Source organism: Giraffa tippelskirchi, chromosome 2, assembly GCF_054371585.1.
Source record: "Giraffa tippelskirchi isolate mGirTip1 chromosome 2, T2T-mGirTip1v1.2.pri, whole genome shotgun sequence".
Lineage (NCBI taxonomy): Eukaryota > Metazoa > Chordata > Mammalia > Artiodactyla > Giraffidae > Giraffa > Giraffa tippelskirchi.
The window spans coordinates 8202746-8344716 of NC_137276.1; the positions used below are offsets into that span (position 1 = coordinate 8202746).

Here is a 141971-nt window from a genome sequence, read left to right on the forward strand (position 1 = left end):
ATGGAAGTGTTTTTAATACTCCACTGATTTGGAAATCAGACTTGGAGCAAATTGGGGTCTAGAATCTGATGTCTGAGCCGGGAGTGCAGATGGGAGAGGACCTGGGGGGGCTTTCAGTGACACCCAGGTTGGAGCAGGAGTGAGTCTCCCAGCTGGAGCTGGCAGGTCAGATGGCAGCTGGAGGACCAGAGCCTGGACCCAAGAGTCACAGACCACCACGGATGAAGCAGACCTGTCTGCAGGAACTAGTGCTCATGTGATGATCTTAAATCATGACTGATGTCAGAATGCAAGAAGCACATAAAACTTTTATTGAGGTTTTTGACCAAAGTGGTTGAAATTTTAAAACCTCATGTCCTGAGAGTGAATCTTACTGACCTGGGATACTTGATTTAGTTTGACGCACATCCTCCAGCTGTGCTGGATGAGTGTGAGAATGTGTGTGTGTGTGTGTGTGTAGTATGTATGTATGTAATTTGTGTGTACGTGTCTGGTTCATGTTTGGTGTTTGAGGGAGTGTAGTGTGTGTGTGTTTCTGTGTACTGAATAAGTGAAAAAGAGATGCCAGCAAGGGAGCTAGATGCCCAGCCAGTGCTCTAAAGAGAAGAAGAGAGTGGCTGGCTCAAGGTGGGTTAGGGCATTGGAGGTGGAAAACATATAGGCAAATGGACATACTGTTTTGACCAAAGGTCAGATAACACTTTTCTCAAAACACCTTTGTACAACTTGGTTGCAAGGTTTAAGCTGAGTCGTTTTGGTGTCACGTGACTTCTTACTGTAGCTGATTGGACCAGGATGATAGTGAACTAAGGCTACTGACTAATCAAATTAGTTCCCCAGAGAAATGGAGTGACAGCGTCAGCCCATGAGGGCCAGCCTTCCCTGCCCGTCCCGTGTCCTGGCACTTCACAGCTCTTGGCAACTAGTAGGCCCCCCAGGTGGTGCTAGTAGTAAAGAACCCACCTGCTAATGCAGAAGATGTAAGAGATACAGTTTTGATCCCTAGGTTAGGAAGACCCCCTGGAGGACATGGCAACCCACTTCAGTATTCTTGCCTGGAGAATTCCATGGACAGATGAGCCTGGCGGGCTACGGTTCATAGGGTTGCAAAGAGTGGACATGACTGAGGTGACTTAGCACACACACAGGCACCTGATAGATATCTACTAACTGAAGGACTAGGCCAAGCAACCCAGAGGCTACTCTGTGTCATGGCCATTAAAACTGCAAGGTCACGGGTACGCTGGCAGATGGAAAATGAGAAGAGAGAGACCTGGAGAGGAGAGCAACCATGGGGTCCAGGGAAGAGGGTCAGAGACAGAGATGGAGAGGACAGAGAGAGATACATACAGAGACACAGAGACTATGAATTCCTGAATTCCGCAGCCCCTCAGCATAAACCCTTTCCAAGCTCTCTGTGCAGGTCCTGCTGTTAACCACGGCAATGGCAGGGCTAGGGTTAGAATTCAGGATCCCAGGACTTTCTCTCCTGATCAGCAGTTCTCGACCCTTGCATCTTTTTTCCAATCAGACCCCAGGCTCGAGACTTTCCTGGGGGTCCAGTGGCTAAGACTCTGACCTCCTAATGCATGGGGCTGGGGTTCAATCCCTGGTCAAGGGACTGGATCCCACATGCCACAACTAAAGATCCCGTGTGTCGCAAACTAAAACCTGGTGCAGACAAAATACAGACAACGCCCAAGTCTCCTCCCGGAGAGAAACAGAAACCAGCTTTCCCGAGAGAACATTCTGAAGTTCCTGGGTGCCTCGTGTCTTCCTAACATCTCTCTAACCTGGACTCTGTCTTTCCGTTCTGGGGGTGCCCCCTTTGCCTAGAGAACTCCCAGACACCAGAAAGCACCCCAGGCTGCCACGACCTTGGTTCCATCCGCATCCATGAATGGAGATCATTCCACAGGTGGTACACACACACACACACACACACACACACACACACACACACACATCCACACTCCCCGTCCCCCACACACCATTTCCTGTTTTGCTTCTCTGTCAAGCCTGCCTGCTCCCGAGCCACCTCCCCTTCACACCAGCAGCATCTTAAACACAAGGCTTCTGAACGATTCCGCACTTCTCCAGCAGAGTTCCGGTCCCCACTCATTTCCTCCTATTGTTCTAAGAGGATGCACTTGATGCTTTGTGTGTGTGTGTGTGTGTGTGTGTGTGTGTGTGTGTGTGTGTGTGTGTGTAACCCTATGGCCTTGGTGTGTAGCCATAACTGAGGAAATGGCTGCAAAATGCTCTGTTTGTCAGGTTTATCAGTAAGGGGGAGATGGATGTGAATTCTAATTCCTGGGGCAGAAGCTAGGAGAGGAGTCCCTCCTATATGCTCGTCTTTTAGGTATTTTTAATGCACTGAGCACGTGTTTGCAGCATGCCCACCTCCCCAGCCCTTCACCAGCCACTGAGCAATGCTTGGGGAATAAAAATGCTGGGGAAGCTGAAGATGCAGGTGGTGAGGGGTCGGGGGGAGTGGGGAAAGCAGCCTCCATCCGTGGAGCTCTCGCTGGGTTGTCTAGGCCTGTGCCTACCTAAGCTTTCTCTTCCCTGTCAGCTGGGAGGCAGCTTCCATTCTGTAGATGAGGAAGTCGAAGCTCAAAGAGGAAGTGACACAGCTATTAAGCAGGGAGGCCAAGATCTGAGCCCAGGTCTGCCGTGGCTGGGTCACCAGGCCGGGCTGCCTTTAGAAATAAACAAAACCAGCAAAAGAAACATTCACAGGCCAGGAGCTGCGTGTGCGCCCGCTGCTGGGCCTGTGGGTTTGCAGAAGGGTTCGTGGAAGAGCCAGGAGTGGAGGACACAAGGCTCCCAGGCCAGGGAAGCTCTGAGCCAGACGGAGAAGTGGCTGGTCCCGTGCTCCAGAAGGGACCCTGGGTGCCCGAGTCGGCTACGATGCTCATCCCACCGGAGGCTCTGAGGAGGCAGGCTCCACGCAGGGATCCAGGAGGCCGAGGAGGACCAGCCCTGCCCTGGGGACTGTCCTGCGGCCAGCACACTGCTTCTCCTCTCTCCCTGCCCCCTCTTCTCGCCCCCTCCCCACCCCAGCCGTGCCCTGCCCCTTCCTTTCAGGCAAAGTGAGTGGGGTGCTCTGTGAAGCTGCGTCCCTCTGTGTCTGGGATGAGCTGAAATGGGAATCTGTTTCCTCAGGAACAGAAAGTTGCTTATTTTACAATGCGGCAGCGAGAGAGTCACCTTTCTCCATTTTGCAAGGCCCTGTCTTGATCATACACTCCTCTGGGGAAGGGAGATGGCTCTCTGCCGCCCTTGGAGCAGCGGTGCGCCCGGGTGGTCTTGTCCCACTGATGAGAAAGGAAGAGGACACAGGAGGATGGGACCCCCATCTTGGGCCGCAGCTCAGCTACCAGGAGGCAGGATGTCAACACTCTCTGGGTGCTGCACGCTGGTTCCCATGTCTGAGGCCACCAGCCCGGCATCAAAGCCTGCCTGGTCCCTGGCACCCTGGGGAGCTGTGTTTCAGCTCAGACTCTGAGATGAACTCTCATTGTGCCCTGGACCAATTGCTCTGATCTCTCCTCCCGACCTCGGTGTCCCCATCTGTTCAGCGGGGCTGAAGGACGAGACAGCGACCAAACATCCCTGACCTGGGATCGAACCTGCTCCCTTCGCAGAGAGCACGCGGAGTCCTAACCACTTGACTGCCAGGGAATTCCCTACCAGGAAGCTTTAAAAACACAACCAAGGCCCAGCCTCAGGCCCTGAGATTCTGATGTAATTTGTTTGAATGACTTGGTTATTCCCGACTTGAAAAATCTCTGCCAGTGAATCTGCAGTCACAACTGAGCTAGAGACTTGAGGGCATAGCTGAATGCGGGAGTTCTGCTCCGGGTCTCCCCTGGGGTGGGGGCTTGGCCTTGGGAAAGGAGAAACAAGGTATTTGAAAGCCAGAACTGTTTTCACCTCTGATGCTCCTGTTTCTATTTGTCCTTCAAATCAAAGAATTTATAGGTAACTTTACTGAAATATTGGCTGAAGCTTTCATAAAATTACAGAGGAGGGTAAGAGCAATGAGAATTATGGTACCCCATACAGCAGCCCCTAGACACACGTGCTCATTTAAATGATTAAAAATGAAATAAAATCAAAATTTCATATCCTCAGTGTTCAATACCCCCGTGAGCCCAGTGACAACTGGAGAGGGCAGCCAGAGTGCAGGCCGCATCTCTCATCCCAGAGAATTCTGCTGGGTGGGCTGATACAGTAGAAACTAGACCACAGTCCAGCCTTGCCATCCTGCAGAGGGGGAAGCTGAGGTCGAAGGCTGCTGCGGAGACACGTTCTTGCTGAGGGCCTCGGGGCTGAGTGAGGCTCAGGGCCTGGGACCCTGACATCCTGTCCCGTATCCTCCACTCGAGGAGGAGTGGGGAAGAGTTCAGACTTTCGAGACTGGAGGTTTCCAGAGCCACGTGTTTTCTTTCTCCCTCCTGCCCCGACTCCCCGAAAATGGCGTGTTGGTGTCGGGTCTCCTCTGCCAGCACCTGGCACATGCCAGGTGCCCAAATAATTACTGTCTGAATAAAAGAAGATCAGGAAGGTGGCTGGAACCCTGCAGAGAGCAGAGAAGGGGCTGTGGGAGAAATCTTTCAAGAAGCAGGTTGGGGAGGGGCAGGATGATGGGGAAGGGCCGGGGCTGTTGGGGGAGGACCAGGCCAAGAGGGGGACAGGCGACTCCTCAGGAGGAGGGTGACCACGGGCACCTAATGCCGCCAAAGGGCCAAAATCGGGACAAAGGGTAGGGAGATATCAGGGCACACGCAGTGGCCGGGAGCTGGTGGGGCCAAGGCTATTTGCTGCCTCCGGGCAGCCGTGTTTGCTTGGACCTTGGTCAGCGCCTGGCTGCATCCTGTCTTCCAGGACCTTCTGTGTCTATAGGACTTCCGAGTTCACAGATGCCGGCACAGGCCGGCTGCTGAAGGACCCTCACCCCCACCCGTGCAGGTTATTGGACGAGGTGCCTCCACCGCCGCCTCTTTCTCTGTGGGCCTGGGTCTGAGACAGGGGAGGGCGAGGCCTTGTTCCCAAGCTGGGGCCTCTCCAGTTAGTGCCCCCGGGCTGATGTTACAACCCAGGGGTTCTTTCTGAAGCTGCCAGTGCAGAGCAGAGCGGAAAAAATGGATCTTCCTCTGCCATCACCCAGCTCTCAGCCCTGAAGCATCTTTACAGAAGGGTGTTGATTTTATTAAGCATGGATGGGAACCAAGTCTCTTATCCAAAGGCAAGCCTGAGCTGGGCTTTCAGGAACCAGAGGCCCCTCCACCCCACTTCCCGAAGCCTCCACATCCTAGTCTTCAGGCTGAAAGAAAATTCAAACGCAAGGTGTCTTTAGGATAACATCGAGCAGTTTTTAAAAAATGCTATTTCATTTTCTATTCTTTTTTCAAATTCTCTGTGGAACATATGACTAATAGGTTTTTTTCTTTTTCTTTTTTAGCATTCAGGGTGCCGAGCTAAGGGCAATTAAAGCAGTCACTTAAAATATTCCACCCCAGTACTCTGAAAGTGATGTGCTAAAGGTGATCAAATTAGCAATGGGAGCAGGGTTCCCGCCAGAAGGAGAAAGAAGGGTGCAGCTTTTGCCTCGCTGTGCTCCAGTCTGTGAGTTGGGGTGGAGGAAACAATGTGGGCAGGAAGGTGCCCCCCATCCCTGCAACATGGTTGAGGTGTTGCAAAACATGCAGTATCTTTTACATCCCTAGAGGTATCTGGGAAGGGAGGCAAGATCGCTGTCTGAGAAGCACACCCTTTCCATCCCCAGGAAAATCATGGAAGTGCTCAGCTCATGGACTGCGGGATAGACGGCTGCCCCATCGCCTGTCTCTGTGGACAGCCTTGCACCTGCTTCAAGCAGAGAATCAGAGCAACAGAGGAGGCTGTCCACAAGCTCCCCGCCCATCTGCCTGTTTGCTTTCACAGTCTTCCTCTTCTCTCCTTGCATGGTGGACTGACCACCCACGTCCAGCCCTTGGGTACCGGATCCCGTCTCATCTCTCCTGCTCTGAAGACACTACTCTAGCATGTTCCCATCCTCCTCGCCCACGTCAGGCCTTCCTTTCTCGATGGGTTCACCCCCATCCACATTCTTCCACGCTCTGCTTCTTTCTCCTCTTGTGACCCTGCTTTCCCTCCACCGGCCACCCCCTTCTCCTCCTTCCTTTCATATCCTGGGTCCTGGAGAACACCGCCTACTCTCACTGTCTCCAACTTCTCTCTGCCAAACCCCTCCTTTTCCCTGCCTGCCTTATTTTTTCTCCTTATACCTGTCATGCTACAGAACCTTAGTCATTTCTCTGGTGCCTGCTGCCTCCCTAGAATTAATCTTCCTGAAGGCAGGGATTGGGTCTACTTTATTCATGGCTGTCACCTGACTATCTAGAGCAGTGCTGGTCTAGAGCAGTGGCTAGATAAATATTTTTAAAGTAAATGAATGGAGGAATTCACAGATGACAAAGCATGTCCACATACATTGGTGAGTTATCGCCATAGATTTTCACAAAACCCCCTGAGGCTGGTCTCAGTCTGCCTCATTTTGCAGAAAAGGAGACAGAAACACAAGAGTTGGCTAGCTCTCCCCAGGATGTGGGGTCAGGATGGAGGTGGGTCCACCTCGGGTCTCCGACGCCTAGTTTAGCGTTCTCTGCTTTACCCCACAGGGTTTCCATGGTGTCTCAGTGGGAAAGAATCCACCTGCCATGCAGGAGTTGCAGGAGATGCAGTTCGATCCCTGGGTTGGGAAGATCACCTGGAGGAGGGCATGGCAACTCATTCCAGGCAAGAGCCTGGAGAATCCCATGGACAGAGGAGCCTGGTGGGCTACAGTCCATAGGGTTACAGAGTCGGACATGACTGAAGCAATTTATCACTCACACACGCACGCTTTGCACAACAGCTGCCTCGGGCAAAAGGCCCCCCTTCTGTGTCTCTAGGGCCCTGATGAGAGCCACGAGCTCTGCAGAGGGAAGCCAGGACCACGCTGCAGACGACTTGCATTAACCCCATTGCCTCCTGCCTCAGCGCTCCCCTCCCTCTGTCCAGGACTGACCTCCCACTGCCTCCCAAACCTCCCTCGTTCAGCAAAACATCAAGTGCATGATGCGTTGGTTACGATATTACATTTGGGGGTGTAATTATTTCAAAAGCAATTAGGTACTAGATATTTCTTATTCTGGCTGCCAGGAGGAATTAATAGGAAACCTTTCAATCAGGAACAACTGCAAAATAATTTCTGGTCCCAAAGATAATCAATATTACCCAGTAGAACATTCTTTGAGCTTCAGGAGGCTATTCATTTCTGGTACTTTCAAAACCAGAGGGCAAAGTGTTATTGCCATCTTCATCAGAAGGATCCTTCCTGTAGAGTGTTTAAGAAGACACTGAAATTTATATGGCTTCTTCTGACCATCCATCTCCACATCACCCTCCAGGGTACAGGCATAAAACCCTCCCCAGCGGACAGTGAATGATGTTCACATTATTAAGAACATGAGTTGCCGTCTTGCCCTGAGCCTTCCGACCAGACTTCCTAGGGCCTGCAATGGGATATGAGACTCTGAACCATCCACTAGGCAGTATGTTCTAGAAGCCCCCCTGAGCCCACGGACCTGGCATGTTCCCAGCAGCGCCTCTGGCGGTGTCAATGGCATCTCCTCTCCCCCACGTGTCGGGCAGGCAATGCCAGGGCTGCCCTCTCTCAGGTTCCCTGCTGTCATAAGGGCTGGTGTCTTGCCTGCTTGGCGAGGTCCCTGACATCCTGTCCAGCTTGGACCGGGCCCTCTCCAGGGTGTTGGGTCTGTGTGTGTGGAGGAGGGGGGACGTGGAGCAAAGACTTATTGTTGGTTCTTACTCTCTATTCCCCTGCTCCTTTCTCTGAGTTCACTACAAGTTCTGCTCTGAAGATCTGCAGGACTTACGGGGGGAGGGTAGTCACCAACAGGGACAATCAATGGAATGGGAAGAGTTTTCCTATGCTAACAGGAACAGTGATCTCAGACCACCATTCATGTACAGTAGGGAAGGAAAACTATAGGGCAATCAAGTCAGAGGGAGAAAGGTAGAGAATGTTCTAGAACAAAGGCATATTTTGCATTGACTTCTTGGATAGGAGGGTTCTGTTTCCACTGGAACCTATGTAATTTCTGCACTTGCAGGCTTTCCCACCCGTGAGCACGAGAAAGTCCCGCTCTTTGGGTTCATCTATAATCTGTAATGCTGGCCGCACAGGCTGAGGTCTTGAAGATGCTGTGGGAGATTTGAAAGATGATGGGGAAATGACCACATGGGGCCTTTTCTGGAAAGAAGAAGAGGAAACTATGAGCCTTAAAGGACTGAAGTCAGAGGCAAACTGCCAGGCTGTCTCTGTGGCCAGCAGAGCATGAGGATGCAGGAGAAATCCAGGAAGCCTGGGCTCCCCTGGAGCGCTCCTGTTTCCGGGTGGTGACAATGTGGAATCAGGAGGGCCAACACGGAAAGCACCTTCAAGACAATTGATTTAAGCTCAGCTCAAAGGTGTAATAGTGAATGTACGTGGGGTGCTGTGCTTAGTTGCTCAGTTGTGTCCGACTCTTTGTGACCCCATGGACTATATAGCCCACCAGGCTTCTCTGTCCAAGGGGATTCTCCAGGCCAGAATACTGGAGTGGGTGGCCATGCCCTCCTCCAGGGGATCTTCCCGACCCAGGGATTGAACCCAGGTCTCCCACATTGCAGGTGGATTCTTTACCATCTGATCTACCCATATAAGAGAATAAAACTGTAGGTGGTTGAAGACGGGAAAAAGTTTATTTCTAATTAGAAGCCATCGAGTCCTCCTCCTCCAGGCCTTGCTCTTCCCCTTGTTCCCTCTCCCTCCACTCCCCCTTAATTCTCTGCTTTCAATCCCTCCAAAGAGCTTCACCCCTCCCTGAAGAAGATCTAACACAAAAAAAAGTTTGGGGAAACTGAGGTGCAGAGATGTGAAGTGACAGCTCTGTGTGGCCACCCCGTCAGGAAATGGCAGAGTTGCGATGTCATCCCAGGGGTGTGTGATTGCACGTGCCTCCCAGCCGAGACCCCTAGGAGAGATTTGGGGTGAGCTCCACGCAAACATCTGGTGAGTGCACTGAGCATCCTGTGGTCCACTTACCAAACACTGAATGAATACTAGGATCCAGCAGCTGACAGTCTCAGGCTGCGTGACTCATTGGAGTAGCACACGCAAGATAAATATCCTAATTTAATCTCTTCTGCTCCCTGACGACAATACACTGGCACTTCCCAGGCTTCTGATCTGAGATTTCTCCCACCGTCTACTGGTAAAGGGAACTAGGAGGTGACAACATGATTACTTGGTTGTGTTTTCAATTCATGATGCTCTCCAATGACCTTGGTTGACAAGTCAGGCACAGCGCTATCTCCGAGGGTGGAAAGGTGATGGGCACTGCACCTCTGGTGGGCGCCCTGTCACACTGGAGGTCTGATGTCCTTCTAGGCTGTAGCATATTCCCAGTGGCAGGATGGGTGAACTCCCCACGCCTGGTGATGGACCAGTGGGGCTCCTGCTCCTACCGGATGCCAATCTTTCCTGCTCTGAATTCCCAAAGCTCACCTCTGGAATATCCGATCTTCTTTATGGCAGCCTCATGCTTTTAGACCAGGCTGGGTTCTCTGTCCATCTGTTAACACATCTGTCTACCCACCCACCCATCCATCCATTCACTGCCACATTTTTCGTCTGATCTCCATTGCCTCCAGGATAAGGCCCAGACTCTTGGTGTATTGATTTAGGATGATTTTGCTCTAAGGAATAAGTGGTCTCGATTCAAAGTGGTTTTGACTGTCACCCAGACATCTCATAACCAGAAGACCAGAGCAGGGCAGGCTCCAGATGGGGTGTCAAGGTTTTGACCTTGTTCTCCCGATCCCATCGGTTCTGCAAGACAGCTTTGTCCTCCGGCTCGAGATGACACGGCCATGGCCGCTCTGGGCATCTACACTGTCCCGAGGAAGAAGAGGGACCCCCCTCTCCTTCTGTCCCTCTTGATGACTTTTGGTTGTGGATTTTCTCGTCTTCTGAAGAGGCTACAAACCAATCCGGGAAGTGAATTCACACTTGATCTTAGCCAAAAGGCTGAGAAGCGATTGGGGCAGGAGGGTAGTTAATTCAAACCCAACCGACTGTCTCAGTGGATCTCAAATAAGGCCTAACTGGTGGAAAAAAATCAAACAACGACCTTCCATTGGTCCCTAGAGGACAAGCGACTGGGCAGCTGAGCAGAGTGGTTGTAAGGTGGCACGGCCCGCTGGGCAGCACTGAGGTTCTCCCTTGTCCCAGAGCCTGGCATCCCACAGCCAGTCGGGAAAACACAACATCCAGACTGTCTGCTCACCTGGCAGCTCTCCTCCATGCCGCCTCCCGGAAGTGGCCTCCCCGAGGTCTTTCAAACAGTCTTCTCACTCGTTACCTTGGGTTCGATTTTCTTTTTGCCCAGGAAGGAAGACAATCAGCATAATGGCTCCCTTGTGCTAAATGTGACACCAGAGACAAGCTCCCCTCACTCCCTCCCTGCAGTGCTCATGGGCAGCTGGCCTCAGGGCCCAGCCCAGGGAGAGTCTTCTACCCTCACCCTCGCCCCCTCCCAACTCAGAGCAGAGGCAACATGAGGCCGGGAGGTCACATGACCTCTGATACCCAGAGGACCTGGGCTCACGCCGCAGCTGGGCTTCTGGGGAGCTGGCTGAGTAGGGGTGACTGCCCACTATCTCTGGGCCTCAGTGTTCTCATCTAGGAAATGGGGATCATAACTCCAGAATTGAGAATCAAATGAGATAAGATGCTTAAAAAGTGCTCTGCACACAGGGGAGCACTATGCAAATTTGGGGGCTATTCTAGGACTGGGGGGCCAAGGCCTCTGAATCACAGTGTCAAGGTAGAAGCAAGTGACAAGGACCATGTCCATCCTATTCCTTTCAGAGTTTCCTTTCAAAAACAAAACAAATCCCCAGGCTCCATCACACATACATGAGTCTCCTGCAAATTGAGTTGAGAGAAAATGTTTGGCACGAGCTGCCCTGGAGAGAGGGCATAATAGAGGTCTTTCTGGGCAACACTTGCCACTTTGCCCCAGTATCCAGGAGCAGCCCCACCTGTCCTCTGAGGTCTCCTACAAATAAGGAAGGCCAGAAACTCAGCATCATTTATGGATTCAGTCGACAAACTTCACCAAGCATCCACTGTGTGCTAGAACCTGTGCTGAGTGTGGGGATAGAGACGTGGATACGGAAGGGGTCCAGCGGTACTGGGGCACATCGGCTGTGGGCTTGGAAGGACCGCCCCTTAGCACCTGGGCAACTGAAAAAGCCACATAACCTCTGGGAGCCTCAGTTTCCTGGTCTGCAAAAAGGGAGGAAGAAACAGTACCTGATCATGAGTCAGGGTATGTGTGCAAAGCATTCAGATAGTCATCATGATGATGGCGACAGAGACCACAAGGATGATGAGGACAAAGTTCCTCCCTTTGGGGACATTATAGAAGCACAGGTTGGGGATGTGAGTTTCACCAGGGACCTGGGGAGGGGGCTTCTAGAAGGAATGGCTCTTCAATGGGTGGAAGAGGGAAGAGAGTTCCCCAGGCCATCAGTCTGGGTGGACAAGGCATCTGCTACAGTCACTGCAAGGCTCACATCTTAGGGGGCCGACACATATGATTTGCTCTGTGTTCACACAGGCCATGTATGTTGAAAGACTGGCCATGAGGTGTCTGCCTTGTGGTGACTCAGTGATGGAGTCTGCTTTGGCCTTGAGGGGGGTGGGTTCCACCCCTCCCCAGACAGCACAGGGAGAGTGCCCACCTCTTCTTCTGTGCTTCAGCCAGAAATGACATGCATCATCCTACTGGACGTCCCCTGACCAGTACCTGCCATGTGGTCCCATTGAACCACAGGGAGGGCTGGGGAATGCAGAGGGCAGAGGTAGCGAGAGCTTCCCTGGTGAAGAGAGGGCCCCGGCGTGTTGAAACCTCAAGCAGATAAGGGCTCCTGCAGTTAGGAGAGCAAGGAAGGTGGGGGCTGAGGGCTGGGTGGTGGCGAGGATGAGATAGTGGGTCACACTGGAGGCCTCTGGCTACTAAAGATTGGAGGGCGTGGCTGGGGGCAAAGAGACTCATTGGAGGCAGGATTCTGGGCAACGGGAGTGGATGCCTGAGTTGGGGCCACAGCAATGGGGTGGGAGGAGAGGGCAAGCCTTGAGCTGTCAACAAACAGAATCAAGAGACCAGCTGGAAGCTGGAAAGAAGGGATGGATGAGAGCAAAGCAATTCCCAGACTCCTCACTGGGTCCCCTGGTCTGCGATGGGATCAGGGAGGATGGGGTAGCTTTGAGGGAAGATGAACTTCCCTGCCTCTGCCCTGGCCATGGGATGTAACAGGGCTTGGGAGAGAGGCCTGGGCTAAAGAGTCATCAGTCCACAGAGCCCAGACCTCCTGTCTGCCTCCCCTGTCCCACGCCAGGCACCGTTTGTCAGCCACCCTCCAGGCGCAGACCCCTGCTGGGCACACTTGGGGGAGACAAGGAAGCCAGCCAGTCCTGGAAGAACAAAGGGGAGGCTGATGGATTAAAAGCACAAGCACCCACTCCTCCCACTCCATCATCTCAGCTGCAGAAGTTCTGAAGTTTGAAAGTGAAAGTGTTATTCACTCAGTCTCATCTGACTGTGACCCCATGGACTGTAGCCTGCCAGGCTCCTCTGTCCATGGGATTTCCCAGGCAAGAATACTGGAGTGGGTTGCCAGTCCCTTTTCCAGGGGATCTTCCCGACCAGGGGATCGAACCTGGGTCTCCCACATTGCAGGCAGATTCTTTACCATCTGAGCCACCTGGGAAGCTCTGAAGCTGGTGATCAATTCCCAGTCTGAACATATCCAATCCTGGGGCAGGCCAGGAGGGCTTAGGGGACAAAAATCGAGGTGCTAATTATGGCACGTGGACGTACACCTTTACCACAGAGGACTGCCAGGACACATCTCGTTGGCATCATTCTTTGCAACCGCTGAGGTAACAGAAACGTGATGAATCCCCCTGGTGTCTGGTCTCTGGGATTTGGAACCCAATATACTGTAAAGGACTCCTTTCTGAAACTGGCTCTCTCAGCCTGTCCTCCGCAGACAGGAGTTGTTCTCATAAGCATCATCAAAAGTCTCGCGCACAACTGAACAGGAGAGGTGGTCTTCGTGAGCCCTAGAGTCCTTTGCCGTTTTCTCTGCTGCGCTCAGGCATTTCAAAGGCTCTTTTTGAGTCTACAGAGAGCCACGGTTCAGCCTCCAGGGAGGAGCGCCCTGCTCCTGATCAGAGGCAGGCTCTGTACACGTCAATCAACACCTGCATTATATTCTAGCCATTTCACAGATGGGTACACAGAGGTGCCGAGGGGTCAAGACGTTGCCCAGGCTCACCGAGGAAAAGTGCCTCACCTGGTGAAAATGGGAACCAGAAGTTCTGCTCAGGCCTCTGTAAATCGTGGCTGCACCTGGCCTCTGCAGAGAGAAGACAAAAGCCCTGCTAGACCTAGAGAGAAGGCAGCACCCCCCTCTGAATCATCCTGCATGAAAGGGACAGGCTTGGGATGACAGCCACACTTGTGGGATCTTCTCTGCCCAGCAGAGAGGCCTAAGCGCCTTTTATTAAACAGAGGACCATTGAACAATAAATATTTCTCTCACATGGCCGGAGAAGTTACCACAATTGGCCCTTTCCCAGCCTGGCTGAGTCAGCAGGAAGTTAGCCAAGGTGCAGAAGACCTTGTGTTCTGTGGTGCTGCCGTGTGGATATTTTTGAATTACGGAGCTGGAAAGCAATGAGGACTGAAAAACAGCCTAGAACACCACCATCCTCGTGGGTCCCTGATCCTGGAGAAAAGAGTCAGGAGTGTTCTAGGGTGCCAGGAGCCTCCTGAGGGTAGAAGCATGGGTAGGTGAATGTTACAGGGCATTTGGGAAGAAGGGGCCCAGCTGTAGCCCTCTCAGCTACAGGTTCCTTATCTGTAAAATGGGAGTAGGAATGCATTTCCTCAGGGCTGCAATAAGGCTGAGATCTTCTGCTGAGTGAAGAGGGTTTAGTAGGGAAAGCACTGGCCTTGGACCGGATCCTTCCTTTATAGTTAGGACTGCTTAGCTGAGTCCTTGGGCAAGACCCTTTCTTTTTCTGAGCCTGTGTGTGTTCGGTCTTGTCCGACTCTTTGCAACCCCCTCGGCTGCAGCCTGCCAGGCTCCTCTGTCCTTGGAATTTTCCAGGCAAGAATACTGAAGTGGGTTGTCATTGCCTCCTCTAGGGGATCTTCCCGACTCAAGGATCAAACCCGAGTCTCCTGCATCTCCTGCATTGGCAGACGAGTTCTTTACCACTGCACCACCTGGGGAGCCCTTTTCTGAGCCTATTGATTCTTCATATGAAGGTGTCGTAACACGTCCAATATGGACCTTTAAGAGGTAGGTGTGGCAACCCACTCCAGTAGTATTCTTGCCTGGAAAATCCCATGGACAGAGGAGCCTGGCGGGCTGCAATCCACAGGGTTGCACAGAGTCGGACACGGCTGAAGCGACTAAGCAACAACAGCAGCAACAGCAGGGACCCAAGCCAACTTACTGGAAAAGACCCTGATACTGGGAAGGACTGAAAGCAGAAGAAGACAGCAACAGAGGGTGAGATGGTTGGAAGGCATCACCGACTCAATGGACATGAGTTTTGTGCAAACTCCGGGAGATGGTGTGAGATAGGGAAGCCTGGTGTGCTGCAGTCCACAGGGTCGCAAGGAGTTGGACACAACTTGGCGAGTGAACAACAACAGGAACTCAAAGAACTGAATGAATGTGGAAGTATCTGTAAATTGTAAAGCCCTAGAGGTACCGGGTTTGATTTTTTTAGGTGCTGTTGTTATCGTGGCCTCTGCCTGGGGCATGTCCTCACTGAGGTCAGGCAGCTGCACGTGGGACCTTGTTTATTTGTGTTAGGCTTTCAGTAGAGACTGGGGACAGCTCCTTCATCAGGGCTTAATAGAAGGAAAAAAAACCCGTTCTGTTGTTCCCTTCGCATAATTAATATTCCAAATAAGAATTATGTAGTCATTTTATGAATATTTGATTCCTCGACTCTTCAAATATCAACTCAGCTTTCAGGCTGAATTGAAAGGAGAAATAATTGTTTTTACAAGAACCCCGATGGGCCCTGATCACACCCTGAGAAGGGATGACTTAGTTTGGTTGACAAGACATGTCATAAACTTCTGAGTCATGGTCCCTGAAACACCACTCATCCCCTTTGAGGGATGGACTTCCAGCTTCTGGGCCCCTGTGAGGCAGGAGGGAAGCACTGCGTGAGGCTGGTTTCAGGGGAACCCCATGGCAGGGCATCTGGGACTCACAGAGACCCAGTCTTGGGGGAACATCAGTGGCAGTATGTGAAGTGGGTGACTCATCTCCAACTCAGCCTCTGGTGGGCGCCTGGGGAAAAATAGGTCCTTCCTCACCTTGGGACAAAGGCAGTGGATCCCCTGGGCTCAAGAAAGAGGGACAGCGGCACTTTTGTGCCAGAAAGCCCAGGGGTCTCTGGCTCCAGGAGATACCCTCCTCACCTCTTGACTCCTCCCTCCCAGAATCCTCCCTCCTAAGGGCCAATCAGAGGCCAGATACAGCACATCTACTGTGACCCAGCTGGCTAGGCGTGTGTCTCTAGTGTGGAAGTAGGCGGATGGGGAGGGAGGTGATTGGTGGCCCCGGGGCCCCTGGAGGAGACCCCTGAGCCAGCGCTCCAGCCTTTTCAGAGCTAACCTGCTGGATGGGACTCTCAGGTGTCATCTGGTTTATTTCTGGGTTTGAGGATTGGGTATCCCAAGGAGAGAACCGATTCAAGGGGCAGTAAGCTCCACTTCATCTCCTGATTTGCCGTTTGTGAAGCTGTGTGCTTTTGGGAGCCTCAGTTTTCTGACCTGTAAAATGGGATGGTATCCTCTCAGCCCCTCCCAGATGTTCACGGACACAGTTTGCTGAAATGTCAGGAGCCATCGGTACGGAGCTATAGAAGTAGTTAGTGTGTGCGTGGACGTCTCTCCTGCAGTCTGAAAGGGTTGGTTCCCACTGTGCTGTACAATATTTTTTTCTGACTTAGTCGCCCATCCAAGATTACTTTTAAAGTCAGGTGATTTTACAATAAAGCTCAGATTTCTGGCTCCCAGGCCCCATCTAGCAGGAGCTGAGACCCAGCTGCCTGGTGGGATGGGTTTGAGTGCTCCACAGCTCCCCAGACCCCACCCTTCCCCACTGCCCAGCCCTCACCTCCTTCAACAATGTCTCAGTTGGAGGGAATGGGCAAGGTCCCCTGCACGGTGCCTGGCATGAGGCAAGTGTGCAAGAAATAGCCTCTTCTCTGTCTCTGTGCAGCAGTGAGGCTGGGAGAGGATCCTCTGTTCCCGGGAACAGACTGGTCCAACTCTTCCCCTTTCCCTCCTCTGTGACTGTGGTGTAGACAGGCATCTCCTGGCCCAGAAGGACTCATAGCTCAATTCTGGATGGAGGGGAGGGCAAGAGATGGGGTGGGCCCATTGCCCCTTGAATCAGTGGTCTGTTCGGGGTACCCCCCCAACTCAGAAATGGACCAGATGTCATGGGCCAGCCTCCTCAAGTTCCACTAATGTGACCCATGGGTTTAGCCCCCCAAGTCCTGCCTTGGCTGGGGACCTCCCATCTCAACCTCCTCAAGTGTTCAGGATGCCTGAGACTTACGAGATAACAAAGCTCCCTGCAGTTGCCTCTGAGACCTGGGGTCGGCAGAAAGGCCTTCATTAGACATTCCTTTTAGGTGTGGAGGCCCACAGGCTCTTGCCTTAGGCCACCTTGGGGTGGGGGTGTGAGAAGTGCTTGGGGTCTTGTCTTGGGTGGGTGGAGGGAGTGAGATTTGGAGAAGAGATTTAGGTGCCAAGGTCAGAAGAGGGATAACTCAGGGTCCAAGCTTTCCTCATTTAAGGCGACTCTCCCTGGTGGCCTGGGCTGTTCCTCTCCACCCTCCAGTCCTTCCACCACCACAATCCCTCCCCCAGACCAGTGTACAGCACATCCACAGTCACAAACTGGGATGCTGCAAGGTCCAAAGGGGCCTCAGAGTCTGTCCAGACCACAGGGGCCTTTTAGGGATACGTGGACCAGGTGTTAAATACAATGGAGCTGCCTACTGGGAAAGTTATCAGAAGGATTTAAAGAGAGCTTAAAAAAAAGGGAAACTCACTCCGTTGTGTCTGACCCTTTATGACCCCATGGTCTCTACAGCACACCAGGCTCCTCTGTCCATGGAATTCTCTAGGCAACAACATTGGAATGAGTCGTCATTCCCTTCTCCAGGGGATCTTCCTGACCCAGGGATTGAACCTGGGTCTCCTGCATTACAGGAAGATTCTTTATTGTCTGAGCAACAAGGGAAGGCACAAAGAAAACTGTTAACATCTTCTTAAAATCGTCTCAGTGAGAAAACCCCTCTGGGTCCTAGTCCTTAAACTCTGACACTTGCTAATTTTCCTAACAGGGGGTATTAACAGGGAGAAAACACCCATCAGTAACCTTGCTGGAATGTGACCACTTTGTTGTCTTTTAATTATATATACTTTTGGACCAATTTTTATGGTGAATGATAGTGGTTTTCCCATTTATGATGAAACACATTATCTTTTATAAATACATTTTCCCAAACTCTTTTTGCTGTTCAGTTTAGTCGCTCAGTCGTGTCTGACTCTTTGCAACCCCATGGACTGCAGCATACCAGGCTTCCCTGTCTATCACCAACTCTCAGAGCCTACTCAACCTCATGTCCATTGAGTCGGTGATGCCATCCAACCATCTCATCCTCTGTTGTCCTCTTCTCCTCCTGCCTTCAGTCTTTCCCAGTATCAGGGTCTTTTTCAATGAGTCGGTTCTTTGCATCAGGTGGCCAAAGTATTGGAGTTTCAGCTTCAGCATCAGTCCTTCCAATGAATATTCAGGACTGATTTCCTTTAGGATGGACTAGCTGGATCTCCTTGCAGTCCAAGGGGCTCTCAAGAGTCTTCTCCAACACCACAGTTCAAAAGCATCTGTTCTTCAGCACTCAGTTTTCTTATGTGGACACTTTCAAATGCAGCCCAGAAATAGAGATGGGTGCCTGACATCCCACTCTCTAGCTCCACTCTTCACCAGCCCCCTCTTCCCACACTCCATTATTGAAGCAACTTCCAGCAGCCTTACACTTTATCTGGATATATTTCAGTATGTAAATTGCTTCTTTGTGAGCATAGTGAAAGAACGTGGCAAGTGAATCACTGTACAGAGTGTTCCAGATAAAGCAAAACCTGCGAGCAGCCTGGATGACTGGGGGTTGGGGACCCATGTGCAGACCAGCTTCCTACTGAGTGCATGAAAAACCTGCCCCCACCCCCGCCAGGCCCCTGCCCTAGCCCTGGCATAGGCTTGGCACTTGATTCTCCCTGTCCATGTCCTTTTAGATCGTGTGCCTCTAGAGGGCAGGGCTGCTGTTCTGAGAGCTCTTGCATGGCATCTCTGGACCTGCTCAGGAAATGTTCCCTGAAGTGATGAGCGCAAGAGGAGCTAACCTTTCAGATTTCCTAACAGTGAAGTGTGGTAGGCCAAATTTTAAATGAACCCCATCACCTTTGTCCCTGGGGTCACATCTAGGAATGAGTAGGTTACATGGCAAAAAGGACCTTTGAGATGCAGTTAAGGTTACTAATCAGTCAACCATATCAAGATAAGGAGATTATCCTACATTATTAAAATCTTGGATTCTCCTTGGTGAGCTCTGTGTCATCACAGGAGCGCAGAAAGCAAAAGCACAGGGGTCCCAAGAACAAGAAGGACTTGACATGCTGTTGCTGCTTGGCAGACAGAAGGGGCCATGTGAGGAGAGGTGCCGGCTGGCCCTGAGAGTAGAGACCAAACCCAAACCAGCACCCAGTGAGGACGTGGGGGCTCAGTAACCTCAAAGGAATGAATCCTGCCAACAACCTGAAAGGGGCTTGGGAGTGCTTTCACCCCAGGACCTGTAGGTAACAGCCCAGCCCTGCTGTCCCCTTGGTTTTATTCTTGTGAGACCTAGAGTAGAGAATCTATCAGACTTCTGACCCACAGAACCATGTGGTAGTTAGAAGGCGCTGTTTGAAGTCACTGGGTTTGGGGTCATCTGTTATGCAGCTGCAGGAGACTAATACAGACAGAGAGCAGATCACCTTCTATCACTCCTTGTGATGGGTAATCAAGATGCTGATGACACCTTGGAGGGGCTCAGTCCCAAGAGAGAATCCAGTTCTACCCTCATGTCATTGGCAGGGATGTGAGGTCTGGGGAAGGGAAGGGGCCATACTCACACTGGATTTTAATGTCATCGAAGAAACTTACAAGGGAGTGACTTTTCTCTAGTTAACCCTTCATCCAAGAGCAGATAGTCCCTGGGAATGCCTGGTGATGCCACTGTCCTAGAACTCATCTTAGTGTGACCATGTCTGTTGTCCCTGGGCCACTTTGGCAGGCAGTGTGAACAGCGCTGATGGGCATGTGAGAGCTGGGAAGGGAGACAGCACAGAGAGGGGCCTTGGACCCTACCTGGCACTGTGAGCTGGACTCGCCTTTGGGTGCAAGGGAGGCGTAGGTGTTTAACTATAGGGCCGACATGCTCAGATTTGTGTGCTGGAAAAGATGCTGACTGTGCGTGTAGAAAGAACCAGTTAGTGGAAGTCAAGGAAAGGAGGCAGAGAGTGTAGCTAGAAGCTACTGCAAGAGGCCCAAGGGAGAGAGCGGGAAGAGGGTTGTTTAATATACAGATCCCCATGTACCACTCCCAGAGTTTCAGATCCTGCAGTCTTACCCCAGACCTACTGAAGTGGAATCTCTGGTTCTGGAGCTAAGGAATCTGCATTAAAAAAAGAAAAAAAAGCAACCCAGGCTTCTAAAATCAGCAGGCTTGAGAAGAAGATGATGGGTAATGGGAGATGGGGGGTAAAAGAGCCAAGAGTTACGGATGACACCGGGGTGCCTGCTTCAGGCATCTGGGCAGGTGTGTGGTGGGGAATTCAGAGAACTGGGGTTGCGAGGGGTGAAGCAGGTCTGGTCTGGGTTGGACCCAGTACAAAAGGTGGGCAGGGAAGGGGGTGCAAATTACCATGACCTGCTAGGAGCCTCAGTGTCAGTGGGTCACTCCCTTGCATTAAATGCTCAACCAGGAAAGTGGAATGTATTTAGAAGGCTCAGGTATTTCACAACTAGGGCAGGCAGTGCTGCTCTAAATTTACCAAATTAACAGCTCATTTTTGCTGTTGGGTGGGCTGGAGATCTTATGACAGAAACAAGTAAGTGAAAATGCTACCGGCCACAATCTTTATTGGCTAAGTGTCTATTATGCAGCTAAAAACATCCCGTTAATAGGCGATGCCCGTCAACAACTGGTAGCGACAGTCTTAGACGGTGATAACAATGACATTATGTCTCTCTCATCACGCGTAGGTTCTTTGTATCGCCAATTACTGGCCATACGCTGACTCGTGGAGGATAAAGCGGTGATGACACTGTCATCACTAAAACCACTTGGAATCCTCATCCGATTTTCCTTCAGAGGTTTCTGCCTGTGCTTGTAGGATCCCCAGGCTTCATTGGTGGGGAAAGCATTTGATTTTAAAAAATAGTTTGGTGGATAAGTTGCTAATCAAGCCAGGAAATTCCAACTGGGGCATGCACCAGAAATTGACTGGGTGTGTCCGCTGCGCCATGCTCTGAGCTGGGGTTGGGAATAGCGAGACTTACACGACCCTGTTCACACCCTCAAAGGGCTTACATCTCTCAGATTTCCCTGGAGGGATCTCCAAAGTAGAGTTCTAGAGCCTTCCAGCTATGGGAGCATCTTGAGAGCAAGTGAACTGACCCCCTGGGCCACCCCGTTAGAATAGGCAGCTCTTATGTAAATACACCTGTTCTGGTGTTTGTTTAAAACTGGCCTGTTGCTTTCTTCACTGAAGTTTTGAAACAGAGTTGAAGTCCACAGCTTTAAGGAATTTGCTATTATCCTAAATCCGGTTGAGGTTTTGGATCGAGTGTAGGAAATTTTCACAAGAACCTAAATTTCACGTCGATTTGTGATGGATTAGCATACCAAAATTGGCTTAAAGTGCACTTAATGGATGCATTACTGCAGAAGGGATCTGTCTAACCAGAGTATTTTTAAATTTATGAAATTGAAATGCATTTCAGGTTACCGAGCAGTCTAAATTCGTCAAAGTCACAGGGCTGGAGGCAGGTCGTTGCCAGTGGCAGAGAGCTGAAGCCACGTCCACCGAAACAAATTTGAGAGCCTGGGTACTGAGGCCCAGGGACCCCCATCGGCCCCGGGGCGGCCCTCTCCAGCACAGGAACTCGGACTCTAGTCGCCTTCCGCCCTCCCAGGCTGTCCCTGTGGAAAGAGCCTCACATTTGGGAATAAAGTGAAGGTGAACTGAACTTTATCCCAGGCTCTGCTAAAGCATTAACTGAAAATTAAGGGGTTAGGCGATAAGTAAGTCCTCTGACATATAAAGGGGGGCATTCCTGGGACTTCCCTGGTGGTCCAGTGGCTAAGACTCTGCGCTCCCAATGCAGGGGGCCGGGTTCGATCCCTACTCAGGGAACTAGATCCCTTGTGCTGAGACTAAGATCCTCATGCTGCAATGAAGAGCAAAGATCCCATGTGCCGCAACCAAGACCCCTGCAGCCAAATTTAAAATTAAATAAATATTTAAAAATAAAAGGAGCATTCCATTCTGATAGGAGGATCTGGGGAGACCCAACGCTCTGGTCTCAACGCTCCTATAGTGCAGTGACCAAAAGCAACTTTGTGGCTTTGAGGTGGGGCTTGTAATGAGCAGGGCCCATGGCCTGACATTGTCTCCTTTCCCCCCAAGTAGTCTGTTCTCTCCCTTTTCAAATTGCTGGGCCAGTTCCTGGAACTGTGATCCCCATCACTTCACTCCTTCAAAACGAACTTTCAACAGCCATGCTTCTTGTATCAGCAGCGTTATAAGATCCCAGAGCTGCAGCTTTCGAGGTCCTTCCTCCTTCCTTCCAGGTGGGGAAACTGAGAGCAACAGAGGGGCTCGAAGTCGTACAGGCAGCTGATGGCAGAAGCAGAACCTGGGTCTCTGAGCCTCAGTATTTCCTGAGCAACTCACACGTATGAGGCCAGGAGACTGACACAGCTGTGTCCACCTCTTTCCCCTGCTCTCACTGCACTTACTTGATGGGTGTGCCCGCCGTGAGCTTGAATTCATTGACACTAGTGAACACGGAAGCTATAGAGTGGCCTTTGGTCTTTTCCTATGTTGCTTTGTTTCTGAGCCCCAGTCTCCTCACCTGAAAAATGGGGACTCAATATTGGCTCACAAGGCTATTGTGAAGATCAAATGATATACCACAGGGGGAGTGCTTAGCAGGGTGTGTCACATGGTAGGGTGCTGTAGGTCCCCATTCTTAGGAGGGCGTAGAGAAGACTTAACCATCTTAGTAGCTCCCACCTTCATGCCAGTGTGTGGCACAGAGCAAGGGTTCAGGGAATGTCTGCTGGATGAATGAATGAATGAGTGAATGAATGTAATTTGGGGATCATGGCAGGTCCTCAGTCTTCTAGTTTTCTGATGTGCTTGCACTGTCTCATAGAATCTTTACTCAACTAATATTTGTTCATGAATTCAATTAACCAATTGAATAACAGTTCTCTTGTGACTGTTACATGCAAAGCCACTTTCAATGGCATTGGTTACTGACAATAGCTAACATCCCTGAGCTCTAACTAGGGTCTAAGAATTGCGCTTAGTGTTTTTCAGTCACTGTGTCATGAATCTTCACACCAGCCCACTGAGGGCATGTATCAGTCAGCCATTGCCACAATAATGCTGTGTAACAAAACTCCAACGTATACCTTGCAACACGCATTTCCCCCTTGTTCATGTGTTTATAGGTCAGCTGAGGCAGTTCAAATTCCAACTGTACGGGGGAATCACTTGGCTCCAGGCTGCAAGTTGAGTGTGCGTCTGCTCCATGGGTGTTCAGTTTAGAGCCTTCTCAGGATGTGTTGGTGTTGTTCTCATTAAGGATTCAAAGCACAAGAGAGCAAGCCCAGACCTGCAACACACATCGAGCCTCTGATTCAGCCACATTCTTCAAAATCTCATTGTCTAAAGCAAATCATGTGGGTAAGTCCAAAGTCAAGGGATGGGGAAGCATGTTCCATGCACTATGACACTGTGTCAGGATATAGAAGTGTAATAACCTACATGGGGTCAATAATTCAACTTACTGCATGTAGGGGCTATTATAGGCCCCAGATGGAGGCAAAGAAAGAAATGACTTGTCCAGTGTCACTCAGCTAGTCGGTGTCAGCAGTAGAGGTTGAACTCAGACAGTTTAATTCCAGAATTATGGAGGCCTAAGTGTGCATCTGGGGAAGGGACATTGTTTTCTTAAATTACTTGCATTTTTTTCACTCACTAGTTGCCAAGGTGATGCACCAGCCTCTCTCACAGACACATATCTGTCTGTCCATCCATCCACTCACACACGTCTGGTATTTGGGTGTTCTCTCAGCTCTGCAGAGTAATAGACTCAAGTGCAATTCTTGGGTGATTTTTTTTTTTTTTGAAATTAAAGTTGAGAGGAAAAACTGCCCTCCAGTTAATCTCAAGCACGTGTATAAATACCTTTAGAAAGTCCCTGTGGAATCTGTATCAAAGTGGCAGCATGACTATACTTAGAAACAATTTGCTCCATGTCAACCGTGATTTCTGACACCTGAATTTGAAAGTGACCTGGGTGGGCCCCGAGCCATCTACTCAACAGAGCGATGTGTTTACTTGGAAGGAGGAGAGGAAAGACGGAGGTATGTGTGGCCATGGAATAATGTTCCACACACCCTTACAGGAGGGGATTTCCTTCTGGGTGTTTCCACAGAACATTCCCTGTGTTTGTTTAAACCCATTGCACACACTGGTCTGACAGCTGCCTGGCCCAGGGCCTTCCTTGCAGACGCATATGCACAACCAACCTTCTTTAACGGCACCCTGCTCTGTGTCTGCCCCCTGCAATTACTTGAGTATATAAACCTCACTGAAAGGCAGGCTTTTCTTGGGAACTAATAAATAAGCCCCAAAGCCACAACGTGTGTAAGACCTTGAAAAATGGCATCATCATCTATTGGGAATTGTGAACCCTGCAAAAAGCAGCTCATTGTATTTTCAGAAAAAGCTTTTTGTTTAAAAAAAAAAATAATAATGAACAAAACCCACCAAGTGGAGTCTATATGGAAAAAGCAATCTAGTCTGAGATTCTAAGGCTGGTCTCTTGGCTGCATTAATCTCTCTTGGTAGATTTTATGTAAGAGGCATTATTTGCAGGAAAACAAGATACCGTTCTGAAGAATTCCCCTCTCATCCCAGCTTCACATCTGCAGTTATAATCCTCTGATTGTGACCCCTGCATTATTGCCATGGATGCTGACCAGAAGTTTATGACCTCAGGGTGGGCTACAGTTTCTGGGGGTGAGAGGAGCCTCGGGCAACAAAAATCATGTTTTTCCAGAAAGAGAGGAAAGGGTGGAGGGGAAGGCACCCTCAGGACGCATCCCTCAGCGGTGTGTCAGCACTTGACACGGAGAATTTTCAGCTCTTCTGGTCGCTTCTAGGACAAGATGCTGGACTGTGGTCAAGGGGACTCGGCCGGCAAAAGGCTATGTGACCGAAGACAAGGATTTTTCTTTTTTTCCTGTCCTTTAGACCTGTTTTCTGAGAGGCTGGGCTTGAGTCTTTCAGAATTCAAAGTGTTTTCTTCAACTGGTTTATCTTCGGTGGAGAGTCTCCAGGTCGACCACGGGTGCGCCACTTCCTTGACCTCGGGCAGCTGGGCGGTTTCCTGGAGCAGCCGCGCCTGGGGCCACTGCGGCCGGGCTCGGGGTCCCGCTGAACCTTCCTTCACCGTGAAAGCAAGCAGGCTGGCCGAAGAGCCCGGGAGAGCCGTCTCCAGATGCAAAAATACAACAGAAGGCGCAGAACCCACCAGCGCCGTGGCCTTGAATATCAATGCACGGGCTGGCTCCAGACCATCAAGTTCGTTAAAAAAAAAAAATGTCTCTGGCAGGGTGTCACTGGCAGACTTGAGGGGTTTCGGTTTGCTTTCTATTCGGAATCACCGCAGCGCACATGCCGTGTTGACTCGGAAGGGGAGGGGGCGGGAACCAAACCCACCGCTCCGCGCGCACGCATTGGTCTCACATTCCAGACCCGAGCTGATGTGTGTCCGCGCGACATGGGGTGGGGGGTGGGGTGGGGGGGCGGGTTCTCTTCGGATGTTTCATTCGCCATCCGCACGTCATTCCCAAAACTTTTCCTCCCCGCGCTCAGGGAGTCAGGTTGACGCGCCCTGCATGCCGGGCTCCGGGCGCGGGGCTGGGCGCGCTCCCGCGGAGCCGGAGCCGCAGAGGCTGGGCTGCCCCCGCCGCCCCCGGGCTGGACTCTGGCTTCTCAGGTACAAGTTGGGTGCCAGGCGCGGCGCGGGGGCGGCCACAGGCGGCGGGTGGGTGTCTGGCCCCGAGCGCCGGCGCCCCTCCGCGTTCGGGCCGGGCAGCGCCGGGGTCGGCCCGGGCTGGGCGTAGGGAGTCCGGGCCGGCGGAGGCTGCGCGCAGCCTCACTCCCCGCGGCGCTCCCCGCGCGGTGGCGGCGGCGGAGGCGGCGGCGGCGGAGGCGACGACGGCCCAGGCAGACAATGAACTTGCGAGCGCGCGCAGAGCCTAGGCAGGTTTGGGCCCCGCGACCCTCCGCCCAGCCTCACCGAGGCAATCGCCGTCTCCAGCGGAGGGCGTCCCCTCGCCGCCGATCCCGGCAGCGCTCTGGGCGCCCCGCGCGCAGGGGACCCCGCGGGAAGGGCTGCTTGGCGGCGGCAGCGGCGGCGCCAAGGGCTCGCACGCCCCCCTCTCCGGCTAGGGAGAATGCGACCGGAGCTCGGGGACCGGGGACTCGGCGGCGGGGTGATGGCGCTGCGGACAGCTGCCTCTGGGCACGCACAGGCCAGCTGTCCAGGAGAACGGCCCTAGGAGTCGGAATGGGGGTGCTGGGGGCGCGCTCTGCAGGCGGGGACCGACTAACCGACCGATCGGTGCTTTCTCCCTAGGAGCGCGCGTGGGGTGAAGGTGGGGGTGGGGATTCCCCAGCCACGCGCTCGGCTCCCCGGCGCACTTCGGGGAAGTTTCCAGGCGCGGCCCGGGGCAGGTTGGTGTGTTTGCTATCCGCTACTCTCTCCCTGACTCGGGTTTGGGGCCACCTTCCTGCCCTGGCTCCAGTCCCGCGGCCGCCCCGGGCGGGGAGGCGTGGGGTGGGGGATCCCAGGCACGGAAGCCCGTGGGACCGGGTTCCGGGAGGGGGACCGCGTAGGCGGGCCTGCGAGGAGACGGGGGCGCGGCGAGGCCCGGAGCGGCCTGAACTTTTGCTCCCCGCCTTCTTCCTCCCGGCCCTCCGCCCCCTGTCCCCTCCCAGCGCCCCGCCGCAGCTCCGGAGGCTGTGTGACTCGGGAGGAGCCGGCGCTTCCCGGCGGTGGCGGAGGCGGCGGCGGCGGTGGTGGAGGCGGAGGCGGCGGCAGCGGCGTCCCCAGCTGGCCTGGGCGCGACGAGCCGAGCGCGGCAGGTCTGAGCCGAGCGGCGCGGCGGGGCGGCGGGGGCTGCGGGGAGCCGGGGTGGCATCAGCCCCTGCTCGGGGACGACGCCGCCGATCGGGATGGAGCGCGAGTCTGTTGGTTATAGGTGCGGGTGGAGAGGACTCGGCGGCCGTGGGCTGATGGGGGACGGGTCGTGGCGCAGGTGGCCCCCTTGGAGTCCTCCTAAGATCGCAGAATGGAGGCGCCCGGGAGAAGCGAACCTCGCATTTGGGAGAATGAATGAAATGCTGTGGAAGCGCCTTCCGACTCCTCCGGGCGAAAGGATTGGCCGGCGTGCGCGCGTGTGTGTGCGTGTGTGTTTAGGATTCGGAGCTGCCGGGGTCCTGGGCGCGGCTGCTTGACCGCCCCGTCGCGGTCCTGGCCCCACCTTGCCCGTCCGCCCTGCAGCCGGGGTCGGCCCGCGGGGGCTGGAGCGGCGGCTACAGACTGAAGGCTGCGGCTCGGGGGCTGGCCGTTGGCAGCTGGACGTCCGCGCCTGGAGTAGGGAGGTTCGAGAAGGAGGCGATAAAGGCTGAGCCCAGCTACCCCCCTGGCCCCGTTTTCCCGTTCCCCGAGGCCCTTCGCAGCATTCACTTTGGGTGAGTTGATGGCACGGAGTTTGGGGAAATGAAGTTATATCTCTAGGAAGCCCCAGGACGCCCCGCGAAGGGATGTGGAGCGCTGTCTTGTGAGGCTGAGCCAAGGGGTTTGCAGGGCCCCAGTTCTTATCAGCTGCGTTTTAGAAGGACATCCACCAGGTGATGGAGCAGAAAGGCAGCCGGGGGGCGCACCTCCTGAGGCGCCTGGGGGGAAACTGAGGCCTGGAGATTTGCCCCAAGTTCCTCTAGAACTGCCACCCCTCCCCACAGCGTTTTCCATGCCCAACTTTCCTACTCCCCTTCCCCCAGTGGTGCAAAATCAGGAGCCCTCCCTTCCAGAACATGGTACTTGTTAATTTTACCAACAATATGTTGAATCTGGATGTCTTAGCATACAAATCATATATGATTTTGTTTAAAATAGCATGGGAATAAAATGCCTTTTAACTAGGTAATTTTTAATCAAATAGGTTTTTCTCTCTAACGCTCCTGAAAGATTGGCAGGAGAATATCCTGCCTCCCGCTGGGGGGGAAACTGAGCCAGCAGGTGAAGCAGCTCGCCAGGCTCCCTCTCTCAGTGCATAGGTGCGCAAGTGAGCCAGAAGTGGAGCTGCAGGGGGCTCTTCTCCCCCTCCCAGGTCCAGTTTCCTGGCCCTCTGAAGGAAATTCAGCAATGTTTTTGCGTTCTTTCTCTCCGGGTGTTGCATGACTGCAGTGAGCAGGGTTAATTCATCCAGGACCTTGTGTTTGGAGGCAGGATGGGGAGGCAGATTTGTCCAGAGTGGATCCCCTGCCTGCCTTGCTTTTCTTTGACGATCAGGCGGCCAGAGGTCCCAGCACTGTCCCGGTGGCTGCCGTGAGGTCTTTGTGTCTGCACCTTCCTTCTCTTCTGTTGCTGTTGCCTGTGGCCAGGAGAGGGGAGGCGTTTGACTTTCCACTGGCCCGAAGAAGAGAAGATTAATCCCAGTGTGTGGAAGAGACAGTGTTTGCAGGAAAGTTTGGGAGAGGCTGGGAAGTGGACTTTGCTTATTTGGTGTCTGGAGAAGGCGCGGAAGAGAAGCCCCAAGTTAACCATCTGGTCCACAGGCACCCCAGGCTCTTGGAACCTGCACCAGTGGATGCTTCAAGTTAGGGCTGGGTTGTGATTAGACTGTGGGTGTCTAAGGCAACCTAGGAGCTGGCTGGAGGTTGCCGGCACACTGGCATCCAGGTGAATCCCTGCTAGCTCCAGGGGATGGGGAGAGGTGGGGAGACTCCGGGGCTGCCCTGAGCAGGTGAGCACATGCCCTACCCAAGAGGGCAGCTTTGACTCAGCTCTACCCAGCTGGGAGAAAAATTGACTTGACAAGTCTTGTTAATTTTCAAGGGAATTCTCAAGCCTGAACATTTAAGTGTGGGCTCAATTCTACAGGGAGAGGAGACGGTTGGGAGTGGGTGCTCTGCCAAGAAGTCTGAAGCTTGACATCTGGTCCTGAGTTTGCATACTGGGAAGGGTGTCCCACCATCAGAGAGGTGTGGCATGTAATAAGGATATGGAGACCACAGCCCCAGGCTGAGGGACTAAGAATTGACGGGCACCCTCTGTGCCTCTGGCCAAGTGCCAGCCTTCATGTGCTGTGTGTCACGCATCCATTCAATAGCTATCTGATGAACTCCTGTCTCAGTCAGTAAAGAATTTGCCTGCAATGCAGGAGACCCAGGATTGATCCCTGGGTCAGGAAGATCCCTTGAAGAAGGAAATGGCAACCCACTCCAGTATGCTTGTCTGGAGAATTCCATGGACAGAGGAGTTTGGTGGACCACAGACCATGGGGTCACAAAGAGTCACACACAACTGAGGGACTAACACTTTCACTTGCCATATGGAAAGAGACACTCTGCGTAATACTTTTTGTATCGTTTCATTATGCAATAGTACACACCAATACAGGGAGAAGACAGAGTTCCTGCCCTTCTAGGAAGGGAGCAGGCAAAAATGTGCCGGGTAGGTAGTTGAGCAGTGAGCTGCATTAAGAGCTGGAAGAATAAGGCCAGGAAAAAGGCCAGTGAGGGGTGGGTGGCCTGGGAGGAGTCTCTTCTTACTTATGTGGGAATTGAGGCTCGGAGCAGTGAGTCTCAAGTCACAGAGCCCAGAAGTGAAACATCAGCCCAGGTCTCCAATGTTCTGGCTCCTGGGCCGGCTTTTACATCCCACCCTGCCGGGCTGGAACCTCTTGGAAGCTCCCAGATGAGTGGACACTCCCTGTGCTGGGCAGCTCTTGCTTCCTGACCCCCCAGATCCAGACCCTGTCCTGCTCCCAGGCGTCAGCAGTTCCAGGATTACAGAGGTGCTGTTTGGAACCTGTTTGTATGAGAGAGAAGTTTCCTTGACCTCTGAATAAAAGCAGAAACTATTTAGCAACATAGCTGGCCTGGGAGCGTCACTGTGTGAGCGCTCCGTCACCAGGCATCTCTTGGGCGGCACGTGATGTGGAAGTGATGCTTTTAGTCATCAACTGGTGAGGACGGTGCATCCCCTGAAAGTGGGGATACTCAGGGGACGGTGGCTGACTTCTGCCCTAACTGTGCCGCTTTGCTGCGGATTCAGAGCCTGTCTTCTCACTTAGCTGACGACGCATCGGGGGACTGTTCTGACTTGCACAAGGGGCTCCTTTATTGTTCTCAGGTGCTGGGGTCTGATTTCCTTCCTGAGAGGCTCCTCCGTTAAAACGAAGCGCTAGGACGGGATGATTTATGTGTAGACCTGGGTCTTCATGGCGTGAAATGAAGCGCAGAGGTGGCTGTTATCTAGTGTGTGTATCCAGTGTCCACATCTAGGAAGAAAAGTAAAGGGTCTGTGTTGATTCGGGCCAATACAAAATAATTTTCAAGTACGGGCATTGGGGAGGAAGACATTTGGTCCTAACAGCCGTCCTTTGCTGAGTCCCTACTGGTTCCCAGCTTGCCCTGTGCCAGCCTGGTCAGACAGGTGTCTCCCTTTGTCTCAGTCAGAGGGCGGGGAGGCCGTTGGAGACCACAGGGCCCAATCATTTAGCGCTCTGGACGTGCAAGAGGTCGAATCACAGAATGGCAGTGGAGGAAGGAGGGACATGGAGTGGGGGTGGGGGAAGCAGTCACGGAAGGCGGTGATGAATCAGCAAGTGGGGTGGGGGGTGGCAGCGGAAAGCAGGTTCTCAGTCTCCGTTGATTTCGAAAGGGATGTGGCGGAAACGTGAGCAGCCTGTTTCATCAGCACCAGCCATACGCGGCATTTATGTCTTCCTCCAGGTGCAAGCCCAGGGCCAGGTGTGTGGGGGCCACGAGGCAGAGCCTAGAGTAGTGGGCCAGGCAGAACTTGCACGAGTCAGATTACATAACACTGCCCAGAGTGCAGCAGTTGCTAGGTTAGCGCGGCTCTGAGATTGGAGTGGCCTCGGACGACTTCACCCCTGGCCTGAGAACTGGGGCCTGAGAGCTGAGCCAATTGTTATTCGCTCCATCGTGTCCCGCTCTTTGCGACCCCACGGGCTGTAGCCCACCAGGCTCCCCTGTCCGAGAGATTCTCCAGGCAAGAATACTGGAGTGGGTTGCCATGCCCTTCTCCAGGGGATCTTCCCAACCCAGGGATCGAACCCGGGTCTCCTGAGTCCCCTGCGCTGCAGGTGGACTCTTTACCATCTGAGCCACCAGGGAAGTCCTATACTGGACACTTAATACCTGCTTGGAGTGGTGCCTAGCATACAGTAAGTGCTTAATGTACATCAGCTCTAGAGCTCATTACCGGGGATGGGAGAATGTCTCTGAGCTCCCTGAAATTGTTTGCCAAGTTATTTTTTTTTTTAATGTAGCTGTGTATATTTCTTGGTGTGGTGGAGGGGAGCATGATGACTTCTAGCATGTTCTATCTCAGAGAGCTTCTCTGACATCCCAGGACGCCTTGGCTTCTAGTCAGGCTGATTGCTTCATCTCTCTGGGCAAAGAGAGGGCTGCATCCACAGCCGCCCTTTGAGATGCTTCCAGCGTACGCCGTGGACAGGCTGTCGGGCAGTTTGGCTGTGCTCCTGTGTAGTGGTGATTAAGCTGGGGGCAGATCAGGGGATGTGCTGGGGAGGCCGGCTTTCGAATGTTGCATTCCTGAGCCCCACTCCAAGCTTCGGAGAGTTCTGAGCGGGTGTGTGGGGGCCGTCTTGCCCGGGCAGGCTCGTCCTGACACCTATGCTCCGTTTCTAGAATTTGTCTGGGTCCAGGCCTTCCGGAGCTCTGAAGCAAGAGAGGCTGGCAGATCCTCAAAAGCAGAGAGTGTCATTATAATGGAAACCTGGACCCTTTCCAGAACTGTGTTTGTGATAAAAATATTGAGACAGGCCTCCTCGTCATCCAGGTGCCTGAAAAATACCCCAACATGGGCACATAATTAGATTACAGGGCTGTGCTGTGCTACATCGCTGACTCTTTGTGACCCCATGGACTGTAGCCCACCAGGCTTCTCTGTCTATGGGGTTCTCCAGGCAAGAATACTGGATTGGATTGCCATGCCCTCCTCCAGGGGATCTTCCCTATCCAGGGATCGAACCCACGGCTCTTACATCTCCTGCGTTGGCAGGCCGGTTCTTTACCCACTAGCACCACCTTGCTGTTCAGATGCTCAGTCGTGTCCCACTCTTTGCAACCCCATGGACTGCAGCGTGCCAAGCTTCCCTGTCCTTCACCACCTGGGCAGGAGCAATTATTTTTTCCTATAATGGGCAAGAACCTGGTGGTTTCACATCTTCTCTTGAAATGGAATATGTGCCTGCTGACCCTTTTTGCTCCCTGTGGTCGAAAAAATATTGATGTGACCTCGGAGGAGGAGAGGCCTCTGGAGATGGTGGGTCCCTTCCTCCCAGGGCAGCCCTGGATCTCGGGGAAATTCTGACCTTCTCTGCTTGCTCTTTTAGGGGGCTGCCCTTAGGGCCGGGGACCCATAGCACATTTGCTGTGAGGTTGGAAGGTGCATTTCAGAGCCTGAGAGGTCTGTAAAGCTGTGTTATTGTCTCACTCCTTGTTGAAAGGGGTCTGGACTGCTGTGTCTCCCCTTTGTGACATGTGTCAGCTGATTCGGGCTGGATGAAGCAAGTTCGACTAGCACCTTCATTTTCCAATCAACCAAAGGTTTGGTGCCCACCATGAAGATGTGCATTTGGCCTGAATGTTGAATCCCATATCCCCTTGGAGAGGTAGCCTAGGTGGTGGGGTGAGCCTGGACACCATGTGGACCTGGGCTTGAGTCTCTCCTGTGTTTCTTTGTTCCATTATCATGACCCTGGGCCAGTGGTTACCTCTACTTGGTCCTCGGTTTCCTCATCTGTAAAGTGGGATTGGTAATCTCTATCTTGTTTTTGTAGTGTAGTTTGGGTACCAGTAGTACAGATGGGCTTCCCCGATAGCTCAGTTAGTAAAGAATCTGCCTGCAGTGCAGGAGACCCCGTTTCGATTCCTGGGTCGGAAAGATCTGCTAGAGAAGGGATAGACTACCCACTCCAGTATTTTTGGGTTTGCCTTGTGGCTCAGCTGGTAAAGAATCCACCTGCAATGCGGGAGACCTGGGTTTGATTCCTGGGTTGGGAAGATCCCCTGGAGAGGGGAAAGGCTACCCACTCCTGTATTCTGGCCTGGAGAATTCTCCATGGGGTCCCAAAGAGTTGGACACGACTGAGCGACTTTCACTTTCTTTTCACAGTACAAATTAGGGTTCAAGGGAACCCCCCAAATTAAACTTCTCTTTCCTGGCCAAGTTCTGAACCAATGGAGAGAGGGGAGGAGAAAGATGGGTAAAGATAGAAATGCAGTATTTGGTCCCAACTCAAGTGGACCTTGGAGAATGTGATTGAACCAGTGGGCATGTGGGCATCACATACCTGAAGTGAGAAGCGGGCAGTGAGGCCCACTGACCTCCCCTGAGTCACAGGCCAGTGGGAAAGCGGCAGCCTCTTCTGGGGCAGCCACCCCCTTCCCGCCCCTGTCCGGGGCAGCCAGCAGGGGGCAGTGCCTACTCTGTGGGAAGAGATGAGGCCAGGCTTTTCCTTGCACACTCCTGGGATGGTGTGGACCTCACCAGGTGGAGACACAGTGGTGGTACACAGGCGGTGCTCTCTCTCCACGAGGAAGGAAACATCAGGAGTGGGCAAGAAGAGTCCCCCCGACCCCCACCTCCCCTGACCCCTCCATCCACCCAGAGCAAATGATAAGTGCTGAGCCCAGGGCCTGACGCATGGAAGGGTCTCACACGTGGCACCTGTTAGGTACAGAGTTGATAAGGACAGCATCAGATATGCAGTCGATCAGGATATTGAGGTTAGGAGGTAAGCCTGTTGACCGTGTTGCTATCTGCAGAGCATGGCAGTGATGAGTCAGATTGAGGTAATGATCAGCCTTTGACCTCAAGGCTGCACTCTAACTGTAACACAAGGGTAATTTACAAGGAGGGGCGGAACCACTGGCAGACTCACCACCTGGTAGCCTGAGTGTGAGAGCCTTTCTGCCTCCTCTCCGTCCCCCGCTCTTGGTTTCCCCTCTTGGCCTGAACCTTCGTCCAGCCCCCTGCCCCCCTCTCATCATTGCCTTCTGGAAGTTTTGCGAGTAATTCTTAACCGTCTCTCCACATCCTTCCATCCAGATGTCACTGTCCTCCTCTGAGTGTCTGCAGTGCTCCTCTATTGAACTTGACCTTGACCCCATCCTCCTTTTTACCATGCTCTTTCTAGTATTCCTGGGTGTGGTCCACTCATCCCAGCCTGGTGAGCCTCTCAAGGGTGAGAGGCTGTCTGGGCGTCCGGTCAGTTGCGAGAGACTGTCGTTTGTTGAATTAACGCATCAAGAGCCTGCTTGTCCTGGAGAAAGGACTGTGATGGATTTCATGTGGGCCTCTGAATGTGCACCCAAAGAAGACGGAAAAGTAACCCCAATTTGGTAGCATGGTGCAGGAGAGTTAGTGCTTATCAGTAAATTTTAGAAGGAGTCAAGAGCCTAGTGTAGTAAACTTGGCTTTCCTGACATTAGGTTTTGGGCTATTAAAAGGTAGTAACCATAGTTTTTTGTGTGTCTTGAGAGTCTTGGGGAAAAATACTATGGAAATTTGTATTTCAGGAATAGAAGCAGGAGCCATTAACTCAGGCAAGAAATGTGGGAGCTGTTAGTGTTTCTTATAGCTGGTATAAATAGCTTGTCATTAAGTTCCATGCTCCTTTGTTTGGAATGTAAATATTTGCATTAAAAATATAAAGTATGTCCTGGAGTGTATTTATAGAGACCATAATTTCCAAACCGAAAATCAGACTATTGGTCTGCAGAGGATTGTTCCCTCTGATTCGTGAACCTGTTTATATAAAGAGTCTTCCAAATGTACACATGCAGAACTGCATTTGCTTTGTGCACGTCAGGGATCTCCAGGATTACAAGAAAGCGGGTGGCCTCGGGGAACTGGGCCAATCAGTTGGGTTTCCCAGTAGACACTTGCGATCATGCCATCTGTTAGGTTGCAGCCGCCCTGGGCAGGGCGACGTTTTGGCCCAGGTCCCGTGGGACCGGCCAGCTTCCCCATCTTCAGGTACCCGGACATCGAGGTGGGAGTTGGCTGCAGCTGGCTCCTCTCTGGGTCTTGTAACCAGACACTCGATTTCAGAATTGCTGTTGCTTTAGGAAGGTGTGGAAAAGAATTCAGGATCGGTGGTGTTCTTTCCGTGGTCTCGTTTCTGGTTCAAGGTTGAGGTCTGAGGGCCTCCGTAGGATGTCATCCTCTGGCAGATTCTTGGGGCCGTTTAGCTTTTTCATTTTCCATGATGAACAGCACAGACTTGTCAGACATTTGCTGGAGACAGGATGTCACCATCTATTTGGTCTCTGCCCTCTTCTTTGGAATGAGCGACTGGGGGCTACATTCGGGCTGGGCCAGGGCCCCTGCTCCTGGCATTGTGTGTGTGTGTGTGTGTCTGTGTCTGTGTGTGTGTCTGTGTTGGGAGGGGGTGGGTTTATTCTCAAGGGGGCAGCCCTTGCTGGAAAGCCTCTCTCCAGTGTCTCAACAAATACAGAGTGAGGGTCGTCTGGTCGGTGGGAGCAGGCCAACCTGGTCCACAAGTGAGCTCTGAATTCAGGCTTGTCCCCCACCTGGAAACCCCCCTATCATCACAAGGTGATGAAGGACAAATGAGTGGGGATCCAGAGGGATCTTGGCAGGATCGGGGGTCCCCCGGCTCTGGCCTCTGGTTGGCTGGTACCAGCCCTCCTTTGTCTGGCATCCCAGGCAGCCCAGGGCCCTTCTGTGGGGTGGGGGCCGGTTCCGTCTCTCCCGCTGTGCACTGTTGCTTTCGGACCAGGACCCAGTTGAAACGGCAGGAATCCTTCTCGGTCTCATATGGGGCATGGTGTCCTGGCTGTAGGAGCTTCAAGCATCTCTCTGCTTGGGGTCTCAGGATGCCAAGCCCCACTCAGGGGAGGAAGTAAAACAGGGTGGTGATCTGAGGGGAGGGGCGTGGCGAGCCGAGTCGTCATCCTGATGATGCCCAGTGCACCATCCAGGGTTAAGCACTCAACTTCCCTTGGTTGCCTCTTACTTTGACCCGTCGGTATTTCTTGTCTGAAAGAAATGCCCTCTGGGCTTTGAAATGGTGAGTCCTTAGGGAGGACCATCTTCCTGTTTACCTGGATGTTCTTGAACTGTGGGACACTCACGATTGCCCTTTCTGTGGTCCTCTGTAGCCAGACCCACATGTTGTTTGCTCACAATTTTCGATCAAGATAATAGTTCCAGGAAGGCCCCAGCCAACCCCATATCAGACCAGTAATCCACGCGCACTGTTTTGAAAGTCAGAGGAAATAGCTGCTTTTAGGACATGTTGAACTTGCTCAAGAAAGTTGTCAGGAGCGCTAAATGAGAGGATGAAAGAACGCTCTGAATAATGGAATTGGGATCAGCCTGACATCTGTGTCACCCTAACTTTGAGAGCTATTTATATTCGCTCTGTAGCAGTTTCTGTGAGAAATTAGATATGGAAAGATACACAAAAGGGAAGAGGGAGCTTAGCAAATGTGGCCTCTTCATTGGAAATAGCTTCCAGGCAAAAAAAAAAAAATCCTTTGCTCACCGGTTGGCTGTCGAAAATCCACGGATCTTTTGTATTGTTCACAATTTGGCTCCAAGAATAAAAATGATGTATTAAAGAGTAGATGAAACCTCAGTTGCCATTTCGATGGTAGAAAATAAATTTGCTTTTGGCTGTTAAAACTGAAATAAATCAATAGAAAAATGCAAGCCTGCCCACTTTTAAGTCAGCAGTTTTTGGTTTTCTTTGTGTGTGTGTGTGGTTTATGTACCTTTGGATCAGTTATGAAGCCGTGGGACTGTTTAGGGAGAATGTGTGCATGTGTATGTGTGTGTGTGTGTTTATGTTATATATATTTACTTTACAAAGTTCTCATCTGATTTATTTTTAAAAATCATGCAACAGATTTTTTGTCTATTCAACCTATCTTTTTAATAAAACAGCTTTAATGAGATATAATTCACATGACATAAAATTCACCATTTAAAGCATACAATTCAGTAGTTTTTAGTATGTTCACAGATGTGTGCAACCAGAACCATGTTTTCTTTTAGAACATGTCCTCATATTAAAAAGAAACCATGTACCTATTAGCTGTTAGCCCCCATCTCCCCATTCACCACCCCCACCCTAAGCAACCAAGAATCTACTTTCTATCTCTATTAATTTCTTCATTCTGGACCTAAGATGAATGGAATCACATAGAACGTAGTTTTTTTGTGTCTGGTTTCTTTCACTTAACACCATGTTTCATGGTTCATCTATGTGGTAGCTTATATTCCTTTATATGGCCACATAATATTCCATTGTATGAATAGGCTACGTTTCATTTATCCATTCATCTGTTGATAGGGTGGTTCCACTTTTTGGCTTTTAGGGGTAATGCTGCTATAAAGATTCATTTATGAGTCTTTCTGTGGACATGTTTCCATTTCTAGAATTAAATTTTTTGAGCTATCTTTACTTGCTTTCCATAATTCATTTACCTTTTTATATGCTCTTCTCCTGGCCCTAAAGGAGGACTGATTCTCAGGTGATGTTCTGATCGCCCCTGACTTGTCTGAATGTTAGAGCTTGCAAAGGCCTTCAAGGGAGCATAGTTCTGCCCCATTTTGCAGATGGGGAAACTGAGGCCCAGAGAGGCCACACGGAGTCAGGATTGAATCTGGGTTTTCAGAGTGGATTCAGTTACCCCGAACAGTCTCCCTGAGCCCTTAGTAAAGCGGCAGGCCACTCTCCTGATTGGCTGGTTGGGCAGACAGACGGTGACCGCCTGGCCCTCGCCCGCTGTCCTAACTCCCTCTGACCTGCAGAGGCTCTACAACAGCTCATCCTCCACCAGCTGCCAAGCGAGAGCTGCAGCTCGTGGCTCCTGGCGCCAGCGCCTCCTGAGTTCTTTCCCTGCAGCAGCGGGAGGCCAGCGCTTATCCGGGGAGGCCAGCGCTTATCCGGGGAGTAATTAAATTAGGAACCAATTCAGAGAATGAAATTTTATCTGATCTGGCCGAGCCCATAAACGTGGGGCTGTGCTTGTGACTCCAGGGTACATTATGAAGTTGATTTTTAAAGAGGCTGGGCCACAACCAGGAAGGAAACACGCAGGGCCAGCCGGCAGCTCTCCTGGGCGGGGGTGCTGCAGTGGCTAGGGGTGCATTCCCGGGTGTTGAGCCGAGTCCCCAGGCTAGCTTTTGTACTGTGACTGGAATGTTCTCAGCGCTTGGGAAAGCTCACCTGTTACGATCCTCCTGGATACGTTTCATGCTGTTATTGTTGACACCACAATGCACCTCTGTAACTACAATCAGAGGGAAACTTTGCTGGAAGCTTGTTGGTTCTAAATCCAGGTTCTAAATCCAAAGCCCAGTGGGGCTTTTTGAAAGAAAACACACATTCCAGTCCCGCGTGAGCTCTTCAGGGGTGGACCCTGGGCATCTGTGTGTGTGCTTGTGCGCGTGCGTATGTACTCATGTTCATACATGGGTGCGAGCGTTAAGCTCTTTGAGATGGAATGCAGCAGTGATCACAGCTGTTCTTCTGAGAAGGATTTCCAGGTCTTCCATGGCAAAGATGGGGGCCGGTAATCTGCAGAGATCTCAGGAGCGAGCCTCTTTTGTCCTCAGGCTGTCCTCGACTGTGACTTTCTTTGGGTTTTTTGATCAGATTCCCTGGATGTAACTAGCATACATGTTCCATCACTGCAGCTTCCGTGGGATTCTAGCTCTGGTTTCCTTTTCTGCATCAATGGCCCTCATCTCCACAGGAGCCCAGCCAGAGGCCTAGGAGTTGCCTTTGGCGTTTAGCATGACACTGCAGGAATTACCTCCTTTCCATCTCTGCCATCAGAAGGTTATTTGTCCCTTTCGGATAGGAGGTGTGTCTTATTCAAGGTTATATCCCCAGGACACAGGCCATGGGAAAGGATGATTGGCTGGATGGACAAGTGGCTGAAAGGAGGAAAGGCAAGAATACATTGAATTGCCCCTTGATCCTTCAGCTTCACTCATGAAAACCATTTGGGAGCCTGACCCTTCATCTTCAACTCTTCTGCTTCAGGCTCTGCACCCCCTTTAAGAGTCACCATCCAGTGATGGAGGACCTACTGTGTGCCCAGCACTAAGAGCTGAGAATCTAGCAGTGACTTGACGAACAGGGCCCTTCTCATAGACAAGTTCATAAATATCAGAGAACAGATAATAAGTGCTACATGTTAGGGGGTGACTGTCTGGGTGACTGGAGAAGGCCTTTCCAGAAAGGTGACGTTTAAGCTGATTCTTGAACGACAAGAAGGCACCACGGTCTGTAGCTCAGCAAGAGCATCCCAGGCGGAGGGACTAGCCAGTGCCAAGATCCCAGGAGGGGATCAGTTGATGGGATGGGATCCGGTCGGTCTGGGAGAGCAGGTCAGAGAACTTGGTTTATAGCACACTTGGGTTGATGCGCATTCTTTTCTGTTCTACATCCTCCACATTTTCCTTTGAAAGTGTTAGTCGTTCAGTCGTGTCTGACTCTTTGCAACCCCACGGACTGTAGCTCGCCAGGATCTTCTGTCCATGGGATTTTCCAGGCAAGAACTGGAGTGGGTAACCATTCCGTTCTCCAGGGGATCTTTCCGACTCAGGGACCGAACCCGAGTCTCCCGCTTTGCAGGCAGATTCTTTACCATTTGAGTCACGGGGGAAGCCCACCGGGGAAGCTCCTTTACAGCTTCGCTTTCGCACTGTCTCTCATCTCTGGGTGAAGAACCCTTGTCCCATGCTGGGCTGGCCTGCAGCTGCTGTGGTTTCAAAAGGTAGGGCTAGTGAGAAGCAAAACCCCCATCCTTTTTGTCTTCTCACCGAGGGTTTGGCTTGTGAGCAGAAGTTATTTTTATGTAAGCACATGCTTGCTGGGGGAAGTCTTGGGTGGGCAGCTGAAACCACACTCATGAAAACAGGACTGAAATAGTCCGTGAAATCCCAAAGGTGAGCATGTGGCTGTTCACTTGAGTTTGGTGACTCCAGACAGCCTGGTTCAGAGAGAGGGCACCCTTTGGAGAGGAACCGGGGCATAGCAGACTCCCCAGTTCGTGCGGCCCCCGCCTTGAGCATTGCTTTCTTCCCCTGACCTTGACCAAGTCCTATCCCACCCTCAGGACTTCACTTCCTCTGTGCCCTCATGGGGAGGTTCTTTGCCCCCGGCCCCCGCCATGGCTCCCCACACCTGGCCCTGATGTTTTGACATGTTGACAACTTACCAGGAGTCCCCTTAATCTTTTGGCACTCCTGGATTCTGCCTATAATTTTATTTTAGCTTTTTAATTTGAAGTAATTTTAGACTCATAAGAAGTTGTAAAAATAGCACAGAGTTCCTGTATACTCTTCAACCAGCTTCCCACAATGATAACATCTTACATAACCATAGAACATTATCAAAACCAGGAAATCGACACGGGTACAATTCCATCACTATGCTACAGACCTTGTCTTGCTGCCATCTAATTTCATTAAACCTAGGGAGTCACAGTACTGTGGAAGCACTTTAGAATTTCATGAACTTTAGTGTTGTCATTTATCTTTTATATTGTTTTTGGATTCCTCCCAATTGGCCATCAGTTAAAATTAGTTTTTATCAGATTAACAAATTCTGGAAGACCCATGGTTTATGTGTTTCATGCCTCTGTGTGCCCACCTGGAGCTTTGTAGGTGCCTTATCCCTGGGTGTGCACACAGCCTTCTTCTCTAGATCTGAGAGATTCTCAGAGACAAGGAACCTATAATATATAGAGAATAGTTTGGTGAAATGGGCTTCCCTGATAGCTCAGTTGGTAAAGAATCTACCTGCAATGCAGGAGACCTCGGTTTGATTCCTGGGTCAGGAAGATCCGCTGGAGAAGGGATAGGCTGCCCACTCCAGTATTCTTGGGCTTCCCTTGTGGCTCAGCTGGTAAAGAATCTGCCTACAATGTGGGGGACCTGGGTTTGATCCCTGAGTTGGGAAGATCCACTGGAGAAGGGATAGGCTACCCACTCCAGTATTCTGGCCTGGAGATTTCCATGGACTATATATATAGTCCATGGGGTTGCAAAGAGTTGGACATGATTGAGCAACTCTCACTTCACTTTGGTGAAATAGAACTCAGGACAGGGAATTGAGAAACTTGAGTTCTGATAATAGTAACATACATTTGGGTACTTAGTATGTGCTAGATTTTGCATTATTCCATTCACTCTCAGCTACCTTGCGACAGACATGATTAACATCCCCATTTTACAGATGTGAAAACTGAGGCTAGAGAGGGTCACCCTACTCAAATTTGGGTAACTTATGAATGATAAGAGTTGGGACTTGAACCCAGGCAGTGTGACTTCAGAGGTCGCTGACTTTTGCCTGTGGGGCTGCCCTCACTTTTCCGGGCCTTTACACTTCTAGTTCCAGTTCTCACTGACTGCCCTGTGTCCTTGGGCTGCTTACTTGACTTCTCTGAGCCTCTCTTCATCTGCAACATGAGGGACTTGACTGAGAAGATGTCATGTCCCTTCCATCTTTGAATGCAGGTGGTTTTACTGGTGAAAACAGGTATACCAGTAGAGGAAGAAACACTCCAAAGATCTGAAGGAAATTTCTACACTGTCCCTTGTAGGTCATTTTAAGGTTGGGAGGATTTCTGTGGCCTCATTTGGTTTGATGGGGAACCTCCATTCCAATTGAATTATGCTCTAGTGCATTTTATTTTATTGTTCTTCACCACACGGCATGGCATGCAGGATCTCAGTTCCCCAACCAGGGATCGAGCCCAAGCCTCTTGCAGTGGAAGCACAGAGTCCTAACCACGGGACGGCCAAGGAAGTCCCTTGCTCTGGTGTATTTTAATTACACCACATACAAACCGATTTCTTCAAGACGCAAAACCCCCATGCAGCCTGCTATGTGTGAAGCCCCTACATTCAGCTCTGGGTCAGAGTGATGCTTGTAATAACCAGAAGGTGCTGTATGAAGCTGCTCCCGGTCAGCCTCATGGGCAGCATTACTTACAAGATGCCACCAGCAAGAGATGCGCAGGCATTATCAGCAGATACGTAATTAACCCATAAAGGCCGGTTAAAATTAAGCTTGTTGGTAAATGGTGTTTAAACCTCGCTGTCTGGGGATGAGTGGTAAAAACTAACAGAGCAGGGCACTTGTGTAAGGGCTTGTTTTTTTTTTTTTTTTTTCAGATTGTGGAATGAGTTCCTCCCTCAACTACGGTAAAGATTTTCCCATTTAAAGGGGCTGGAAGCGTGCAAGCTTCTGATCATAAATTTCATAGGAGGGGCCTCCACTTGAGTGCCTGTGAGATGGCTAGACTGTGGGATGGCTGTGTAATCACATTAGCTTGATAAATTAAAGGTCCGCGTATTTTTTAAATCATCAGGCTGAGCTGCGTTAGAGAAGATACTGTGATGAATCAGAGCTATGATAAATGGGCTCGTGGAACCTCCTGGTATAGAATGGAAGGTACTAAGTCTGCAGTGATCCTGGAAAGGTCCCTGCTGAAACCAATGATGGGATTAAACCCCAGGCATCTTGCCATTTTCTAAGTATCCATTTGTATTGATATTTAATACTTTGGACTTCCGTGGTGGTTCAGCCGGTAAAGAATTCGCCTGCAATGTAGGAGACCTTGGTTCGATCCCTGGGTTGGAAAGATCCCCTGGAGATGGGAATGCAAACCCACTCCAATATTCTTGCCTGGAGAATTCCATGGACAGAGGAGTCTGGCAGGTTACAGTCCATGGGTTGCAAAGAGTCTTAGCTGTTACGTGTACCAGGAATCAGAGAAGCTCTTTGGATGTGATTTCTTTCTCTATTGTATTACTCTTTCATTAAGCCCAGAACTGGCGCTATAATTTGTAGACCTTAGTACAACATAAAAATGCAAGCCCCTAAAGAATCTATCTGCAGTGCAGGAGACCTAGGTTCAATCCCTGGGTCGGGAAGATCCCCTGGAGAAGGGAATGGCTACTCACTCCAGTATTCTTGCCTGGAGAATTCCACAGACAGAGAGCCTAGCAGGCTATAAATCCATGGGGTTACAAAGAGTCAGACACAACTGAGCGACTTTCACTCTCTCAAACTGGGAGAGCAGAGCATTAACCAAGTGCTCTTCTGGGCACCAGGCCCTGTGTGACTGCACAGGTTGTGGCCCATGGAGCCGGCGTAAGACAGCTTGTGTCATGCCCATCCTAGACCACCTTGACCTACAGCAGCTTGTCTGAAGAGTAGATTGTGAGCACCAGGAGGGCAGGGCTGGGGCCGTATCACCTTGGTTTGCTCTGCGGGCTCTGGTGGGGTCCCTGACCCCCATTCATGCTGAGGAGAGACTTGCTGAGCTGAATTGAGACACAGAGGGATTGTCCTCGTCTGCTAGTGGGATTTCACGTGGCTTTCTCAGATTCTGTGCATCAGAAATCTGGAAAAACCCACCTTTGGGCTCTTCAGAATGGATGGCATGAGGACCAAAACGCCTACTGTCTGCAGCTCAACTTGGAGAAGATGCAAAGCTCTACTGGAGCATCTCACAATGGTTTGTGTGTGTTTCTGTTTGCAGCCCCGGGGCCTCGGTCCTTAGAGAACCAGCCCCTTCCCTCTGGACTTTCATCTCTGGTTGTTCCCTGCTTGGGCTCTGCCCTGCCAGCTGAGTGGAAGACCCCTGGAGAGAGGCCAGGATTCCAAGGCCACCATAGGTCAGCCTCGTCATTTCCCAGCCCTGGAGCGAAGCCGTGGAGATGGGAGGGGGTGGATGGCGCGTCTGGGGGAGGAAGTGGACCCTGGCGGGCCGAAGCATCTCTCCTTGGGAGCCAGTGGCTGCAGGGCTTGGAAAAGCCCACTTCTTTCTGTGAAGTCTTTGTTCTCTCCAGAGTGTTGAGCTGGGGCTTGTACGGGCTCAGTGGGTGCCTGTTTCCTCTCAGAAGCCAGTGGAGAAGTGGAAGGTAGCATCCTGGGGCTGGCTGCCAAAGGGAGGGGAGGTTCCAGAGGGGGAGAGCTGGGACTTGCCGGGTTTACATTGGAACCGGAGATCTTGAATGAGGATTAAAGTTATTTTATATTGGGGGAGGAGGCTGGGGGTTGCTCTGCTCAGAATCCCTAAGGACAGCTCTTCAAAGCCGTGTCTCGGGGTGGGGGGGTGCAGGGAGCTACTGTGGATTCCCCCTTCTTTTGTTCTCAGTTTGTACAGAGGTCACCGGGGGTGTGAGCTCAAAGGGAGCCGGGCCGCCTGGCTGGCCTTTCATTGTCACAGCCCGCTGGGTCTGAATGGGGCTGTGATGCTCCCAGAAAGAAACCGTCTTTTATACCCGTCCTGGCTGGGGAGAAAGAGCTGCTCGGCAATCGGAATGGTTCTTGAGGCCACGTCTACCCTTGCTGAGCCCGAGACGGTCTGCGGTACCTGGGTGTCCGGAATCACATCCTCCCACTCAAGGTTATGCTCAGCCAGGACTTGACTCACTCAGGAAATGACCCGTTATCACACCTTGGTCTGCAAACAAAAGCTGGTTTTATTTATTTTCCCCGTGAAGACATCCGCAGTCATTGTTTTTACTTTGAAAAGAAAAATAACAGGAAGAAAAGCCCACAATATTTTTATTAGCTGGTATGGGAGGTTTAGATAACTTAAATAATAATGTTGGGTTTCAAACTATTGGGGAAAAAAATCGACGCGTAAACCAAAAAAACAGAAAGAAACACGAAAAGATGAACGTGCAAAACCTCACAAATACCTCCTACCTTTGAAAAACCTCACAAACACTAAAGTGCCCGGGATCTTGTCCGTGGTGTCCACCCACTGTGTCCATGCCTCACCCAGCCACACTGCGTGGGACCTGCTGACGAATGAATGAATCAGGGTCCAGATCCCTGTTTCGGGCAGCGAGTTGGCTTTCTTGGACAATGACCTCAAATGGAAGGAAACTGTAAAGATTGTGGTCAGCGCTTAACATAAGTCAGTCTCCCCTCCAGCCCCGAGAGGTAGATGACCTGATCTTTGTTTATAGAGAAGCTGATAAAGCTCAGAGAGGTTTAGGCAACTTGCCCAGGGGCAACCAGCCGGTGGTGGCTGGGCTGAGATTTGGTTCTAGGACTTGCCTCATGGCTGCACGCCACTGTTTCTACAGAAGATGTCAGGGAGAGGAAGAAATGACACTGATGGACAGCCAGGTGTTGGAAATGCCTCGGTGTCCCCATTCTGAGCCTTAATCCACAGATGGACACAGACAAGGAAATAGACAACTGGCTACCGGGGAGCTGGTGGTAGCTAAGACATGGCTCGTTCCTGCCTGCATGGAGCTCGGTTTCTAGTGGGTGGACGAGATACAAACACTGAGTCAAGTGACTTATTTCAACAGTGATGCGTGCCCAAAGGAAGACAAAGGGCAGGGGTGTTGTATGTGCGTGCCCGTTGGTGCACCGAGCCAGAGTGGCCAAGGGTCCAGGGAGGTGTCAGAGAGTTCCAGGGAGTGATGGAGGGAGCTGGGAGAAGACTAGGGCATGGGAAGCTCTGAGCCCAGAGAGGAGGGAGGGATGGCTTACAAGGTCTCCTGGACGGGCAGAGTCTGTGATGTTGGGACAGTGACAGGGGTGGTCATGGTGACCTCGAGTGACGTGCCAGGACCTGGGGTCTCTCTCTTTAAGGTTCAGAATGTGTTGGGCTTCTTGTCCCCTGGGCACCAGGTGGGATTGCACAGTGGCCAACTTTCCCCAGGATCAAAGAGCATGTTCCCTTCTCACTTTAAAACTCACGGGCTTCCCTGGTGGCTCAGACAGTAAAGGATCTGCCTGCAATGTGGGAGCCCTGGGTTCAATCCCTGGGTCGGAAAGGTTCTCTTGGAGAAGAGAATGGCCACCCACTCCAGTGTTCTTGCCTGGAGAATTCCATGGACAGAGGAGTGTGGTGGACTACAGTCCATGGGGTTGCAAAGAGTCGGGCACGACTGAGCGATCAATGCTGACACTAAGACCTCCTGGCTGCCCAGCCTGCAGGTGGCTGCCAGGCTGAACTGGCCCCACGACATGGCCCAAGAGGACTGGGGCTTGCAGCCTCCTTGCCAAGTCCACCCTGAGAAGAACGCTTTAAGACCCTGGAAACCCTTCGACTCTGGGAACTGGAGGTCACTAGCCTCCGGACCGAGATGTGGGTCGTAAAATCAGCCCTGAGTGGTTATGAGCAGAGGTGGCTTTGGTTTGGTATCTCTGAAAGGAAGTGAGCGGAATTGTATGGGCGTGTTCATGCCCGAGTCAAATTCCTGTGTGCCCTCTGCTTCTCTCTTAGTTTCTTATGGGACAGAAACCTACCACCACCCATTCTTTCTTCTTTCTATGAGCTTTTCCCTCCTATGGAGTATAACAGACCTAACCGGAGAGCATCTGCAAAGGTTCACAGCTTGATGGACTTGCATAAACAGAACTCACCTGTGTAACCAGCACCTCGGTCGGGTGTGGAAACCACACCCCAGAATCGCCCAGTTCCATTCTACTCACTGACCACCCCCCACCAGCCCCCAGTCAGGCAAGATCACCATCCTTATCTCCACCGCCTCTGCCTGTTCTTTGTACTTAATATAAATGGAACTTTGCGGAATGTTCTCTTTTGTGTCTAGTTTCTTGCGCTCAGTACTGCATTTGTGAGAATCTTCCCTGGTGTTGCAGTGTTAGTTTGGCCTTACAGCTGGGGCTCTGAGTGTCCTAATTCTAGTACATGCCCTTGTTCAGCGTGAGGATGTGTTTCTGCTGGGCATGGACCTACGGGTAGAATCACTGGTCTTTGGGAAACAATGTGCTCAGTATACATAGATGTGGCTAGTCTTCCAAGCTTTTGTCCCCAGTACAGTTCACACCAGCAGCATATGAGTCTCCTGAATGATGAAATAAGAACCTGGAACAAACATACCGTGAGACTGACGCCCCTTTGGTCCTCTCCCCACAAAAGACCCTAGGGGATAACTGCTGACTGTCTCACAGGTTTGCATTGAATGAATAAACTGGGATCTGAGTAGAGAGAGTCCCTGTGACGCCCCAGAGAGATGTCCTTCCCTCCTGGGATTCTGCACCCCATGGTCACGTTTCACTGGGAGCCAGTCTTTGTGCCTGAACTTGGGAATGGGGAAGAGCCCAGCAATTAGTCACTGCCCTTAGGGTGTCTTCACTGAAGCAGAGCCTCCAGGCTGATCCTCGAGATGGAAGTGGCTGGCCTGGGGTTCCTTCCTCCTGGAGCAGGGACAAGAAGGAAGAACAGCCACCACTTAGGTTTTATTTGCAAATGGGTTCAGTCCCAGAACCAACCGGTTCTGCCCACTCTTTCCTTTGTATAGCTTGACCAGCCAGACTTTCCCCCGCTATGTTCAAGGCAGAGAAGGAACTTTTTCTTCCCCCAAGGCTGATGTTCAGGGTGACTGGGGGGTTCAAAGCAGTGAGAAGACGCAGCTGGCATTTCCCAGGCGTCCCTATGTTGACACCACGGGCATGTTGTTGTCCATGATATGGACAGGAAAAAAGGAGAAAGGATTCTAGAAGTCCTTGAATGCAGAGTCCTACAGGGCCAGCCCTGGCTGAGCGCCAAGGAGTGAGTGCTGCCCTTGTTCCATCAAATTTCTAATTCACAGCAGTGGCCGTGGCTACATAAGGGAGGCTTGGAAGGAAGGAATATCTGTGGCCATTGGCTTGAGGCTTGAAAGTGAATAGGAGAGAGTGCCTACCTGCCTTGCCCTGCCTGCAGTAGATTCTGCAGATCTGGGGCCGGGGTGAAAGCTGTTTTATCTTGTGCCCTACAGAGTCTTACATCAATTTTGGGAGACAGTGATTTCCCAGTGCCTTTTGTTAGGCCAGGTAGAGAGAGGAATGAAGGAGGTAAGAAACAGAGCTTCCTTCGGAGGTCCCTGGTTAGGCAGGGATGAGCTGGTAGGCTCGGGAGGAGCTAAGCTGGTCTCTGTGCTCAGGTATCCCTTGGCAGGAGCTCCTGAGAGGACACTGGTGTGACTGGTGGTCTTCTCTACCTCGCCTCTTCAATGTCGGTCACTCAGATTTCTGCAACCTGAAACCATACACTCATGAGTCCTGCGGTCTTGCTGGTCTCTGGGGAAACACCTGGCTCCCCTGCCCTCTGAACCCAGGCCACAGCCCTGCGCTCTGCTTGTCAGGGTTTCCCCTTCTGTCACTGGGTGTGGTGGAGACACCCTTCACCCCCCCACCCAGAGCCGCTGGGCTCCCCCACCCAACCTCGCAGGACCAGCCCTCATGACTCCTGCAGGATCACACCCTTCACACCTACAGATGGTGTCTGAAAACTGCAAGGGTGAACTTGAACTTCGCAAGACTCTTGCGTCTCCTGACTGTTTGTATGGTCTGTGTGGCCTTGACTGGTGCTAGAGTTAAACTTGCAGAATTCAGATGAACCTGATTCTCCCTGTATTTGGGAGTATTATGGGATATGGGAAAGCAAGCGAGATGTTGGTTTAGGAGTTTGCACCTTTGCCTGGAGGAGCCCAGATTTCAGATCACTGCCTCCGAGGTGGGGCCTGTGGGACGCGATACCGAGCTGAATGTCTGTGCAGTGACATGGGACATCTCAGCTCTGAGAGGCAGAATCCCCACCCTGATTGGTCAGGTCCCACTCATGTCTGCCTGTGGCTTAGCCCAGAGAGGGACGTGCTCAGACCTGTTCAGACACTTTCTTCCCAGCTTGCATTTCTCTTTGCTCTGCCATCTTTGTAGGCTTGGGACCCCAAATACCATCAGACCTAATGCTGAAAATAAAAAAGTGATCCTGTTTTTTTATTGTTCGAATTTATGTTTCTTATTACAATGGAATGCTGTGCAGTTATTTGCAAGATAAGGTCTTTTTAAAAGAATAATTGTTTCCTCTGCCTTTCTGATTTTTTTTTTTTGTAAGAATAGGGCTATCAAGACAGGTGATATGAAAGCAGAATTTTTAATAAGAGTGCAGTGATTCTTTTTCAACCAGCTTAGAAGACATTAAAATAAATGTAGCTGCTTTGATCTTGTCTTTCTGTACTGGAATATGAAGGATCAGTTGTTGCAACAGACAGCGAAGTAATGCATTTCTGATGCATTTCAGCGAGCTGGCTTTCTAGAAGAGGCCAGAATGAAACATGCAACGGCATGACACAGACCAGACCAGAGACATCCCAACATGTTTACTAAACACAAGTCCTAAGAACAAATGGTAATAGGAATAATGGTAATGATGATGATAAATATAATAAAGGTAGTGGCCAATCAGTCAAGCCCTTGGGGATACCAGGCTTCTTGCTCAGAGCGTTCCATGGGTCATCCCAGTCCTTTGTGCAATTCTGTTAGACTAGACGTTATCATCATCACCCTCTCTTTTCAGCTGGGGAACTGGAGTGGGCTTGGGGTCAGGCTGTGGGGCCAGGACAAGGGCCCTGGCCACCTGGTCGGCTCCTGTGTGCGTAGCCACCACCCTGCTCCCCAGGAACTGCTCATAAGTGGTGACTAGTCTCCACCACAGTTGGCTCTGCCTCTGACTGCCCCCCACCCCCCTCACCCCAGAGGAGAGGAGAACTAGAGGCAGCTATTCCTGGAATGAGCCATATGCTCATTTTTTGCCTCAGTTATTTCAGTAATTGAGGCAAAGGTTCTGGGAGTTTGGACATTAAGTATCTGGATAATTGCCTCAGTGCATCATTTTCATTTTACATGTTTAGACCCAAACTTTAATGAAATTTGAAAACCCAGCTCTACCTGGAGAAAGAGTATTACTTTCTGTCTCTAACTTTGTTTGCCTAAAGTAGCTGATGGCTTCAGCTTCCAGTTATCAGCTTCATTGCCCACATATAACCTCCTCCAAATGCCCTGTTTGTCAGACTTGAAAGTCAACCTTGATTTGGGGCAGATTCCCCGACTTTTCCTTTCCTGGGAAATGAAGACTTTGAAAAGATGGTCTCTTGAGTGCCTGCGGTTGGTTCTGAGGCTCTGTTCTGCTGACTTCTGTCCCTAACTGGATCACGGACGGGTCTCAGGAGGGCAGGATGGAAGTCTGCCTTTTCCTTCATCCCTCCTCAAGGCCCAGCACTGATGACTGAACAGATGGGTCAGGACCAGTGTGAAAGTGCCGTGCAAATTACCGGCCAGAAAATATCCAATGAAGATAAATATCTAAGAGTTTCCTGCTACCTTTGAACATTTTTTTCCTAATTTCTTCTTTGAGAGCCCAAAGAGAATTTTAAAGAGACTTCAAATATGCTGCTTGCAAGAGTCCTGGCACATTATCGTAGTAAGTGGCGGGTGCTGTGGTCACATCACTAGAGGTCGGGGTCTGCATGCCCGGTGATGTTTGGAGAAGCCCAGCCAGTGACTCTGGGGTGTGCAAACAGCTCCTCTGCTCCTGCAGCAAAGCCCCTTGTGGGTCAGATCTCAGCGGGGGGCGTGGGGGTGACAGGGGCAAGAGGAAGAGGTCAGAGCTTTGGGAGGTGCTCACCCAATCCTGCCATTACCCCAAGGCCCTTCCTGGTCTCAGCAAGCTGTGAGGGGACCAGGAGGGGGCCTCGGCTCTGACCCCACCCCTCTGGGAGGGAGGTGACTGGCAGCCCAGGTAGGGATCTCCCTCCTCCCCAAGCTGAAATGCCTCCATCTCTTTTTTTCCATTGTAAAGTGAATGCTATTGGCCATTCGTAGGGAAAAGCTTCTTTGGGGTTTGTTCATAATCATTCGTTTCCGCTCAAGGCTTTTACAACTGCCGAAAAGGGTGTGAAAACCTCGGAAACACTGAGTTAACTAACCAAAGACAGTCCAGCAATGTTGTAAACTGTGTTTTGTCATCAGAAAGTGAAAATAATCCCAGGGTATGAACATTCAGGAAAAAAAAAAGTCAACCCATATTGCTTTGTGACAACATCAGCTTTTCTTGTGGCCAGTTTCATAGGAGGAGGGGTGGGTGAGGCTGGAGAAAGGCAGAAGCAGTGACAGACGTGTGGAGGGGTCATTAAAGAGGCTCCAGTCTCCCCCTGGTCCCAACCTACTGGCACAGACTGGTTGACACTTAAACCCATCCAGCCCTGGCACTCTGGAATGCCATGAAGAATTACTTTAACCTAAAAATCTGGTTTCTCCCGCCCATAAAAACCAGTAAATCCTTCAAAGTAATTGAATGAAGGAGCTCATTTAATTACATAGTAATTGGTATTTTGTCTCTTTTAAGTATAGAAGAGGGGAAAGTGGCTGAGGAGAACACACTCCCCCCTTCAAAAAAAAAAGAAGAAAGAAAGAAAAAGAGAAAGACATAAGGGAGAAAGCTAATTTGGTTTTTTAGTTGACTCTGAATACTTGATGTTTTTGAAACATTTCCAGATTTCCTTTACAGGAAAGGAATGAAAAGGATCCAACAGGAGGAAGAATTTTCTTTTTTTCCCCTTTTGTCCTGAACTCAGTCCTGGGGTTTTGTGGCTTGTGCTGAGAAACTGGGTAGGCTGAGTGCATTCAGAAAAAATTTGCCTGAAGGGGTTGTAAGAACTGAAAATGAGTGAAAAACAAAACAAAATGGAAAAAACAAAACTTCCGGCCACAGATAAGAATCATGTAATTTGCTAAGACATATCATTTTGGTGTTTTCTTGAGGACGAAAGCTAATTTGGAACAGCGGGGAGTGCACTGGAGATTAGGGGAGTAAGATATAGCCTTGGCCCCTCGAGACCCTTGTTTCTGCTCCAGCAGAACCAGGGTCGGGTGGGCGGCCCTCTGGGTGCCCAAGCCTGGGGCCAGCCCACTGGACAGTCCCGCCCTTGAAACCAGCGTTGCTGCAGGCCAGAGAGATACCAAGACATGGCTTTTCAGTGCCACAGGGACTAATCCTAGAGAAGCAGATCTCAAAAACCTGAAAAATTTAAAATCCTATGTTAAACATCAGCTCTCTCCCCTTTGCATTGTTGGGAATTCTCTGTTTGTGACTGTACTCTATTTCTGTATATGTTGCCTGCTTTCTGCCTGCCTTCCCAATTTCCTTCTTTAGGAAATATTTTAAAAGTGAACAGAAGAGACCCTCTTGCCTTCATGGAGCTTACAGTCCAGTGGTCAAGGCCAATGCCAGTCCAACAAGCATATAGGGGTTAACTTGGTCTGGGGGCTGGGCGGGGGGAGCTTGGCTGATATCAGAAGGGGGAGCAGGAATTCATGGGTCAAGGTAGAAGGAGATGGTAGCCTTCCAGGGAGGCTGGAGGAGGCAGATGGAGACAGAAACAGAGGCGGCACCTGCCCGGGGCAGAGTCCTGCCCTTTCCTTGACTGGAGAATGTCCCCATTCACAGCGTGGCTGCTGACCAGGGCTTGGAGGTTAGGGGGCCTGCCCAAGGTCACCTAGTCAGGGGGTTTGTTTCAGAGCCTGGTGGTATAAGAGCCATTGAGTCAGGATGCTCCTGCTTTACTCACCATGTGTCCCCGGGGACACCAAGTCCAGTGCTTGTTTGGTGCTCCAAGGCCTCTGCTGGGCCTTGTATGGGTGGACAAATCATCATGTAGGCCCTTGGATTGTGTCGGGAGAAGTTGTTACTGACTTTGAGCTGACTCAAGGTCTGAATATCTATGTGCTTTGACCACATATTTTTCTGAACTGACCCAGAGCAGTTCTTGATAGAAAGTCAGCTACAAGGATTTTTTTTTTGTCAACTTTTTAAACGTTTGAGACTTTTTTAAGCTCAGGAAGAAGTCTGCTATCTGCAAACAAGTCCCAACCTTCATCAGACACCTGAACGCTTTCCAGATCTTTATGGAAAAGCTTCCACTCTTCCATGGTTAATTCCAAGACATTACGTGTTTACATGTTTATGTAGAACTGAGTTCCCAGGGCAGCTCTTGCTGCCCAGCTGTCTGCTTTTATACCCTGTATCACTTCCTCTCCTATCCTCTCTCTGCTTTGTATGCATGTTCGGGCTCTGAGTTGTGCCCAACTCTTTGCAACCCCATGGACTGTAGCTCACCAGGCTCCTCTGTCCATGGGATTCTCCAGGCAAGAATACTGGAGTGGGTTGCCATTTCCTTCTACAGGGGATCTTCCTGAGTCAGGGATCGAACCCATGTCTCCTGCATTGGGAGGCAGGTCCTTTGCCACTGAGCCACCAGGGAAGCTCCCCTCTCTGCTTTAACTTGTTGCAAAGGAGACTAGTCCTCTCCATCGGCAGGGTGGGTGTGGAGGGTTTCACTGAAACAGCATCTTAGCAAGCTGTTCTTGGAGAACATGTCTTTGTTATGATGTTTATTGAAGGACCACCTCTCCAGCTTCAAGAATCAAAACTTGGAAAGATTTTTTTTTTGAAAGAAATCATACCCCACCAAACACTTTCAGAATGTTTCTACTTAATGGAGAAGAGAAAAGAATTCCTTTTCGATAGGCTGATCTGTCTTCAGTGTCTGTGGTGATATGTCTATAAATAAATACTTACTTGACCTATTTATTTTACAGAGGTTGGGAATCTAGATTTCAGATTTGAGTGAGGTTGTTAGAAACTGGGTTTCTTTTCTAAAAGTGTCAAGGATGTTAGAAGGAGAGTTTGAGACTACCATTTAAAATTATGTATTTATTGAATACTAAGGAGTTATGCGATTATTTTGACTGGTATAACTACATGTATTTTGGTTGCCATTTACTTTTTTTTTTTTTAAAGGTTATATTCTATTTAAGCCAATATAAGCCAATATAAGCCAATATTTTATATGGCTTAAACTACCATGTTAAAAATTAGTTTCTTCTCTGGATCTCTCCTTGCATCCAAAATCTAGTTCTTGGCTCTATGTGTCCTGGTGGGACCAGCATCAGTGTTGCCATGTCAGCACAGGAGAGGGCCTGTTTCAATCAGTTTTGTTCAGAGGTTGCTGACATGCAGCCTTTGCGACTCTCCTTCCTGTCTTGCATCCAAGCCTGGCTGGGTCTTCGTACCCCGGGCGAGAGTCCACCCTGCTCCACTGAGATCCTGTCTGCAGACGTGGGAGGGAGAGAAGGAAGAGACATGGGGGAGGCAGTGGGGATCTGGTTGCTGTTCGCGGAGCACTTGGAGTTGGCGGCCCCGGGGACGCATTGTGCACGAGTCGTCTTGATCCTCACTGTTTTCTGGTGGATGCGTAGCGCCACTGTCTCCTTTCAACAGATGAGCAAACCGAGGCACAGAAATGTAAAGCGGTCTGCACACGGGGCTTCCCAGGTGGCGCTAGTGATAAAGAACCTGCCTGCCAATGCAGGGAAAAAAAGACATGCAGGTTGGATCCCTGGGTTGGGAAGATCCCCTGGAGAAGGAAATGACAATGCACTCCCGTATTCTTGCCCGGAGAATCCCATGGCCAGAGGAGCCTGGCGGGCTACAGTCCATGTGTGTGTGTGGGTTCACATACTTCTCGGGCATGGACTTCATCTTTAGTCCCAGCCACCATGCTTCTCCTTCCACGGGGGCAATGTGCCTGTTCCCATGCCATGTAGCTGTGTGAAGCAGGATCAGGGTCAAAGGAGTCAGAGCTGATTTGGCCTCCGCACACAGTCACGAGACATCATCTTCTGGGGTCCCAGTGTCCTTTCTACTTGTGGTCCCTTGGTGCTCTTCTGGGCTGTGCATGTGGATGCCCACTCTAGGGAGTTCTGTGGTCGGCTCAGGGATTCCCGTGGCTGTGGCAGAGAGGGCAAAGGAGATGTCTCTCCCAAGCTCACTCCCAGGCATGTCATTCTTGCTTAAATGGCAGTCGGATTTGTTTTTCTTTCTTTCTTTTTTTTTTTTACAGCAGTTGAGCATTATACTATGTCTGTTGGAGAGATAAGACAACTTGAAAAGTGAGGGGATAAAGGGGAGCTTGAATGTAACTTCCCACTTGACATTTTGCATAAACCCCTTTCTGCCACGGCACCTTGCCTTGTACAGCCCTGCAGTCTCTTTGCTGTTGCACCTGATCGGGGGAGAAGGACAAGAGTGACCCATTTTCAACAGATGGGGAAACTGAGGCTCAGAGATGGGACCTCGTGTCCCAGGGACCTTGGCCCAGCCCATTTTCTATTTGCCACTCTTGTTTCCTCAACATTAATTGCCATTGTTGCTTCATCTTTCCCATCTTTGTGGTTGTAAAGGTAATACTCTATGTGAGTAAAATTGCAAGCATGGTGATCGGAAGCCATAATGTATGTGTGGGTCCTACCCTCTGTGAGAGGGGCGGTTTGGACTTCAGCTCATGTTTAAATCCAGCTCTATCACTTAACTTGTTGTGTGATTTAGGACAAGTCACTTCACTGCCCAGAGCCTCGGTTTTCTTACCTGCAAAATGGAGCAATTACGTCTATTGTTATCATCGTTTCAAAGGCAGGGTGCGTGAGAGGCAGCATAGTGCCTGCGGTGGAACAGGTGTTCAGCTCCTGTTAGTTCTCCTCCCAGGCCCTGTATCAGCGCTTCTCAAGCTCGCCTCTAGGGGACCCTGAAGGCAGAAGATAATAAATTCTCACTGGAGTGCCAGGGGCTGTCCCCAGGCAGCTTGCAGACAGCGAGACAAGCTGCAACTCTGTGCAGATTTTGTATCACTTAGTGATGTATCTGGGTATCACTTAATTTATAAGCGATGTTTTCAGTGTTTAAACATATAAAACCCAGAAGCTTCTAGTTGTGGCTTCCTGTAGCTCCTGGCATACCTTAGCACACTCCTGGGAAGTTGGCTCACATTTCCCCACGGCCCTGGGGTCTACACATCCCAGCTGGGAGCAGTGCAGGAGTTGGTGTCCTTGCCTCTTGCCACCCCCAGTAAGGGCTAGACCTGTCTTTGAGGAGACAGTGGATGCTCTGGAGAAATCCCGTTTCACCCTCATCTTGTTCCAGAACCCTCCAGCGGACATTGCATTTCAGTCCAATTGCTCACTCTTTCCATCCAAAAGAAATAAATTCCCAAGAACTGTTGCCAGGCAGTTCTTCTTGTTCAAGGGTTAACCAGATTCTTATTTTGCTTATCTTTGGAAATAAAACAATGTTTAAAACTATTCAGATCAGCAAGGCCATCTGGTGGGGAGTACGCAGCTGCTCCGCATTCAATGGTTGCCACCTCTAATGTATTCATTGCAGGGCGCCGCCATGCATCTGCAGGGTCATTATTCGCCGTTGGTTTTGAATATGTGAGCTCTGTCTAGACAAGACCTCTCTCCTCCGCCCTTCCTGAAGGACATCTGAGTTGAGCATCTCCTGACGCTTGGCAGTCTTTTTACTCTTCCTGAAACCACGTCAACGCAGGTGAGAGGGTTCTGGACACCTAAGTGAGGGGGGACAGAGCTCCCCTGCTCCTTGGGGCCCGAATACCTAGTCTCTGCATTAATACTTGGAGCCACTTCTCTTTTTCATTCCTTTTCCTCTTTGTGGTAAGGAAAAATTATTGGAAGCTAGAATCTACCTCTCATCTTTGTGGTCTAGTTGCTCAAGAGCCAAAAGGATCGCCTTGCTGAAAATTGCACTTCCCCCTCTCCACACCCACACCCCCAGTAGTTAAGGTTTGTTGTCACAGATGTTTGAATCCTTGAAAGCATGCAAAAACATACTTTGGTTATCAGGTACCTACGTTCCTGAGATCACTGGACTCTATGACGATGCATCATACTTTGAGAAGAAGAGACTGAGGGTCTAAGTGGTGCCAGGGTTTGCTTACAGTCACGTGGCTGGTTGAGAGGGGTCCCAGGTCTTTGGATCCCTAAGCCCTCTCTCTCCTGTTCTCTAAGTCATGTGGAGCGGGGAATGTATAGCATTAAATTCATCTATAAAATGGGACAACTACATGATGTTTTCCTCTTACATTATTATGACATATAAACAGAATTATCCATATAAATCCCAGCCTGCTGTGTGGACACCAGAAAGCCTTAACTAGATGTTAGCTCAAGTCACTTTTATTATTGTCACTAAGTGGCAAGAGCCTTGCTCTGGATTTTTGCCAAGAGCTTGCTCCTTCACTCATTCATTTAAAAACTCTTCAGAAAATGCTCGCCCCTGTGCCAGGCATGGTTGTTATACAAGGAACTCCAGTACCTAAGCTGATTTGATTTCAGGGTTGAGCATCACTGACCCTACCTTTGTGGAGCTGACAGTACAATGGTTCACAGTCACTGGACCCTAGCCACACCTCTGCCTGGGAGCCAGGGTGGCTGGTGGGCTGGGTGAAAGCTGACCTTGCCACTCCTTGAGCCTTGAGTTCTGGGCAGGTTTCCCCTAGTGTTACCCCCTTACATGATGGTGAGGTGCGGAGCAAGATCATAGGCTTTGCAGCCATCACACCTGTGGTTGGATTGTGGTCCTGCCAGTGGCTAGACATGGGGCTCCGGGGATGTTTTTAACCCTGCTGTGCCTCAGTTTCTTGTATATAACTTGGGAGTCACAGTGCAGACCTCAGAGGATTGCCATCAAGAAGGGATCTTGCAGGCTTCCCTGGTGGCTCAACGGTAAAGAATGTGCCTGCCAATGCAGGAGATGTGGGTTCAATCCCTGATCTGGGAAGATCCCACATGCCTCGGGGCAGCTAAGCCTGTGTACTGCAACTACTGAGCCTGAACTCTAGAGCCTGGGAGCCTCAACTACTGAGCCTCAACTAGAGCGTAGCCCCCACTCACCACAACTAGAGAAAAGCCCACGCAGCAACAAAGACCCAGCACAGTCAAAAATAAATAAATAAAATTTTTTTTAAAAAAGAAAGGACCTTGCGTGGCAGGAGTTGGACCAACATTTGTTACCTTCTCTTTTCATCATCCCTGGAGCCACTTAAAACCCTAAACTGGGCCATGTTTTGAAGCATGCATCGCAGTCTACACAAAGAGTGGTGTTTCATTTCTAATGTCAAGTGTCTTCAGACAGACTCCACGCGGCTTCCTTGACATGCTGTGCATTGTAGGATTGTCCTTGCTTTCTCGCCAAGAACCATGGAGGTGGGTGGTTCCGATAGCACCCTGGTAAGCTTGTCTCCAGTAGGTTCTGCCCTAATGGAAAACCCTCGCCACAGATGTGCAGCCTTGAGTGGAAAATCAAGTACCTAAATCTAGCACTGATTCAGATGACTACTGGAAATAATAAAATGAGCGTTTAGAAATAGTTTCTCCCCAAGTTTGGTTTCAGAACAAGCAAATCGTGGGTTGTGTCACAAAGACATTTAGCATCTCGAGCCTGTTGAGATTCTCAGGCGACGGTGCAATGTGAACATCTCGCAGCCTCTTGTCCACCCTGCCCCTGGCTGTTCTGTGCTTTGCAGAGAGACTGGGCCATCTGGCCGGTGTCATCCATACATCTGGCTGTTGCACCAGGGAGCCAGAGCAGGTTACCCTATGGGAGAGTGAGTGGTCCCCGAGGACGTTAGAAAGATCCCATTTGATCTCCTGCCTTCAGCTCTCGGAGATCCCTTGGGTCAGCGAGCAGCCCTGTTGTCAGGGTGCTTTTTCAGCCCCCTGCACCAATGCTGGTTCTCCCAGCTCTGCAGACACTCAGGGGCTGGTGGGCTTGGGGGCTGCCCTTGAAAGGGGACCTGTCATTCTGAGTGTGGGAGTTTTTCTGGAACCTCTGTTCTGGGGTTCGTTGGGATGTTCCAATGGACTGGCCATTTTTCATACTTGTAGCCTCAACAAACAGTGCCCTGCACACCATGGGTGCTGGATAAACATGTGCTACCCAGTAGGAACTACTAATAAGGAGAGAACGCTTCGTGTGTTTGGGAATTAATTGTCCAGCTTTTTGCCTAGCATAAGGCAAGTATTGCACCAGCTTTTTAGTCTTTACTGCAAAATGGTTGGCTTCTTAAGCAGCCTAAAGACATAATAGATGATTATGATATGAATATAATGATAATGGGCTTTTACTAGGGAGGAGTTCGTTGCAAATCATCCATTCAGGAGTGTCAGAGCTGAAAGAGGTAGTTCTGACTCCATATTTTATGTACAAAATACAGGCTCAGAGATGCAGGGACTTGTCCGGGGTTATTGGCGAGGTGAGGTCTGGACGGCGACCCCTTGGGAAATCTCAGCTCAGGGGCCACACCCTGTGGCTCGCTGCCTTGTTGGAAACAGATGCTCGCTCTGAGGGGTCTCATCTTTCCCCAGGGCGAACCTCCAGTCATCCCAGGCTCTCCAGGGCTCCTCACCCTGGTTATGGAAGCATCTGAATGATCCCAGTTGGCTCTGCTTTTTAATATCCTGTTTCGGCTATAAAACTTGGCTGCTATTCTTTCATCTGTGTGCCTGCCTCTAGCTGCCACCTGCCTCTTCTCACTCATTACTTCATATTAGTTGCAGACGGGAAAATTGGACACCTGTATCTAGAACTATATATACACTGAGAGCAAGTAGCCTGGAATGAAGAAGGCCTAAGGGCCTCTCCTGTAATGATTCAAAGAATGCATATCCTTTATTGAGGCTTACTGTGTGCCAGTTGCTAGGCTAAGCATTTTATATAGATTGTCTCATCTCCTCTTCACATCCATGCTGGGTGAAGATAGTTTTATTCCCGTTTTACAGATGAGGAAATAAAGTCACAGAACAGTGAAGTTAGTTACCCGAGATCATTAAGCTGGCTTAGACTTGAGTCAGATTGAAACGCAGGTCTGCCTCACTCCAAAGCCTGCGGAGCTTTGTTCTGACTCCTCAGAGACCATTTTTGCTCCATCCCAGTTTTCTACCAAGTTGCGCATCATTTGGTTCCCTGGGCTAGATGCAGAGGAGGAGTTATCTGTGTATTTGTGGAGATTTGATCTCAGAGAAAATGTCTCTTTCATATAGATATATTTTATGTAATGAAACAATAGTTTAGAATTTGTTTTCCATACTGTAAAGCATGTGCAGTGGTCATTATTAACAAATAAAATTTTGATAATGAGCTTAATACAGAGTCAAGTATGCTTTAAAAATAACTTTTAAAAAACTGCCTGTGTTGCAGCTGACATACATTTTGAGTCAGCCAGGGAGATTCTGCAGGTCAGTTTGAGAATCCCGTCTCAAACGAAACACAGATGAGATGTCTCGGTCCACGGGAAAGGTGAAATCTTGCAAGGAAACCAGAAGAACAGGATGCAGGAAGGGCTTGCTCAGGGAGAGGAAGCAAGGAAGAAGTTATAGTGACTGTAAGATAGGCAAGGGGGAAGTTTCTCCATCAGGGAGCGGGGAGAATGGGGCCGGTCATCTGACAACCAAAACATAGTAGCCGTGGTTGTCGTAAATACACACTTTGCCAGAAAATAACCTGGGGTGTGACGTTTGGGTAGTTTTGTCTTGATTTGGGACCAACTGCCATCTGGGTTTTCAGCATTATTTTGGCATATCTACTTTTGGTATTAGCCAAAGAATTCTTCAGGGCAAAAGCATTGATTCAGTTGATTCACTGGGTCTTCTTTGGATGAATTACTTTGGCCTGAAGTGCTCACTTAGATAAAGATACTTTTTGAAACTCTTCAGTGTAAAATCATATCAGCTTAACTTAGTAACGTCTATTGTTTGTAACCTGTAGAAGGGCATATTGGGTAGCTTTTATCACATAGCAAGGCATCAAACTCAGTGGCTTAAAACAGCAGGCACTTATTATTTCTCGTGTGTCTGTAGACACTGGCTGGGGTCAGCAGGGTATTGGCTACTCCAGGTGGGGCTCAGCCAGGTGGCTCTGGTCCACGTGTCTCTTGTCCTCCTCTTGGCCAAGCTGCCGTGTTCTTCCCACAGCGACCGTAAAGGTAGAGAGGGCAGGTGGACACACTCGACCCGTCTGAGGACCTGGGCTTGAGACTGGTCTGCTGTCCCCGCGGCCACATTCTGTTGGCCAAAGCAGTTTCCAAACCCAAGTCAAAGGGTGGAGAAAGGTGTTCCACTCATTTGATTAGAGGAACTGCAGAGTCATTTATGTGGCGAAGGGGGTGAACAGAGAGAGGAATGGTGAGCTGGAACCAAAGGGCAAATTGCCATAAACAGTAATAAGCTGCTGCTTACCAAATACTTCCTGTGGGCCAGCACTGTGTGTGTGTAATAATAGCGAAGATTTATTTGGCACTTACTGTGGGTGAGACATTCTTCTACACGCTGGACATAAATGGGTTCTATGAGTTGTTACGTGATAGACCCTAAGATTATCTCCAATTTGCACCCAAGGAAACAGGAAGGGAGAGGTTTAGTGGCTTATTCAAGGTCAAAGTAGGGGAACCCTGCTCCAGCACCCAGTCTCCAGTGCTATATGTGATTTGTTACTGTCAAGGACTGTTGAGAATCCAGAGGCCCAGGTCACTTAAGGGGCTTGTCTGAGGTCACCAGGTGGACACAACTAAAGCCTGCTGGCCCATGTGACTGCTGACCGTATTCTTCCCACTGTGCTATTGACCGACGTTGTGAATTGAGGAATGTAGCTTTTTTCTATTTACTGATTGTGATGTGGTCAAAGGCATGAGATCCAGGTATGAGACAGACTGAGCATCTGTTGTTTGTACAGAATTCTCCACTCTTGTTAGCCTTCTTCTCAGTCCCAGTCACAGACTAGGATATCCTTGAGCTAAATGTGAAAAATATTCCTTTTGCCACTTGTTGATTAATATTCCTTGGGAAAAAAATAATGTATTTCCATATACATAGCCCGAAGAGAAATGTCAGCAGTTAGACAAAGTAATCAGAAGAAGGCTTTGTGTTTTAGTAAAGGTTAATTAAGACCCATCAATTTTTTTTCCTTAAAACCCTGAAGTAAAAGAATGTAATTAGCTACTTCCCCCCCCCCTCTATTCCCAGAGGGCAGATGTAAATGTTCTACCTAAATGAAGCCATTTATTTAAATTCATCCCGATTTCTTTGGAAGTTTTGTACATCTTTCTTCTGCTGTATCAGCTTATAGCTACAATTATTTCATAGGGTTTACCTAGGGTGAAATTGGATGCCCTTTATCGATCTTAACGCTGAGGGGGCATTCAATTACTTAATCTGAAGCGCTATATCTGGGTCTCTCGATTACAATTTTGTTATAAATGGCTTGCTAATGATGCTCAGGGTGCATAGGTTAATAGGGGCCATCTTAGCCAAGGCTGGGTAATTGAACGCTTTCTGTTTTGGGACCAGTTATCTGATCTCTTACAGTGGTGCTGGGTTCCCATGATTACAGCCTGCATCCACAGGGTACAGCGTTGAGGCCTGGCTGGAGTGCAATCTCACTGAAATGCATGCCTGCGGACTCTGGTTTAATACCTGAATGGGAGAGCCAGGAGTCCTGACTAATCGGAGTCTACTGGCACCAAAACGTGGACATTCCAGACAGGTGAAGTGCAGGGGATACCTACTGCTTATTTCTTAAGAAAGAATAACCTGAGTGTTAGGTTTCAGAATGACCGTTCTTGGGATAATTTGTGGCATACAGAAAATCTCAACCCAGGAAAAAAACAGCAATCCATTTTCCTTTCAGTCTAGCTGCATGAATTTGATTTTTCTTCACTGAGGTGTGTTAGTTCCCAGCTATATGTATTTTAAAGATCCTTTTGAAAGAATCCAGAGTGTGCATCCCTCTTTGTGTGTGGACCGATCCCAGCCTTCCAGGCCTTCCAGAGTCTGGTCCTTGCCTTTTCTCCCATCTGTTTCCCACCCCCTTCCTGCCCCATAACCCAGGGATCTGCTCTCCTGGTGGTCCCCACAGCTTTGCTCTCCAGCGTCCCTTCTTTGCGGGGTCTTTACTTCGCTGGTCCCTACGTGACTGGCTTCCTTCTCATCAATCAGATGAACCCTCCTGAATTAGGTCTTCCCTGGCCGTCCTCTCTACTCTACCTCTCCTTCCTCTAAGGCAGCAGTTCTCCCCGTGGATGAAGGCCAGGGATGCTGCTAAACATCCTACAGTGCACAGAACAGCCCCCACAACAAAGAATCATCCAGCCCTGGTGCGGCATGGGGAGCCCCTGTTCTAAGGGTGTCATTGTTTTCTCTCTTTGTGCTTTCTTCCAGCATCTGAGATGTTGTTATTCATTTGTGACTTTTTAGATTGTCTATTGTCCTGCGATTCCCCTAACTCCAGGTGGAATATAAGTTCCAGGTGGGGCAAAGGTCTCCCTATTATGGTCACTCCTGTACCAGTCCCATCCACTTGGATGAGGGTGGTCTGGAAACCTCAAGGCTCCAGGCCCTGTTCACAGCAATGCACTCACTAGTCATATGGTTGCTGTTTTTAATCAAGTATTTTACATACTATATGCTGGTCAGATGTTTCGATAAAACATGTAAATGTAACATACATTTTTTTCTTCTCAAAGAGAGCCCCCCCCCCGGGGGGGGAATTTTGCCACACCGGCAAAATCTCCAACTCTCCAAACACCAGCTGCTGCTGCTGCTGCTGCTGCTGCTGCTGCTAAGTTGCTTCAGTCGTGTCCGACTCTGTGCGACCCCATAGACGGCAGCCCACCAGGCTCCGCCGTCCCTGGGATTCTCCAGGCAAGAATACTGGAGTGGGTTGCCATTTCCTTCTCCAGTGCATGAAAGGGAAAAGTGAAAGTGAAGTTGCTCAGTCATGTCCGACTCTTAGCGACCCCATGGACTGTAGCCTACCAGGCTCCTCTGTCCATGGGATTTTCCAGGCAAGAGTACTGGAGTGGGGTGCCATTGCCTTCTCCGGACACCAGCTGGGTGTCCTGCAATTCAGCTGAATTCTTCTAGTAACCCCCTGGAATTAGCACAGCTTCCATGGGTTAAGGGCTCAGTCCTCTGAAACTGGAGCTTCCCTGGTGGCTCAGCGGTAAAGAATCTGCTTGCACTGCTGGAGACTCGAGTTTGATCCCTGGGTCGGGAAGATTCCTTGGGGAAGGAAATGGCAAGCCACTCCAGTATTCTTGCCTGGGAAATCCCATGGACAGAGGAGCCTGGCGGGCTACAGTCTGTGGAGTCGTAAGAATCGGATGCAACTTAGTGACTAAACCACCACCACCTCTGAGATGGCCCCCACTTCAGGCCTGGGTCACAAGTCTTGGGTCCCCAGGCTACCCACACTTCTGTTCTAATTGGCTGCAGGGTCAGAGGTTCCTACAGTCCTTTCTCAAGTTCCTTAACTTGAATGATGTGCGGTACTCAGAAAAGCACCTTCCTTACTATTACGGGTTCATTACAAAGGAGACAATACCAGAACAGCCAAATGGAGGAGATGCACAGAGTGAACCTGGGGGAGGGTCATGGACCTTCCAGGCCCTCTCTACATACACCGCCCTCCTAGCACCTCCACGGGCTCTCCAACCAGAAAGCTCTAGGAATCCTGTCATTTAGAGGGTTATTATGGAGGGCCTGCAGCTCATGAGGTCGCAAAGACTCAGACACGACTTAGAGACTGAACAACAATAACATTATGTAGGCATGAGTGAGTAAATCATTGGCTATTGGGGATTAACTTAGTCACCAGCCCCCTCCCCCTCCCTGGAGGCTGGAGAGGCAGGGCTGAGAGTTCCAAGCTTCCAAGTTTTTCCTGCTACCAGTCCCATCCTGAGGAGAAGGCAATGGCAACCCACTCTAGTACTCTTGCCTGGAAAATCCCATGGACAGTGGAGCCTGGTGGGCTGCCAACTATGGGGTCGCACAGAGTCGGACACGACTGATGCGCCTTAGCAGCAGAAGCAGCAGTCCCATCCTGAAGCTCTCTGGGCCCCCCTCCCCTGCCAAGAGTCACCTCACTAACATAAACTGAGGTGTGGTTGAAAGGGGCTTGTTACGAATGACAAAAGGTATTGTCCCTGTCACCCCTCTTACCCAGGATGTTCCAAGGGTTTTAGAAGCGCTGTGTCAGGAACTGAGGACAAAGACCAGATATTTCTTTTGTATGACATCATACCCCCATCACGTCCTGGTTTCAGGCCCCCAAACCTGGTCGTGCGGGCTTCCCTGGTGGCTCAGATGGTAAAGAATCTGTCTGTAATGTAGGAGATCTGGGTTTGATCCCTGAGTCTGGAAGATCCCCTGGAGAAAGAAATGGCAACCCACTCTGTATTCTTGCCTGGAGAATCCCATGGACAGAGGAGACTGGCGGGCTAGTCCATGGAGTCACAAGAAGCCAAACAAAACTGGGCGACTGACACTTTCAAACCTGGACGTGCATCTCCGGTGGTGCCCAGTGCAGAGTCCTCCTTCAGGAGGGATCTGGAGAATTAAGGAAGGAAGGGATGAAGGAGTGAATTATAGGAGATAACATTGGATCTGAGTGTTTAGGCTCTGCAGGCCCCTGGAATTGTCTCCCCAGTTTTCTGCTCCCATTTTACGAAGTGAGACATGGAGTGGGAGGTCTGGCTGGAGGGTGCAGCCTGCCCAGGGGACAAATCCTCTGGACTGCTGTGTCCCAGGCCTCTCTGTTGAGACTGTCAGCTTCTCTGACTACTCAGGTCTATTTGTTTATTGTGCTTGTCTTAGAAAACCTTTGTTCTTGTTGAAGAATGTTTTGCCCATTCTGGTGAGTCCAGATTTTGTACATTTTTGTCTTGGAGCTTCAAAGACCATGTTTTGGAAAAGATCTAATTAGGCTTCCTGCAGCCATAGAGACAGAAGGGTGCAAACTGGCTCCCCCCTGCGATGCTGGCTGGAATCTCATTTTAACCCCGCTTGGCCTTGTCTTCGCCGTGTGAAAAATGTTTTCTTGGCTTAGTGACGGGGTTTCTGAGTAGGGGAGCTTGCCCTTTTGTTTCTTTGGTTTGGGAGAATTGTTTGTAGCAAGTGATGGTTCCGGGCTGGTTGAGCAAGTTGGAGGCAGAGGTCTGAGCCTTGAGGTTTCCTCCGAGTCCCTCCAAAAACTCTCAAGGATGAGGGAGTGGTGGAGCCCGAGCTGTTGGCCTGGTTCCGGGCTGTTTGCTCCCACGGCCCCCTCTGTTCTGTGCTTCTCAGAACTGCTCTGACCCCTATCTCAGCCTTTACTCACTAGCATTCCTCAAACTGCTTCCTTGAGACATTAGTTAGAATTCCATAGCCAATTTTATTTTGGAAATGTTGTGTATTATATCCCTCTCTTATGGGTTCACAGTGAAAAGGTGAAGTCTGCTCTAAAGAAGTCTGTGTCGTTTGGGCCATCTCACCTTTCTCCAGGCAATTTAAGCCCTGAAGACCTATTGACCACGCAGAACATTTTGTGGAAGACATTTTAGGAATACTGCGTGGCTATTTCATGGTCATCAGATTTTGATAAAACATGGGCCTTTCTGTCCAAGAGAAGGGGATGTTGCTGCTGGTGAGTTGATTGCTTGGCCTCTCTGCCAAAACGAGGGGGGCTTTATGCAGGGTTAGTTAACACCACCTTCCCTGGGGACAGTAAGGATTGTTGAACGGGTGTGTGTGTGTGCAGAGGCAGAAGTGAGTCTGCCACCTTTAGCTGATTCTCAGGTGCTAAGGAAAGATACTGTGATGTGATTGTCCATCTTTGATTCCACTTCAGACGTTCTTGGCATTCACTGACAATGAAAAAACATAATAGTAATAGTCGTTGATGATGCTATCATTACTCATGTTATCTCTCTTTTATGGGATCCTAAACATGTGTAGGCATTCTGCAAACTGTTCAGATGCATTAGCTGATTTAGTACTTGTTACACACTTGAAAGGGAGATACTTTCATCCTAATTTTACTGGTGAGGAAACCAGAGCTCAGAAAGGTTATGCAGCTGGCTCGAGGTCACACAGTTGGCTCATTAGCACTGTCCTACTACTGCTGGAAACCATATAGGTCTCCTTCTTTGCTGTTTTTACAACATTTACTAAGAGGTGTCACTTGGGCAACAATACATTTTATAACTGCAAACTTCTATTAATGGATTTTTAAGAATCATGTTCTCCCAAGGATGATGAAAGTGAAAAATTGTTTCAGGGTCTGAAGTGTTCTGTTACTCAGGGGAGTACTGCATGTTGGATTTAATTGCTTAATAACTTAAAGTCAAATTTTTTTTAATATGATACATTCTACTGAAGGAGAGAATCATTTCAGTGTTTCTAAATTTTCATTAACTTTTGCATCCTACACTGATGATAAATGTTAGCTCTAGGTTAAGGGACTATTAGTGCTGTTGGGAGGGGAAAAATATTTTCTCTGCCTGCTCCCATCTTAACTATTCTCCTTGGATTTTTTTGTTGACTTAAAAGAGTTGTTATTTCAATTTATCCCTCAAATTCATAGTGACTGACTGTGCATGAATCTAAGAATGATTCCAAGTTTGGGAGCAGGGGTTCCAGTCACTTAGCTGTGTCCTGGCACAGACATTACAGAATATGTGGGTTGTGTGAAATTGGAGGTGTTTAATAAGGTGCTGGTGGAGGGGGTGTTGGAGTCACATTTGGTAGCAGAGATTGAACTCGAAAGCCAAACACCAAGCACCTGACACCTCTCCTTTCATCCTATATGATTTTCTGTAACTTGCTTGTGACCCAGCCAGCGTGGCTGAAGCTTAGAAGTGGAAAGGAAGCGGGAACTTCTCTCCTTGGCAGATGTTCCCAGGGTGATTGCTGTCATCATCTAATGTAATAAAACCTCTTTTCTTTGTTGTTTAGGTAATCCGACATCTTAAGGATTTTGTTCCCCATGAACAGGAAACATTTCAAAGGAACATAGGATGTGAAAGAAGAAATCTCCATGGACTCTGCGTGGATGGTGCATCTGTCCATCTCTCATTGAGGCCATGAGATCTTCTAATCCCTTGGCTGTTTCCATGTTCTCCAGTGAGAACACTTCCACTTCATTTGGTGCCATGGGAAAAACCTGAAGGTCAGGAAGAATTGCTCCTGACCTTGTGGCTTTTTCCAGGATTACAGAACATGACAATTGGACATCATTCGTGTTATCTTTCGGAGACAAACCAAAGAACGTGATCCCTCATTCTCTGGTGTTTTGGCACCTGCTCGTTTTTATTCTTGTTTCTGTTGCTTGCGCCTTCCGATCATCTTATGTGATCACTGAGCCATCCTTCAAGTTTTACAGCACGACTTGCAGGCATCCAGACTCCTCAGGGGCTCGCCCATGGCTCAATGGGCCAGTAGTCCAAGGGCATTACCATGAGGCACTGCATTAATTGCTGCATCCAATTGTCACCTGATGACATACAGACACAGCAGGTCAGCTGCCGAGGAGGCTCCCATCACGGTCGCCAGGAGTGCCCAGTGTGCAAAGCAGAAAACAAAATTGTGTTTCGAGTGGACGGTAAGCAGATGAACTTGCTGGCTGTTCTCGAAGTGAGGGCTGATGGGAATGAGAGCTGGGGTGGGTTTTTGCGCTTCAAGAAAGGGAAGCGATGCAGCCTCGTTTTTGGATTGATAATAATGACGTTGGTGATGGCTTCTTACATCCTTTCTGGGGTCCACCAAGAGCTTCTGATCTCATCGCCTTTCCATTACGGAGCCTTCCCCAGCAATCCCAGCTTGATGGAGGGTGAAAATCCGAGTGATGCCAAAGAGCATCATCACCAATCCTCTGTAAATATTTCATACGTGAAGGACTATGCAAGTATTAAGTTAATTATCAACAGCATCACGTCCAGGATTGGATTCACCGCCAGACATCCCCCAGACACAGAAGGTCTCAAGAAACAGGAACTGCATGTGAGTAGCCTGATTTGAAAGAATGGCTGCTTCCTTTCCTATCATCACCTTTGGCAAGAAAGTGACCAAAAATTTCTCAAGTGTAATAGTGGTAATTTGACAGCCTTATGGATGAGAGTTCAATGGGAGGGCTGTGTCCATGCTGTTAACACCAACAAGGGAACTCTGTATTGGATGGTGCAGCTAAAAAGGTTGAAGGAACCCCCCATTCTAATAATTCCTTTCTGGGATGTTTTGCTTGCAAGGTGGTCCTGGCAGTTAAAATTACTTTTGTAGATCCCTCTCATCCTGTCTCTAGTCTGTCCTAAATCACCATGTTTGTCTCTAACGGGCACTTAAATATACAACTATATAGTCTGTGTGGGTAAGATAAATCATGGTAGAAGGGATTTTGACGGAACTTGTATTTTCAGTCTCTTCACATTTTATTTTTATTGGGGGTTTAGGAAAAGCATGGTCATTGTTTACCAAGTTTACTTTATTTTAGTATTTTGTCATCATCCAACAATACTTCCCATGCGAACGTTGTAATAAGCCTCAGTGTAGGATCATACTGACGACAGAGTGTGTTTGTGCAGATCTTTCCCCCTCAGTGTGTCTCTCCGTTTTTGTCTCTTTCTGTTGCAGATGTTTTCCGTTATCCCGCACAAATTTCTTCCCAACAGTAAGAGCCCCTGTTGGTACGAGGAGTTCACGGGCAGGAACACCACCGACCCCTACCTGACCAACTCCTACGTACTCTACTCCAAGCGCTTCCGCTCCACCTTCGACACGCTGCGCAAGGCCTTCTGGGGCCACCTGTCCCACGCGCACGGCAAGCACTTCCGCCTCCGCTGCCTGCCGCACTTCTACATCATCGGGCAGCCCAAGTGCGGCACCACTGACCTCTACGACCGCCTGCGGCTGCACCCGGAAGTCAAGTTCTCTGCCATCAAGGAGCCACATTGGTGGACCCGGAAGCGCTTCGGTGCGTGCCGCCATGTCCCCATGGCAAGGGTGCTTCGGCCACCTTCACCCTGTCGCTCCTTCTGGGGTCAGGGGTCAGGGTTGGAGCGGGAGCCCTGAGACTGACCCAAGCGGGGCATTCTGGGAGGCTCCAGTAGGGAGGCAGTTGGGGAAATGAGAAAACACGCCGAGAGGCGGAGATCAGAGAGTTCTGTGGTTTAGCGATCCCCAGGCAGACACCCAGCAGGATTGAGTACCCAGCTCCCGATCACCTGGTGAGCATTTATGCAGTGCCGGCTGTGTGCAGGGCCAGCGAAAGGATGTCAGACGGGCACTCTTCTTGTTTTGAAGGGCCTTGGGACATGCACCATCCAGGTGGACGTTTGTTGGGGGCTCTCTGCTCCCAGCTCGCAGCTCAATGCTGTTCCTGCTAGAGCCCCCAGACCCACACCCCTGCACCGGGAGGAGGCAGGAGAAAGAAAGGCGGCTGTGTCTGGCCAGGTTTCAGCTTCCTGCTGGAGCATCCCAGGACCTGAGCCTGTCACTGAGCTGCTTCCCGCCTCTTCTCTGACCTGCCTGCCCCGTGGGCCTCAAGAGGGTCAGAATGAAAGCCCCACGAAGGTAATTCTGGGCCACCCTGCTCACAGCACCCCTTTCCCAGGAGGTTGACAGTAGCCACCACCTCATGACTCCTGCAGGCTGGTTTCTTCTCCATCAAGCCTGGAGCCAGCCTGAGCCACCCCCTCGGCCCCCGGGGTCACCACTTCCTCTCCTTAGCCTTTTCCCTTCTTCCAGGAGACGTTTGGTCACTGGAGCTAAGGGATAACAAATGCCAAAGTCTGGGTGAGCCTGGAGGGCAGTTTCCGTGGAAAGGACCTAGGCTGCTTGGAAAGGAATTTTGAAAGTTTTTCTTAGTACAACCTAAGTTGAGATCAACTCTTAGTGTGTTTCCTGACAAACGTTTGACTTAATCCTTTTGCTGTTTCTCCCAGAGTGAACAGAAGTATAAATATGTCTTTTGTGGTTTGGCAGCGGCAGCTGTGGAAGCCAGAGTTTCTGTGCTTAAATGTAGGGGGCCCTCCCCTACACAACTCACTGTCTTCCCCCGTGAAGACCAGGTTCTTGCTGGTCAAGGGGAGAGTCATGGGGGCATACAGCCTCTGGAGTCTGGCGTCCGGTATCCCCTTGAACCTATTAATGTTTGCCTGTGGATACTCTCTCTCCACTTTCCACTTAACCTTGGTGGCTGTGGTTTGGGGCAGTGTGTTGTCAATACATTTTCAAGTGAAATTTACCCATCTCTCAGGCAAGGGACAATTTAGGCTGCATGTGGCTGATGCCAGAATCACTCAGGTGTCTGTCCAAGGGACCATCAGTTCTCCTTATTGTTTGGAGAAATGGACAGACTACTGATGGAAAAGAACCTCAGGAAGGTGCTGGGGAGCCCTGACAAAAAAAAGATACATCTGAGGTTCAGAGGATATGACCCCTCTGATGGGAGGTTTTTTCTTGTAATTCATCGTGTGTATTCTGATGCCACTGCTGCCTGCCCCTGGGGGACCTCACCGGGTGCCCATGTTAACCAGCCCCGACCTCTCTGGCGCTCCAGGTAGACCCAATTATAGTTCCCGAACAGGCATGCCGTCCTTTCAGGGGCTACTGTGCACCTGAGTGGTGGTGTGTTCCACCCCTCAAAGGGCACTTGGCTTAAAAGAGGGCGGCTGGTTTGCAGACGTCCCTCCCTCTCTTGCAGCTCATGGGGTCAAGCCTTGGCTGCTGCAGCTGGGCCCTCAGACCTTTCCATCCATTTGTGGTCACTCCCTGGAGGCCACCAGCCCAGCGTGGCAGCTTTGTCCTCAGTAACCCCTGCTTCCTGGTTCTTGTAGGAATCGTCCGCCTGAGGGACGGGCTGCGGGACCGCTATCCCGTGGAAGACTACCTGGACCTCTTTGACCTGGCCGCACACCAGATTCATCAAGGACTGCAGGCCAGTGCTGCGAAGGAGCCGAGCAAGATGAATAGAATCATTATAGGTATGGCTTCCGTGGAGCTTCTGCCCTGGGCCGGGCCGGGCTTCACTGCACCTGCAAGCATTTGCCTGACATTTGCCCTCAGCTGCTGAGTGCCTATTTCCCCAGGGACTCCCCTCACCCCTCTCCCCCTGTGTAAAATGTTCATATTGTTTGTGAAATTTTCCATAAAGCAGAAATGTTTGGTAGACTCTCTAGTCCCGTGGAGACTCAAGTGCACCTGAAATGGCTTTTTAAAAATGTTGCCATTTCTTGCTTTTACCAAAGTTAAGCTTGCACACTGGATTCTTTTCATGACACGCCCATCTGAGTAAGTTTGGATGGGGGGTCACGAATGCAAAATGAACCAATTAGTCATCGGTTTAATTCTTGTGGCATTTGTGCTCCCTGGCCTCTGGGACCCTGTGAAGATGGAGGTGGCCTCTCCTGAAACAGACGCATCCTTTGTGCATCGTGGGTGACTGATTGCTGTTGGAAAAGCTTCGGTCTTGTCAACCTAATGCCTTTAGACATTCAAAATGAGGTGGTTTGATTAGCAATCATTTTTTTTTTTTTAATTCACAGGAATGTTTTATAAAAAACATACCTGTTCACCCTCTCTATTGGATTCAGCTTAAAAGACGTTTATCCACTTAAACCTCTGAGAGAGAGAAATCGAATCACATATTTATCTTACATTGGTTACCTGAGGCAGCGATCTATTTTTTCATTCTCCTAAATCTATTATATTTTGATTCTCTGAATTCAGTTACTCTATCAGTGACTAAGAAGAATTGTAATCAACCATCTGAAAGACGGCTGTTTACTTATGTGTCCCATGTCCGAGGGGACTGACTTACATGCTGAAGCTCTGGTTTATTTATTTTTAACTCAAAGTAATCGAATCCCAGAAGCCAGATGAGAGCATACCCTCTTACGCAGTCCAAACTGGGTACTAGCTGTTTTCTTGCAACTCTGAGTTAACACCCAAATTACAAATCTTAATTAATATTTGACTGCGGCTCCCATACCATAGGGCTGTGGGCTTCCCTGGTAGCTCAGTTGGTAAAGAGTCAGCCTGCAGTGCGGGAGACCCTGGTTTGATCCCTTGGTCAGGAAGATTCCTTGAAGAGGTAAATGGCAACCCACTCCAGTATTCTTGCCTGGAAAATCCTATGGACAGAGGAGCCTGGCAGGCTAGAGTCCATGGGGTCGCAAGAGTTGGACACGACTTAGTGACTAAGCCACCACCACCCATACCATATGTCTCTGGGACAATCTCATGTTCTTGTGAAAGAGCTAAAAAACTATACATCCTAGGGTCAGAAAATAGAGCCTAAGCTGATGAATAAAAAAAGGAAGGCTTTAGTTTGGTTTTCTCATTTTATTTACCTCTAGATTTAGAAATGAAAACTAAAGAATATATCCATGCTCTGATGTTTACCTGAAGCAGAGTTTGTTGAGTTTTGTGGTAGATGGAAAGCTGGCATCTAGCCCGGGCTGTGCCACCAGCGAGCTCTGTGCCATGCGACAAGTTGGTCTTTGTGTTCCTGAACTCAGTCAACTCATCTGCAAAATGGGTTTGTTGGACCAGATCACTTCTGGGTTCCTCCCAACCCTGAAACTCTGCTTCAGCTTCTTCCAGTTAGATCCCTGGAAGAAGCTTACTGAACTTTCTTCATCTTGGCCAATGGATCATAGAGGGCCCTTTCTCGGTGGCCTGGGCTAATGGCTGAAGTCAGGAACGGACTCCAGTGGCTGGGTTCTCTGGGCTGGGGATCCATACATGTGGAAAGGCCGCTGCTCTCTCTCAGGGCTCTCAAGGCCCCCTGCTCTGCTCTGTCAAAGTGCTCAAGTGAAGCTCTGATGGTTTATTGAGTTATTGATCTTCCCCTAGGTTGTAAGGTTTGAGATTAAAGGGGGTTGTCTGTCTTGTTTCTGTCATCTATCCACAGTGCCAAGCACAGTGCTGGGCACATTTTAGACACCAAATCAGAGCTTTCTGCATGGATAGATGAAGGATGAGTGAATGATGGATGAAGGATGAGTGAAGGATGGATGGGTAAATGGACAGACAGTTAGATAGATGGACAAGCATAGAACCAGTTCATTTATGAGACTGACAAAATTTGTGCCAACTTCGTTCTAGGTACTTCCCTTGTCCTAACATTCTCTTATTCATTGTGAGTAGAATTTTCAAAGGACTTCAGATTGGCTTGTTTTTTACTGTGTTCTAGGGTATTACCTCTTAAAAAAAATAGAAAGAAAGATCAGAATAGAAATGCTCACCTGGACATGATTGCACATCCAACAGAATAAATAGGACCCTGCTAACTCTCTGCCTAACTGTGATGTGCTCATCAGTGATCAAAGAGACTTCGTCTTCCGGCTCAGATTTTCCCTGAATAAGTGACTTTGAGATGTGTCATATAGTCCCGTGTACAATGTCGGGAAATCAAATGTATAATTAATTGATTGATTTGCCTTTCTTTCTGAATCTCTGAAGACTATTCTTAAAAAAAAAAAAAAAAAGTCAGGGAACCAGTTCAAGTCTATGAGATAGAAATGCTGAAAGTCTGTGTGTTGGCCTCACTCCTGGCCTAGAATGTGCTTAACTAACCTCATCACGCTTCAGTCATGCAGACCATGATCAAACGGGCTAGAACCAGCTTCCTGTTCACCCAGCCAGCACTGAGTGAATGCCAGCTGTGTGCCAGGCCACGGGGTGGGTGGGCACGCAGGACCAAGGTCCCATGAGCCTTCCTGCAAAGCCTTCCTCTTCGAGTGTGCTCGGGGACTGACCCTTGTGATTTCAAGGGAAGATTGATGTGGATCGCATGCAGTTTCCTAATGAGAGTCAGTTTGCCCGAACTCCACCTTTTGAAGGAAACCATCTAGTGTATTCTCAGCAGGCCCTTAAAATGCCATGGAACTGTGTGCCATAGGCAAAGTTACACATTGTGAAATTGGGAGGCCAGATGCTCATAGAGGTTTTTCTGCCACATCCTGGAGAGAGGAGCTGGGAGGAAGAGGGATGCTCAGTGTGGCTCAGATCACCTTTATCTCCAGATGGAGGTCCTTGCAGGGAGGGGGTGACGGTGTGGCAGAGGGTGGTCATCAGCCTCCTCTTCCCAGAGTCCAGTCTGCCCGCTCCCTGGACCAGCTCACCCATGCACAGCTATTTTAGACGGCATCACAGCCAGGTGTGGCTCCTAGTTCAGGCTGCTCTGCGGGAGCCTGTAATTCAGCCTCACTCACTCACAGCGTTTTCTGTTTCCAGGAGAGGCCAGTGCCTCCACCATGTGGGATAACAACGCCTGGACGCTCTTCTACGACAACGGCACAGACGGCGAGCCCCCCTTCCTGACCCAGGACTTCATCCACGCCTTCCAGCCAGACGCAAAGCTGATTGTCATGCTCAGGGATCCCGTGGAGAGGTGAGCAGCGTATTGGTGGATTTTTTTGTTTTGGGAAAAGAAAAGGCAGTTTTGAAGGCCAGTCTTCCGTCTCATCACAGACAAGATTTTGCTGCTGCTTCTTCTTTAAATAAACAGGCTTAACGTGATGTTACTGCTATTTCTTATGTAAACGTTATTCTTAGGGCAATCTTCACTGCTAAACAAACTGTGGATTGTTTCCTTAGCCATTCTGACCCTAGCCTGTGGGCCTTCAGCCTCTGCCAGGTCTGGCCTGGGGATGTGGAACTGCCCCTTGGGTGATGTCCAGGCATGAGAAATGCCCTTGGAATCAGGGGTGTCGGGTTTCTCTGTAGGGTTTAACTCCCATGATTCTTTGTGCTCTGCCTTGATGGATGCCTTTACCCTGTCGGCTCTGAAAGGGCTAGCTGCACCTTTCCTGAGAGGAAGAAAACGACAGAGCTGCTTTGTTGTGAAGTGTGGTAGCTGCTCAGTGTGGATGAGGCCAGGCTAGTGTGGTCCTGAGCAGACTGGGTGAGGGTGGCTGGGCCAGCACTGGGCCATGCTGAGGTCATTGGCAACGGCTGTGTGCGTGGCAGAATCTTAGGGCTGCCAGGACTTAAAATCATTTAGTCCATTACGTCCCTCCTGGCCCAACCAGTACCCCTGCACCAGAGACAAGAGGCTCCATTCTGGCCCAAGAGTTCCCATCCAGGACAACCCAGTTCTGCTCAGACAGCCCTGTGAGAGCATCCTTCCTACGCTGACCCCAGGTCTGTCTTTTGGGAGTGTCCACACTTTGGACCCATTTCTTCCCCATAGAGCTACATAGATCAAGTCTAATCCTTCTAAATGGGAGAGTCTGCCAGATGTAGAAAACATTGTCAGGGCCTTGTGTCTTTTTTTCTTTTGGACTAAATGCCTCTTGTTATGGGTTATTATGGGGGCTTCCCAGGTGGCACTAGTGATAAAGAACACGCCTGCCGATGCAGGAGACATAAGAGACTTGGGTTCGATCCCTGGGTCGGGAAGATCCCCTGGAGGAGAGCATGGCAACGCACTCCATTACTCTTGCTTGGAGAATCCCATAGACAGAGGAGCCTGGAGGGCTACATTCCATGGGGTCACAAATAGCACACAGCACAAGGGTTATTATGCCCCACATCCCCACACACGCCAAAGATGTGTGTGAACTTGACCCTGTTGGGAAATAGAACCTTTGCTGATGGACTCAGGTTAAGATGAGGTCACACTGGATGAGGGGGGGCCCTAACCCAGGAGCTGGTGTCCTTATGGGGAGAGGAGCTGTGGATCCTGGGACCCACAGATGCAGGGAGAACGCTGTGTGAGAATGAGGCAGAGGCTGGTATGACGCCCCCAAACCCCCGAGGACCGCCAGGGACGGCCGGGACCGAGGCCCGGAACAGACTCTCCTCAGAAGCCCCGGAGCGAACCAGCCCTGCTGACACCTGGATTTAGAACTGTGAGAGAATAAATTCCTGCAGAATAAGCCCCAAGTCGGCGATAATTCGTTATTAGCAGTCCTAGGACTCTAACACACCCCTGGTTCCTTCCTCGGACAGCAGACATTCCTGGCCCCGTAGCCTTGCAAATGATAATCGTTTAAAAAACACCCATAATCTCCCACCCAGATAATCGATATTTTTATTTTGGTTTGTTTTCTTCCAAGCTAATACTTATCTATGCAGAGAAGTGGTATGTGTGTGTGTGTGTGTGTGTGGTGTGGTGTGTGTACAGCTGTGTGACTATACAGTCTCACATCTTGCTTCTTTCATTTCGAATTCTTGACTTACCTCCGCGGGCCCCCCATGGCTCTCGGAGTGGCCTCCATGCCCTGCAGTGATCTGGTCACAGAGCTGGATGGCCCCTGCCCCATTCCCACCCCTGCAGCCCCCCTGTGTGGCACCACGAGGGCCATCTTGATGTTGCAGATTGTTCCACTCTGCCCGCTGCACCTCCTCCGGCCTCGGGAGCCCCTCCACGCTGGTCCTGAGGCTGCCCTGACCGCAGGGCAGCTTGCCATGTCCAGCCTGCCGCTTCCCACACCTCGGGAGACAGAAATTCGGCCCTTCTGCCCAGGGAGTGGGCTGCTGGCACCCCCCGGCTTGAGAACAGTTGACCCAAACCAGCGGTGCTCCCGTGTGTACGTGATTACATAACCGTCAGCCTTGAAAGGCCCGGTGACTAAGTGACCCCGCACTGCCCACAGAGGTGTTTTCACAGCTGCTCTGTTGCCCTCCCCCAGGCCACCCCCGCTGTGGCTCACGAGGCTGTACCGTTCTCTCGGAAGGGGCGGGGGCCTCACTGCTTGGCCACTGTCCTCCCATCACGTCTCCCTGTTCCTCATTCTGAGGAAGGTCACCTGCCTCGACTCCAGAGGGCCAAGAAGGTGAAACTCCGGCCTCTGTCACCCCTGGGCACAGAAATGGGAGCACTGCGGATGGGGCGCTCAACACCAGCTGCAGACAGGGGTGGGCGTTATGGTCTGCAGTTCAGCCAGGGCGGGGAGGGAGGGGGAAGTGTGGCACCGAAGAGGGAAGGAACAGCCAGTGGAGAGTGCAGAGAAAGGCCTTTCTGGAAGAGCTGAGGCCAGGCAGGGTTTTGAGGGCTGAGTAAGAGTTTGCCAAGTAAAGAGAGAGGGAGATGGTCAAGGGGAAGGAGCACTCTGGGCAGGGAGGATGGAGAACACGAAGGGAAGGACTGCGTGTTCTCAGAGAGCGGAGCCAGCTTCCGTGGGTGTGTTCCTCTCCCCACAGCTCTCATTCAACCTCTGGGGACACAGGAGCCATGAAGACAAGCTTTGAACAGCGAGGGCCATCACGCTGCCCAGGTTCAGATACTGAGCCAGGAGCCAGGCCTGCCCGACTCACCTCTCAGACCTCAACCCATAGTTCCCCTTTTAGTAGATGGCCATCCCAAGGAGTCTTCTCTCTCCTTTTTTTTTTTATTTTTTTTTTATAAATTTATTTATTTTAGTTGGGGGCTAATTACTTTACAATATTGTAATAGTTTTTGCCGTACATTGACATGAATCAGCCATGGGTTTACATGTGTTCCCCTTCCTGGACCCCCCACCCACCTCCCTCCCCATCCCATCCTTCTGGGTCATCCCATTGCCCCGGCCCTGAGCCCTTGTCACATGCATCGAACATGGAATGGTGTTCTGTTTCACATATGATAATATACATGTTTCAATGCTATTCTCCAAAAAAGAACAAATGCTCTGTTTATACTGGGAACTGAGAGTTCTTGCCTTCCTGACACTCACTTAACAGAAAGAGTTCATCCCAGGCACATGCTGGGCACTGCTCTTGGTGCTGAGCAGACGCACACAGACGCCTGCCCCCCAGGAACTGCCCTTTGTCAGGAATGCGAGGCACTGATTCTCACGCACACGTGATGGTGCGGAGGAGAAGGGCAGGGTGCCATGGCCACACAGCCTCCTCAGGAAGCTAACCCCATCAGGGGGCTGCTGACTGCATTTGTCATCAACTGCTGCATCACGAATCACCCAGAAACCTGGAAGCTTAAGACAACACACTTAACTGTCTTCTGTGGGTCAGAACCCGGCACAGCTTTGCTCTCCCAAGGCCGTTGTCAAGGTGTCACCAGGGCAGGGTCTCATCCGAAGGCTCGATAGGGGAAGGATCTGCTTTCAAGTGCATGCAGTTGTTGGCAGAATTCAGTTCCCCAGGAAGTGTGGGAAGAGGGCCACGGTTCTTTGCTGGTCATTGGCTAGAGGCTGCCCTCAGTACCTTGCCAGTGGGCCACCCCATCATCAGAAGCTGCTTGCTCCATCAGAGCCCGTAAAGGAGTGAGCTGCTGCCAAGTTGGGAGCCTCCATCATTGGTAATCCGAGCACAAGAACGACAGCCCATCACCTTTGCCACATTCTCTCGATGAGAAGCAAGTCACGTGGTCCAGGACACAGGCAAGGGGAGGGGGTTACAGGGGATGAATACCAAGAGGTGAGGATCTTCGGGACCACCTTAGAAGTTACCTGCTTCTCTGTGCTGCTTTCTCGTTCCCCTGGGAAACCACGCCCTTATGGCCAGAAGGAGAGGAAGTGCTGGGTAGCACGGTGCGCAGTGGCAGCGACCCCGCATGCGCAGGGCAGTGTGTGCACATGTGCGTCTTCTGGGGGGTTACTGACAGCAGCAGCTGTTCCACTGCTTTTTAAACATTTATAAAGGATGTAACAATAGGACTGTCTTCTTTTCTGAGCCCTGGGTCTCATGGCCTGTCTGAAATGGCTGGCTCATTTCCCATTGCAACCAGAAAGGATGATGAATACCAGGTGTTTAGTTCCCATTAGTCTTTACTGGGTCCCAGGCGGTCAGCCACTCTAGCCATTCTGTGACCTTGCACTTCTGCAAGTGGGAGATGCCCTGAGTTTCTCCCTGCCCGTGGGATTGGGCCGAAGTTTTCTTTCCTTGTACAAGTAGGCTCAGAGAGGAGTGGGAAAATCTTCGTTTCTAGTTTAAAATTAACGTTTAGCCTTCCTGTCTATAATTGATCAAAGGCAGAGGGTTTGAAAATGTTGGAATTGTAAGCAAAATCAAATCAACCACTTTAAAGCTTCCGGAGAAGCAAGCCCATTTATCTTTCTGGAGAAGAAGAGAGAATAGTGGAATGTGGATGGAATGGTTCTTAGGGTCAAAGGGCCAGCCAAGAATTCCTGTCGCAAGTTTCTCTACGTGAGAGATAACGACAATTTAAAATTCCAGCTCCTCGGCTAAATCAGCCCAGTTAATTAAAAAGAAGCCACCAATTACAAGCAGAGTTTTCCTTCATTTAGTTCAATTCTTAAGTGGAAAAGACTTCTTTTCAACACTGCCCACATTGGCTGCCTGCCTGTTCATTTGTGAGACAGTTGATGGAGTTTGACTCAATGCAGACGTGGTTACAGCCCCCGAGAAATGCAGAAAATGGCTAGAAGGTGCCCATCCCTTCAGTGTACTTTGCGGGATGTTTGGAGAGTGGTCCTGCACCATCAGTCAGGGACTTTACCATCCCTGTATCTTGGGCTTGATTTTTCGGGTGATCTTCCCACAGTGCATGGTAACCACCACCTCAGGAGTCTTCGGTTTTCACGTTTTATGGAGAGAGGCCAAAGCAGAAGGAGAAGTCAGCTCCATTAAGGGTAGAACTTGATTTTGACCCCAGCGTCTTGAGACCCAGTGTCTTGTCCCCAGTGCCTTGGAACGTGGGGAGTTATTTTCTTCATCTGCTTTTATGAACTGATTTTCTTAACAACCCACTGGGCTGGTTAAATAGATTATTCTCTTCATGACGATAAGCTAGGAATGGAAGGAATGAGGCTGCTAATGAAATGAATCCATTTATGTGCAGTTTTTTCATTTGGACAGAGAGTAATGAGCAGGAGGGAACCTTTGGACTGGAACCTTGAGCCTTTCGTGAATGTCGTTCCATCTCCAGAGTGGCTGTTGGGGTGTGTGGGTGGTGAACAGGGACCCAGGATCACTGTGATAGGGACACAGCCTCAGGGACCAGAGGGTCTGTATTTGAACCCCATCTCTGCGGCTCTCTGGACGTGTGACCTTCAGCAGGTTATTCAACCTCTCTATGCCTTGTTTCTTCATTGATGAAATGAGGGGAAATAGTCCTATATCTGGGGCTTCTCTGGTGGCTCAGATGGTAAAGAATCTGCCTGCAATGCGGGAGACCCAGGTTCAGTCCCTGGGTCGAGAAGATGCCCTGGAGAAGGGAATGGCTACCCAGTCTGGTATTCCTGCCTGGAGAATTCCATGGACTAGAGGAGTCGGGCAGACTACAGTCCATGGGTTCACCTAGAGTCGCACATGACTGAGCAAGTAACACTTTCACTTTCAGTCGCATATCTTGGGTCGTGAGGATGAAGTGACTTACTGTCTAGTGTGTTTAAAAGTGCTGGGCAAATGGTAACTATTATATACTTATTCAGTTCAGTTCAGTTCAGTTGCTCAGTCGTGTGCAACTCTTTGCAACCCCATGAATTGCAGCACGCCAGGCCTCCCTGTCCATCACCAACTCCCGGAGTTTACCCAAACCCATGTCCATTGAGTCAGTGATGCCATCCAACCATCTCATCCTCTGTCGTCCCCTTCTCCTCCTGCCCCCAATCCTTCCCAGCATTAGGGTCTTTTCCAATGAGTCAACTCTTTGCATGAGATGGCCAAAGTATTGGAGTTTCAGCTTCAACATCAGTCCTTCCAATGAACACCCAGGATTGATCTCCTTTAGGATGGATTGATTGGATCTCCTTGCAGTCCAAGGGACTCTCAAGAGTCTTCTCCAACACCACAGTTCAAAAGCATCAATTCTGTGGCACTCATCTTTCTTCACCATCCAACTTTCACATCCACACATGACCACTGGAAAAACTTGACTAGATGGACTTTTGTTGGCAAAGTAATGTCTCTGCTTTTAAATATGCTATCTAGGCTGGCTATAACCTCCTTCCAAGGAGTAAGCGTCTTTTAATTTCATGGGCTGCAGTCCCCATCAGCAGTGATTTTGGAGCCCCAAAAAATAAAGTCTGACACTGTTTCCACTGTTTCCCCATCTGTTTCCCATGAAGTGATGGGACCAGATGCCATGATCTTAGTTTTCTGAACATTGAGCTTTAAGCCAACTTTTTCACTCTCCTCTTTCGCTTTCATCAAGAGGCTCTTTAGTTCTTGTTCACTTTCTGCCATAAGAGTGGTGTCATCTGCATATCTGAGGTTATTGATATTTCTCCCGGCTAATATACTTATTAGTTACTATTATTAAGCCACAATAGTAGCAAGTAATAATAACAATATCCAGATCAAACACTCAGATACTCACGAAATGTTTATTGAGCCCTCTTGATATGCTAGATGCAGTGCATACGTTGGAGAGCCAAGTCCTTCCCGTCTGCCCTCCTGGAGTCTCCTCCAGTGGAGAGGTGGCAACCTACCGTTCACTGATCACTTTTTTCAGCCTGGTTCAGTGCTAAGTCATTTTCAGGCATTGCCTCTTCTGAACTTTGCAAGCGGGTGAGAGGACTGTTTTGACACCTCACAGCTGATGTGTGTGGGCTCAGTGGGGTTAAGTCACCTATCAGATGTCACCTGGTTAATAAGTGGCCTGACTAGGATTCGATCCCACGTCACTTGGACTGAGGGGCCAAGCTTTTCATCTTTGTCATAGGTCAGTTACTGGAAGGCCAGCTCTGCGGCAGAGGGTGCAGGAAGTTTATCAGTTCAGTATCAGTTCAGTCACTCAGTCATGTCTGACTCTTTGCGACCCCATGGACTGCAGCACGCCAGGCCTCCCTGTCCTTAACCATATCTCAGAGCTTGCTTAAACTCATGTCCATTGAGTTGGTAATGCCATCCAACCATCTCATCCTCTGTCGTCCCCTTCTTCTCCTGCCTTCAATCTTGCCTAGCATCAGGGTCTTTTCCAATGAGTCAGTTCTTCGCATCAGGTGGCCGAAGTATTGGAGCTTCAGCTTCAGCATCAGTCCTTCCAGTGAATATTCAGGACTGATTTCCTTTAGGATGGACTGGCTGGATCTCCTTAACATCCAAGGGACTCTCAAGAGTCTTCTTCAACACCACAATTCTTTGGCACTCAGCTCTCTTTATAGTCCAGCTCTCACATCCATATATGACTACTGGAAAAACCATAGCTTTGACTAGACGGACCTTTGTTGGCAAAGTAATGTCTCTACTTTTTAATATGCTGTCTAGATTAGTCATAACTTTTCTCCCAAGGAGCAAGCGTCTTTTAATTTCATGGCTGCAGTCACCATCTGCAGTGATTTTGGAGGCCGCCCCCAAATGAAGTTTATAGGGCATATGTTTTGGGGCCAGCCCCCGTGAGGGGCGACAGGGCAGAACCAACAGAGGGAGAGGTCACAACAGGGGTCTCAGCCAACCGCTTCCTCAAGGCATCTCCCATCCACTGGCCATTGCCTGTGTCTTCCCTGGGGAGGTGTAACCTCAGGTGGGTCAGGTCTTTCAGTGAAGGGACTGAACTTGTGAGCCATGAGCAGGATGGAGGCTCCCCACGTGGGCAGAGTTCTGTAAGCAGTAAGGATGCCAGTCTGCGTAGGTGCCTAAGCCTGGACTCAGCTCCTTCACTTGTGTCCATATGAGTGACAGCAGGATCCCGACTCAAGGCGTAGACCAGCTTGCGGAGCAGGGAGCTGAGCCGGATTGACACTTCTGAAATTGCCGTGCGCCTCCCCACTACAGATGAGAGTCTCTCTGGTGACTCAGCCGCTGCTGAAAACCTCCCACCAGCCCAGCTTCTCCAGGTTGCTGGAAGCATCGACTGGTGCACGATAGACGTGTTCTCAGGCAGAATAGGAGCTCTGGCATTGCAAGGCCGAGGGATGTTTTCTCTATAGCAGATTTTGCATGAGGATTGAAAAGCAGGCTGTTCCCTAGCACCGACAGATTAATTTTTAATGTAAATGAGCTCAAAGGGAAATTAGGAGAACTCCCTTGTGGGCAAGAGATGGAATCTGGTGGAGGGGGCGTGGCGCTGAAATGTACAGGTCATCACAACCGCGCATCGCGCACCCCCGCCACCTAAGGCTTCGCTCTCCTCCCTTTTCCCTCTTTAAGACCTCGGAGGTTTTGGAATCCCAGGCAGCAGTCTTGAGAAAGACTGTAGCAGAGTGTCCTAAGCCGCGGGTTAATTTCCTGGTGAATTCGGGTGTTCTGCTTCTCCGAAGCTGCCTGTCTGGGTGTCACTGACACACCTTGGTATGGGCCCTAAAGGTGACACCAGGTCCCTTTGATGGGGCTGCGCTGTGAGCCACCAGGGAAGGGAGAGGGAGCCGGCCGGCTCTGGGTCAGGGCCACAGGCCCTGTCCTCTGAAGGCCGTTCAGGAGTGTCCGCCCGGGGAGGGACCTCATCTCGTTACTGGTGGGAGAAAAGCCATCGTGCTGAAAACCCGCATGTGTTTAACACTGTTTATTTTTTCGGGAAGTGTTTACAAAGTCATTGGTAGTCCTGAGTATTCCCACACGGACTGTTTGCAAAAGAAGGCTCTGTGTGCTGGGGAGCTCAGGGAAGAAGAGCCCGCTGTGTGTCCATCTGCAGAGATTGGAAAGCTGTGGGGGCATGGGGCGCTGACGCCGGGCCGCCAGGAGGAGTCAGGGGGCCTCTCCTACCCAGGGTGTGGGGGCTGACGAGTGAGGGCGGCCCATGTCCCGGACTGGCCAGCCTGGGGGCAGTGGCCATTGCTCCACAGTGAGGTCTCCCACCTGGGAGTCCAGGCCTGGCCTTGCTGCTGCCTTAACCTGGGGGTAGCCCAACCATTCTCGGCACCTGCCTTTCCTCTTTTCCCCTGGTCTCAGGGTCTCGGACGCATCTCCCGTGAAAGTGCTTTGTGAGCCACACAGGGCTCGTAGGTGGAGGGCTGCTGGCATGGCCTCCATCCACAGAGGTTCACCGAGGCCCAGCAATTGGATGCTCAGAGAGAATCAGAGCTGGGCCCAGAACCCTGCTCGTGCTCAAGGGGAAGAGAAGGCCCAGCCCAGGCAGCCCCGGGAACCGGAAGCTCTGCATTCCTGTGGACCCTTTTTAGGCCCCAACCTAGTATGTTCTTCTCTGGCAGAAAGTGAGCTTCATCAGCATTGCACAGCCTGGGTGACTCCAGAGGTTTTCTCCAAATAAGCTGGTCTGGCCAGTCCCGCTTCACCGTTCCTCACGATGAGATGTTCACGGTGCGTGAGTCGATGGACAAAGGGCCTCCATCTCAGCGATATTAAATGGCTTCTTTTTTTCCTCGTAGGAAAAATATATATCATCATTACTGATGACACTGTGTCAAAGGTTGGGAAGTTATCGATCGGAAATTTGGGGCTGGGTGCCAGCAAATGGACAGTAATGGCGGACTGCTCTGGCCGGCACTGGTCACCACACGCATGAGACCCTCCAGGAGCCACAGAACCCTGTGCTCTTGTGGGGGCGGATTGGAAGACATGAGTGTGCCCACTCTTGGGGGCTGCCGGTGATGGAATGTGACCCTTCACATGTGTGTTGCCAGCTGGCGCGCACTCCAGGGGTACAGAGAGGCCAGGGAGTGCTTGGCCCGAGACAGGCCCGTCCAGGAGCTGTCGGTCAGCTGCCGGGGGTCTTTCCACCAAGCATGGCTCTCTGTGACAGCTGAGGGGTGAGCAGTAGTAAGCTGGAAAGACGGAGGAGCTCCAGGCTTCTGATAGTCTGCACTTGGCTGGACGGACCTGACACTGAGGCTCTAGCTTCTGTGGGCCTTTCAGCCTTGGGGATCTGAGCGATTCGTGACCTGGGCCCCTCTGAGGACCGACCGGTGAAAGCCAGCTTTCCCTTTGGGGTGATGAAAATGTTGTAGAATTAGATGGTGCTGGTGTTTGCACAAGTTTGCGCATTTACCAAAAACTGCTACATTGTTCGCTTGTTTAAAAGGGTGAATTTTATGGGGTGTGGATCATCTCTCAATTTAAATGTAGTATGAAAAAAATTCACAAAAGGAGGAGAAACCAGCCGCAGGGGGTGGTCTCATCGAACTAGCGATGTTTGAGCTGGAACCTGTGGAGTCTACACCTAGAGGAAGGCCAGTCAACACTCATGTCATCGTCTCAGAGCTAAATGATAAAACGAAATGAGCTGTTTGCAGTGGCCCGTGAGTATTAGCTCATCCACGTGGTGAGAGATCAGGAAGTAGGGACAGGAACCGTGAGATACCTGGACTTCTGTTGTGCTGTGATTTCCAGTTGCCGAGCATGTTTTCTCTTCCTGGTCGTGCCAGGTTTCACTCTGGATGTCTGCTGCTGTATTATAGGTATGATGGCATTTCAGGCTCCGGCAACTTATTAAGTCAGTCTGTGACAGAACTGACTTTTGCTTCCAAATCACTCTGCACCTAAAACAATAAAAACTTCAAAACAAAACCCCCACACCGTCAGATGGCTAGTCCCCCACTCGGGCCAGCTGCCAACTTGGTTCCGTTGCTAAAGTATGAGCCCGGGGCCAGGTCCTGTTGGGTCACTGGGCTTTGGGGTCAGGCAGGCCTGGGTTGGTTTGGGCCCAGACCTGGGGCCTCCTGGGCCCTGTGACCTTGGGAAGCTTTGCAAGATTAGAGAGGACAGAGTGCATCCCGAAGGCTGGTTGTGAACAGGGAGGGAGATAGCGCATGTAGTGCTGAGCACAGGGCAGTCCTCAGTAGCCAGATGCAGCCACGCAGCGGGTGGACACCAAGAGGATTCTGGGAGGCTAAAATGTACAGCCCTGGAGTGAGCCTGGCTGGAGGAGAGGCCCATGGGGTAGTGGCCGCCCCTGTTTTCCTGACTATCAATACACCCAATTCTGCTCACCTAGGCTCAGAGAAGTGCCCCGCTGTTGTTGGATGAATTCAGCTGTGACCTTGGGGTAACCACCCAGATTTTACATGGTGAGACCTGTGAGCTCACTGCTGGCCACTCCTTTGTCCCTCCTGGAAAGAGATGTGGTTCTTTCCAGAGGGACCAGGTTCAGGGAAGCCCCTGCTGCCTCCACTCTCATGCCCCTCTCTGGGAGTGCTGAGGTCCCAGGACCCCTGTCCTGCCCAGGAAAGACACCTCACACCCATGAGCCAGCCTGCTGTCCCGGGGCTGCCCCAGCAGCCTTCTAAAATAACCGCAGCACAGAAGGCCCGGAATGTCTTATATTTGGAATTGCTATTGGAAACAGTTCTGGCCAAATGTAACACCCATCTGTTTGGGAGGGTTTGAGAGTCAGAAAATGAGGTGGTTCAGCAGGAGGGGGCTTGGCAGCACCAAAACTCAGGGCTGGGGTTGGGGATCAGGGTCAGCTGGCCCTCACTCGGCCAGGGAGGCCCTCACCCCTGCAGCCTGGACCACGCTTGTCATGCTGGATGGCCCCAGTTGGAGAAAGGTTTCTCCGTATCAAACCTGGCTTTCTTCCTGAACCTTCTACCCAGGGGTCAGTCTTTCAGGAGTCTGGGACCTGTCCCCTCCCAGCTCTGAAGAGCCTTTTAGCCGTTGAAGCTGGCGTCCTTCCTGCTGAGTCTCGCTTCTCCAGATGAAGTGACTCCTTCCCCTTCTCTGTTTGGCACCCAGCCCTGAAGGCGAGTGTCCTCTGGGGCTCTGACCTGGCCGGGTGGCACAGAGCAACACCCTCCCAACATTCTCAGTGCCATGCCTTTATTAATGTAGCCTGAAATGCTTGCATCCCTGCAGCTCTGTGATGATTCATTATGCACTTATGTCAGCTAAACCCCTTATGTAGTTTCCAGGTTGGCCTCTTTCCCCTACATCATCATTGCACAGTTGATTTTTAAAGAGTAAAATATGGATATTTAGGTTTATTTTGTTACGCTTCCACTTGTTATTTGAGTGTGCCTATAACCCAAAGTGGGGTCTGGCTGCTTGCCGCTTAAAAGCCAATAAAGAGGCAAGGCTAGTGGAAAGGAAAGTTTATTTTGGATGCTGGCAACTGGGGTTGGGGGAGTGGATACTTCTCCAAAGGCCCACACCCACCCTCTACTCCCTCCAATCAGGGGGCAAGAGCTTTTATAGACAGAGGGAGGGAGGTACGTGCAGAAACAGCATGGTCAGCTCTGACAGTCATCTTGAAGTTGGTCATCGGTGATCTGACCAGAGTCATCTTGAATGTTTTAGGTACAGTTCATCTTCAGTTCCAGGGTCAGTTCGTTTCCATTTTCTTGAGGCCAGTTCTCAGAATTCCAGCAGCTCATGTCATGGCGACAGTCTGGTCATCATGTAGTTAACTTCTTCCACCTGGTGGGGGTTTCAGTATCTACAAGACAGCTCACCGGGTGCGGCTCAGAATATTATCTGCAGCCCTTGAGGAGGAACTAAAGGTCCTTGACTTAATGACTACATTACTGTTGTCTAGTCTTGTTGAACTGTTTTCTGTTTTCCTTTGTCTCTGCATTTTCTCACTTCTCTGATTAAACTTATTCGTTGGCTAACGTTGTCCCACAGACACAGGCAGGTGGAGGACATGGTCCATAATGTCCTGCTCCGGCGTTTTGAGGTGCGTTTGGAGCCTTATTCTTGATATATCTGCTCTCCTTCTCAACGTTTTTTGAATGGTCTTAACGCATCCAAGTGGCTAGCACTCTTCCAAGATCATTATCTGACTTTTTCTCCCCAGAGAGTAGTTGTGGGGAATCACACACTCTTGTAAGTCGCTTCAGTCGTGTCTGACTCTGTGCGACCCCGTGGACTGTAGCCCACCAGGCTCCTCTGTCCATGGGATTCTTCAGGCAACTGGAGTGGGTTGCCATGCCCTCCTCCAAGGGATCTTCCGACTCAGGGATGGACCCAAGGTCTGACTCCTGTGTCTCCTGCATTGGCAGGCAGATTCTTTACCCACTAGTACCACCTAGGAAGCCCACCTGGGAAAATCACAGTATTGTTTATTCAAGACAGTCTTACCCCAGGTTCTTCAAGGGTACTCAGATAGTACCCTCTGGGGAAGTAAGGGTCTTGATTTGCTTGTCCTCCTTCTCATTTCTTTGCGGAGGAGGTGGCCACACGGCCATCATCCTCCTGCACACGCAGGTCACTCTTCGAGGGTCTCAGGGTGAGAGACAAGTGCTGGCAGAAATGACTCCTCAGGAATTTGGTTTCGGGTCTGTATTAGTTTCTTGGGGGGCCCTCGTAACAAATTATCACAAATGTGCTGGCTTAAAAAAACAGACATTTATTCTCTCATTGTTCTAGAGGCCAGAGGTCAAAGTTAAGGTGGTGGTGGTCAGTTTAGTTCCTCCTGGAAGTTCTGAGGGAGGGCTCATTCCACTGGTCTCCTAGCTTCCGGTGGCTTCCGCAATCCTGGTGTCCTTATCTTGTAGGTAACTCTTCAGTTTCTGCCTCTGTCTTCATGTGGCCTCCTCCCCACGTGTCCCTGTCCTCACCCCTTACAGGGACACCAGTCCTTAGATTTTGGGCCCACCATAAGCCCAAGATGTCTTACCTGGAGGCCTTCACCATAATGACATCTGCAGAGACCCTATTGACGAAATAAGATCCCATTTGCAGATACCTGTGGTCAGGACTTGGGTATCTTTCAGGACATCTGTAGACTCCAAATAGGCGCGGGGAGGTTCTCTGCTCAAATAGGGAATGAAGGACCTGTTACAGACACGCATCTCAGCACGTGTGTGGGCTCCAGGGAAGCCCACTGCCCATGCTGTGGGCAGATCCAGGGTCCCTGGGGGACTGAGGGGAAGGAGAAATCTCCCCTCACTCTGCTGGTGAAATGGGCCTGGCCTGGTGCTAAGGGCCATGAACCAACCTGATTCACAGAAGGTGGGGCCCTGAGCTCATTTCACTGCACCCCAGGCAGATGGAAATCAGTCTTCTCACTTGGGCAGGGCTGGACTGGCCAGGTTGGACCCGAGGACATGTCCCAGTTTGTCTGCTGGAATTACTTCTGGATCTCTAAAGAATTGTATGGAGTCAGCAGATTCTTCATGACGTTACTTTGTGTTTAAAATTAAGCAAGATTTTAGAGACTCTTGTTTTATTTATGAGCCACCCGTCTACAAGAAACGTTATTATCACAAAATAAGCTCAGCGGGGAAAGCCTGAGCCAAGGGTTGGGATTTTAGGTGGCAGTTGATGTGATAGAATTCCAGTTCTATCATCCAGTTTAGACGGTTGTGTGGGAGGCCTTGCTAACGACTCTAAACTTGAGCTTCCTATTAAAGTCCAAATTCTGATGACAGTCTCAGAGGCGTCGGTCACTTCCCACTGGCATCTTTCTTGGGCAAAGCTGTAAGTCAGCAGCATTCATAAGAAACGGTGTGACCCAGGAGGGACCTCCAACAGACTTGTTGCCACAAGGTGCCCAGTTGTGTACCACCCCACTGCACTTTGAGCTCCACGCAAATCTGATTTGGGGCATTTATTTATCAACTCTTAGATGATGCTGTGACTGAGCCTGCTGTGACAGGTGCCACATTTCAGTCTTGAAGGAGGTCCTGTGTTTGAAGAGGGTAAATAGCACAGCTGATGTGGGGGCCCCTTGTAATAGACGAACGCGGTGTCATCGGGGTCGTGCACGTGGCTGAACAAGTATCTGGGGAAGATCTAACCGCCAGTGCTTGAGCATCTCTCAGGACTAGTCTTGAAGCAAGTCCTTTCGGGGGTGTGGCTGACCAGGCTGAGACGTACAAGCACTCTCCTTCCGGTGTATGTTCGCGGAGTCCAGGCACTCTGGGGGCGGATTCCAAACGCCTCATTACTTCTCTGAGGTGTTCTCCCTGGACACTGGCAGTGAGTGATTTCTAAAGGGCCGTGCAGAAGCCACTGTACCAAACGCCAGAGGGGAAGATGATCCGGTCCCTGAGAAGCTGCTCTGGTTGTCAGGAAATCTTTGGATTCCCTGGTAGCTCAAACGGTAAAGTGTCTGCCTACAATGCGGGAGACCGGGGTTCGATCCCTGGGTCGGAAAGATCCCCTGGAGAAGGAAATGGCAACCCACTCCAGCATTCTGGCCTGGAAAATCCCATGGACGGAGGAGCCTGGTGGGCTATAGTCCATGGTGTCGCAAAGAGTCAGACACGACTCAACGACTTCACTTTCTTTTCTTTTCACTAGTGAGGGGGGAGGGGTGCCGAAGAAGGGGTGTCTGCAGCCCGCCTGTGCCCCCCAGGGCACTGCCGTCTCTGCAGGTGGGGGTGAAGGTGGCCAAGGGCCATGAAGGAAGCCCTAGGTGTGGTCAGCGGTGCACAGCTACCATCCCCAGACCTGTGGGACCCTAGTAAGATTGACTGTTTCCTTCACTGAAAAGAGGGAGGCTGGGTTGGAGACTCTGGGAGAACAGAAAGTATGGAGCCTAGAGAGACAGAGGCGTGCCAGCTCTGAGCAGGGAGCCGGTCTGCATCAGCCTAGTTTCCGGGCAGCCCCGGGCTGAGTGTGCGTGAAGGGTGTCGGGCGCGGGGTGGGGCGGGGCAGGGAGGGGGGCAGGAGGTGTGTGTTGAAAAAGGCATGAGACAGAAACAAAGGGGGAAGTTTTGAAAAAACAAAAGAAAAAAAAGGGTAAAGACTTAGGCTCTCTGCCAGCAGAAAAAGGAGAAGAGGTGAAAAGAGGTGTAGAAAACTCTCAACTTGGAAATTCTGTTAAAGTAAAAAATTACTGGGGCATTCCCTGCTGATCTAGTGGTTAGGTTTCTGGGCTTTCACTGTCGTGGCCCAGGCTCAAACCCTGGGTGAGGAACTGAGATCCTCCAAGCTGCGTGGGACCGCAAAAAAAAAGAACAAAAAAATTTACTCTGCAACAACGGACTCTGTTTGTGTTTGGCTGCCATGTATGTATTATCTTATCTACTTTCATGAATGTTCAAAATTCCCTCTAATTAAATAGAGAAGTGCTATAAGAACAGGTATAGTACCTGATCCCACCCAGTATAACCTGACACGTCTATGTTTTTAAAAAATATAAAATATGCAGATATATATGTGAGTGTGCACTGAAAATTTCTGGAAGGATGTATGAGAAACCAATAACGAGGCTCACCCTTGAGGTTTATATAGATCACCTTGTCATGAGGAAAGCACAGGTAGTTTTCCTGTTTTACAGATGAATTTAATGCTGTACCCATCCTCCCACCGTGACTTAGGGTTTAGGGAAGAGAGCGGACCCTGGGGATCAAAAGTTAAGACCACAAGGGAAATTGGGGCTGAAGACTTTAAAACAAAGGTGTGCTCATTGTAGTGTTATAACTTGTTTTGTTTTACTTTTTGTTTATTTTATTTTGTAATTGATTATTTATTTATTTTTGGCTGTGCTGGGTCTTTTTTGTTGCTCAGACTTTTCTCTAGTTGTGGCAAGTGGAGGCTCCTCTCCAGCTGGGGTGTGCAGGCTTCTAACTGCAGTGGCTTCTCTCGCTGAGGAGCACAGGCTCCAGGGAGCGCAGGCTTCACTAGTTGCAACCCGTGGGCTCAGTAGATGCAGCTCCCAGGCTCTAGAGCACAGGCTCAGTAGTTGTGGCGTGCGGCCCAGTTGCTCCGTGGCATGTTGGGATCTTCCCGGACCAGGAATCGAACCTGTGTCTCCTGCATTGACAGGCGGATTCTTTACTTCTGAGCCATCAGAGAAGCCCGTTCTTTAGTTTATTTGATATAAGAAAAGAATTATCCCATGGGCAAAGAAAATATCTATCTGTAGGGTTAAAGTCCAGTAAAATATATTTGCAGAAAGGGAAAGTGTAGTCACTCAGTCGTGTCCGACTCTTTGCGACCCCGTAGACTGTAGCCCGCCAGACTTCCTTGTCTGTGGGATTCTCCAGGCAAGAATACTGGAGTTGGTTGCCATGTCCTCCTCCAGGGGATCTTCCCAACCCAGAGATCGAACCCAGATCTTTCGCATTACAGGCAGATTCTTCACCATCTGAGCTACCAGAGGACTCCCTGGTGCAGAGGATTTGTGGAAAAAGAAATGTTATTCTGACTCCTGTTAAAGAATGATAAGGCGACTGTTCAGGGCTCTAGGTGTAGGGACCACTGAGGTGGGATCTTGCAGTAGGGGAAGGAGATTGGGGTCAACTCCAGATACAGCAAGAAAAGGTGGGAATTTGTAGCCAAGGAGGATGTGGGTTGGCGGATGGGAAACTAAGAGGAAACAGCAGGGGTAAGGGGAGAGTCTGGCTAAATGGCTGAATTGACCTGGCAGGATTCTTGTTAAAACTGGGGGATACAGAGACAGACAGGGAAAGTCTAAAAGGCAAGGCTGAGCTGGGAAGAAGGCCCAGAGGAACCTGAGAACATTTTGGTCAAATAGAGACACTGTCAGCTCCTGTGTGGAAACAGTGTTACATACATGCCCTGGGGTCTGGGTGAACAGCTCCATGTGCCTGGACACACGTGGAGGTCTACTGGTGTCTGCATGCCATTAGACCTGGGGTGGGGATGTTTTTACATTGTGTTTAAAATAGGTTCCTATCAACCTAGAAAGATACATTTCATAATTTGGCTTTAACTTTGAGTCTGGAATGCGCTAGGAATTTCACACGGAATTGTAATACTGGCAGAACGACAGCTGTTCTGTTATTGTTGCCACGAACAGAGAGAGGAACCGGAAGGGGCATAAAATTTTCATGGCCTCTCTGCTCTCGTACAGTCTTTGTAATCTGGTGTTGTTTCAAAGTTCACTCATCGTGAAAACCGCCTTGGCCCAAGGTGCCTAGAAAGAACGAAAAAAAAGGAAAGCACAGAAAAAACTAATGGGGGCTTGTCTGGAGCCAGTTTAGCCCGTGCCTGAGTCCAGGAGAGCGTGGGTGGACCTGTGAAGGGTGGGGAGACTGTCCAGGGCAGGGGCGGTTGGAAGCAGCTCGTGGGCTAGGGAAGAAGAGAGCAGTGGTGTCTTAATGAACCGAACGAGGTAACATAATTGCTTGTTGATTTCCACTGTCACGCAAATGGTGCGATTTCACATTCCTGGGGGTAAAAAGATCCATCTGTTTTATTCACAGGTTGTACTCCGACTATCTCTACTTTGCAAGTTCGAATAAATCTGCAGATGACTTCCATGAAAAAGTGACAGAAGCTCTGCAGCTGTTTGAAAATTGCATGCTGGATTATTCATTGCGTGCCTGTGTCTACAACAACACCCTCAACAACGCCATGCCTGTGCGTACGCGGAAGGGCTGCTCAGCGGTTATTATGCCAGGGCATTGTGGATGGGGATTTTAGCATTTAAACAGAGAAGCGTTTTAATGTGCAAATGCCTCTCCCTATGCCTTTGAGCGGTGGCTAATGCCAAACAAATATTCATGGATGTAAAAACTATAAAAGCTGATGGGCTCTTTCAGCTGGCACCCTGCTTTCTTCCTCACTGATGGCTCAGTTGCAATGCCCACTCCTCCCCCCTGCGAAAGAAAGAGGGTGCATTTAGGAAGATTATTATTTAGCAAGGCTCTGAAAACACACCCTGCAATTAGGACTGGCAACGTGAGGACCCGACTCTCTGATTGTCTTAAGAGCGTTCTCTCTAATGCTGGATTGTTTTGTTGGCTTAAAAAATTACCCACCAGTGACTTTCAGTGCTTCTCCGACATAGTCTTAATGGAAAAAATTTTTCCATTGATGCCTCTTTCCTTTGCTCTCGTTTGCCTTCAGGAATATAGCTATACATTTCTTGTTGTTGCTGTTGTTCAGTTGCCCAGTTGTGTCCGACTCTGCAGCCCCATGGACTGCAGCACATCAGGCCTCCCTGTCCTTCACCCTCTCCCGAAGTTTGTCCAAGTTCATGTCCATTGCATCAGTCATGCCATCCAGCCATCTCATCCTCTGATGCCCTCTTCTCTTCCTGCCCTCAATCTTTCCCAGCATCAGGGTCTTTTCCAATGAGTCGGCTCTTTGCGTCAGGTGGCCAAAGTATTGATTGGAGCCTCAGTTTCAGCATCAGTCCTTCCAATGAATATTCAAGGTTGATTTCCCTCAAAGTTTGATCTCCTTGTCCCCCTTTTTTTTTCATGCAAAAGAAGCTGTTACTGGTGACTTCAGCACGGTGTAGCTTAGGGATGGTTTCGTACTGCACAGGCCCCTGGGTCGTCCCAAGTGCCTTCTCAGCAGGTTTGCCGCAGTGGTAAGACTCCTTCAGCCCCCAAGCGTGGTCCACAGGCACTGAGTGTGCCACGTGGTAGATCTGCTTGAGGTGGAGGCTGGGGACCCCCCAGGTGCGATGGGGTTCAAAGTCAAGAAGGTTCACTCCCTTTTCTTTGTTGTCTAGACTATCTCATCTGACTGCGTTGCAGGAAGGGGGCTCTTGTCTAACACTTGGAAATGAATTGTCCAAGGAGACACACACGCAGACAAAGCAAGAGACTTTATTGGGAAGGGGTGCCCCTGTGGAGAGCAGCAGGGTAGGGGAACCCAGTAGAGTCGCTCCGCTAGGTGGCTCAAAGTTTTAGATTTTGTGGCGATGGGGTTAGTTTCCCCGTTGTCTCTGGCCAATCACTCTGACTCCATCCTAGCTGGTGGTGGGTGCATGGCTCAGCCAAGATGGATTTCAGCCAGGAGGATTCTGTGAGGTTGGTAGGACTGGCATCTCCTCTTTTTCTTGACCCTTCCTGAATTATTCTGGTTTGTGGTAGCTTGTTAATTCCGTATTCCTTGCCATGTGTTCCTGACCTGTTGTTAAGATAATTCTATGCAAGTGGCTCCTATCTTGCCTGGCCGGGGCAGGCGGTTCCAGTCAGTGCCTCCCCTAAGAGCAGCACTGACAGAGGAGCAGGTAGGATCCCAGGCCGCCCTGCTGGCGTGGGAAGATGCACACAAGGGATCAACGCAGAATCTGGACCCTGAGCCCCGGGGGCCCATCCCGCCTGCCTGCTCTCCCGCTCTCCACCTCCCACCTTCCTCTCCATCACTGCTCTACAGCCCCACCGTCCCCTGCTGGGTCCTCTTGCCTCACAGCAGGAATTCACAGGTGTGGTCCAAGACCAAGAGTATCAGCATCTCTGGGGACTTGTGAATGCACACTCTCAGGTTGAGCCCCAGACTCCAGAATCAGGAGCTTTGCGGGGGGTGGGTCCATCTGCCTGTGCAGCAGCCCTCCAAGGGGTGTGCTGGGCGCTCGGCTTGGGGACGCCTGGTTCCAGAGCCTTCCCCACTCCCCTCCCTGGCACGTGCTCCTCATCCTTTGGGTCTTGCTTTAATCTTGACTTCCGTTAGCTCTCTTTCCACGCCTTTCGTTTCGCCACAGCCTGGATCACAGTTGGCCATTACAGATAATTGTTCTTCACCAGTTTAGCTCCACCTCCACGAGACTGCAAGCTCCATGTGGCCAGGGGCCACGTCTGTTACATAGCAGCGCATCCCCGTTGCTTAGCCGGGTACCAGGCATGCAGGATGCACGAGAACATTTGCAGAATGAATGAATGAATGAATGGGCAGTCTGTGAAACTAGCGGAGAAGCCGGGGGAAGAGTTCCAGCCAAATCCCTAATGAGGAGCAGAGGAGTTCGGTGAGCTCCTGTCAGGGGAGAGCCTGCACCACGCTCCCCAGCTCTTTCCCGGCCTGGGGTAGGGTACAGGCCCCCAGGGCGGGGGCCCAGCTTTGGGATGAGGCTCTGGTGGGTGTTCTCCAACCGACCTTGGCAGGCTCCTCGCCCTCCTTGGGCCTCTGGTGTTTCCACCCAGAGCCGGCTGAAGCATAACCTCAAAGGCAGATAACCTCAGGCCCTAATGTTTTTAAATTTTACACGTATTGGGCACTTCTCCTAAAGACTCTTTTTTATCCTCATTCCACTTTGATTCTCTGATGGGTACTGGGGAAAGATGAGGGGAGGGGTGGTGTGAGCCTGTCTGGCGTGTGTTAGCAGTGATGCTCCATGAACCAGAAACTGTCATTCGCGGTGAGCGGCACTTCCCTTGACTGGTAAGGGGGCTGGGGGTGGAGGGTGAGGGGTTGGAGTGAGACAGGAGTGTCCAGGGGACCAGGAAAGCTTGCCCACCCCTCTTCCCCTGCAGAGCCCTCTCAGGTTTGTTCCCTGCTTGCCCCGGACAGTCCCTCTGCTGCTGACCAGCCCTCCTGGGAAGGTGGACTCGACTGTGGGAGGCCTGCCTGGCCCAGTGCAGGGGGCTCTGTCCATGAAGGTACAGATGCACTTCCAGGGAAATGCTGTCCCCTGTGGCCGGGTCCGGGGACCAGTGCAGCTACTTTAAATCACCCCCATCCTGCCACAAAGGCAGGACCTTCTAGAACCTTCTAGAAGGTTCTCAGCGAAGGCAGGTTCTCTGGAAGAGATAAACCTGGTCAGGCTGGTCCTCCGTGGGAGGGACAGGCAGATTGAGAATGGAAAGCTCTCTATGACTTAGCAAGAAGCGGTGCTCGCAGTGGCAGTCTGTTGGAGGCGACATGTGTGTTTATTTCTGAGGCTGGCACGTGCCCGTTTTCTCTTTGGCTCTGGCCCAGCTTGAGGTCTTTTTAAGGAGCTGGTGTCTGAGGTAGCCGCAACCTGAGGGCTGAAGGGAGCTAATGAATTCTGGAGACAGCTCCCCCCCCCCATTGTTTTTCTTCCTCCACCGCCTCCCACACAATTAGAAGAACAATGAAATGGAAAAAAGAATAGGGAGGGATGAAACCAGTTAGTGTCTGTACATATTTTGTCAAGCGTTTCGCTGTCTTATGGTCATTACGTGTTCAGCGTGGGAGTGCCAGGGTGCTTGGCCTCAAGCAAGATGAGGGGATGACGACTGGGATCCTGGTCCCCGCCCTGGAGGAGGTCAGGGTTGAGCTGGGAGGGAGCAGAAGTAGGAGGTGGAAGCGTCTGCGTCAGGAACCAGGACTGGGCGCTGGGAGGTGCTCCATGTGGGAAGTGGGTGGGCTGGGGGTCCAGCCAGGCCGAGGACTTTCCACACGAGGAGAGCCAGGCGAGGCCAGGCACTGGTGCGGGCAGCTCACCCTCAGAGACTCGAGGTGGGAGCAGCAGGCAGGGAGCTGGGACCGTGCCCCAACAAAGAGACGAGGCACAGAGGCTGGACGCAGAGCGGGGACCCTGAGTGGGCGGCACAGGTGGGAGTGCTGGAGAAGGCGGGGCCTCAGAGCAGAAGGAGAAGGGTTTGCTGTTTTTCCGGAGCTTTGCGAAGCCAACTGTGAAGTCAGAGGGAGCAGTCCCCAAGACCACTCTCCCTTCTGACACCATTTGCAAACTGGTGGAAGTCCCCCCAAAGCACCATCGGGTTCAGTAATTCACCGGAAGGAGTCACAGAGCACACGGTTGGCTGTTACACTCGTGGTTACGGTTTACAGCAGGGAAGGGACACAGATTAAAGTCAGCCAAGGGAAGAAGCATGTGTGACCGTACATGCAGCATATTGCAGCCGGGGACGTCCACCCCAGCCTTTGGTGTCTGCAGTGTTCCTCGAGCCTGCACCACGTACTGCCCACCTGGCTGACCTTTACTCATCCAGTCCCTCCTGGAGGTCAGACCGGTCCCGCGAGGCCCAAAGCCCCCATCCTAACTCATGCTGTTACAGTCCAGTGGCCAGACACCCCCGCTCCCAACGGCAAGCGAGATGAGATACTCTCGTCAGGCAGGACTTCCCAGGTGGCTTTAGGTGGCCTCGCAGGAGCCAAGGACAAAGGCCAGACGTCTCTGTGGGTCAGGTTAACGCTTCACCACGCACGCGTGCAGTGTGGCACTAGGGAAGGCACAGGAGAAGGACAAGGACCCCGCAGCGCCGGTGGACAGGAGGGGCTTCGTGCAGCGCTGCTCAGACTGGGATGTGCGCACACGCTGAAGGTCACGGACGTCCATGTGGCGCCTGGGATTTGGCGGTTCCTCTTGTGGCTGGTTCCTGGGGCTTTTACAGGTGTTTCTCACGGCTGATGTGTGCTGGGCGTAGAGGCAGCCGGGCTCTGTGTAAAGGACATTCACGCCATTGGTGGGTGTAACCTTGGCCTCTCCCTTTACCCAGGTCCTCTCTATGAGATGTCGTGAAGATACCTACAGGGTGGTTCTAAGGATGAAATGGGACCCAGAGTGTGGGGATCCTTTGTGCTCGGGACGCAAAGCCCTGCACGGGGCAGCAAGCACGAGTGCTGTTTAAAATCCAACTTCTGGAGACATCCCTGGTTGTCCAGTGGTTAAGACTTCACCTTCCAATGCAGAGGGTGGACATTCGATTCCTGGTCACAGAGCTAAGATCCCACATGTCTCTTGGACAAAATGTAAAAACAGAAGCAGTATTGCAACAAATTCAATAAAGACTTAAAAAAAAAATTCAGTTCAGTCACTCAGTCGTGTCCGACTCTTTGCAACCCCATGGTCTACAACACGCCAGGCTTCCCTGTCCATCACCAACTTCTGGAGCTTATTCAAACTCATGTCCGTTGAGTCGGTGATGCCATCCAACCATCTCATCCTCTGTGGCCCCCTTCTCCTCCTGCCCTCAATCTTTCCCAGCAGCAGGGTCTTTTCAGATGAGTCAGTTCTTCGCATCAGGTGGCCACAGTATTGGAGTTTCAGCTTCAGCATCAGTCTTTCCAATGAATATTCAGGACTGATTTCCTTTAGGATGGACTGGTTGGATCTCCTTGCAGTCCAAGGGACTCTCAAGAGTCTTCTCCAACACCACAGTTCAAAAGCATCAATTCTTCAGTGCTCAGCTTCCTTTATAGTCCACCTCTCACATCCATACATGACTACTGGAAAAACCATAGCTTTGACTAGACGAACCTTTGTTGGCAAAGTAATGTCTCTGCTTTTTAATATGCTGTCTAAGTTGGTCATAGCTTTTTTCCAAGTAACAAGCATCTTTTAATTTCATGGCTGCAGTCACCATCTGCAGTGATTTTGGAGTCCAAGAAAATAAAGTCTGACACTGTTTCCACTGTTTCCCCATCTATTTGCCATGAAGTGATGGGACCAGATGCCATGATCTTAGTTTTCTGAATGTTGAGTTTTAAGCCAACTTTTTCACTCTCCTCTTTTACTTTCATCAAGAGGCTCTTTAGTTCTTTTTCACTTTCTGCCCTACGGGTGGTGTCATCTGCATATCTGGAGTTATTGATATTTCTCCTGGCAATCTTGATTCCAGCTTGTGCTTCATCCAGTCCAGCATGTCGGTCCACATAAAAAATCCAACTTCTGAAGGTAGTTGTTTGCTGGGATTACTCTCGCTGTTGGTTTATAATGCGTAATGCATTTGGAAAAGCATCTACGGTGTGGGAGGAATTACCCCTGAACTAACACCTGGCTTCTTCCTCGGTCCTAGGTGAGGCTCCAGGTCGGGCTGTACGCCGTGTACCTTCTAGACTGGCTCACCGTCTTTAACAAGGAGCAGTTCCTCATCCTCCGCCTGGAGGACCACGCCTCCAATGTCAAGGACACCATGCACAGGGTCTTCCAGTTCCTCAGCCTCGGTACGAATCTCGAGCTGGACGCCCACAGAGCAGGGCGCCAGTTCCATGGACACCGGCCTGCCGAGTCCCAGGCAGACTCTGTGAGCCTGGGCAGGGTGGGCCTGGGCTGGAGGCCAGTTAGTGCCTGTCGGTGAAGCACCAGCTCCAGACGGGGCCTTGTGCACAGTGTGGGAGGGGGTCTCTGGGGAGGAAGAGACGGCCACTCGTCTGGGAGCTCATGGTCCAGTGGAAGGAGAGGAGGAAGGGAGGCTTGAATCACTGAGTGACTGACAGGGTGACATGGGGGAGGAGTGGTCTAGCATCCTCATACACGTGAGATCCTTACACGTGACTTGGGGTCCCAGCTGCTGAAGGGATCTTGGAAGGAGTGGTGTGAGCTGCACCATGAGGATGGGCAGGGTGTCCTGGCTGCTGGAACTGTCTTACAGAGGCCACAGGGCCTGGAGGAGGGGATGGACAGGTCATTGCTTTGCTGGGACCCCTGGAGGCAGAGCCATGTGGCTGGGTTTGGGCTCCTGAGCCTCTAGGGTGGGGAACGCTGCCCTCAGCCATGGGAGACCGTCCCCTTGAGTCCCTAGTGGCACTTTGTGGCAGTAGGCCGACTCACTGGCCCCAGTGACGGCTGGTAGAGGCACGTACACGGGTGCAGAGTGCTCCCCGGCAGGCGCCACCCAGGACCCCTCGAGAGGCTGGGGCGGCCTGCACATTCCTCCCCACCTCCCCCAACCCAGACGCCCCTGCAGCCCTGTCTGATGAGCTTGCTTGGGAATTTTGTCAATTGAATATTTCCCGAAATCCATTTGCCCACCGCTGGGACTCGGGGCCCTTTTGTCATTTGATTCCTTTCTCCTTTTCTCGGAGACCTGGAAATGTGACAGAGTGTGATTACTTTTTCCTTTTAAGGCCTGGAACCGTTTTTCCTTTGACTGGGCCACCTGCAGACTCCGGTGCATTTCAGTGACTTGTCTTTGGTTCCTAAGACGGACGATGGCAAAGGCCAGTCTGTTCCTTCCCTGTCACGTAACCCAGGGTCACTGGGGTGTAGTTTTTTGTGCATGGGCTCAGGACTTCAGCCTGACCCCAAGAGTCTCGGGGCACAGAGGCTGAGCAGGGATCCTGGAGGTTAAGCCAGTGAGAGACTTAAGTCCTGAGGGCTGGGGGTGGAGGTGGCACCCTTGGGTGGCAGCACCTGCTGGTTGGTTCTTGGGCCTCTCCCCATGGACGCCTCTGCTGTAGGTGGGGGTTCAGCCAGTGGGCGTACCTGGGCACGGGTGGCCCCCTCCCCTCCCCCTACGATGACTTCACAGCAGGACCCACAGGGTGAAATACGGCCCCACCACGAGGCCCTCTGCAGTGGCCTGGAGTAGAAATGGTGGAGACAGAATTTGAGTGGCCAGTTACAGAGCGTCTCCGTGCAGAGACCACGTGTGGCAGGTCACAGTTCTCCAGGCACAGGCCGGCTCCTCTTTTGGGGGCTTTGGAAATGAAACCAGGAGGCGAGGCTGCACCCAGAGACCCAGCTGTGCTTCCGGGGGCGGGTAACACACTAGACCATGCAGCCTCTCCTGGAATTTCAACCTTCCTCCCTCAGCAACTCTGAAACAAATCCAGCCAAAGAATCTGAATCTCCAAACACATTCTTACGGGAAGCTCCTGTCTCCCCAGGAAGCACGGCCAGGATGCTCTCATCAGTTTCTTACGCCCCCCTTGCCTCACAGGCTCTTTCCTTTGTGTTCCAGGGCCCTTAAGTGAGAAGCAAGAGGCCTTGATGACCAAGAGCCCGGCATCCAACACGCGGCGTCCCGAGGACCGGAATCTGGGGCCCATGTGGCCGGTCACCCAGAGGCTTCTGCGGGACTTCTACGGGCCTTTCAATGCCCGGCTTGCGCAGGTCCTCGCCGACGAGGCCTTCCTGTGGAGGAAGACGTGAGGCCGGCTTCCCAGCGCCAGCAAGGCCGCGGTTTCCGTGACTTCCATGGTCTGAAGGTCTCTCTTGGCGGGGGACCCTTGTGCTCGGAGCCTGGAGGAGACCTCCCTCCCCGGGCCCGTGTTTGTGAAACCTGGTTCCAAATCCTTTGTGACGTCACACAGCCCAGCAAGGGACCCATCACCAAGCCTCAGATGGAGGCTGTCGGAGATTCCACTTGGAAAGGGGTCCCCTTCTTCTCTGAGAGTGTCTGGGCTCCGGGACGAGGCAGGCGGGCGCTGGGCAGGGCAGGGAGGCAGGAGGGTGCTGGGTGCGGAGTCTGGGCTTTGATGATTTCGGGATCCACTGGCGGCCCCACCCCAGGGCTGGCCAGGATACACACTACACATTCAGCTTCAAAATCCTCTGTTCAGGTTACTAAACCTCATGATGGAGGAGAATGGAGGCTCTTTCCATTTTTTTTTTTTTCCCACCTTTTACCCCAAAGTCAGCCCTTCTGTCTCTTCAGATATAAACCCTGTCAACTTCACTGTTTACGAGAGAAAAAGACACAAGCCAATTTTGGGGTAGCACATTCCTGTCTCAGACCTGCTCCCCTTCTGTCCTCGTGGACTTCACTTATGTTGAAAAAGAAAACGAATGTATTTAAAGCAAACCACTTTCTGCATTTCACTGGCCGGAGCTCTCTTTTTCTGTCCACGTAGATGTTTTCTCAAGAGTTTTTTTCGATTTCTAACTGGAGATATAAATTCCACTTAAAATCGGAAGGGAAATTGTCGCTGTTAATGCCAGACTGAGCACCTTGAAGGAGTTGATGGAAAATCTGTGCACCTTGGCCCTGGCTGTGCCCCCGAGGTCCTCAGAGAGCTGCCCGCGTTGGGAGGTTTTAGTTCCAAGTGCGACAGGCTCCACCGCTCTGCCTTCCTCTCTAGTGAGCTTATTGCCACCTTCTCCTCCGTACATGGCCAGAGGTCCTTCCTCACCCAGCGAACTACAGAATGCCTGTTCCCCATCCAGAAACACACACGTGAGCTCTGCCTGGGCCGGACAAATTGAATCCCTGTGCTGGGATTCCATACGAGAAAGCCAGGAGCAGATCCTTGACAGAACTTTCTGGGCCACTTGGCAGCTCGGTTTGCTGTCAGATGGGCTGACGGTCTTGCTGTTTCTTGGAGGTGATGGGAAAGACTGAAGACAGTCCTTGCACACAAGCCCCCAGGCGGGACCCCAGCTAAGCTCTGCACACGGTTGTCAGTGGAAGCTTCTGCAAGTCAGAGGTCTCCAGGTCGAGGTGCCGGGCACACCACCAGTCAGAAAGTGCAAACGCCTCCACATGCAGCCGCCACTCGTGGGGCTGAGGATTCACTCAGCTGTCCCATTCCTACTGCCGTTGGAGGTGGGATGCTCCGCCCACTCGAAGGCGCATGGTGGGCTCGCCCTGGCACGGCCAGGCTGTTTCTGCTGTGGAGGAGCCCGGGTCCTGAACACCCACTTTCAGGGACAGACTCCCCCTTCCTCTCTCTGGCCCTCAGAGCAGCAGCCCACAGGAGACCTGGCCTGAGCTCGAGGTTCTGTAGGGAGATATCACTGGTGCATACGTGTGTAAACATTTGCAGTACGTGTGCGTGGGTGTGTGCTTGTGTTTCTCAGTGGGTTCCCTTCAGTTCTGTTGCCTACCAGCCTCTTCTGCTCTGGACTCAAGCCCCCTTCATAGGTTCATTTCTCTGCCAGTTCTTTAATAGCTTGTCAGTTTCAGCCCATGTTTTGCTCTTCGGCCCCAACTGTGGTCACAAGGACTTTGCTTACGCACCCCTATGCATGTGAACAACGTGCAGCATAATTCTGCTTCTTACAGAAGTGTTATCGAAAGTCTTATTTCCAATATTATTTGGTTTATTATACAAATCTTTCTAGAGACGCAGGCCCATCCTTTCGTGCCGATCAGCACCATCCACGTGGACCCGGTTTCTCCAGGGGCCTTTCTCCAAAGGGCTGTCTGTCGCCTTTGCTTTCCTCTGCTCTCTCGCATGGGAGGCCCCGCTCCTGGTGACAGCAAAGCTGCTGTTTGGAGCGGTGGTCCTCGAGCCCATCATCCCAAACCAAAGTGAATCGGAGCCTCTCTCACGACCTGAATTACTTTGTGTCCCCAAAGCTGTGCATCTGATTGTATTAAATTGTACCCCCTTCGTCGTGTTAAGGTGTGTTCATGAACCACCGTTGTGCTGTCCTTTTGTTAATACTGATCGTAATTAAACATGGACTCCGGAGGGCACGTCCTTCCTCCTTAGCCATCACAGCACCTGTGGGAGCATCTCCGCCAAGCTCAGGCACGTGAAGGAACCAGAGGAGGAGCTCAGCGTCTCACCTGCTGCAGTGTGAACCCTGTATGCAGGGGACTGCCATGTGCGGTGATGGTGAGAGAGAGGACACGGACGTCCCCGGGGACTCCCGCGTGGGGCTGGTGGAGGGTGTGAGTCAGGTCGGCGAGGTGCAGGCCTGTCCACAGACGGGCCTAATGTCGTCTTCAGACATTCAGGTTTGAAACTTGGGTGATCAAAGGTCCTGCTGCTCCCAACAGGCTGCTTTCCTCCTGTCGCAGGCCTGCCTGGCCCCAGGGGGCTGTGAGTTTGAGGTCCCTGGTGTCACTGGGTGTATGTCGTTGTCCCTGGACACCCAAGGCCCCCAGGTGCGGCCAGGGCAAGCCCGAGGGAGATGAGGTCATCTCAGGTCTGGGGCTGTTGAAGCCTGGGCCATCCTGGAGGCAGTGGGGAGCCGGGCTGGTTCCCGAATTCTGGAAAGACCTACCATGGGTTCGCGTCTCCCCAGCACTGCCCCCCATGGTGGTGTGTTGGAGGGGAGAAGGGGTGGCAAGGCCGGGCCTGCCAACGAGGAGGCCCCCAGCTCTTGACAGCAAAGCCAGGGACAGCTTCACTCAGTGAGGAAGGCGCTGTGCCCGTGAAGAGAAGGGGCAGGTGGAGATGGAGATGGGGGCAGATGGGGTGTCTGGAAGGCGGATCCCATGACCCACTCCCCAGGGGCCTTGTCCAAAACCCCCTCTGCTGTGGGGCCACCTCCCACCCCGATTTGGGACCCAGCTCTCAGGGAACATTCTGATGAGGACCATCTGTATCTGAGTGTAAACCTCCGCTCAGAATGTGTGCTCAGTCTCCTCGGTCATGTTCGACTCTTTGTGACCCCGTGGACTGTAGCTCACCAGGCTCCTCTGTCCATGGGGATTCTCCAGGCAAGAATACTGGAGTGGGTCGCCATGCCCTCCGCCAGGGGATCTACCCCACTCAGGGATCAAACCTCCATCTCTTATGTCTCCTGCATTGGCAGGCGGGTTCTTTACCACTAGCGCCATCTGGACTCTGGGCTATAGGATGCTAAAGCTGAATCAGCTTTCCTACCCGTCTCCAGGTCACCCCTGTAAAGTCCCTTTCCCAGGGGGACTCTCGGTTCCAGGAATTAGGATGTAGGCATCTCTGGGAACCTTTATCCAGTCCGCAACAGGGGGTGGTCCCGTGAGCGGGTTGGCAGTCAGAGGATGCAAGGGGTGCCCACTGGCCTGCCCCTTTCGGACAGGCAGGTCTGAGTGGGCCACGTCTGCCTAGCAGAGGGAGGCCCAGCTTCCCGACATGTTCTGAGACGGCGGGGTCTTCCTGTCCAGGCAGCACCTGTGAGATGAGGGAGGGGACAGGGCGAATGGCGAGTGGTTCCTTCCTACGTTTCTTCCAAGTGAGCCTCGCAGTGGTCCCAGGGGGACCCGTAGAAGCCACGTGGGCGCTTCTGAGTTTCTCAAGTTAAGCTGTTCTGAAGTGAGTCATGCTTCCATGGGAGTCGCTTTTGAAAACCACACAAATGATTAGAATGTTTTCTGGCCCCCGAGGGGCTCTTGGGGGCCCAGCAACCTCCGAGAGGGAAGCCTTTGGAAGGCAACCACCAACCTTACCGTCAGCGCCTGTGCCTCTGGCTCCAGGCTGGCCTCCACTCCATGACCTTGGCTCTGTCCCTGCTGCCGAAGCCCCGCCCCGTCAGCCTGGCCCTGCCCCTCGTGGTACCTGGTCCCGCCCCTCGTGGTGCCTGGCCCCGTCCCCTCATTGTGCCCATCCTTTGCAGAACGGCTCCTGCAGGTCCCAGTGGGCAGGGCAGAGGCTGGGCGGTCCTGGGCCTCTTTGGCCTGCAGGTGGCTGTCCTTGAGCACCTGCAGGTGATGAGGACACCGCAGAGACGGAAGTGGTGGCACCTCAGCATCTGCAGGGGCTCCCCCGAGGAATAACAGTCGTTCCTGTCCACCACCTGGGAGTGGCTGGGTCTCCCCGCCAGGGGTCGGGACCAACCCGTTGCGCCTGCATTCATCACCCGCACACTTGGGCAGAGCAAGGAATAGGGCTGTCCATCCTGTGTGAGCGCCCTGCCCTGTGGGTGCCCAGCTCCGACTCCAGGGCACAGAAGAGAGTAGGAGGGGGCCTCAGCCCCCACAATGGAGGACCCCAGCTGGGGGTAGCAGGGCAGCGAGCATGGGGGGCCGCCAGGGCTCCCAGGACTTTCTGTCCACCTCCAGCTCTGAGTGGGCCCTTTAGGGTCAGGCCCGGGTCAGATCTAGAAGCAGGTGGGTCTGGAGCCTGGGCCTCCCGAATCTCAGGACTTTCCCAAGACCTCCGTGAGGTAGTGGCGGGGACCTCGCCCTTCACTTCCCTGAGAAATTCCCTTCTCCCAGAGCAGAGAAAGCCCGGGTTCTGGGAATAAGGCTGGAAGTCTTCCAGCATCTTCTCCTGGAGTCATGGGCCATCTTTCTTCACCATTCTTCCCGTGAAAGGCACAGTCTGACTTGCACCCACCAAACTCGGCCCCTGAAGAGGACCAAATTTGGGGAGGGGGTGGGGGTGAGCCCTGGGCCTGGAGCCAGATGAGCTGGGTTCAAGGCCAGGGTTGTGTCCACCCCATCTCCTTGTGGACACCATAGGCCCCGGTAATGGCACATGGAAGTATAAAGTGAGGATAAGAGAGGCTACCCGTCTACCTGAGGTCACATAGTTCTGATCTCTGGAAAGAAAGAGCAGACTGTCAATTCAGAGGTTTTGCTTTTTATCTTCCAAGTCAGAGCTGTTAACCCTGGTGCTACAGTGTACATACCCCACCGTTCATCAGCCCCCCCCCCCCAGCTACCTGTCTGCATTTCACATGTCAGCCCCATCTCTGATACACTTAGGCACAGGGCAGCAGTTTCTGGATCTTCTGGGCAGAGGTTTCTGCAGACCTGCCCATCTAGGGGTCTAGGTGGTGACCAGAGCTTCTAGGGGAAAACAAAGGGAAGTAAATGCGGCTTTGTTCGGCCAGAAGGGTCTTGCCGCTGAGACTCCTGCCGGCAGAGGAGTACTCCATGTCCTGGGCCGGCCAAGCCTCCCACTCACAGGACCAAGCAGACTTTAGGGGGGCTGGCTGTGGGGGGCTTCAGAGTCACAACAGAAGTGGACGGGCTGTCCCTGGGCTCAGCCCTGCCTGATGGCCTCAAAGGCACCAAGGGGACACACTCAGCTAAAAAGTCTGCAGAGTCTGCATTTAACATTTTAGCAAGGGTTTTCTGAGCATCTACTTTGCACAAGGCTCTGGACCAGGCATTGGGGTGGATGGGAGGCTGTTCATCTGTTCATTCAATGATTGCTTCACTGGTTCTTTCACCACATATTTATGGGACCCTGACTGCATGAAGTGGTGGCGAGGGGAGGGCAAAGGTCAGAGGTCAGAAGCCCAGATGAGGCACGGAGCTGTGTCCACGGTGGGCAGGATGGGCTGGTTGAGGTCAGAATTCTGAGTATCCTTCTTAACCAATACACATTCTTAAACATTTGATTTTTACTTAAAATATTTAAAGTACATTCATGTGTCTGTCTTCTGATATAAGGACCAAAGTCTTTTGCCTGAACATGAGTCTGCGGATTGGAGTTTCGGGTCATCTTTGTGGCCGAAACCACACCGTGCTGAAACAGCACTCATTCCTGGTTTTGGTTCTCTAAAGGGGCATGAGAACTGAAAGGCCCTTGCGAAGCGTCGGAAGGCAGAGTCCTCGTCGTACATGTACTTACTCCCCTCATATGTGCTGGGACCTACCAACCCTTCTGACATGGTTTTCAGAAAGTGACTCATATTTTGCACTCATATTTCATTTGTTTACATCAGCAGTTCTCAAGGTGTGGTCCAAGGATGCTGGTGACCCTCAAGAACCTTTCAAGAGATCCACCCGGCAAAACTAAGACTCATCATCACCATACCAAGACATTGTTCACCCTGTACCCTCTGATTTCCTCTTGAAAGTACAAATGTTGAGTTCTAGCGGCTGAAGCCCACTCTGATAGCTGATGGACCACGCGCTTGTGCATTCATGGGTTTTGCAAATTCTTTCAACCTTAATCTCTCCTGTAGGGAAGCCTGGCGTGCTGCAGTCCATGGGGTCGCAAAGAGTCGGACATGACTGAGTGACTGAACAACAACTGCTGATAGATGTGAACCATATAAACAAAAGCTCTTTGGGAATCTTCAATAATTTTTAAGAGTGTTAAGGAGTCTGGCTACCAAACAGCTTGAGAACTGCTAGTTTCTATATTTATTAAATCACACATTTCTAATATCAAGCACAACTGGCATAAGAAAGGATTAGGAATAAACATAACTGACTTGTAATAAACACAGAGTTGACTGGAGGGCATTTTGCAGAATGGCCAAGAGCACTAAGCAAGCCCTGAGCATCGGCTAGGATGCGCCGGGATGAGGAGACAGGCATCTGTCAGTGGGGAGGCAGACGAGAGGCATCCATGGTACCCGAAGTGACGGTAGTTACAGCGGTGCTGCTGTGATGGGGCACATGCTGAGCGCCAGGCCTGTGCTCAGTGTCTCCGTGGATCCTCACCACCACCCTAAGAGAGAGGTCCTCTCTTTATTCTGGTCCTCTGCTTATACAGGTGGGGAAACTGAGGCTGAGAGGGGCCAGATACTAACAAGCCCGAGACCCCCTCCCCCCAGCTCCTAAGGAGCAGAGTTAGCCCTTGATCTCAGGTCTGTTGATCTCCAGGACCTGCATCTTAACCAGCTCTCCTCACCTCTGAGTCCCTGAAGTCTCCCAGTTTCTAAGGAGGCAGGTGGGGTGGGCAGAGACTCAGGTGAAGTCAGGTGAGTGCCCGTACCTTTCACACAGTCTGGGCTGGGAGGCCGACACGGGCATTGGGGACTGAGGTCGGGACCAGGTGGCCTCTTCAAGTCATTTCCTTGTGGAAGCAGCGGAATGGACATGGACGGTGCCCCACCCCCTCTTCTGTGCACCCCATCGGTTGGTGCCAGCCTTGTAGGCACCTTTGGGCAGAGCCTTGATGCTGGCCTCTTCCCCCTCTTTCTGCCTCCCCTCTGCATCCCACATCCATCTGGAAGGGGCAAAGATGAGCTGTGTGTGTGCTGAGCCCCTGACTTTATAGGGGGTTGAACAGGAGGGACCGGCTGCTCCAGCGTCCCTCCCATCTCATGGTCCGAAGCTTTCTCAGAGCCCAGGAATCCCAGGTTGTCCCCATCCTGCCAGTTCTGAGATTAGTAAGGGGCCCTCTGTGGTCCCCTGTGGGCAGCAGCTCCTGCGGTGCTGTGGGTTCAAGTCACGGGTGAGGAATGGGGAGTGGCCTCTTCCCTCCTCAGGGCTGGCCTCCAGATCCCCAAGGAGGCAGCTGGACATCCCCAATTAGGCCCCACGATCACCATGGAGATTCTTTGTTTACTCCCACCTCCACATGAGATAATCTGGAGAAACTGCCATTTTTCTACACTTTCAACATGATTTGGAATTCAGGCAAATTCCAAAGCCACGCCAGCCTCCAGTTCTGAAGGCAGTGACCCAGGCAGCCTGCATGGACCTTAGGATGCTGGCCAACTTCCCCTAAGAGAGCATGCACCTCACCTCTGCTCCACATTGTCTGTCTCCCTGCCTTTGCTCGAGCCATTGCACCACCAGGAGTGCCCACCCTCCCCATTGTTCAACTGAGTCAACTTCATTCCCCCCCACCCCAAGGCCAAGCGCAAGCATTACCTCCTCCTCCATGACGGCCTCCTGGATTCCACCCTGTCTCCCACCTCCTGACCTGCTTGAGGACTCTTCCCCTCCTTGCCTCAACACTGTCTAGCGTGGCGCTGATTGCTTTCTACGTGACTCGGTAGTCACTCGTGTGTTTTCGTCTCCCGTCCAGACAGTGGATCCTGGGGGCACACAGGCTGTTCCTTCCTCCACCCTCAGATACCCAGCTGTGGAGCGATGTTCCTGAGAGGGAGGTCGAGAGCGCCTGGAGAGAGAACTGAACTGGGAGCTTGGTGATCTGGACGACCCTGAGCAAGTGGTTTGACTTCTCCGAGTCCCCAACTTCTGAGCAGGGTAGGGGACCTGGAGGATTGCAAGGGGCCTTTTCAGATCTGCCTTTCTCTTTATTGCCTTTTCAGAACTCGCCACTTTCCCCAAGCTGCTTCCATGCCCAACGTATTTTGCAGAGAAAGTGTCTGGAGAAGGGATTGGGGAGACTGTGGCAACCCCCGTCCCCATTCTTCAGGGATTCCAGGAAGCCCGCCCTGGGAGTAGGAGGCTCCCACTGACATGCAGCCCTGCGCTGCCCCCGTGTGATCTGTTTGGGCACTGCACCTGGGAAACCTTTCATCTCACCAGCCTCTCAAGGGCTACCCTGACAGATGCCCATCACCAACCTGGCTGACCCGCTCGACCTCCCGCTGTCTTCCTGCTCACCTCTCACCTGGGCCAGCGGGCTCCTGACAACCAAGGGTCATCCTAGGATGAGGACGCCCCAGGGTGGAAGGACTAAGATCTCCGATCAGCCAACCAGGCGAGTTGTTCCGGAGGTGCCACGGTGTGGCAGAGAAGGGATTACAGGGACCCCCAGAGGTGCTCACACATGCTTCTTGGTCTCCAGGCCCTTCCCAACCCCCGTCTCAGCTAAGAGGCCTGCAACCCATGTAGGACCATGCCCGTCGCGCCTTTAGAGAAAGGGAGGCTGGGAAAGGGCCAGACTGACTCCCAGTCCAGTGGTCCATCCGCTGCATCTGGGGCCACCAGGACACAGTGCCTGATGTGCTGAGCTGAGACCCTTCCACCTTTCGGGACTGATGGTGGTCAGACACCCCCCTGCCCCACCAGCCCCTCCCCATCTCGATCCTTCCCACGTGGATGCCTCCCCTTCTCAACCCTGACCACCCGCCCACCCTTCCTAGTACCCTGTCCTGAGCTGTCCTGAACTTGGGTCCCATGCACCCTCCCAGGATTGTGCACAGCTCACAAGAGCCTGGGGGAGCCCTGACCACCCCCCCCAGGGGGCCCTCAGAGGTGGGAGTGTGGGTGACGAGGAGGACCTGGCTTGAAGCTTCTGCCTGCCAACCTAGAGCTCCTTCCTCACCCATCGTTGTTCTGCCGTTTCCACTCCCCACAGCATCCTTCCTGGGCTCTCCTCTCTTCTTGCAAAATGGACCTTGAGGCTCCCGGCTCCAGGGCCATCTCCATAAGCCAGGCTTTGTGGCCTCTAGCCCCACCCAGGCAGGCTCTGCTATCCTTGTCCTTCCTAGATGTGAGGGGGCGGAGCTCAGGGGTCCAGGGGCACCCCCTTTCCCCAGGGGATCCTTTGCTGACACCTGTTCTGCCTTAGTGTAGGCGCACTCCTCCTGCTTGACCTGGCCTTCCTTCCCCGCTGCTTGGTCTCCCTCCTGCAACGAGGCATGTGCTAGACGGAGGAAAGCTGGGCTGGGCTGGACTTGGGTTCCAACAGACAGGCCACGGGGCAGCTCTGGGAGTGCCCAGGGTGTCAATGACAAGCCAAGCTTGGCACAACCCAGAAGCATCGCTGTGCCCACGCTACCCAGACATTCAAAGAGACACTGCCTAACCAGCAAAGAAAATGACCACACTTCACCAGCAGCTGCTGCAAGACACGTTTGAAGGGTCCAGTTTGTCACCTTCCTTCCACTTCCTCACAGCTGTCTCCCTCGGGCTCCTCAAGCTCCTGCTCTTCTGTCCCAGTTGCTCCAGGAGGCTTCTCCCCCGCCACCTGGGGACTGCCCCTTCCGGAGCGTGTGACATTCTCAGCACCCCCATCAGCTGAGAGGTGACCCTGTCCAGGCTGCTCACGTTTCAGTGGCCAGAACTTGCCATGTGCCCCCTCCAGCCATGGGACAGGCAGTCTGCCAGGAGCCAGAAGGAGAATTGATGTCAAGGGTCATCTCCAGGGCCCCCCAGCTCCCTCAGAACCCCCACGGGTTCCAGTCTCGCCCGTCTTAGTCATTTTCCCACCTCTCAGTCGCTTTTGGATTTTCTGCCTCTTTGTACCTGCACTGCATTCTGTGAAATTCCCTCCAGTTTATGTCTCAGTTCACCAAATCTTTCTACTTCTCTATATCACCAACTCTGGTCTTGAAACTATTAAGTTTTTCATTTTTAAATAACATTTTTGGGTCATTTTCAATTGTAGAATTTCAATTTGGTTCATTTTTAAGACTGTCTTTATTTTTCATAAAACTTTGTTTTTTAAATATGGGTTTTGTTCCTTGTTTATGTCTTTAATCATTCTAAACATGATTTATCATTTCATTTGAACTGTTGTTACAAGTGCTTGGAGGATTAATCATTCTGGTTTATTTTTTTAATCTGCTGACGTTCCCTTGTGAATTGTTTCCATGTGTAGTTTGTTATTTTAAAAAATCATTATGAGTTTTTCTTGGGGTATGTTACCATTTTTTTCCCTAGGAGATTCCCATGTGCCCTGAGATTGGAGATATTTGCAGAAAAGGCTTTTATTTTTGCTTTGGTCTGGACCCAAAGGGTCACTTCTCTGGAAACAAAGTTTGCAATAACTTTTTGACTTGGGATGCCCTTGCTTTACAGCAGGTATAAATTAAAGCTGTCTATGTGATTGGGAAGGGTTTCTTTTTGTTGTCGTTGTTTGTTTATTTGCTGTTTGTTTTCTGTTTTATTCTCAAAAAAAAAAAAAGGTTTTTTTTCTGGAAAAAATCCGACACAAGCAGGATATGCTTCCTAGGCTAGGAATTAGAGGACATTTATTTAAATATTTAAAAACAGCACCCAAACAGTTTGATGTCCTTTGCAGCAGAAAAGATGAAGCAGCGCTTCGGAGGCCAAGCTGGTCGCCCCTCCGCGGAGAGTGGACCGCAGGGGCCTGGGAAGCGACTGCGAGGAGGGCGCCGGTGGCCGCGCGTCCTCCAGGGGGCGCTCGTGCCGCGAGCCCAGACCCCTGGGCGCTGTTCTCATCCCTGGTTATGGGTTTGCAGTGACTATGGGACGCTGCAATTCAGAACGAAAGGAAAAATCCTTACCACCCCTCACTCCCCAGATATATCTACGTACATATGCATCGATTCGACTGTGTTTTTCAGCATTTGCAGTGTTTTCCTGACTTTGAGAGATTTGCTGGGTTGGCTGGGGAACCAGGATGAGACACACGTCCCACGATCCCCGCTTGTGGCCTCTGCTGTGACCCTGCTCACTGGTTCCACTCACGACCAACGCTTCGTATATTGCCTTGTGTTTAAAAAATGCACACAGTCAGTCAGAGCTGGGTTTTCAGGCTTTCCAGTCTCCCCGTCTAAAACCCTCAGGCCAGGACTAAGAAAGGGAGGAAGAGGAGGAAAAAAAGTGAAATCTTGTGAGCATGTGTGTGTGTGAGTGAGTGTATGTGAGTGTGTATGTATGTGAGAGTGTGTGAGTGCATGCATGATTGCGTGAGTGTATATGAGTGCATGAGTGAGCGTGTATAAATGCATATGTGAGTGTACGTGTGTGTGAGTGTGTGTGTCAGTGTATGTGAGTGTGTATGTGTGTGAGATTGTGTGAGTGCATGTGTGAGTGTGTGAGTGTGAGTGGGTATGTGTGTGAGAGTGTGTGAGTGCATGTATGAGTGTGTGAGTGTGAGTGTGTATGTATGTGAGAGTGTGTGAGTGCATGCGTGAGTGTATATGAGTGCATGAGTGAGTGTGTATGAGTGCATATGTGAGTGCGCATATGTGTGTGTGAGTGTGTGTGTGAGAGTATGTGAGTGTGTATGTGTGTGAGTGTGTGAGTGCATGTGTGAGTGTGTGAGTGCATGTGTGAGTGTGTGAGTGTGAGTGCATGAGTGTATATGAGTGCATGAGTGTGTGTGTGTGCACGTGTGTGTGTGTGAGTGCATGCGTGTGTGTGTCTGAGTGTAAATGAGTGCATGAGTAAGTGTGTATGACTGCGTGTATGAGTGTATGTGTGTGTGTGAGTGTGTATGTGAGTGAGTGCATGCCTGTGTGAATGTGTGTGACTGTGTGAGTGTGTGGTGATGTCTTCTACCCCCAAGGCTGCCGGGCAGAGCCTGCAGCCTGCAGGAAGGAGGCTCCTTTCTGTTAGAGTCCCCAAGAGCAGCAGTGACCACCTGGGTCCCTGGGACCCGCAGTGGGATCTGCGTTCACCTCCGGGACACTCTGGCCGAGGAGCAGCATGTAGGGGAACAGGGCAGGGAGAGGCCTGCGGGCCCGCGGGAGGGCCAGTCAGCTGTGTCCAGCCACTGCGTGCCCACCAGGGACGGGGACGTGGCGAGACCAGTGCCTGCCTTAGAGGAGCCAGTGCTGTCCTCAGGGGACGGGACACCACTGTGTAAGCGGCTGTGGTCATGACTAGGGCTGGCGGGCGCGACAGAAGCCAGGAGACGGGTGGCTCAGGGGAGAAGAGCTGGAGTAGGGGTGTTACCTGGACAGGAGGTCAGGGCACGATGCGAGCCTGGACATTTGTGTTGATGAAGGAGGTGTGGGGGGCCAGACTGCGGGAGGAGGGAGAGAGAGGACAGGACGTCACCTGGGCTGACTTTTAACCTCAGTTCACATGTCCAGCACAGACTTCTCTGCAGAGCCCGTCTGCCTCCTGACTGTCACCACCACCTAGCACCACAGGGCTGACTTTTAACCTCAGTTCACATGTCCAGCACAGACTTCTCTGCAGAGCCCATCTGCCTCCTGACCGTCACCACCACCTAGCACCACAAACCTGCCTGCCCACCCCCTTTCTCACTCCAGGGGCCGACATCCCCATCCTCCCCACGGCCAGGGCCCCAGGCCAGGAGCTGTCCTCAGCTCTCTCCCACCCCACGCTCCTCTAGCTTGGGACCCCTCCGGCCCATCCCTTAACTAAGACCAGACTCTGACCTCCTCTTATCATCTCCACACGGCTCTCCAGTGGCTGGGCAGTGGTCTGCCTGCCCTCAGCGCCCACACTGGGTCTCTTTCCAATCAATCAGCCAGAAGAAGACTTGCAGGAGTGAGTTGGGGCCTGTCACTCTGTTGGAACCCTGTCAAGACATCCCCTCACCCAGACAGCCACTGAGTCCTTCTTGTGGTCCTCCAGGCCCTGCATGACCTGCTCTCATCCTCTGCGACCTCAGTTCCTGCCATATCCCTTCCCTCCTTCATCCAGGCCCATGGAGCCCCTGGCCGGTCCACAGTGGCCAGGGCCTCTGCACCGTTGATCACCCTGCCTGGCACTCTCCCGTCATCTGGCAACAAGGCCACCCTGAAGGCTGTCATTCCAGGTCCTCTGCCTCTCTGTGTCACAGCACTTTTCATCTTCTGTATGATCCTCTTTCACTGATGAACTTGGCTTACTGTTTTCCCATTTCCCACAGGACTTCCCTGGTGGCTCAGACAGTAAAGAATCTGCCTGCAATGCAGGAGGCTGGGGTTTGATCCCTGGGTCAGGAAGATCCCCTGGGGAAGGAAATGGCAACCCACTCCAGTATTCTTGCCAAGATAATCCCATGGACAGAGGAGCCTGGCAGACAGCAGTCCATGGCATCGCAAAGAATCGGACGAGACTGAGCAAATAACACTTTCGCTAAGTAGCACCAGAGGGAGAAATTTTGACTGTAACTCCCCGATATTTCCTGTCCCAAGCTCCCAGGTCAGCGCCCGGCACAGGCTGGGGCTCAGTAGATGCTGCGAATGTTGGATGAACAGGGGGCTGGCTGGTCACTAAAGGAACTGGAATTTTTTTCTGGTCACCAGAATAGATGATGGATGAGCTTAAGCTAAGACGTGAAGTGAGCTGGGAGGGAGCAGGGACCACAGAAGGAGAAGCATCTCTAGAACTGAGACAGGGCTCCTCCCTGACGTGAGCCCGAGGTGATGGGATTCTGTTTGCTGTTTTTAGATGTATAGGGACTTGACTCTCCAGGTAAGTCCAGGTTTAGAAAACTAATACCCAGGGTGCTGGCCAAGGGAATGCCAAGATAGACTTTCTTCCAGAGCTACTCAGATAGTAGCAGCTGATTGAGAGGCTGCTCTCAGTCTGAGAGGCTGCGATTTCATTGGTGATTAAGTCTGGGTCATGAAAAGATGCAAATGAGAGGGACTTCTGATCCTCTGTAACTGTCCTGTGAGATCAGAGTGGGTTTGTTGAGCTTGGGGAAGATGGAGCCAGACTTAAACAATGAAATGACCAGAGAGGGAATAAACATCTCTCCACTAGCCATGTGCTATCTCCTTAACAGACTGTCACCCCTGTTAGCTAAGCCCCAAGTCAAGAGTCTGGGATCTTAGGTCTAGAGTGCCAATGGCCTTGGAACCTGGGTCACGTCTTGCGTCACAAGGTCTCTTACTAAGAATCTGCCAGCAGGGGGTCGGGTGGCTCTAACTTTGAAAGCAGAGCAATACTCTTCTTTGCACGGAAGCTTGAATGGACCCCAGCACGCTGGTGGTGGGGGTGACCTGGAGCCCAGATCTCTATCCCCTGCTCCTCAACCCTCCCTTACCTACCCCTAGTTGTGACAAAAAAAAAAGTGCCACTCACACATGTTATACAACTCAAGCAATGGTTTCATTGACAAGTGCAAAAAACTAAAAGTTCTAGCCCAAATAAGTGATTCGAATGATGATGAACGTGTAAGCCATACTGTACTGCACTTTTGTGCATTGTCCCTCAGTTTCTGAGCATGGGCCAAGGAGGGGCCTCTGAGAAGCCACCCGAGGATGCCGACTCTGCTTCCTGGTCCCCCGACAGGCCCAGCAGAGGGCAGGCTGCAACTGGGGATGTGCTGGAGCTGCTGGGAGTGAGCGGCTGCGGCTTCCTTCCCTGCTTCTGGGCAAAGTCCCTGGATGTAGGAATCTGACTCCCTCCAAAGGCTCACTCCCAGCCCGCTGGCCCCTGCCTGGACTCGGCTTGCTCCCCATCAAGGAGATAATCTCTGAGGATTCTCAGCCAGGTTCCCCTCCCATGTCCTACAGTCCCTGCCCGAGTCCCCCCACTGGTCCGGGCTGGCCTGGCCCTTGGGGGCTGGGGTACTGGGCCAAGGGCTGGTGAGAGGGCTGTCCCCCTCCTCCCTGCTGTCCTTCTAGGCCAGCTCACCGAGTCGTCACTGTGTCTGTGGCTCTTAGTCAGCTCCAGGCGCTGAGCCCACTAAGCAGCCCTGAGCCAGCTGTATTGCCCACCTGAGCTCCAGCCCCGGGCTACCTAGACAGCCAGGCACCAAGGGCAGAGACTGGGCTCATCCCCTGGCTCCACCAGTGGCCGAGGGACCTCAGCTCCCCACACCTTGATTTTCTCATCTGTAAAGTGGGACTAAACCAGTTAATATCTGAGAAACGTTCAGGAGAGTACCTATTATGTCATGCGTGAGAGATGGATAGATAGTGTCAACCAAAAGGAAAATGCACAACCTAGAAGCTGGGAATTCTGTTTTATTTGGCAGGACAAAACTGGGGACATAATGGACACAGCTTCTCAGATTGCTCAGATGGACGGCTTCAAAGAGGTGAGGGAGGAGCTGGGTTACACAGGGGCTTTTGCAAGAGAGACTGAGTAGTCGGAACATCCAAAGATTACTGTTCATTAAAAGAAAACCAGACATCTCAAGCTAATGAATATAACACTTTCCTGTGTATGTGAAGATGCAAGAGTCTGAGCTTGTTGAAATCGTTCCTTCCATGTGCATTTTGGCCATCAGGGGCCACTGTCTGGTGCTTTCTCATCCTGAGTCCTCTTGGGGCTCATTGTTGGCGGGGCGTGGCTTGCAATGGCTTGATGGCGGCAATATCCTTTGTTTATTGATGAGGCAGGAGACACTTTTCGTTCACAATAGATACAAAATTTTCTTAAACTGTAAAATACTCTGTTCCACTTGACACTGTGAGCCAGGGCTGACCCACTCATCAACCAGCACCCCGCTTTGCCTGGGCTTTGCCAGCCCACGGTCAGAGCAGGTGACCCGTGACCCCTCCTGGATCCCTGGGCAGCTGATGTATTTCCTTTGAGGAGACTTTAAACCGCAAAGCTCTTGTCCTGGTGTGCTGTGGAAGGAAAGGGGATGGAGTTTTCCTCTTGTAGCTTTTCAGTGCTCAGAGGTGGAGTTTCCGTCCCAGATGCTGGAGAAGTAAGAAGACCCTGAAACTGTATACAGGTCTGGATCATTCCAGAAGGCCCCAGAGGTTTACAAAGTTGCTGAGCACTGCCGGGAGCTGCCAGGCCTCCCCTCTGACCTCCCTGATGGCCTGGGCACCGCAGAGATGCTCTTCTGGGCTTGGTTGTGGCCAGAGGTGGGCAGGGCATAGATGAGGCAGAGGAGGCTGTGATGTGGGCACCACCGACCTCCATTTGGGTCATAGCACAGGAAACTGGACCTTGCAAGAGGCCCCTTTAATCTCCAAGGCTGGTATTTATTCCTGAGACCCCTGATCCACCCCACCTCATCCTTTGTCTTTCCAACAAAGTTCCCTGGAAGCAGCTCCTGTTCCCTCTCTGCTTAAATAACTAGGGCTGGCCTCTGCTCTGTCTGACCATGTTTCAACAGGCTTTTTATTGTGGAATAATCCCAGGATGTGTGCACCGTGTGAGTTTCAGGACCAACCTTTCTGGTTTCATCATCTTCATTCCGTTTGACTTCCTCTGACTCATATGATCAGGTGAAATATTAATTACAAAGAGAAGGCTAGAAGCAGAGAGGTGGACATGATTTGGCCTGGCTGTTCCATTTAACAAGGAGGAAACAGGCCTGGGGTAGGGGTGGGGAGTGGCTTGCCTCACCCGGGCCTCCTGGGCCCCCTGGGCCCCACCTTGGTCCCTGAGGCTTCCTTCTGTTTCTCGGCTGACTTGGTCCACATCTGTGATACTGGTTTCCCAGCAAGTGGCAAAGCACCAGAATGACCTATGCCCGCAGGAAGCGTCTGGTTAATCTGGAAGCCTCGGGGGGGTGGGGAGGAACTGGACCTTCTTGGAAAGGAAGTCTGGGGTGGAGAGAGGCCACTGTTTGAAGTGGCTGTGGGACAAGGGGGAGGCACAGATTCCTACCTTCCCTGCTTGAGTCATTCATTGCAGGGACATCCTGGGTTCATGGGTGACATGGACGAGGTCCCCATGTCATGGGTGACATGGGGATGTTAAAGTGGCAGCTCTGCCATCAGATTCCATAAGGGAACCCATGCTGGCGGCCGGTGCACGTGACTGTGAGACCGGCAGCAGGTACGCAGGGCCAATCACAGCATTCACAGCATGTGCAGGGCTGGGGCTGGTGGTCCTTGGGCCAACTGGGACCCGCATTTCCCATCTACAAACAGAAGAGGGGGTTGGATCGTGTTGCAACTCGTTTCACGGTGTTGTAATGATAAAATCACTGAAGTTTCTTCTCAGTTGTTTTATCACAGCATCCGCCCACAGGTCCAGCCTGTTAGGGTGGTTAGAGTGAGAAATTAAAGGATCATGTTACTGATGTAAAAGTAATTAAACCAGGAGGCCATAGACTGAGTGGCTCTGATGCCTGGTGGCCCAGGTAAGCTAGCTGAAACCTAAGCCAGGTCAATGCACTGGAATCCGGGAAGATACACACACAGACAGCCAACCAGCTTTTCCCCAGCAGGGCAACTGCCTAGGCCACGTTGTTTCCTTGTTTTGTGTCCACATCTTTTGTATGAAAAACTTTTCCCTTACTCCTGTTGGTGGCCGGCTCCTAACCATCTTTGATTTTAATCAGTGTATGCTCAAATGGGGGCTTCTCAGCAGTGAAGAATCTGCCTGTAGTGCAGGAGTCTCAGGAGACATGGGTTGGATGCCCAGGTTGATACAATCCTCTGGAGGAGGGCATGGCAACCCACTCTAGTAATCTTGCCTGGAGAATCCCATGGCCAGAGGAGCCTGGTGGGCTATAGTCAATGGGGTCACAAAGAGTTGGACACAACTTAGCAACTAAAAAACAATGACAACAATGCTCAAATAGTCTCTTGAAAATTCTAAAGTGCCTCTGTTTATCTCTTACCACTGAGCACCTTCACAGGCAGACGTCAACAGCCTCATCTAGGCCCTGTGGGGGCAACAGGACTCCCTGGGAAGACGAGGAGGGTCTACCCAGGCTCAGAGCCCTTGAGGTTCTCAGCCCTGGACACACACTTCCAGGAAAGCCTGCTGGTGCCCTGGAGTAGCCGCAGGTAAAGCTTCCTGGGTGCTTCCCACGCCAGGGTGCCTCGGGGCAGGAGGGTCTGTGGCTGAATGCCAGCATAGTGAAGGCTGGGAGATGGGCTGGCTGGCTCCTTCCTTCTGAAATCTGAGGATCAGGCAATATTTTGTTATGGTGTTCTGCAGGGCTGGCCAGGAAGTGGACTCCAGGTATCTGAGGGTGGAAGTTTCCAGGTTCGGGGCAGGCTAGGAGCCACTTCTAAAAGGCAGGGAGAATAGACCCAGAATTGGACTGAGGTTTCGTGTAGGGAGGACATGAGGATTTGGGTACCAGGTGGGAGCATGTGTGCCTGCTCAGTTGCTCAGTTGTATCTGACTCTGTGACCCCGTGGGCTGTAGCCTACACCTCTGTCCATGGAATTTTCCATGCAAGAATATTGGAGTGTGTTGCCATTTCCTTCTCCTAGGGATCTTCCCAACCCAGGGATCAACCTCCTCATCTCCTGAGTCTCCTGCATTGGCAGGCGAATTCTTTATCACTGAGCCCCTTGGGAAGAAGGTAGATACTAACCTTGGAGACACAGAGCGTGGACACCCGACAGAGACCCAAGAACCACCCCATCTGCACTGCGTGTTCTTCCATCTGATCAAACCAAGCCATGGACGGTCAGCATCCCCGAGTAGTGGGCGGCTGGCCTCCCTTAAATAGCCATGGCCCGAGTAGTGTGTGTGTGTGAGGGTTTTAGGGGGTGGTGTCTCAGAGGCAGGGTTTGGAGCACATGGTTTATTCCAGATTTAGAAAGCAGGTGTGTGGGAGGATCTCGAGGGCACTGTGGGAGGGCGTGGGCTGGTGCATCTCAGGGCCTCTTTTGAAGGAGAAAGAGTTCTTCGTCTGAGTCCCACTGTCTCTAATCACGTGATCACAGGGAAGCGTTCCCTCTTGAGGGTTTGGTTTCTCATCTGTGTCGTTAACCAACGTCACTGCAGAATCTCTCCCAGGGCTGGGGTTTGGGGTGAGAGGGGGCTGCCGGGCTTCTGGGGGGCCAGGCGGTGGGTGGATGACATCAGAGGAGCCCTAGGGTCCCAGCTGGTCCTATTCTTCCAGGGCTGCAGAGTGGAGGTGAGGTGGGCTACAGGCTCCCATCCTCTGTCCACTGGAGGTGCCCCAGCCTGTCTGATAAGGATTCTGCACTTCTCTCTATCTTTTGGAAACCCCTGGAGCTCAGAAGGCTCTCCTGGCTCTAACGTTTGATGATTCTGCAACAAGCCTTTGTTCTCGGACAACAGATCTTCCCCGCTTTCTTTGGGACCCAGAGTTTCCTGGACGAGACTCTCAGTGCTGAGACTTGAGGTATCTCAGGCAAATAAGACGAGCTGGCCATCCTATCACGTTCCCACGGTGCTGCTTATCTTTCGAGCCACACTTGCTTTGGAAAGCCTCTTTGATGCCTGCGTGCCAAGAAAAATGGGATTGGGAACCGGATCCAGTAGTAACACTGGATGAGAGAGGAGAGAGGCCCACCCCATCTCTGTCTGGAAAAAAAGCAGCATTTACTTTAATTTGCAAATCACAGAGCGGAAGCCAACAGGGGCCTTTGGCTGGTGTGACTGATGGGAGCCCAGGGGAGGGGGAAACTTTAAAAGGGAGAGGAATTTCACACTGAATCTCTTAATGTGTTTTTACAAAGAGGCTCATAAAATCTTCAAATATAGACCTGGGATCGTCATATTTATAGACACGGCCTCAGCAGTGATGACAGTGCTGGAGTGTGACCAGAGACTCTGCAGAAACACAGCAGGGAGGGACGTGGATTAAAGGGACAGAACCACCTCCAAGCAGGGGAGGCGGGTCAACCAGAACATCTCAGTCTGGCCCCCTACTGTACGGAGGAGGCTGAGTGAACCTGGTCTGAGGCTCAAGGTCACTGACTTTAGTTTAAGAGCTCGGTCATGACCAGCCCTGCCAAGGTCACCCGGGGAGGGGAAGGCAATCTAGACCTGAGTAAGGGCCTGCCCCCTGAGCGTTTAATCTTCTAGAGGAAGATGAGTGACGTTGACTTTTGCTCTAGATCAGCAGACACTCCTGTGACGGATGTGAGCTGGGATGAAGAAGGAGGTAAGGCTGGCTATGTGGACAGGCAGGTCCCTGAGGCTCCCCGGGGGGAGGGCCTGAGCTGGGCTCCAAAACATTTGGGAAGGTGCAAAGGGAGGGCATTGCAAGCAGGGGACAAGAAGAGCTTTTAGACCAGACTCATCTGGGAGAGATGAACTTGGAAAAGAAGGTGCAGGAGAGGTACCTGCCCGTATCAGGGAGTGACTTAAGCCCACTGAGGCTGAATATTCAAACAGAATTGGAACAAGTCAAATCCAAGGGCAGACCTTTCAAATCTAGTTCTCCTCCACTCTTTCTATGTGTTCCCACCACTGCCCGAGGAATCTGGGCCTTGGCATGACTCTGTTAACATAGTGGCTTTTTAATTTTTTCCTGTTACGTGCATTAAAGAAGTGATTTCCAAACACTAAACTATGTGGAAAAAGTGAAGAATCAAGTGTTCCCTGCTCTAAGGCAAAATGTGAAAAATAAAGAAAACATAATGAGTTTTTCATAAAGGTAAGCTGATTCAGCTCAAAGGGATACCCTCCACACTGAGAGTGTGCTATTTCTCTTTTGGTTGTTTGGCTGACACCCTTTGTTCTTTAATGGGATCACGGTGATGGGTGAAGGGCTGTTTGGCTGTTGTTGCTCTGTTTTGTTTTCTGTATGTTTTAAGCTATCAACCCAATGTCAGTCCCTGATTTAACTTTTGATGAAAATTACTGGTTCTGGAAATCCTAAAGGCTGGAAATGACTTATTAAGACTGCCAACTGTCTCCCTGGCTGGAGTATATGTTGATATAACGTGGGATTTTGACATACAGGCTGTAGGCATCAAGGAAATAGCAGAGTCTGGATGTGGGAGACCAGGATTAAGTAGCTGTGTTGGAGAACATGGGATGTGCAAGTAGAAGGTGGGTCCCTAAAAGGCAAACCCCATAGCTCCCCTCCTGTCTCCTTGGTCCTGTCCCCTGGAAGATGTGCGTTATCACAGTGATGGCAGTTGCGGATGCATTGTGAGGGGTTTAGTGATACTGTAAGATTGTTATTGTTTGAGAGATTCATTGGATTGGCTGGGAAATCAGGACATGACCCATTTCACATGAGCCAAGCTTGTGTCCTCTGCTGTGTCCCTGCTCCATGGTCCCACTGCTTAAAGAAGTGTCCATGTCACTCCTTATCACACATCAGACTCATAATCAATACTTAATATACTGCCTTGTTGTTATTCAGTCACTCAGTCATGTCCTACTCTTCGTGAGCCCATGAACTGCAGCATGCCAGGCTTCCCTGTCCTTCACTATTTTCCAGAGTTTGCTCAAATTCATGTCCATTGAGTCAGTGATGCCATCCAACCATCTCATCCTCTGTCGTCCCCTTCTCCCCCTGCCTTCAGTCTTCCCCAGCATCAGGGTTTTTTCCAATGAGTTGGCTCTGCATGAAGTAGCCAAAGTATTGGAGCTTCAGCTTCAACATCGGTCCTTCAAATGAATATTCAGAACTTTAGGATTGACTGGTTTGATCTCCTTGCAGTAGAAAGGACTTTCAAGAGTCTTCTCCAAGACCACATTTAAAAAGCATCAATTCTTTGGCACTCAGCTTCCTTTATGGTCCAACTCTCACATCTGGACATGACTACTGGGAAAACCATAGCTTTGACTATACAGACTTTTGTTGGCAAAGTGATGTTTCTGTTTTTTAATATGCTGTCTAAGTTTGTCATAGCTTTGACAAACTGTGAGATTGGGACCAACAACATCTTTGTGAAAGTTGGTTAATTTGAACTTGGGATGGGGAAGAGTTTTCTCTCCTTTGTCTGAGACACAAGGGAGATCAGACAGCGTCCTGAGAAGCCAAGAGCTGGCCCACTCTGATTCTTCTGTGTTACCCCTCCCTGGCTTTCCCTGGCCATGTCTGTTCCAAAAGGGTCCAAAAACCAAGTTGACATGCCCATCTGGAGCCTGGACCCCCTTCCCTCTGGGTGAGGCTCTATTTCTCAGAACCCTGGAATTTCCTGCCTAAATGGCTTACTTCCAGGACTTGTACTGGCCTCCTTCCTGAGTTCGTCTCCCCCAAGTGGGCCTTTGGTTGGATGAGCATGTCTAGACCCACAACATGGCCAAGGAAGGGGGAAACTGCTTAGAAGATGAAGAACTTGATGATGATCATGTGATGAGAGATGGTCCAGGATAAGCCAGGTGTGGGGAGTGAGAGAGAGAGGAGAGTCTGGGGCAACTGTGACCACACTGCACATTCAGTGCAGAATCCCAAGGAGGACTCTCAGGGATTAAAAACATGGTAGAATACCTATGGCTGATTCATGTTGAGGTTTGACAGAAAACAACAAAATTCTGTAAAGCAGTTATCCTTCAATGAAAAAAAGTTTTTTAAAAAATGGTAGAAATACATACACACAATCCATAGAAGAGTCCGAAGCAGTTAGAAAAATGGAGGAAGAAAGGAAAACATGGAAATAAAGGAAAAAAGAAAAGGAAATTAGCAGATCAAATTAGAAAGTCTAATATCTACAGAAGAAAACCAAAAAGAGAAAAGCAAAGAAAGTGGAGAGAAGAAAATTATCAGAGAAATAATTCTCAGATTCAGCTGTTAGTATGATGCCTTCATGTGGGTGAGAGGAAGCCTGTCAAGATAGCGGCCAAAGCAGAGCTCTGAGCCATCCCCCATCCCGCTCCCATTGGTAACTCCCTCCAGCCCAGTGTACGCCTCCTCTGATGTCTTGAGGCAAGACAGGCAGGCCCAGGAGATGGAGAAGGAAGAGGAAGCCATGCCTTCTTGCCATGTTTTGGTCCATGACCACCTTCCCCACTCAGGGAAGTGCTGCAGATGGGTGGGGTAGACAGCCACACTCCTTGGGCCTGAGTCATCCCAGACTCATGGCTCCAGGAAAAGGGTGGACTTGATTAGATGCTTTTATGCCTTTTTTCCTACCCACATCTATTTTTTCAGGAGGTAGCTGAGCCCATCAAGCTGAGTGACAATCAGAAAGGAATCCACATAAAACTTATGCACAGATACAGCAAGAATGTAAACAAGGAGGAAAAGGATATGAGAAAAAGTAGGGTGAATAGAGGGTTTTCCTTCTCTTCCTTGGAAGAAAAGCTATGATAAAGCTAGACAGCACATTAAAAAGCAGAGACATCACTTTGCCAACAAACGTCCATATATTCCACTGTGGTTTTTCCAGTAGTCATGTTGGGATGTGAAAGTTGGACCATAAAGAAAACTGAGCGCTGAAGGCTTGATGCCTTCAAATTGTAATTGTGGTGCTGGAGAGGACTCTTGAGAGTCCCTTGTACTATAAGAAGATCCAACCAGTCCATCCTAAAGGAAATCAATCCTGGATATTCATTGGAAGGACTGATGCTGAAGGTGAAGCTCCAATACTTTGGCCTTCTGATGCAAAGAGCTGACTTATTTGAAAAGACCCTGATGCTGGGAAAGGTTTAGGGAAGAAGGAGAAGGGGACAACAGAGGATGAGACAGTTGGATGGCATCATCGACTCACGGACATGAGTTTGAGCAAACTGCAGGAGAAGTAAAGGACAGGGAAGCCTTCAGTTCGGAGGGTCTGCAGTTCACAGGGTCGCAAAGAGTCAGACACAACTTAGGTACTGAACAACAACAAAGAGGAGTTGTTCAAAGAAGGATGTTCAGTTCAGTTCAGTCGCTCAGTCGTGTCCGACTCTTTGCGACCCCATGAATTGCAGCACGCCAGGCCTCTCTGTCCATCACCAACTCCCGGAGTCTACCCAAACCCATGTCCATCGAGTCGGTGATGCCATCCAACCATCTCATCCTCTGTCGTCCCTTTCTCCTCCCGCCCCCAATCCTACCCAGCATTAGGGTCTTTTCCAAAAGAAGGATGGGGAGAGATCAAATGAATCCCACACAATGTAAAGCAATTACAGATACAGTGAGCTGAAAAATGGAGCTCCAAGGACATCTTTGTGCATTTCAAGGAAGAGATTCTATAATGGCAGAAAGAGATGAGAGGCAAGGTGATGAAGCTTAGGAAACAAGCGGGAGAAAAAAAATAAAACACTACAGAGAAGGAAACTGCATTCGGAGCAACAAAAACCTGAAAATATACGTTTGACAAAATCATGCAAAACAAACCTGTGCAAAGACGCAAAAATAATAGTGGCAGTGATTTACATGGAAGGGAAAAGTTTGTGGTGCTTCCAAAGAAGAGAACAAAATGAAAAGAAAATGAGACATAAACTTACCAGAAGAAAGACTCAAATCTTCTATTCAACAAAGTCATTGTATTCCAGTAAAAAATGCACAGAGTGATCAATTCTGAATCATAACCTTGTTTAGCTACTGAACACCACGACAAAGGCAGAATCCTATAAACAAAAAAGCCAAATGAGACAAAACAATACAAAAATCCCCCCACAGCATCCATTGCCTGAGAACGGTGGCCAGGATCTAGAGTTTGGCAAGGAAAGGAAATGTGACCCAGAGCTTCCTGGGTTGTAAAGACAAAGGACATTTTAAAGAGGGAGCACCGTGTTCCTAAAAGCCTTTTTTCTTTTTTTTTTTTTTTGAGAGAACCCTGAGGAATCACCTGGTAAACATAGGTAAACAATGTGCCTGCAATGCAAGATATGTGGGTTTGACTGCTGGGTCAGGAAGATCTCTTGGAGTAGGAAATGTAACCTTCTCCAGATTTCCTGCCTGAAGAGTGCTAGTTACTCAGTGGTATCTGACTTTCTGCGAGCCCATGATCTGTAGCCTGCCAGGCTCCTCTGTCCATGAATTCTCCAAGCAAGAATGCTAGGGGGGATTCCCACGGACAGAGGAGCCTGGTGGGCTACAGTCCGTGGGGTTGCAAAGAGCTGGACACGACTGAGCAACTACATGGCAACGACTGAGGAGTCAAACTCCAGATCTCAGAAACAAGGCACTATCCTCGAAAGACTGGTGGCGAGCATAGGATTCATTCTACTCTGGAATTAAGACTCAACAATTCCTGGAATGATTCTGTAAAACAGAATGAGGATGTTAGAGACCTGATCCATGTAAACAGTGATGCATGGAAACATACTATCATATCAAAATATAATAACCTCAAGTTCTTATCCATTTATACTCCTTTCCTCCCTTAACTTAGAGATCTTTTCTTCTTTTATATGCTGCTTAGATTTTGAAAAAATGATCATGTTTTATTTTAACAGCAATAACAAAAAAGTCATTATTCCTAAAACATTTCAAATTTTCTCTTTTCCATCTGGTTTGCTTCATTCAAGGAAAAAGAAGAAAGAATTTCCATGCCTTTGGAAGGCTCCGGGCCTAATTCAACATCCCCGGGGCAAGGGAGGAGCTGAGGGCTGCAGACTAGAGCCCTGAAGGGTGGATGGGGGTCTCCCTGCTTCCTGCTGGCTGGGGCTCAGGGGTCTGGGCCAGGCTGGGGGCTCTGTGAGCACCTGGTCTGAAAAAGAGTCGATGGCCCGGGGCGGTGTGGGGCGGGGGGGGGGAGGTTCCTGAGCTGGGATGGGGCTTGTTTCCTCGGGCAGGACCCTGGGAGGTGGGCAAGGAGAGGATCACCTGCGGGCCTTCTCAGAGGAGTGCTAGGCCCCTCCCCCCGCTCCTCCCCAATTTCTGTATCGGTGGGCCCTGTGCATCTCTGGACCGAGTGTGTGGCTTGGGCCTCAGACTTGCCCTGAGCAGCCATTCTGCCTGCTGGCACCCTTTTCTTCCATTTCAACTGTGCCGCCCCCCTCCCCAGACTGGAGCTTGAGCAGAGAGAAGTTGGAGGTATGTGGGAGGGAAGGGAGACAGAGAGGAAGAGCCTTTCCTTCCTTCTTCCCTTCATTCCTGTGCTGAGCAGCCTTGTGTACAGCCCTGTGCAGTCTCGGGACTGAGATGGCTCGGACACTCTCAGGCCTCGTGGCACCTCTGCCAGGCATGAGGAGACCCCCAGGGAAGCCCTCCCGTGGGACTCAGGGTCTCGAGGGAGTTGGCGGTGGGGGGGCGGTGGTGGTGGTGTGCCGGGCACTGTTCTAAAAGTGAGCAAGCTGGTGGCTCCAAACTGGGAAGAGGGTGGTTTCCCTGGAGGACAGCTTTCTCTGCTGGATCCCAGAGAGTGACAGTGGAGTGGGTCACACTGGGTTTCTTCCTGGCTCTTCCTTGGCAGAAGTGCCCCTACGGCCACTTCCAGCTTCCCATGTCTCCCCGCCTCCAGGCCATGCTGATTGGACCAGTGCTGGGAGCATCTGACCTGCTTGGCCCAATCAGACTGAAATGGCACCAGACTCTGGTTCAGATTCCAGCTTCCTGATGGACTGGTTGGTGAGCTTGGGTAGCCAGTACCTGCTCTGTGCCTCAGTTTCCCAGTATGAACATTGGCTTTCAGGAGGATTGGGTAAGATAAAGCATGTGGCACCACACTTGGCACCTGGTAAATAATGGCACAGATGCACCTGGAGAATTGGAGGTGTCCTGGGTCCCTAAGGGCACACCCAGCCCTGGTTCTGACTCTTCCAGAAGCATAACTTGTCTCTAGTTCTTGGAGTTAATAATCCAACCTATAGTTTTACAATCAATTCCTCTCTTTGACCATGTTAATGATGGAGTTCTGTCACTTGCAGTGATGTCCCAGATCAGAGGATGGGGGTGTGCAGAGGGTGTGGGCTGTGGGATGTTTTTTACAGTTTGATGGGCAGGAGCAAAGCTGAGCAAGTTTGGGCTCATGCCATTTACCTTGAGTGCAGAGTACTGGAAAGGGCAGCGACACCAGGATCAGATTCTGAGTGTCGGGCTTGACACATGGTAAACGCTCAAAAAGAACTGGCTTTCACCTCCCTGCCGCCTGGTCCTAGTGAGCCTCCGCACACCCCCCCGATCAATCTCTCCTGTAAGGAGAGATGATCTCCGGGACCCTTTCCAGCCAAGAAACTGAGTTCTCTGGGGCAAGTAATATATTTAGTGTATGTGCTGTGCTAAATTGATTCAGTCGTGTCCGACTCTGCAACCTCATGGACTGCAGCCTGCCAGGCTCCTCTGTCCATGGGATTCTCTAGGCAAGAATACTAGAGTGGGTTGCCATTCCCTTCTCCAATATTTAGTGTATACAATTTGTAAGGATATAACAATATATGAGATGCTTTTCTAGACATTCCTGCACAAGCATCATTCCGTTTAATCCTCATATTCTTATACCCCTTTTATAGATGAGAAAACTGAAGCTCGAGAAGCAAAGTCACTTGCCCAGTAGTAAGTGCCAGAGACATTTGTATCTGGGCTTTCTAACTCCACATCCCTTGGATTTAGCCAGTATATACATTCGCTTGTTTGTGATTTACTTAAATAACAATTATTTTTTCCTTCCAACTGGTGAATAAGAAGGTATCAAAGGGGAAGAACTGCTTCCCAGGTGGCTCAGTGGTGAAGAATCTGCCTGCCAATGCAGGAGACACTTGTTTGATCCCTCGATCAGGAATATCCCCTGGAGAAGGAAATGGCAACCCACTCCAGTATTCTTGGCTGGCCAATCCCATGGACAGAGGGCCTGGTGGGCTACAGTCCACGGTGTTGCAAGGAGTCAGACATGACTGAGCCCAGCACGGCCCAGCAAAGCAAAAAGGAAGAACCAGTCAATTCATGCAGAAAAGAGAGCTGGCAGGGAGGAAAGGAGCTCTTAATGAAAGGCTGTGTCAGAGGAGAGCTCTGCCAGGGCCATTTCCCCTTAATTGAGAACGTGTTTGGAAAATACTCCCCTCTCTACATAATGAAAGGCTGGAGAAACTGGCTTATTTTAAGGGACCATGAGCTAATGCATATGCATGCGAACACTGCTTGTACAAGCCTGTGTTATGTCTGCCTTTTCATTTGTTTTCTCTGGATGTGTCTGCATTTAATATGCATAACAAAATGCTTCCATTGTAATGTGTTTCTCATTTAAAGGGAAAAAAGAAAAAAAAAAAACCCAAGTTAGAAACCCAGTATAGAACCCAAAGCTTTTAACCCAGCAATTCCATTAAAAAAATAAAATAAAATGATTAACTATGGAGCCTGGTTCCCTAAAGAAGAGGGTGTCATGACGGTCCTGGCCGGCTCGCCCTGCGTGCCGGCTCCCCCATCCCCTGGTTGTTATTACTTGCCGCACAGAGCCTTCTTGGCCTGAGCTCTCAAGTGGGTATTTGCTGTGTGGATACAGAAGAAATGAGCTCTCTCCTTAGAGAGACGCCAACGATCTGACCTTTTGTACCAAAGACCCATCTGGAGAACCGTAATCATTCCAGCGGGATTGTTCTTGGGTGATCTCTGTGACAGCTTTTTAATCTCTGTGATTATGCAGTTTTATTATCTCTTGTAGGTGAACAAGGATGCCATCTCTGAGATGTTCATTGCCAGTGTGGAAGCCAGGGCTCCGTGGTCTGAGGAGAGGATAGTGTGGCTCCAGCTGAGACTGTTTCTGCATCTAACTTCAAAAGAATTGAACTGCACCCTCAACCTGGGTTCTTTCAGTCCTGTTCTTGTTGCTGGCTATTACTCTGACCTTGCTGGGTCCTCTTAAGCCTGCACTGTTTCCCACTGGCCAGTGGAGCAGCCAGCATTGACCTGTCCATATTAACCCTCACCACCCCTAACCCCTCCCAGGGCACTTCTACAGGTGACCTGTAGGCCCTGGGTGAGCAGGGGATGGTGGGCATCATTTAGGAAAGGCTTGGGCAGAGATGAGCGGTATGGTGGGGAAGGGATGGGCACAGTGGACACATCTAACAAGAATCTGCCATCTTTCTTCCAGGTTCCCAGTGCTGACCTGCCTTTAAGTCTGCCTGCTCCAGGGCCCTTGCCCTGGCCTCAGTTTCCCTCTGGCTTCCCTCAGCATTTCCCTCGTGGCCCTCCTGCTGGCTGAGGCGGAAGCATCTGTGACTCCTGGCTCCTCCAGGGACAGCCCCCACCCCACCTCACATCTCCAGACGCAATGACCGTCCTCAGGGAGCTCATGGGACGGTCCCCAGGGTGCTCTGAGGAGCACAGAGGACCGAGTGAGGCAGACAGAGGTGGTCTTCTGGAGGATGGGATGCTGAGTTGAGCTTTGAAGGGTAAATGGGAAATACCTGAGTGAGGAAGGGAGACAGGAAGAGTTCCAGGCAGAAGGAACAGAGCATGGAAAGGTCTAGAGACACACAGCTACACAATCGGAATTCCAAGTGGTTAGACAGAAGGCTCCTGTCAAAGATGGTGGCAGGTGAAGTCAGAGTGATTTGGGACCCAAAGACCTTGAAGCTCTCTCCATGTTACACCCAGGACCGCAGGGTACAGACGTGTGGGTTGTGCACTGCACCACTGTGGCAGCCCAAAGGGCTGTAAGCAGGAGAGAGACCTGGCTGTAAGTGTGGCTGTGGAGAGTGGGATGGGGGAGGCAAGCGAGGAGGAAGGAGCAGCAGGGTTGGGAGCCTTGGTACTCCAGGTGAGGCGTGCTCTCGGCGGCCCTGGGAGAAAGTGCGGGGGTGGATTCTGCTGTTGGAGCCCAACAGCATCAGCGCACCAAATAAAGGAAACACCCATCCCTTGTGAAAACCTTCAGTGAGCAACAGGCCTATAAAATGAGCTCCCATTCGTCATTGCTTTTGCCCCAGGTACTTTCCAGGATTTTTCTCCTCCACAGTTTCAATGATGCTTGAAAAAATTATTTTGCTTATTGCAGATAAAATGCACACTTGGAGGCATTAAAATTTTTTTGTTGATGCATAATATTATATAAATTACAGATTGTATCAATACGATATAATGATTCACAATATTTAAAGGTTATACTCCATTTATATTATTATAAAATATTGGCTATAGTCCCTGTGTTATACAATATATCTTTGTAGCTTGGAGGCATTTCTTTGTTTCAATATCTCTACCATGCTAAGATTCAACACCTTTTCTCTTTTGTGACTCAGAGCATTTCACCATTCCTACTACTCTCATGCCATATTGGTTCTGGAGCTGCAGGAAAACGTGGATGCTTGAGGTGGCAAAAGGCAGCAGAGTTTGGTAGAGTCTGACACCATGAACTTCCCACCTCCCCTCACCCCACACAGGGCTCAGCCCCACCCCCTTCAGCACCCAGTGGAGTAATTTCCTCACCTCTTTTTTCTCTCCCACGGCTGCCCTGAAAACAGTCTGCCGTTCTTGGTAGTCTACTGACTCGGATGCTCTGCGTGGCTGAGAAGGAGGGACCGGAGTTCCTGAGGGTGATTCAAGAGGTATCAGGGAAGGGTGGAGTGGAAGGGAGGACTCAGTGAGATGTGGGGAAAATGAAGGGCTTTTGGCAAAGAAACACAGCTCCCGTGCTGGTGTGACCGAAGAACCAGAATGCCATTCGGATGGAAATACGTGTGGTTGCCTTGGGACTTTCTGTACAAATTTATGTAAGGGAGTTACTGTCACAACAAAATCCAACAAATAGTGGTTTAATACAGAGCAGTTCACTTCCTGCTCTCAGATCAGCGTGGAGGTGGGCAGTGGCTGACCTCCCCTGGTCACTCAGGGACCCAGGCTCCTCAGTCCCAACCCTGTCACTGTCCTCTGCCCTAAGGACGAAGAGGAAGGGTCTGGAGAGGAACATGTGGGTGTGTTTTACAGACCAGTCCCAGAAATGGCATGCTCACTTCTTGTATTTATTTTTTCACAACATCATTGCTGCTAAGTCACTTCAGTCATGTCCGACTCTGTACAACCCCATAGATGGCAGCCCACCAGGCTCCGCCATCCCTGGGATTCTCCAGACAAGAATACTGGAGTGGGTTGCCATTTCCTTCTCCAGTGCATGAATGGGAAAAGTGAAAGTGAAGTCACTCCGTCGTGTCCAACTCTTAGCGACCCCATGGACTGCAGCCTACCAGACTCCTCCGTCCATGGGATTTTCCAGGCAAGAGTACTGGAGTGGGGTGCCATTGCCTTCTCCAGTCATCGAATGCTTTTTAGTAAATTTAGAACATTTTCACAACCCCATCATTAACCCTGCATAGGATTTCTTGTATCCCTTTACTGTTTCTACCTCACTGTTGTTGTTTAGTCACTAAGTCACGTCCAACTCTTTCGTGACCCCATGGACGATATAGCCCATCAGGCTCCTCTGTCCATGGGATTTCCCAGGCAAGAATACTGGAGTGGGCTGCCATTTCCTTCTCCAGGGGATCTTTCCAACCCAGGGATTGAACCCGAGTCTCCTGTTCTCCTGCATTGCAGGTGGATACTTTACTACTGAGCTACCAGGGAAGCCCGTTCCCACCCCATACGTAATCACTAATCTACTTGCTATCTCTCTAAACCTGCCTATTCTGAATATTTCATGTAAATAAAATGATACAAGATGTGGTCTCTGTGTCTGACTTCTCTAACTGAGCATAGTGTTTTTGAGGTTCATCCTGACATAGCTTGGGTCAGTACTTTGTTCTTTTTAATGTCAAAGAGTATTCTATTGTATCCCTAGAATGAGCCAGGTTCACGTCTGCTCTCTTTCCATTGGTTAGAACTCAAGTCACGTGATCAAATCCCACTGCAACAGCAGCTGGGAAATGTAGTCCATGTGCCCAGAGGAAGGGAGCCTATTATGGCGAACAGGTAGTAATCTCTGCCCAAGCACTTCTTCCTTGACTCCAGTTACCTGATAAAAATCTATAAACACACCAATGCCATGCACGAGTGGTATGTGTGTGTGTGTTGCGGCGGGGGGGAGGGCAGAAACTCAGAGTCCTGGTCTGACCTGCTGCCAGTACTGTTCCCTTCCCCAAGCAACAGAGGGTGTGCTTGGGAGGAGATGAGAGGGGGCACAGACCGTAAATTGAGGGCCAGAGGTGACCTTGAAGACATTAATGTAACACCTTCCCTGCCCGCCCAGAGGCGTGGACTTGAGGAGGACAAGGGTAAGTGCAGATCTTACCCAGTTCCTGGGAGGCAAGGAGAAGCATGGGTTACAATTAACGAAATCCCTTCAAATGCACTTGAAGTAGCTCATGAGAAGGACCTGGGGCCCGGGGGTAGGTAGTTCCAAGTCCATCGCTTTTGTGTTCTCAGATTTTCACATCAGCAGCCTCTTGTAGATTCTGCTTAACTCTTGATGCAGACGCATCAGCAGAGCTCCAAGTCTGGAGGCGTAATTTTTAGAAGAAAATATGAACTCTCCTTGCATTCTTAGAATAGTTGTCAAGGGGGAAATGCCTTCCAGAAAAAGAGTGGTCTTTGCAGGAAGGTGAAAGGAATTGCACTCCCGAGCCTTTCCTGAACATGATACTCCTACCAGAAGTTCAGGGTGCAGAGTGGTCGGCGGTGCAGCCCAGGAGTTATTTCAGGACACGTCTTGCCTTGGCTCCCTGCGATTCTCAGCAGTGCTTTTCACTTAATATTTTAATCATCTGGCAGAAACGTGGAGGCTGTTTCTTTTCATGGAGACAGTGAGTTTCCAAGCCAGAGAATTCTATCACCTTGAATAATAGGCCCAGCCGCCTACGCAGACCTGCAGTTGGCCGGCTTCTCCGGGACAGCTGAGTCCCCGCACCTGCTCCGGGAGCCCACAGTCTGGCCTGGGATGCCTGACAGTGGCTAGGCATCCAAATGAGGGAAAGAAGTGCTGCTGTTTCCTCCGCTTGGAGGCAGAAGGCTGAAAATGCAGCCGAGACTGTCTGTTTTCCGGAGGGAAGTGGCGGCGGGGAGGATTTAGAAAATTCTGCAGATTACTCTGAGGAGCCATCTTCAAACAAGCTCTGCCCTTCCCAGACATTTCTGTTGATCTGGGGGGCAGGGGTCAAGAGGGAAAGAGGGTCGGGACCGATTTTGTTGAAAGCTTGCAGTCCTTCCCTAGAAAACAACTCGGTTTTCCCATGTCCTGAACTGTGGCAAGGTGGGATGCTGGAATTCCATTCCTTGTTCACGTCCCCTTCTTTTAAAGATCCAGAGAGCAGACATGAGTGAGTTTGTGTCAGAGCCAGAAGTAAAACGTGGTAAAATCATGTTTTGAGAGCTCACCTAAAATTTCCTGTTTTCATCCTACAGAAGGAGCAGCCGTCAAAGATCTAGGTAGAGTCTGCTGTGAACCAGGAACATCTCCTATGTTCTCAGATCATCCCACAACCTGCCAGGGGCACACAACTGTGGTTCTGCTTTATCACCCAGGTAAGTTGGATCGATCAACCCCCTTGAGGTCACACCACAGGGAAGGGAGAGAATTACGGTTTGAACCCAGGTTAGCCTCCCACCCAAGCCTGGGCTCCTCAGTGGCTCAGCGGGTAAAGAATCCACCTGGTATGCAGGAGACACGGGAGACGTGGGTTCCACCCCTGGGTTGGGAAGATCCCCTGGAGGACGAAGTGGCAACTCACTCCAGTATTTTTGCCTGGAAAATCCCATGGACAAAGGAGTCTACAAAGGACACTACAGTCCATGGAGTAACAGGGACTCAGACCCGACTGAGTGACTAACATTTTCACTTTCACAGCCCCCAGGCCCAGTCGTGGATGAAGTGAGTGATCGTGACGTGTTAACCTTGTGGGCCTGGTACATCCTGTCATGAGCTGTGGAGCCCTGCAGGGTGGCCCCAAGTAGAAGCAGCAGCAAGTGACCAAGACCTTGGGCGTCTTTAATTAGACCTGTCCCCTCTTCAGTCCTAAGACAGAAACGCCTTCTCAAGTCTTCAGTCGCTCAGACTCTTCTACTCTAGGGGCAGCAGGGTCTCTGACTCCTCCATTTGAGGAGACGAGCAGGAGGGTGAAAGTCCTCCAGGCCCAAGGCGGGCTGTGCTTGTCTGGCCAGGTGGCTCTGTGGCACTGGACAGCCTCTCCAGCAGCCTCGCCCTGGATCTCCACCCACCAGGGCTGTCATCAATGTCTGGCAACCTGGCTCCAGCCCATTGGCACACGCAAAGCCCGACCACACAGCCACCAGGGATGTTCTCAAAAGCCTATTTGTTACTTTTCAGACCTAACATCATCACTCTGCACTTCGTGGAGCTGAAGTGCTGCCCTTGGGGAGGTCCGAGGGGGCATCTGGCCTTCCCTCAGTCTTCTGGCCATCTGAAGATTTATCCCTTGCTGATCACTTAGCCTGAGCAGCTGACAAATCCTTCTGAGACAATGCTGGAGAAGACAGAGTTCCCTGGAGGTATCACTTCCTGATGGGATCATTATGGTGTGGCTGCTGTCATTTGCGACCACTCATTTCTCAGCTTGCCAGGAACTTGGGCATTCCATGCTTTACCCTGTGGCCCCTGTAAAAAGATTATTTTTTGAAGGTTAAAGTCAGGATCTCAGAAAATAGGAAATGGACATGTCAAATTAATTTAACTCATCGTTTAATGAGAAAATCAATGGTATGTTATAACCAGTTCAAAGAAAAATTAAAAGAACATGCCTAAAGAGGCCTTGGGGAGGCTAGACACAAATTTAGACATTCTTGCAAAACTGGTTGATATTCACAGGGCAAGAGTCAGTGCTATTCCTCTGGACAAAATTCATTAGCCAGTGTATAGACAAATCATTTCCATTCTCTAAGTTTTCTACAACTTCCAGAGTTGTCAGCTAGCTCAAAGACAATGAGAAGTGCAGGCCCCTAGGAATCTGACAACCCAGAAAGGACACCCACAGTCTTGTCTGCCCTCAAATCCTCCCACATGTGTGCTTATGAGTCCTCATCCCTGATGATGGCAGGTTCACATCTTGTGGCTGCTTTCTGCCCAAGATAAGTGAGACAAAGCGAGGTCTTCGGGCCCGAGACTCTGCCTTTTGAGCTCTTTTGACCTAAGCAGTCCCCCAAGGCAGAGGAAGGTGAAGGACATCTGAGGTCCAGCCTGCGTGTGTGAGGGTCTTCAGCCTCTGTTCCAAGTCTCTTATCCTGTTTCCACGACCACCATGCCCCAAGGCTGGGCCCAGCTGGCTCTGCCTGTGGAAGGGAAGGGATGCCAGCCGGCTGATCCATCAGCTCCCCGTCTCCAAGTGTTTCCCGCAGAGAGTCGGTCACGCGGCTCCCAGTCCCGAGCCTGGCTTCCCGGGCAGCATGGGTCATGTACACTGAGACCATTTCTAGTCTTCAGCACAGGGATTCTCACAGCAGATTGAGAACGTCCTCCATATTTACCTTCATCTCATTTTCCTGTCTGCCTGGGCTGGAGGGAAGCCGCAGTGCCAGCTCCTCTGTGCCTGTGGCCTCTACACCCTCCAGATACTGGTCCTCTGCTGGCTTCCACTGCAGGCACCCGGCTCAGCACGTCACATACACAGTCTTATTTACATGCCAACAATCCTGCAAGTCGGGGTCAATGAGGTCGATCCCTGGGTCAGGAAGATCCCTGGAGAAGGAAATGGCAACCCATTCCAGTATTCTTGCCTGGGAAGTCCCATGGACAGAGGAACCTGGCGGGCTACAGTTCATGGGGTTGCAGAGTCAGACACAACTGAAGCTACTTAGCACAATATTTCATTGGCAAGCACTCTGTCTTGCGGCCGCCTGGGCGACAGGGAGCCTGGGAGAGTGAGTGAGCACAGGCCCCTAGGAATGCCTTGCTTTTCTCCCCTCATCATTGAGATGGAAATCAAGGCCAAGGTAGTTCAAGGCCATACACAGGTCAGGGGCCAAGGCAGGACTGAATCCAGGTCTGCCTAACTCTAAAGCTGGGCTCCTTCCACATGACGCTGCTGAGAGCCGCTGTGTGACCCAGGAGGTCCAAACCCACCAGGACACCCAGAGGAGGAACTTTCGGAACCCACCTGCCGTCCTCCCACTGGGCCCTGTCATGTGTGCTTTAGTGGTTTGGCTAAAACACATGGGTCTTGTTTCCAACCTCACTTGAGGCAGGCCCAGGTAGAAAACATCACCATGGTAACCCTTGTTTCCAAGGCTCCGCATGTTACTTCTGGAAAAAATGATACCTTGGTTCCCAACACTTAGTGCGCTGTGGGTCTGCGGGCCGAGTTTACTGGGCACTGCTGCTCGCGGCTGGCTCAGCAGACACACTTCTCAGCTTTAGGTCCCTGTTGTGGTTTCCAGGGAAGCGTGATGTGTTTGCTCCTGGAAAGGAGGGAGCAGGGGAGTCCAGGTGTGTCATCTGCTACCTGATGAGACGGCTGTCTGATGAGAGGGGCTGGGAGGGCTGGTGCTCTGTCTGGGCGGTGGGGGCACCTGGGCTATGTCCCACCTGTGTCCCCAGAGAGGATCACCTGGGCTGTGTCCCACCTGCATCCCAGTTCCACTGCCTGTTCATGCTGAAGCCTGGCATGACCCCTCTCCCTTTGCACTGACTCCTGAGACAGAGAATATAGGAGCCTGGAGCATTTGAAAGACGGCTTTGGTGGACATTGCTGGCTGGTCATCAGTGGCCCCTCCTTGTTCTCACTTGCTGAAGGCCTCTGCCGTGGTGACCCCTGTTTCCCCTCAAAAGGTGCTCACTCTCCCAGGCTCCCTGTTGCCCAGGCGGCCATGAGACAGAGTGCTTGCCAATGAAATATTGTACTAAGTTGCTACAGTCGTGTCTAACTCTGCAACCCCATGAACTGTAGCCAGCCAGGTTCCTCTGTCCATGGGATTTTCCAGGCAAGAATACTGGAATGAGTTGCCATTTCCTTCTCCAGGGATCTTCCTGACCCAGGGATCGAACTCGTATCTCTTGCATCTCCTGCATTGGCAGGCAGGTTCTTTACCACTAGAGCCACCTGGGAAGCCCAGTGAGATATTAAGGGATGTCTTCTGGAGGCTTCTGGGGGAAATTATTCCCTTTCTCATAAAAGGAACAGACGTGGGGAAAAGATCCCCTTTCTGCCTCTTGTCAGGAGTCACTCCTGGAGGGTTTGCAGTCATCTCGAGACTAGGAGAATCGCAGACATTGACCAAGCGTGTAGACATGGTTGAGCTGGAAACAGCCCTGTGTCTGTCACCCCCTGACTTCTTGCTTTGTGACCTGATGGAGTACCTTTTATGGTCTGAGCCTCTGCTCAGATCATATTCCAAGTGTGATCCCCAACCAACAGCTTCGGAACCACCTGGGAGATTATTAGACACGCAGACTCTCAGGCCCAGCCCTAGAAGGACTGATCCAGAAGATACAGTGAAAAAAGATCTCTGAGTAACTAATGTGACGCAGAAACCGTGAGAAGAGAGAGAAGAGGGGGTGGGCTGCAGAGGGCGGAGAAACCTCTTAAGAACTAACTTTTTTTTTTGGAGGTTTGTTTACTTGGTATTTTATGTTTATGCCTCTCTGAACTAGGAACAAGGAAATTGTAACTTTATTTAAAAGGAAGGCAAAGCTGCCTCCCTCCTCCCCGCCCTCCAGCCTTTCTCCCCATCCAGCTGCAGGGGTGGATGAATGGTGGGGTTCTTGCAGGCGGAGGATGGAGGCGGCATTTACACTTGGCTTACTGCTCTCAGGATTAGATCATCCCTCATCCTCTCTGAGTCCCTTGGACTGCAAGGAGATCCAACCAGTCAATCCTAAAGGAAGTCCTGAATATTCATTGGAAGAACTGATGCTGAAGCTGAAGCTCCAATACTTTGGCCACCTGATGTGAAGAACCGACTCACTGGAAAAGACCCTGATGCTGGGGAAGATTGAGGGCAGGAGGAGAAGGGGATGGCAGAGGGTGAGACAGCTGGATGGCATCACGACTCAGTGGACGTGAGTTTGAGCAAACTCTGGGAGATCGTGAAGGACAGGGAAGCCTGGCTGCTGCAGTCCATGGGGTTGCAAAGAGTCGCACATGACTGAGCTACTGAACAATAGCAACATCCTGTCTGACCTCTGAGCTTTACATTTAGAAAGATTAAACCAGCCTGTTCAAAACAGGAGAGCCATGAAAAACAAAAGAATGCCTGGGGCACTTTCTTTCAGAAAGCTTGTTCCCCTCCTCAGAGAAGCAGTGAAGATGCTCAGAGAAGAATATGTTGTACATTTTTAGCTTCGAGGGACTGTCAGGAGGCTTTGTGGATGGGGAAGCGCTTTCTTAAAGGAGGGCATTTGGTTCTTGGAAGAACCCAGGGAGCTTGGATTCCAGTGCAACTTCTTTCCACAACGCTGGGATTCGAATGTTTCCCTTTTTTTCTTTGTGACAGGGCTGAACACCGGAGAACCATGCTAGCTCCTAGGAGTTTGGGGGTGGAGGGACCTCAAAGTTGTAGACCAGAGAAAGTTTTCTCTGTGTTACCACAGAGAGGCACCTCAGCTTCAGCCTCGCTCCCCCCACGCAGGAGGGACGTCTGAAGCTCTGAGGGGAACCGTGGCTTTCCGAGCTCCCTCGGCAGGCAGGGGCAGAGTCGAGTCTAGAACCCAAGTTCAGATTCTCCTCTTTACATGTCAGCACACCCCACCCCACCCGCAGGTTATCATGGGAGGAAATTCGGAGTCACCTGACTTGCCCTCAGCTTGTCAGGGAAGCCAGGTCCCAGAGACGGGGTGATGCTAGGAGCTCAGAATTTTGACAGAGATTCCAACTTGGGCTCCTTCTAGCTGACCTTGGCCTCTCTGAACCGCAGTTTTCTCATCTGACTGAGATGGGGAGAAGAAGAGATGCCAGGTTTACATTTCCTGCCGCCATCTTCTTAGAGAACAGAACTTGAACGGCTGGACTGCACCCCCACCCCGTTGCTGAATAAGCTGAAGGTGGTTGATCAATATCCACAGAGGAAGAGAGAAGGGTGGCCATGGACTCCAGGACCAGAGTAAGGGAGTGTAGGAAGACAGAGAGGAGGGAAGAGCAGAGGGCAAATGCGGCTGGGTGTGAGACTTGAGGAAAGAGCATAGCAGGTTCTTCCCTGGTGGCTCAGACAGTAAAGAATCTGCCTGCAATGCAGGAGACCTGGAGTTGGAAAGATCCCCTGGAGAAGGAAATGGCTACCCGCTCCAGTATTCTTGCCTGGAGATTTCCATGGACAAAGAAGCCTGCTGAGCCACGGTCCATGGGGTCGGAAAGAGTTGGACACGACTGAGCAAGTAACATTTTCATTTTTCATGCTATTAATAGGAAAGCATCTCTTTTTCTCCCACATTTCCCACACTTGAAACTTAGGGCACAGGCACTGGAGTTCTAGACCCTCCTTCTCCAGAGGCTCTCGTGTTCCTTATACAAACTGGTCTACCTTGTACTCAGAGCCCTGTGTTCCCAGGGAGAAGCAGCTCTCAGAGAACTCCATCTTAGTGCAGGTGGGGATGAGACCTCAAGGAGGAGAGTGTGGCCGGCGAAGCACAGGGAAGGATGGAGAGCCAGCACAACGATGCATCCTTGAGGGGACCAGTGCACAAGGCCCCTGACGGCCTGACCCCACAGACCTTCTGAGACACCTGTGGAGTATGTCTTCAAACTGTGCACCCAGCAAACAAAGTGGGAAACTCATGATCCCATTGTTCAAGGGTGTCCCTCGGGGTGTTCACTTGCAAGCTGGGAGTAGGGCTCTCTGGCGGTTCAAAGCCCACCGAGAGCTGGTTGCTGCAGGCTAGGTGCAGTGAGCAGTGGGCTGAGAGGCCCCTGGAAGGGTGCTCCATGACCGGGCAGTACTCCCCGCCTGCAACACACTACAGGGTGCCTGGCAAGGGCTTCTCCCAACCTCGCAGCTGCATAACCAAGGACTGAGTCTGGACAAAGCACTGGACAAAGACAAATGGCTTCAAGGTGGCTGCTGCCTCTGCCTGAAGAGGTGGTAGACACCATCCTTTGGCAGTTACACCTGCGCCTTCCTAGACTGACACTGTCTCTAACTTTATCAATACCTGTCCTGCTATTTAAAACAAACACATGCAGACTTATGCTCTGCATACAATCCTAAATCCTGATTTTTTGTTACTTAATATTCAGCTTCAGTATTTCTCATGTGATATTATACGCTTGTGAATTTCACCCCTGGTGGCTGCCTGACTTCCTGGTGT

General features: G+C 51.0%; 1 protein-coding gene across 6 annotated transcripts; it reads left to right on the forward strand.

Moving 5' to 3' along the window:
• The first annotated feature begins 15739 nt into the window (after nt 1-15739).
• CHST15 (carbohydrate sulfotransferase 15) lies at nt 15740-103787 on the forward strand. Of its 6 annotated transcripts, XM_081573399.1 has the most exons (9): nt 15740-16067; nt 23018-23252; nt 67352-68395; nt 69023-69362; nt 71227-71373; nt 74630-74786; nt 93253-93409; nt 99502-99649; nt 101389-103787. In XM_081573399.1, the coding sequence occupies exons 3-9, from the start codon at nt 67853-67855 to the stop codon at nt 101577-101579; spliced, it is 1683 nt and encodes a 560-aa protein (XP_081429525.1). In that variant the 5' UTR covers nt 15740-16067; nt 23018-23252; nt 67352-67852; the 3' UTR covers nt 101580-103787. The 6 variants fall into 6 exon arrangements, with proteins under 6 accessions (XP_081429525.1, XP_081429529.1, XP_081429530.1 ...); XM_081573403.1 differs by lacking the exons at nt 15740-16067; nt 23018-23252 and adding an exon at nt 25328-25575; XM_081573404.1 differs by lacking the exons at nt 15740-16067; nt 23018-23252 and adding an exon at nt 25658-25841.
• Nucleotides 103788-141971: the final 38184 nt, after the last annotated feature.

Coding starts and splice junctions, on each gene's coding strand:
- CHST15 (XM_081573399.1), top strand. CDS start 67,853: ATGAGGCACTGCATTAATTGCTGCATCCAATTGTCACCTGATGACATA. Junction 68,396..69,022: donor TCAAGAAACAGGAACTGCAT/GTGAGTAGCCTG, acceptor TTTCTGTTGCAG/ATGTTTTCCGTTATCCCGCA. Junction 69,363..71,226: donor GTGGACCCGGAAGCGCTTCG/GTGCGTGCCGCC, acceptor TGGTTCTTGTAG/GAATCGTCCGCCTGAGGGAC.